This window comes from Hylobates moloch, unplaced genomic scaffold (genome assembly GCF_009828535.3).
Source record: "Hylobates moloch isolate HMO894 unplaced genomic scaffold, HMol_V3 SCAFFOLD_3, whole genome shotgun sequence".
Classification (NCBI taxonomy): Eukaryota; Metazoa; Chordata; class Mammalia; order Primates; family Hylobatidae; genus Hylobates; species Hylobates moloch.
This window is the reverse complement of record NW_026652278.1, coordinates 81,836,061-81,980,239: the sequence shown is the minus strand read 5'-3', so window position 1 is coordinate 81,980,239 and position 144,179 is coordinate 81,836,061. Positions and strand designations below refer to the sequence as shown.

At 39.9% G+C, this 144,179-nt stretch overlaps 2 protein-coding genes across 14 annotated transcripts in view; both read left to right on the top strand.

Annotated features, from left to right (window-relative positions):
• Positions 1–13,908, top strand: part of FRMPD2 (FERM and PDZ domain containing 2) — a 119,584-nt gene extending 105,676 nt beyond the window's left edge. Inside the window, exons 25-27 of one of the 2 annotated variants that reach the window (XM_032171410.2) lie at positions 1,773–1,871; positions 6,807–7,150; positions 13,102–13,908. In XM_032171410.2, the coding sequence (XP_032027301.1) occupies positions 1,773–1,871; positions 6,807–7,150; positions 13,102–13,150 (492 nt within the window). In that variant the 3' untranslated portion in view covers positions 13,151–13,908. The remainder of the gene's footprint in view (positions 1–1,772; positions 1,872–6,806; positions 7,151–13,101) is intronic. The other variant, XM_032171400.2, reaches the window with a different exon arrangement.
• An 18,010-nt stretch (positions 13,909–31,918) lies between these two features.
• PTPN20 (protein tyrosine phosphatase non-receptor type 20) lies at positions 31,919–141,593 on the top strand. Of its 12 annotated transcripts, XR_009212842.1 has the most exons (15): positions 33,167–33,323; positions 46,052–46,100; positions 46,500–46,627; positions 46,964–47,001; positions 52,855–53,011; positions 61,014–61,108; positions 64,296–64,393; positions 66,938–67,050; positions 85,431–85,582; positions 88,400–88,490; positions 111,082–111,416; positions 114,187–114,402; positions 122,951–123,013; positions 140,183–140,390; positions 141,553–141,593. XR_009212842.1 is itself a non-coding variant. In XM_058436465.1 (14 exons), the coding sequence occupies exons 5-14, from the start codon at positions 52,978–52,980 to the stop codon at positions 123,770–123,772; spliced, it is 1,263 nt and encodes a 420-aa protein (XP_058292448.1). In that variant the 5' UTR covers positions 31,995–32,011; positions 46,052–46,100; positions 46,500–46,627; positions 46,964–47,001; positions 52,855–52,977; the 3' UTR covers positions 123,773–124,080. The 12 variants fall into 12 exon arrangements, 11 of the variants coding, with proteins under 11 accessions (XP_058292447.1, XP_058292448.1, XP_058292446.1 ...); XM_058436465.1 differs by lacking the exons at positions 33,167–33,323; positions 140,183–140,390; positions 141,553–141,593 and adding exons at positions 31,995–32,011; positions 123,707–124,080; XM_058436463.1 differs by lacking the exons at positions 140,183–140,390; positions 141,553–141,593 and adding an exon at positions 123,707–124,080.
• The last annotated feature ends 2,586 nt before the right edge of the window (positions 141,594–144,179 follow it).

The window sequence follows — 144,179 nt, the reverse complement described above, 5'->3', positions numbered from 1 at the left end:
GGAGCATGTTGTGGCCTAGGGCTAGGAAGAGTGGGATGCAGTTACCCCTACCCCGAGGCCAAAGGGGATGGGAAAGAGCAGTTACCCCACCCCATGAATGGAGAGCCATTGGAGGGGACTTGCTGGCATGAGCTCTCACCTTGGCTGGGGTTATAGTCATCCCATGGCAACCTGAAGGGAGGAATTTGGAAGCAGCGATGACCTCCACTCGTCCCTGTCTCTGGTCTCTTGCCATGTTCCCCTAGCTGAGCCCAACAGGAAGCCTCATGTAGCCTTCATAGGTCAGCTGCAGAAACACAAAGCAAGATGGACAAAGGGGGACAGTGGCTCTGGGGAGGGCTGGGGGGAGGTCTCTAGAACACCATACGCTTTGGTTGGGAGGGCATGCCTTCATCCATCCATCTCCTGATCCAAGAACCCTTCTCTGAGAACCACTGCTGGGCTGGCAACTCTATGAGAGATTGAAGACACAGAGGAGGACAGCTCGTGCAGTCTCAGAGCTCATGGACAGAAAACAGCCGCAATGGCAGGAGATATGTATCCTGGGAGATGAAAGCCCATGCTGCAGTGCTCACACCAGTGCGCCAGGAAAGAAGTGCACCCCTTGGAAGTCCTGGGTGGCTGAGGCAGGGACTGGGGAGTGTCTTGATCAGCAGTTCTTAAGCAGGGATTATTTCCCTCTCAGGGGACATTTGATTAAGTCCAGAGACATTTGTGGTTGTCACAACTGATGAGTGCTTCTGGCATCTAGTGTGTAGAGACCAGAGACGCTGCTAAACACCCTACGACGCATAGGACAGGCATTCCCATAAGAAATTTTCCAGCCTGAGAGGTCAACAGTGCCAAGAGTTTGAGAAATCCTGGTCTAAATAGGAAATAGGAGCTATTGAGGCAAACTTGAACCCTGGACATTGAGAGGGTGGCTTGGAGCAATAGGTTCAGCATGGCAGGGGCTTAGGACGTGGGTGCAGAGGGGAGTAGAAGGGAGAGAGGGAACTGGGGTGAAAGGCAGCAGCAGGCAGAAATGGGGTCTATGTGCTATGCCTTGGAGCTTACATTGAGGGAAAAGCAAGTCAGCCAGGGTATGCAGTGGGGGAAGGACTCAGTTATATCTGCATTGTGGAAAACTACCCTGGAGCATTGTGGAGGGAGGCAGGTGGGTGACACTGGAGAAGGCAGCAAGCAGAGAGGAGGTCACTGCAATACTACAGGTGAGAGGTTCCCAGAGCCCAAGCCAAGCCCTGACGGGAAGCTCAGAGCCAAGGGTCAGGCTTTAGAGATTCAGATGGTGGAGCCTGCACAATTGGTGGCCCAAGATGAGGGGAGGTTGGGAGGAAAGGGCGATGGAGATGAACAGCCATTTGTTGGAGTCACTCTTTCTGTCTCTGAAGAAAAGGCATTGGTATTGGCAGATATTGCCATTCCCTTGAGCAATGTGGAGGGAGGCAGGTGGGTGACACTGGTGAAGGCAGGGAGCAGAGAGGAGGTTACTGCAATATTACAGGTGAGAGGTTCCCAGAACCCAAGCTGTACAAAGGTGATGCACAGCCCAGCATCTTGCATCAACTTTGTGGAAGCTGCAGGCCACTGACCTTGGTTCCTTGCACTTTGAAAAGTCAGGCCCACAGCAGTGTTCTCTGGAGTTCTCTGGAGTGAGAAATAGATCAAGATGCAGGGGGGAGGAGCTAGCGCCTGGGACACAGTGGGGAGAACATTGCTGCATCCCCAGCGATGCAGGCCCAGATCTAACAGTGAATCTTGGTTTCTCACAGGAGGTGCTGCATTTACTGAGAGGGGCTCCACAGGAAGTCACGCTCCTCCTTTGCCGACCCCCTCCAGGTGCGCTGCCTGAGATGGAGCAGGAATGGCAGGTAGGCTGCAGTGTCTTCTACTCTCTCTACCTGGCTCTGGTTGGGCCCCCCTTTTCCTGACTCTAGGGTCCTAAGAGGGTTGTAGGTAGGTTCAGTGCCACCTCCTTTCACAGGGGCAGGAAAATAGCTGGCCCCCGAACCTCAGTAGGTCTCCTTCCTCTCCCTGATTCTGCCTCTTCTGACATTTGGATCTTCCTGTAGATGTTCACATGTTTAGACTTTGGCTGTGAAACTTTTAGGGCCAGGCTCTCTGGAAACCCAGGCATCAGAGAGGGGAGCCCGGGAGGAAGGAGAGTAGACACAGAAGCAGACCAAGAGAATTTCCAATAAGAATTTCCATTCTGAGAGATGATGTGGAAAATAGGATATATGATTACCCTCCTAAAGCATGAAATTGGCACGTGCAGTCTAGTGCAAAGAAGAGAGCCATTGGAATCAGGAAAATCAGGATTTTTACCTTTATGCCTATATTTGCCAGGTTCTCAGAGAAATAGAACAGATAGAATGAGTGTGTGTGAGTGTGTGTGTTTATGTGTGTGTTTATATATGAAGAGAGTGAGAGAAAGAGAAAGAGATTTATCATAGGAATTGGCTCATGTGATTATGAGAGCTGGCCAGTCCAAATTCTACAGGGGAGGCCAGCAGGCTGGAGACTCAGGGAATAATTGATGGAGATCAAGCCCAAAGGTGGTCTGGAGGCAGAACTCCCTCCTCCTCAGGGAGGTCCTCTTAAGGGCTTCAGCTGACAGCATGAGGCCCACTACATTATGGAAGACAATCTGTTTTACTCCAAGTTTGCTGATTTAAATGTCAAATCACATCTAAAAAAAATACCTTCACAGTGACATCTAGATGGTACGTGACCGCCTATCTGTGTACCATGGCCTAGCCAAGTTGACAGATACAATTACCCAGTGCCATGCCTTCTGTGGGGTCCCTAGGAAACAGATTTTGCAGCAGAGATGTGAGTGTGGGAGGTTTTATGAGGCCTGCACTTGAGAACATCCCCTGTGAGGGTGACTGAAGTGGGGCAGGGCAGAAGGAGAGATCAATGTGCAGCTATAAACAGGGCCTCAGCTGATCCTGGAGGGAGCCCTGGAGCAGAGATGGCCCCTTGGAGCTGCCATGAACTGGGAGAAGAGGACCTGTGGCTTTGCTTGTTGCCCTAACCAGTGCTGGGGTGTGGGCTGCCCCAAGGGAGGGGAGATGAGGCAGTGGGATGCGAGTCTCAGTCCTGGAGGGGGATCTGGGCAGGTATCTGGATCACCTGTACCTTGGGCAGTTGCATAGGCCTTGGGCAGTTGCCTGTCCTCTCTAGGCTCATGATTCCTCATCTCTAGGATGTGGATAAAAATGATCACTTATCGTGTCTGAGGGTGACACCATCACTAGGACAACATAAAGGACTTGATGACCCAGATCCTGTTGATGCTTAGACTCCAAGAAGTCATTTGACATAGCCTCTAGGGAGAGAAGAGCTATGGGAAAGATATCCAAAAGTTGCTGGGTTGGAAAAGAAGGTAGATGACAGCAATTGTGTTAAGAAACTGAACCAGGTGAGAGAGGGCCAAATTTCACACATACCAATTCAGGCCAAGGTGCTGGGACCCTGTGTTTTTGTTGAAATATCTAGGAAATCCCAGGGAAAAAAGAGGTATTTCCATCCTGGAGAATAGCTCCTCCCAGGTGAGCCCATAAAGATCTAGCAGGAAGATCTACCAGGTAAGGTGTGGGGGTGAGCTTTCCCCCCTCATATCCGAGGGCCAAGTGGGAGAGAAGGATTGTGATTTGCTTGGGTGGCTCCAGTGGTCAGATTGCAGAGCAAGGGTCAGCATCTCTGGTGAGCGAGCATTTAGTCCATAAAGTAAAGCATCTCTGAGAAGGAGGCAGCCATGCCCACATTTGGGGTAAGGGCATTCCAGGCAGAAGGAACAGCATGAACAAAGGCCCTGAGATGGGAACCCACTTGGATGTTTGAGGGACAAAAATACAAGTGTGCTTGGGCCGTCGTTAATGAAGCAGAAGTGGAAGAAGTTGTGGAGGTGGCAGGGACCGACCTTGGAGGGCCTTGGGGATCAGAGGAGCATGATGCCACCATCCTGCATGCAGTAGGGAGCCACCGGGCTGGCATGGAGGGTTAAGCAGGAAATGCCTTCCTCCGTTCTTCAGAGGGGCCACTCAGATTACTGGTGCACAGGGACTAAAGGAGGTCAAGCAGCCGTCATTCAGGTCAAACATGATGTGGCTTGGACTCAGGCTGTAGCTGAAGAGTTAAGCAGCCAGATTTGGGATACAGCTGGGAGGTGGAGTCCAGGAGACTACTTTGGGATTGGAAACAGGCATGAGGAAACAGAGCAATCAAGCTTTGGCACGAGGAAGCCTTGGGGGAATGGTGGTACCACCAATGCAGGGTGAAGGAGGGGTAAGAAGATAAAAAGCCCGATTTTCCTGATTCCAATACCTCTCTTCTTTGCACTAAATCACACATACCTATTTCATGCTTTAGGAGGGTAATCATAGATCCTATTTTCCACTTCATCTCTCTTGGCACCAGTTACCAAGAGAGGGACTGCTTACAGGGGCTGGGGAAGGCCATCTGGGGTGCATGGAGGAGAAACAATAGTTCTTGATATCATGTAAAACTGAGATGTTTATAGGCTATCCAGTGAAGATATCTATTAGGCAATTGTGGAGAATAGGCATGAGATCAGGGCTGGGAAAAGTGAATTTGGGAGTTGTCAGCATATACAGAGGTCGTGTAAAGCCATGAAATGGTTGAGATCACCTTGGGAAAGAGTGCAGACAAGTTCAAGGAGAGGACTGAGAAGTCAGCACAGAGCACGCCAACATTGAGAGGCCTGGTACAGAGATGGGACAACATGAGATTAAGATAGGGCCTGGGAATTGGTGGAAAAACCAAGCAAGGGTGGAGCTCATGGTCAACTCCATGTAAGTAGGGCAAATGAGCAAGGAAGCTCTCAGGAAGGAGGGAGGGACACACTTTGTTAAATGTTGCTGAGAGAGTGAGAGGACAGAGTATTTTTCTTCAGCTTTAGAAAGATAGAGGTTACTGGGGACCCTGATGTAGGCTCCTTCCTTTGGGTGGTAAGGACAGAAGGCTGGTGCTAGTGGGTGCAAGAAAGAAGGAGGGAGGCGTGGAAGCAGTGAGAAGAGACACTCATCTAAGAGGCTGCCATGAAGTAGAGCACAGAAATGGGTGGCGAGAGGTGGAAGCTGAAGTTGGGGTAGGGGCACAGGCTGCTCAGTGGAATTTGCTGTGGGAAGATGAAGAGTTCTCATCTGAACGTGTCCATTCTCACTGTGAGGTCACAGGCAAGGTCAGGGTGGAGTTGTTGGAAACTTGAAGAGAGAGACAAGATGAGAAATAATTTAGAGAGCAGAGGTAGAAAACTGAATTGATTAAGGACACAGAGAAAGATTATCTGGAAGTCTTGACTGCCCATTTGACATCTGCAGTCACACACTTGAAGCTAATCCAGTCAGAGGCTCAGAAGCAGGGGTGAGGTTCACACAGTTTGAGTAGGAATTAAAATGGAAACCCACAATCTGCAAGTGACAAGTGATGGAGGAAGAGAGGGGCAAGGAGGTGGGAGCTCAGGGTCTTCCTTGTCTGTAAGTGAGCATCTAGGGGCAGAGCCATGGAATCTAAGCAGAATAAGAGGTGCACCAAGGACATGAGTGACAGGGAAGGGGAGTGGGGGTAATGATGAAAGCAGCAGCTCCACAGACTGGAAGTCTTGGAGTGAGGAAGGATTGCTGGAGAGCATGTCCAGGGACAATGAGCTAGAAGAAGAGGATAGGTTAAAAAAGAGATTTTGGAGGTCTCTCCAAAGAGTATGAAAATGTGATAAAATATGCTCTTTCTTAAAATTTTGATTTTTGATGTATCCTTTATAATGTCCAGTCTATCAGAAGAGTGGTAAGTGTTTATGATTTATAATTAAATAAATGTTCACATTTGGAGGTGTATCCCTCTCATTGCTAGGGATGTACAATCAGAAAGGTGGGGAGACCACTCATTGAGGGGGTTCTTCTTTTGTAGGTGAAGGCAGGAGTGGGAACCCAGGCATGGGCTCTATTACATCAGGTGTGGAGATCATGGGGTGGAAGTGCTAGAAGATAATTTTCAGGAAAAGGTAAAATCATGATTCCTACAGATATAAAAATGAACACATGTTAAAGATTTTATTTAACTCATTCAGTGAGGGAACCAGGCAGATGTTAAAATTGGCTCAAAAGAGATTTCAAAGGACCTGTTTATTTATAGAGTCGTAAAATAGCTGAAAGACAGTGGAGACAGCCAGAATCAGAGAACCCAGCAGGTTCTGCTGTAGATAAAAACAGTTTTCTACTGAAACACAGATTGTTTTTCTGTAGAAGGTCAAGCAGTGGCAGCAAGACATAGCACATCATCAAAACCAGAACCTAAAAGGCTGACAAGGAGGTGAACAGTTGAGAGGAAGCGAGGAATGTCTGGGAAAGTGAGGAGGAGACCCAGGAAAGAACATCATCTTGATGGGGGCGGAGACAGGGAGACAAGCCCTGCGTTGACAGATGAAGATGAAGAACTTAAAAAGAAAACATTTCTTATCAGAAAGTGGAATAGAGTCATTGTTTTGCATACTTATCTTCCATTTTTATCTTTGTCTAACTTTTGCAAATATTTTTTATTTAAAAATAAGGCTCACATTTATGGAGAGCTTCCAAAGCCCTCTAAGCTAAGGTGCCTGAGTGTGTTGCCCAGTGTCCAGCCGGGAGCATGTGGAGGAGCTGGGATGCTATGGTGATAGACAGACCTCAAAGCCCATCTTGTAACTACTCTGATCTATAATCATATGGGGGAAGAAAGCTTTGTATTTTTAAAAAAACAATGTGCATCCCGCAACCGGTAATCAGTAGCATTTCTTTTAATAGACACCTGAACTCTCAGCTGACAAAGAATTCACCAGGGCAACATGTACTGACTCATGTACCAGCCCCATCCTGGATCAAGAGGACAGCTGGAGGGACAGTGCCTCCCCAGATGCAGGGGAAGGTCTGGGTCTCAGGCCAGAGTCTTCCCAAAAGGCCATCAGAGAGGCACAATGGGGCCAAAATAGAGAGAGACCTTGGGCCAGTTCCTTGACACATTCTCCTGAGTCCCACCCTCATTTATGCAAACTTCACCAAGAAAGGGATGCATCAACATTGGCAACCTCTTTGGAAAAGGATATGAGGCAAAACTGCTATTCAGTTTGTGATATCATGAGACTTGGAAGGTAAGAATCGCCACATTTGCAGACATTTTGTAAACTGTGCATCTCATTGCTAGGAAATGATAATCAAGCCATCAATAACTATGCTTGGAAGATTTTTGTGCCCAGCACTGTTCCAGGCATTTAGAAGAGAGGCTGCAACAAGAGAAGCATAAGGTCTGGTGCTGCTGTGACCACCTGTGAGCTTTTGGGAAAGCAAACCCTACCCAGACCACAATTGTCCCCAATATGTCTTAGAAGCTATAGATGGCAGGCCTCAGGTTTTCTCCTGGCACACAAACCTTTCTCTTATATCCTCCATGGCCTGTTAAAGCTTTGTAGTAAGAAGGAAGTTCTTACATGCATCCTCATTTCTATTGCTAGTATAATGCTTCATTATCAACATCAGCTTTTTTAGAAAAGATGGGGTCTTACTATGTTGCCCAGGCTGAATTCAAAATCCTGGGCTCAAGTGATCCTCCCACCTCTGCTGGTCAAGTAGCTGGGTCTACAGGCACCAGCCATCATGCCTGGCTACACCAGCTTTTGTTTTCTAAACACATCTGTATCTTCAAGACCACCCTGCAACATTCATTTTCACAGTTATTTTTAATTTAGTCAGCATTTTTGTGCCCATCCATCTGTAAGTATTTCCATTTCTCAGTCCTATGCTGAGGGAACACAGTCTTTGATTCAGTTTGACAAGTACTTATTACACAAGGTGCTTGGAAACCTGTTGGGAGCAGACAGAGGGCTGCACATGTAGGGTAAGACCTGCTTCTAGGCATTTGCCAGCCAGAGGCATGGGCACAAAGCAGGCAAATAACAAGGGGCAATCGTTTGTGTTTGACACTCTATAAACCCACTGAGATTAAATGGCTCTCATTTGGTGATCATCCTATAAGACTGTCAAAGGTAGATCCATAGGGAATGATAGTCTCTGTGAAGTGTGAAGCAGTGGTATAATACTGTTGGACCTGGTGAGAGCTGTGACAAACAGGAGCCAGGCATGCATTCCCTAAAAGTACCCTGCTACAATTTTTTGAAGAATGCTGTGTCAGCCAAACAAAAGCTAACTGGTTTGCAAAGTAGAACAAGGTGGACAAGCATATTCATCAATGACATTCACTTTCATTGTCTGATAATGCATAACATAAGTGTATTTATAGTTCTTTACAATTGCAGTGTAGGCAGTAATTGACATACTTGATAAAATAATAAAGAAAATAACCTACAGAGACTTGTCCAAGGACAACTATTACTGTGATCTTAAAGGACATATAAAAGGAACTGTACTTTCCTGTAGGCAGGAGGCACTTGTTTGGATATGGAAAGGTTTTGCTGCCAGATAGCTTGGGATAATGAACAGGGACCCTGAGAGCTGAATTATAAAGTGACCCTGGGTATAGGTACAAGCTGGGAATTTGACTTGCCAAGTGCCTTTAATTTAATATAGTCAATAGTTATTAAAAATGGTATTTTAAACTATTAGTATAGGCAGTCACTGTTTCATTCATTAAACTACAGAAAATAAGCCTGTTCAATATAAAAATGATCTAGTCTAGCCTCAAACTCCATGCTGGAATCTGGTCCATAACATTCCCGAAGAAGGAGTCCCAGCTTTTCCTTGAATATCTGCAGGGATGCGGAACTTGCTACCTCTTGAATGACCCATTTTATCGTCATCTAGTTACTGATCAGAAGGTTCTTCCTTATATTAAGGTGAAATCTTTATGCTGTTATGCTGTTCCTATGGGGCCAGCGTTTAAAGTTACACATTTTGTATACAGCATGACTCATAAATTCAAGCCTCCTAACTTCATCTGAAGCTCAACCAAAGAAAAAGTGATTTGCTCCCACATAGAGGGATCAAATACATCTTTATGCCTCTTTATGTCTTCTACTTCCAAGTCCGGATACCTATTTCTGCCTATCTTTTAGCATTTGCCATTTTTTTTTTGCATCAAACATCACATTATTTTGTTTTTCTGAACCAAATTAAATTTGGCTTAGTGGCCCTATTTGCAAGGGTATACCAGATGTCCAAAATCTGTCATTCTTGGAAGGACTGCTCCTTCTAGAGCCACACGAGAGTCCTAAGGGCTTGCCCAGGACATTCCAGGGGAGTCTCCTATCTTCAGTCTGTCGTGAACACCCATCACCTGTCATACTCACTGCCGGGCCCACATGGTCCATGTACCCATGGATGAACTGTGCGCAGGCAGCTTTACTGTTCTCAGTATCCTGGCTCTCTCAATGGCCAACCGCTCCCCGTTTTTCTCTTGCCTGCCTGTGGTGGTTCTGTTGATTAATGCTTTCTGCCTCCTCACATTTCCTGGCTTTATTTTTACTTCGTTTTCTCTCCCTCACTTAGGAACCTTTCCTCCCCTCTGAAAGAACTCAAACCAAGTCCGCCTCTCCTCCAGCAGGACGTCAGTTTGCATTTAATGCACACATAGTTAGTGGCTGCCCCCTACAGGAAGAAAAGAGGGGCGCATGCCCAGCAACCCCTGGACACAGCTCCCCCAGCTCCTGGGTAGGGTCTGAATCAGGATTCCAAAGTGGGATTGTGACTCTCTGCAGAAGCCTTAGAAGTGTTTGCAGCTCAGTTCTGAGGTGACTGTCGCAGGCCACTGTCTCTTAAGTGTCTGGCATCTGTGAGTTAAACTCTTTAACAAAAAGAGCATGGATTTCTGGATCCTATTATGTGGTTTCAGCGTTGCCACTTACTAGTATGCCTGGAGCTTTGCTTTCCCTGAGCTGGAGGCTTCCCAAGTGTAAATGGCGACCATGACAATTCCACAGGGTACTGTGCAGGTCAAAAGAAATAGCACGTGCAGGGTGCTGTCACAGTGCCTGGCATGCAGTAAGAACTCAACGCAAGTCTGTTTTCCTTCCCTTTCCTGAGCTATTTCCAGCTAAAGAACAGGTCCCTTCAATTGAAATTCCCAGCAAATTGCCGGAACTTACCATCTGCCAGGTGGCAACTTCCTACAGCCAGATGGCTGCCAGCACCACAGCAAACCCAAAGTGTTCATGGACAAGATTCGATTTCACTTTCTTTCCCTGTTCTCTTTTCTCACACTCTATATCTAGAGGTTTTACCGTCTAGTAGTAGATCTTTATAAAAATATCTTGCAATAAAGCAGTACAGTACATTTTTATGAAGGAGAGTTGGATTACGTGCCTATCAGAGGGAAAGCTTGGCTGCAGTCACATTTTTTATAAGGTTAGTTCCTAAAGGTAGGCAGAAGGCAACAATCACATCAAGTCTCATTACCCTTGAAACATCACTTTGGAAGGAGTGATGTTATTTGCCCCTTGGTGTGGGAGCAAATCACTTTTTGTTTGGTCGAGCCTCAGATGAAGTTAGGAGGCTTGCATTTATGGGCCATGCTGTATGCAAAATGTTTGTCTTTAAATGCTGGCCCCACCGAAACAGAGACAGACTGAGAGGATGAAAGATTTAGTTCTCCCACTCATGTGCACTTCAAGGCTTACACTCATTGGTTGGAAAGTTGGTCTTTGCAGAATGTTTAAGGTTATCTTTCTCTTTCTCTTTTTGCCTAGCACATATCATTAAACTCATGTAAGTAAAATGCACGTAAGTTCAGCAAGCATCACTTTGTGAAAGTGATGGTATAAATCTTGATGGTCATTTATTTAAGAAAGCAAAATGAAGCAGGAGTCCCGGAAATGAACCTAAAGTTATGATGTACCTTCTGGGGAAGGGCACTGCCTGGAATAGCAAAAGATAATTAGGAAGCCAGAAATCTCACTCAACTGCAGGGGCCAGGCCAGGTGTGATGTCAGAGTAGTTAGGTAGGGATGCAGTTGCCAGGTGAGGGAGCTGTCATGCCTGCTCTTGGGTTGGAGTATGGTTGAGGGGAGTGAGTGAGGCAGCAGAGCCTGGGCTGGAGCCTCAGTGCTGCCTCTAGCAGTGTTCTCTTTACACCTTACAGGCTCCCAGGGGTATCTGCTCCCCGCATTCCTATCCACACTACTCTGACAAATCCTAACTATTGTACTTCAGCTCAGATTTATCATCTGAGCTCCAAATCTGGCAGTCCATTGAACTTGTCTACTTTGATGTCTTAGAGATGCTGTAAATCCAACCTGCCAAAACTAAATGCAGTTGTCAGGAGCAGAGACCTGGGGCTCCCAGCTGTGTCTTCAGGGCTAACAGAGACATCAATATGGGGCCTGATGTTGGAGAACTGGAGACATGAAGAGACACAAACCCCAAACTTTGTTATGAGTTTAACCATAAGTAAATGGGACAATTATAATACCTTCATATTTCAAGCCTGAAATACCCAATCTGCCTCTGTGAATTTCCTCCTGAAAGGCAGAGATGAATTTGGTGGCCCGAGTCTTTAAAGGACAGCTGTCCAGAAAAGTTAGGCACAGTGTCTTTCCACAGTAAATATTCTGTAGCAAGCAGAGCCTTCAGAATGGTTTCACTGACTTCAGAGCTGAACTGGGATTCCTCTTAAAAATACCCACTGAAGAGTTTCAGGACTCGGTGGGGACCCTGGTTCTGGCGTCCTGCTGGTTTGTGTGAGAGAGATGGCTGGCCAGGAAGCCCACATGAAATCTCCAGATTCTCCTCTAGTTATCATCTGTCTATAAAAGCCTCCTTCTGTTGGACAGCTTGGTGGGCAGAGAATGAGGGCAGGAAGAAGCTGAGGTCATTACACAGAACCAGGGGGTGAGCAGACAGCCCCGTGTACCCTGACAACATCAGGGTTTTGCTGAAAGTCCTGCTACATTAGCCATGAGCTGGCTGGCCTTGAACCCTGGGTGAAGGACTCCACCTCTTTACCCATCATGTCCACATGGCAAAACATGAGGCTTGCTGTGAAAGAATGTCTCTATCTTAATGAAATTCTCCAAATTTCCAAGTCTTGCCCTTTCCGTGAAATAGGCATACAGGCTTCTGGTGCCTCTTTATTCCCTATTCACCCTTTCCCTATGCCCACAGTTGAGCCCCAGGTCAAATCTCCAAGGGCAGCCTGATGGCATGTGCAAAAGGGTAGAAAGAAAGGCAGTCGTTCTCCCAACTTGTGGTGGGATGATGGCCAAGATTTCACCCTTGGGACCACCAAGTCCCCCTGGATAAGTGGGGAGCAAATCGCTTTTTCTTTGGTTGAGCCTCAGATGAAGCCTTGCCTCTTGTCTCTCAGGCTGATGGCTTCCCTAGGTCTCTGTCCAGGCAGAGCCAGTAGCTGGAGCTTCGAATCAAAACCAGAGGGCAAGGAGCTTATTAAAAGAGGTGGAGGGAGTCTACTGGTGGGAGGTGAGGTGTGGACACTGAGGCAGCTGCAGTGGCCAGTGGACACATACTGCTGCCATCTTCCACTCCTCAACAAGGCTTAAAGTGCTCAGAACGGAGGGAAGGAGGTATTCCTTGAGGTGGTGGGTGCAGTGGTGAGCCTGGGCCTGGGCAATAGGCTAGATTTCCCATTCTTTGATAAAACTTCTTGAATGTTTCTTTCCTATGTTTATAAGAAAGCACAGTTTTTACATGATTTGGCCGAGCTTAAAGTCAATTTTCCCTGCAAATGCTCAAGAATTAAAAATGTCTTTTGACAGTGAGTATTCCTCTTCAGGCTTTGTAGAATAATTTCTTTTTTATACACTTGAGTGTGCATATATTTACATGAAATTCACTATTTCACATACCTTGTAGTTCTCATGAGCGGAAATAATGTCTCTTTCACAGTGAAGCTCAGTTTGGGACAGATGCTTCCGGCTCTACTGGGGAGGAGGATGGGCTCTCTGGGTGTCTAAGGGTTTGTAGCTATCGGGGTGCACCAGAGCCGATTTTAAGAGAAAGAGGCAATGCAGGAAAGGAGAAGGAGAGCAGCAGCACATAACAAAGCCAACCCATTGATTCAGGTGTGGGGAAGGAGGCTGAGAAATGAGGATCCATGTATTTGGTAAAAAGCTAAATCTTTGTGCTTTTCTCTTAGATATTCCTTCTCATCTCCTCTAACCAGACTTTCGACAGATATTTTCTGAGCACCTTCTCTGCATGTCTGCAGTGCTGTGTAAAATGCCCTACCTTTGCACGGACTATTCTTTCTAATCAAGAGGCATGTGTGGCGAACTTAGGGCAGCCCCTGGAAGTCTTGTTCTTTGACCATTACGTCTGTGGCTGCATCACCAGATAATGAGCTTCACCACTCGTCTGCCTCCTGTGTCCTTCCACGGGGAGCAAATGGCACTCCAGCTGGCCGCCTCTCTAAATAGGCACATTTTCAGTGCTCAGAAAAGGACCTGATCTTTGCACAAAGTGCTTTGATGGTTGCCTGCTTGAGTCACTCCCAACCCCTTCCTGAAGCCCTTTCTGTATAATTCTTCTGTTGAAATAGCTATCATATTCACAGTAGTAATCACAGCATCTCACATTTACTAAAACCTTACCCCATACCAGGAACCCGGAGTGGGGGTGCTGTGTCGGAATTATGTGATTTACATGTCTCAATAATCCTAGATGCTTCTTGACCATCTAGTTTTGTCAAATGAGAAAACTGAGGTTCCAATGAAGTCAATAAACTTGTCCAAAGTCTGACCGACTCTGCTTGCCATGTGACGAGTCAGTCTTAGAACTGGGTCATTGCCCTGCTTGCAATGCTGTGCCGTCTGGCAAGCCCCGCCCCCCGGTCTCCTGAGCTTGGTAGGGTGCTCCAGCTGCCTCTATCATAGCACTTCCTAAATGGACTGTAACATTTCTTTACTGCTCCAACTTCTCATTAAATTGAGGGCTCCTCAAAGCCAGGGGTGCTGCCTTATAAGTTTTTTGCTTCCTGGTGCCCAGAGCAGCCTCTGGCAGGAGCTGTTTGAACATTGGCTGAGTCTTACGGGTCTGCGTCATGGAGAGTATTCTAAAAGGCAAGGGGAAGGTGGGGTGAGGAATTTTTTTTATCAAGGCTGGAAGAAACATGGGCTTCTGTTTTCTAGTCCTGAATTGGATGGGGAGGATGGGGAAGGTGACATGTACCATCCATGTGGAGCCCCTTCTCCCACCTCGGAGGATGAAGAGTATCTTAACGTCAACTCTACATGCCAAGGCCAGCTACCCTGTGAAGAATGTTTGGAGGCAGATTCTGGGACCATTCCCTTGCCACAGTTCTGCTCTTGGGGCACTGTCCCAGAGTCTTTGCCTCCAGAAGAGTCCCCAGGGAGTGGGAGTGAATGGGAAGACCTGGAGGAGCCTGTGGCCCTGGAGTACGGTGCCCTCAGGTGGGTATCACTCTGGCTGGGTGGACTGGGGCTGAGCTCTGACCAGAGCAGGGCTCAGTGCTATCAAGCCACTTCAGCTGGGGGCAGGGGATGGTCTGTGGGCATTGCCCAGTTTCCCCTGCATCTTCTTTGGGGGTCATGCATCATTGTGATGGCCATTTTCACAGAACACTTACCATGGCCCTTGCACCATGACAACGACCTACAACATGGGGACTGTCATCACCCCCATTTCACACGTGACACATTTGGGGCTTTCCCAAGGTTAGCCAATAAGTAAGTGACAGAACCAGAATTCAAACCTGATCGGTTCCCCACTCCATGGCCCACCTGTTGAGCACCCATCTGTTCTGCCTCCTGTGTACAGGAGGGTGCATCTTTCTCCTTAGGTCTCTCTCTTTTGGGGGTCTGAATGTCTAGTGCTGATTTCTGTTTTGCCTGCTCCTACCAGCCCCTCTTCTGGATGTACTGCAGAGAAGAGTCTTGGTGTCCTGTCATAGGGCCCATCTTGTTGGACTGCTGTGGCTGAGTATAGACCAGCATCAGGAAAGTCTCACTGTCAATGCAAGGAGCCACCAGAAGCTGACCTGGGCACCAGGCAGGGTCAGAACATATTGATGAGGACACAGGAAGAGTAAGGGCAACAGAAACTGTCACACTGGGAGGAAGGGAGGTTAAATTCTGGGCAGGTCTGTAACCACGCAACATTCTGTTAAAGTACTTACAGTGTATATTTAAACATGCTGAATGTTCCAAAAACTTTCACATAAACACAGTTTCAAGGTCCACTGAAACTTACCGAGACAACAGTTTGAGGAGTTTCAAGTATAATTGAAACACACTCCTTCACTTTCCTCCTATTGTGTCCCAGCTCCATTTTCCTGGCTGTACATAAGGAAGCTCAGCCACCACAAATGATTGAGCTGGAGCCTCAGAGGACAGTGGTGGGCCAGCTGATAAGGAGATTGGATATTTGAAAATAAAATATAACAAAATAGAATATAACAAAAGCGCTGGTTCTTATCTGAAATAGGAAGCAACAAGTTAATAGAGGCTTTGAAGACCGTGCATGTACTTTTATGGAGAAGTACAACACTTTACAGCATTGCGAGTGTACGTTATGGATTCACAGAAGTGTGGGCAAGCAGGACGCAGCTTATATGCCGGGGGCAGTCTTCTTGGAGCTGGCTTTGCAGGGCTGGGAAACTGAAAGAAGAAGGCTGAGCAATTGGTGGAGACCATAAGGGCCAGTCCACTGAGATCTGCAGTGCCTCTGAGCCAGTCGGGAAGAGAAAGGCAGAAGGTGTGGCATTGTGGTTGGGGGTGCTCAGATTTGAAGCCTGGCCCTGCCACTCACTAGCTGGGAGACCTGCAGCACATGACTTTTAAACCATTCAATATGCAGCTGACTGCCAGATAACCAAACCCACTTCATGCAGTTATGACAACGCCAAGTGTTTAGTGGTAAGCGCTTAAAAAACATTAGCTATTTTTATCATCAATCACAAAGGAGGGAATTACTCCAGTGAGAGGATGCAAGCTTTTTAATGCATTCAATCCTGTTGGGTTTTTCCATGTAGTCAAAGGAACTAGACAGTTGGCCTTGTGCCCTAACATGTGGTATGGGTCTGGGTGGGGAGAAGCACTCACCTATGGTAAGGGTGCCAGGCTCTACCAAGCCCTCATCTATGTATGGACTGTGGCGTAGGATGTGCTCAGGGTGAGTCCTGTTAGAATCACCGAGCCTGCACAAAAAGGAGAACAGGTCTCACCCTCCCCTGCAGACAGAGGATGGGTGTGCCAACATGAGTGCTCAAGGCGTGAGTTCTTAGTTTGGCTTCATGCAGCAGCCCACAGGTGTTCTTCATGGCATCTATGGGCTATTGCACCTAGAATGTTGACTTGTGTGCTTCTTTTGGGAAATACAGGTCTTAACAGCCTTTAAATTCTCCAAAGTGTCTATAACTCCTATAAGCTGAACCCCCTCCACTGTATATATTATCTCATTTTTAAAGAGGACTTTGCCTACAGAGCAGTGCAGCCTTTAAACCTAATCACCAATTATTTCGTTTGGTCCTTTTAGACATTAAGACAGTCATAGTACATAAGGTAGTTTCTACATGTGATTTAACTTAATCCTCATGTCAATTTTCAGTGATATTCTTATTTCTGTTTTTAAAAGGGGCTTAGGGCGAGGCGCGGTGGCTCATGCCTATAATCCCAGCACTTTGGGAGTCCAAGACGGGCAGATCATGAGGTCAGGAGATCGAGACCATCCTGGCTAACATGGTGAAACCCCGTCTCTACTAAAAATACAAAAAATTAGCCGGGCATGGTGGCGGGCAGCTGTAGTCCCAGCTACTTGGAAGGCTGAGGCAGGAGAATGGTGTGAACCCTGGAGGCAGAGCTTGCAGTGAGCCAAGATAGTGCCACTGCACTCCTGCCTGGGCCAAAGAGCAAGACTCCGTCTCAAAAAACAAAAGGTGGGGGGAGCTTAGAAGATTTAATTTGCCTGAGATCATACAGGTAGGAGGGGTGGATTCACATTACATCTGTCTGCTTCTACTTTTGGTGCCTTTTCACATTTCCCCTAGAATGTGTCTTTCATGTGAATTTGTGTAACACAGGTCTTTCCATAAAGTGGCATGAGTCCTACTTTTCCTTCACAAAATATTTCTCTTTTATGAGGCTAAGAAAAACTCTCTTGTTCAGTGGGATTAAGAAGAGGACGGAACTGTTCTGTTTAGGGAAGGCTACTGGCAAAATGACGAGGCCACCCATTAAAAGCTGCTTATTGTTTTAGGTAAACACAGAGAACAACTGTCTTCCGAGGCAGAGACTGAGGGTTTCTGCATGGAGGTCCTTTGGACAGAAGAGCCCTCAGGTGACCTTGGTCCAAAGAGTGTATCCACCAGCTCTGCCACTGGGAAAGAAACCTGTAGGCTCCTGCAAAGGTGACCTGGGATAAAGGGCCTGGCCCAGTTTTTAAGAGCTCCCTTCAAGAAGAGCATGCTTGTCAATTCCAAGACTCGTTTTGAATCGTGGCTGTTGCCTCTCTTTAGTTCTGGGGTTTACGTCCAGCAAAGCTTTGCGTGTGTGTGTGTGCATGTGGGAAGGGGAGGTGGTGAGAAGGGGGTGGGGGCTTCCCTTTGTGAAAGGAATTGAGAATTAACCTCCTCCTCAAAGATACCCCAGGCAGGGTGAGGTCTTGCTGCGGCACTGGCACACACTCCCCGGGACAGATACAGTGTTGTAGGGTGCACTTTGTAGTTCACCTTGGAACAAAGGAGTTTCTATGGTTATCACAGTGGAAGGACTCTGTTAAGGGGCTTGGCTCCAAGGTTATGGGTGTAATATGTTTTGATGTCTTTCTGTATCCTTTCTATAGAACTCCACATAGCTATACATTCTTTTAAAAGGACTTTCCTTTTGGACTTTATATCTGATTCTACAAAGCATATGAAGGAAAAAATAAGATGGGGATATCTAGTAAAGAAAGCAGAGTGATGTGTTAGATCCAGCATTACCCCATATTAGGACAAAGAACTAAAGACACATGGATTAGCAAATGCACAAAAGAAACACCTGGGGGACCACAGGCAGGCCCAGGAGCATACCTGGTGCTGTGTAACAGAGAAAGCAGGGCAAAGTTGGGGTCTCAGCATAGGGGAAGGGGAGACAACTTCATTGATACAACTGGGAGAGCTGGAAAAATGATTCAGTTTCAAAGCCCACTTCATCTACTAGAATCACATACACACACACACACACACACACACACACAACACATATCAGAGAAAGACTGGTAGGAAACAGGCTCTAGTTTTATCAGATCTGCAGAGGAATGATCACTCTTCCAGCTTACTGCAGTAGACCAAAAGTGTAACAACAGAAAACCTACAAAGCTGACAATATTGAAAAAGTTTAAACTTCCGTACAATAATAATGACAAAACTCATGTAAAAAGAATAGCAATGGGTTGGGAAAGCATTTACATAATTGTGAACAAATATTAATATTTTTAATATTTAGAAAGCCAATTTTAATTTATAATAGATCAATACAGGATTTTAATATTCAAAATATATGATAAAATACAAATGGCCAACAAACACACAAAATATTCTAACCAAAACAATGTCAGTATACTGATTTGCATTCATTATGTTCACAAAATTAAAAGAAAACTGTCCAATGCTGGCAAAATTTTGCTGAAGCTGGCATATTCAGAAATATCAAAAGCTATAAAAATGGGTATACCCGCTGACCCAACAACGAAATCCCTGAGAATTATCCCATAGAAATAATCCAGAATAGGAAAAAAATCAATTTATTTAAAAATGTTCACTGTAGTGCTCTTGATAAAAACAACAAGTTGGAATTGGCTGAAATGCGTTAGAATAATGATAACATTAGAGAAAATGATGGTATAATAGTGTAATAGAATATTGCACTGCCAAGAAAGTAATATAACTACGAAGAACTCGCAACTTAGTAAAGTGTTTGATATAATAACTCAGAATTACATGCTGGTTACAACTATGGAAGGCCTCGCAGGCACAAAGAGAAGCACCGTGAACAGAGGGGAGGCTCAGCAATGGAACAGAAATTGACCAAAGTTTGGGTGATGGGATTAGAAGAATACACTTTATTTTGTTAAAAATTACCTTTATATATCTATTATATAAAAAATTTTACATTGAAAATAAAGAGACTGAAACTGCAAAATAAGAGAAAGAAAGCAACAATAACCAACCAAACAAAAACAAAGACCAAGGTTAAAAAAAGCCTGTGCTCTAAAATCTAATTTGTGAACTCTCCTCTATGTGCTTTTGTTTCTAATTTTTCTGTTCTCCTTATGACAGAAAAATCTTATAGGTCGTTTAGCTTCTTCTGCTATTAATGAAAAAGATGTTTCCAGGGATCTGAACAGCCTTGTTCTAAATTCTCTCAGAGCTGAGGCCAGCTCCCCTGGTGCATCATTATAGTTTCACAGGCCTCAAGGTTAGGGAACTAATCAAGTATGCAATGAAGTGATTAAATAACAGTATTTACAATTTTGGAACTGCTCACATTCTGCTGAACATTGCTTATTTCCTCTTTGGAAAAGAAATTGGTGGATACAGGCTCAAAATACATCTAGTCCTCCTCCTTGTAGGAAAGGACCACCCTTGACTCCCAGGCTGCTATACTCATTTTGAGCCATATCTCAGGAAGAACATGTTAATTTGTCTTAGGTGGACTCAGTTGCAGCTACCACTTGCTTTGTTTCAGGGCAAATATCAGAAAGAACAGCTAATTCCTAGGAGATTCAGCTCAGTGCCTGCACACTGCTTCCATTGTTGGCTGCTACATGCTACAAACCTGGCTGTGCTTGAGGATCAACTATAGCAGGTGTTCAAAATACAGATTCACTGGCCTCATCCCTGGAGATTCTGGATCAGTAGGGCTGAGATGAAGCCCAGAAATCTGTACTTTTACCAAGCTCAGCAGAAGGTTGTTTCTGTGGCCAGATTTAAGGACAACTGATCCAGACTCTTCAAGACTTCACTGGGCCTTCCCATCCTCCCTCCCTGCCATAAATATTTATGAAGCTCCTATTATGTGCCAGCACACCGTTGTTATGAGGTTGCTAAAGCATATACATATTTAGCACTAAATTGCAGTGCAAAAGTGGGCTTCCAAACTCAACATAGTAAAGGCATCAATTCTCCCCAAATTAATTTTATAGGTCTAATGCAATTCTTACCAAAATCCTAGCAAGGTATTTTGTAATCATAGATGAGTTAATTCTGAAATCAATTTTATAAATTTTATTTTATATTCATAATGTAATTTACATTATACAAATAAAAATATCTCCTGAAACTTATTTGAAAATACACAAGCACTAGAATAGCTATAATCTTCAAAAAGTAGAGTGGAGTGGGAGGAGTCACTGTAATTAATATTAAGGCTTACTATATAGCTACAGTAATAGTGAGACAGAGAGATGGACACATAGATCAATGGAACAGAATAGGTAATCCAGAAATAGACCCACACAAATATTCCCAACTGATATTTGACAAAATGCAGGAGAAATTCAATGAGGAAAGAATTGCTTTTTCAATAAATGGTGCTGGAACAATAGGACATCTATAGACAAAAAAAAAAAAAAGGTCATTGACATTAAACCTCACACCTTGTACAAAAATGAACTCCATATGCATCCTGGACTTACATGTCAACGCAAAACTATATGATTTTTAGGGGAAAAAAAGGGGGAAGAAAATCATTGGGATCTAAAGCTAGGCAAAGAGTTCTCAGACTTGACACCAAAAGCATGATCTTTAAAAAGCAAAGGAAAACTTGACAAATTGTTTTTTGTTTATTTTTTTCTCTGTAAAAAGTGTCTGTTAAGAGGATAAAAGATCCAAGCAACAAATGAGGAGGAAGTATCCGGAACAAATGACTAGTATTCAGAATACATGAAGAACTCACAAAACTCAACCTTGACAAAAGAAAAAAATCCCATTAGAAAATAAGAAAAATACATGAATGGATATTTCACTGAAGATAATATACAGATGGCAAATAAGCACATGAAAAGATGCTCAACTTCAGTTAGCCACTGGGGAAATGCAAACTAAACTACAATAAGATACCTCCACATATGTATCAGGATGGTCAAATCAACAATAAGGACAACACCTAACGCTGCTGAGGACATAGAGAAAGGGGATTGCTCATCCATTGCTCATGGGAATGTAAAATAGTGTATACATTGTGGAAAATGGTTTGATTGGGTCTTACAAAACTAAACACACGATCACTGTAAGACCCAGGAATTGCACCTTGGGTATTTATCCTAGAGAAATTAAGATTTGTGTTTATACAAAAACCTTTACGAAAATATTCATAGCAACTTAACTTGTAATGACCCCAAATGAGAAAGAACCCAGATATCCTTCAAATAAGTGAATGACTGAGTAACATGTGGTAATGCATATCAAAAGACTATTGATACTCACAACAACTTCTATGAAACTCCAGAGAGTTATGTGGAATGAGAAAATGCCAATCCCCAAAGGTAGTACAAGTATGATTCAATTTATAGAACATTCTTAAAATGACAAAATTATGGAAATGGAGAATGGATTAGTGGTTACAAGAAGTTAAGGAGAGGTGGGGGAGAAGGGAAGGCGGGTGTGGTTATAAAAGGGCAGCAGGAGGGTTCCTATTGGTGATGGAAGTACTCTGTATCCTGACTGGTAGCAGACACATGAACCTACCGATGGGATAAAATTGTATGGAACACAAACACACACACACACACACACACACACACACTCACACATAGGTATAAATACAATTAAGAAAATCTGAACAAGATGTATTATGTCAATGTCAATTCCTAATTGAGATACTATAGTTTTACAAGATGCTACTATTGGGGAAATAGTAGCAAGGGGACAGGGTATCATCTGTGTTATTTCTTCCGACTGCATTGTGAGTATACAATTATTTCAAAATAAAAACATTTAACTAAAAAAGTGGGTTTTCCAACTGTGCTTTAACCATCCCATAGCAGCTCCACATATTGGCAGATCAGGTTCTACAGAAGGTTACAGACTCACTGACCAAGAATGAGAGTGCTCAGCCTCAGAGGCTGACTGTGGCTGATTAGCCCATCTACATGGTCAATGCTATCACTTTGGCACTTGTAGTAATTTTTAATAAATTATGAGTCTAAACCAATTCCATCCCTCAAGTACTTATAACTGCTACAGAATAAAAGCTTCAACTTCAGAGTCAAATAATCATGGAGAAAAACAAGCAGGAAGAATGTGGAGCAGCTCTAGGTGTCTCTGCTCCCTTTGGCTTGACACACATTCACTGAGTACATGCTGTACAGCAGGCTGTAGGCAAGGCCCAGGGGATGGCAGTGATGTGGATGAGAGTTGCCCTCTGGGGGCTTGCTTCCTGTGCAGAAGGTAAAACATAAACACGTGAAATAGTATTATAATCAATGGGATGGACGCTGGAATGATGGTATGGAAGTAAATGTATAAAAAACAAGGATTTTTTTCCCAAAAGGAAATGGGAATCCTGCCTGAGGAGAGGGCCTTGGATGGGGTAGCAGGTGCTCCTCTGGAAGTAGAGGTGTAAGCATGAAACGGCTTCACATGCCGGGCATGGGAGGAGGCTATCAAAGACCCCAGCGTGCAGACAGAGCATGCACGGAGCTGAGAGGCAGGAGGGCAGCCACTGAGAGGTGGGCACAGACTGTGAGCTAAAAGGCTTAGATTTCAGCAGGTATTTGTTATCATCAGAACTCAAATCTGAAAATTTAGTCTGATTTGTGGGGTGGAGGACAGATTGGTATGGGAAAGACAAGAATTGAGACCACTCTAGAGACCATTGCGGATTCCAGAGAAGAAGGAATAATGATAGGGTTGTCGACTCAGCTGGGAACTACGGAGGAATATCCTATTTGGTGATCATTTTGGTTTTGTACATTTTGAATTTGTGGTATCTCTGAATATGAGGGATCCCAGAGGGATATTTCCACTTAGGCAAAATCGTGCTGAGTTCCATTGCAAGGGAAGCAGTCGCTGAGGCCTCAAAGCAATGCTATGACATGGTTTTATCTACATGAGGTTCTGTAGAACACACTCTAAAGAGAGCTGACACACAATGAAGCATTAACATGCAAAGGTAGTAGCAGAAGCAGGGAGTTTCAAGGTAAGCGTAAGTGGACACATCTCAGGGTTGAGGGTGGAGGAGAAGAGGAGACAGAGGGACACCATGTCTCCTCTGTGGTTCTTCATTAGATTTCTCATTGCGTGACTGAGAAGCCCTTTCAAGTCACCCCATGTCTTTGAGAAGAAACTGCTATCATTAGGTTTCAAACCCATCTCTGGCTCAGTTCCTAAAACCAGGCCTGCTTACTCTCACTGGGTAAGAGTAGACTATGCGTTGTCTATTCAGCATCCTTTCCTTCTTCTTCCTGCCAGGGTGGTCCAATCGGCTTCAAGGCAACCCTTCTTGCTAAGGACAGAAGTCATAGTTAAATTTAAGCCAGTGAAACACACAAATATTTCATAGGGACTTTTAGAAAAGTACCCACACATCTTTAGGGAAAATTTCCAGAAGCAATTATTTATCTACCCCACTGTATAGCTTCTGACAGCCTTTCCACCACCTTAAGAGGGATCTGCCTTCAAAGGAAGCCAAATGAAATCAACACTCTGGATGCCAGAGCAGGAAGATGGCGAGAGCTGGGGTCCCAGTTGTTATAACTGAATCAACCAACTGAACCCTGTCATGCAGTGGGACTTGGAGCTCCTGTGGCAATCAGTCTATGCATGCTTAAGCCAGCTTAAGTTGCTCTGCCTGTTTCTTGCAAATGAAAACTTTCTTACACAAGAGATTATCAACCATCTTTCCCCAAATTTTGTCCTTGGAGCCCTCTCTGTCTATAACTCGAAGATAGAGACATTTATCAATCCTGGTCTTTGGGATTTCTGTTTCCCAAGTGGTTTTCCTTCACTGGACTTTTCAGATTTCCTTTTACCATTTTGAAATAATTTTAAAGTGAAAAGCTCTGGCCAAGCACTGTGGCTCATGCCTGCAATCCCAGCACTTTGGGAGGCCAAGGTGGGTGGATCACCTGAGGTCAGGAGTTCGAAAGCAGCCTGGCCAACATGGTGAAACCCCGTCTCTACTAAAAATACAAAAATTAGCCAGACATGATGGTGGGCACCTGTAATTCCAGCTACTCGGGAGGCTGAGGCAGGAGAACAGCTTGAACCTGGGAGGCGGAGGTTGCAGTGAGCTGAGATCGCACCATTGCACTCCAGCCTGAGCAACAAGAGCAAAACTCTTTCTCAAAAATAAATAAATAAATAAATAAATAAATAAATAAATAAATAAATAAATAAAGTCTCCATGCCTAGCTGTGTTACTGTAGACAGTATGCTTTTTCTAAAGTACTTGCCAGTGCGAATCTGGGAGTCTTGACCACAGCTGTGGGTGGAGGCTGCTCTTCCTAGAAGAGTTTTGTCAGAACCTGCCAGCCTTCAAGCTCTGCACCAGGCTCTTTGTGTTGTAGCACATGTAACCCTCACCCTACACCTGTGGAGGAGGCATCTGTGGTAGTCACACAGGGCCCCTTTGTGGTGGAGCAGGGCCATGTGATTTCCAACCACGGAGCTGTGAGGAGAGGCATGGATTGCCAATTCCATGCCAGTGCATTTAATTGCAGGTGGAGGACCCACCAGAGTGCTCCTTCCATCTGCCACCGAGATCCTAATGTGTTCAGAGACAGTGGGCATGCCATCAGCCTGCGTGCTAAGTCAGGGAGCAGGGAGCAGAGTGGCCAGCTGACCCACACTGCATATGCACTGAGAGCAAGAAGGAAAACTTTACTGATACAGGTGGCTAAGATTCAGGGTTTATCTATTACAGCAGCATAATCTAGTTTATCCTGACTCGTACACTGCAAGGGTCATTTTTATAGATGAGGAAATTGAGACCCAGAGAAGTTCAATAATTTATCTGAGGCCACAAGTAAATAAAGGCACTGAAGTGAAACCCAGGCCTATGCCCTTCTCACTCAATCATGCTGCCCACCTAAGGACCTGGCAAGCTGTTTTGCGTTCTTTTATGATGTGGTCAGTCAGGTGTGGCCACAGGAAGAGACCCAGGACAGGCTCAGGAAAGTAAAGTTTATGATACACACAGGTCCTAGAGACAGGAGGCATGCCATGCCACTCCACATGGGAAACACATCAGGGTGGTCAGGAGGCAGAAGACAGGTGAGGGGGACACCTAGGCCATGGCTTTTACCGGGTTTCCATGGGAAAGGCAAGGCAACGCAGGGTGAACAGCTTAGGACTAGCTAGTTTGAATCATTCCAGTGGGCTTTGGCTCTAGGCATGGTTTCTAGTTGTCTTGTACCTGGCCCAGGGATGATTAAGGAGAGGAATATGGTGTCTGGAGCGTAGGGCCAGATAGAGATGTAGCTCTGTGCTGGTTAGTTTGTATATCAAATGCATGCTCCTTTCTTCAGCCTTCTGGCCACCCTCGTGTCTTCCCCATGTGGTCCTGTGTGGCCTGCTGTGCCTGCTGTCTCTGGGACCTAAGAGTATAATAGATTTTGTGTTCCTAAGCACTAAGTCTCCTGTTGTGGCCTCACCTGATTGATCAACTCATAAAAAAATAGAAAACCCAAACCAAGAAGAATGTCTGGCTCTCAAGACCGAATTAGAAACCACCTTGAGAAATGAGAAAAAAGGTGAGAAATTTTTTTACTTTGAGTGGAAGAGTCTCTGAACATTGCTTATTAACCTACTTAGTGCACACCAAAGAGGTCTCCACTTTCATCATGCCTCTCCACCCAGCATGCTCAGAGTCAAATAAGACCAGGTACTCTCCTGCTGAATATCGTTCGCCTGCAATCCTATGGGATAAAGTTCAAATTTCTTAGCATGGCATATGAAACTCTCCAGTATCTGGCTACAACCCAGTTCTCCAATTCCAATCCCAGCTCTTGGACCATCTCCAAACTCTCTCTTGTAGTCATTTGGAGCTCCTGGTAGATAGCTAGTCAGGCAGGAGCAGAGCAAGAGAGGGGTACCCCCACCAACAAGGAATGTCAGGCAACCATCAGATGATGGTCAGGCAATTGTCACATTGCCTCTCTAAAAGAATAACTGGTCACAGCCAGCACCAGAGAGAGGCAGCTTCCCAACAGATAAAAACATCTGTAACTGGCAGCTTTCAGGAATTGGGCGAGTGGGCTCAAGCATGCACATTAAGGGGCAAAATGGCAGAGTATCACCTTCCGGAGGCATTCCACCAGGAAAGGGAAAAAAGCCTCAGGTGAACATGTATACAGCTCCACTAAACACACTGCCCATGCTCACCTCCCAGGTGCTAGTAGACCACCGTGCATGTGGGCAGCTCACCCTGAGGGAAAAATCAAGGAAAATGGGGCGCAAAATGCTGGAAGTTGGTCAGCATATGAAATCCTGGGTTCAAGGTCAAATGGGGCACTTGCCCTTCAAGTTGCCCACTTGGGCCTCTTCCAAGCGTACTTTCTTTCCTTTTGTTCCCACTCTAAAGCTTTTAAACAAACTTTCACTCCTGCTCTAACACTTGCCTTGGCTTCTCCTTCTGCCTTATGCACCTCAGATTCTTTCTTCTGAGGAGGCAAGAGTTGAGGTCGCTGCAGACCTGTAGAGATTTGCCACCGATAACCTAGATAACTTCCACCACTAACACACCTGTGAGGGTTTATAAAAAATTGAGGCCAGGAGTAGAAAATTCCTCTGAAAAGAGTTGTTGGAATGCTATGACATTTCCCCTTCCATACCTGTTTCCCCTCCTTGTGGAGGGGAGAGGAATGAGGTACCTCTCCTTTCCCTCCAGCCACATGAGAAAGACTGCTCAAATCATATACAGGGTTTGACATGTGTCTTCTGAAAGGGCTTGGTGTCTGGAACATCCCTGAGCAATCTCATGGTGAGAGGTGATGACGGCACCAACATGCCTGGGGGGAGAGCAACAAGAAAGAAAACGGCGCTAGGAGTGAACCTCCAATCCCTGTGTCAGGGCAAGGGCGCAGACACCCTTTTTATGTAGGCAAGTAAGCTGCAGGCAGGGCATAGCCTGGAGCCACTGTAAAACAAGCAGAAGTGATGTGGACCCCAGCAGAGAGAGAGGCAGAGCCTCAGCTCACACAGAGCATGCATTAGGGGGAATCACAAAAAGGCATCCACCTGTAGCTGATGAATTACACAAAGGTGGCCCTTTCTTTCCTGTGCAGCCCATTACTGGGGCACAAAACCATGCCTACAACTCAGCCTCCACTTACTCATTTGTCTGGTACCTTTATTCATGGCACAAATTTCATAAACAGATTGGTAGCCCTGGAGGGGCTGAGGAACGGTCTTGTAAGCAGCTGGGCAGAGGCAACATCACTGGGCATGGGTTTGTACTCAGAGATCTTCCACAGGGGAATTCCTGAGAAAACACAAGATTGTCTCGCAGAAGAAATAGCCAGCTCAAAATATCTGCTGAGCCCGGGGGCCCATTGCTGGAGGACTACAGCTGTAGAGGTGTCAGACAGCCACTGAGTCTGGAGGGCCTGGGTGTGAAGCTGGGTGAGAAAGGAGAAATTGATGGTACTCATTTCTCAGGCTGAAGGTGAAGAGAGCCTAACAATTAGATAAGTCAGAGGGAATCTTAAACTGAAATGGGAATATTCTGGGTGTTCAAAGTTATAAACCAGCCCAAGATTTCATCTGCACGGGCCCAGGGGAAAACAGCATCTGGGCATTGAGTTCAAATGGCATTGGAAAGAAACAAAGTTGTCTTCTGTTTGCACTCTGTTAGGTCCAGCTAATGAGATGCAGTTCAGTGAAGACATCTGTATTCTTGATGTAAAGCACAGGGCTTGGCGCAGACCAAGGAATGACTCATAAGGCATGAAACCAGGTTCTTTCTTAGAATTTGGCAGTCTTTGCACCTCACTTTCTGCCACATCATTATTTTACAGTTAGTACGTAGAGCTAGAAGTGGAGGGCAGGACATTTATGTTCAAGGGTTTGTGGCAGGCTCTCCTGCCAGCTGAGCAGCCCTCTCCTGTCGAAGCCTGTGGATTCTCTCTCCTTGTGGTGTGTGCATGCAGAGCCATGGGCTGGTTGAAGCTGCAAATGGATGAGCAGCCAACAAATGGATCAATCTATTAATATTTATTGGACATCTGCTGTGTGTCAGGCTCAGGGACCAGGCAGCCGGGGATTCACAACAACATAAATGTATGTCCTTGTGCTCCTTAAATAGTTTTCCACCTCCACTGGGATTTTTACTGGCATTGAAATATCCACAGTTTATTTTTATAAAGCCTTTTATGTGAAGTGTCTCAAAGCAGGGCAGAGAGAAACACAGAGAGAGGCCCCCACAGCTTCTTCCAAGCTCCTGGTCCTCATCAACTCACACTTAATAGGGCTGGGTGTGAAGCATACCATTCCCAAATGAACCAGGCTGCAAAGCACAGGCCTGAAGCAGGGGGTCCTGTGAAGGGTAAAGTCAATGAAGTGATTATTTTTTTCTGTCAATATTGTTCTTAGTTATCTTCTCTTCCTGGGCTCCAAGCCTGAGTTAGAAAACTCTGAACTTGAGCATAGGCCTTGGGCTCTCTCCTGAGGTCCTGAGTTCCAGCTATCCACTGAGGTCCTCCTGAATGTATCTGGGGACCCATGGCTTGGAGGAGAGTATGTTTGGCAGTAAGTTCTTATATTTGTAAGGAGTAGATGAGCCCCACCTCAGCAGAGAGCAGACATTGGCATGGCCCTCAAGGTCCACCTCAGAGGGCGTCTGGGTATCCGGATCAAGGCCAAGGACTGCAAAGACAAAAATTCCAAAACCAGCATTGCCTCCATGTGCTGGCCAATTCTCCTCCTCCAGCTGAGCCTTCTCAGTGTGATGATTTGAATGTTTGTTCCCTCCTACACTCATGTATTAATATTAAAAGAAATTTCGTTGCTGCTGTGGCAGTGTTAGGAGGTGGGACCTTCAGGAGGTGAAAGGACCATGAGGACTCTGTCCTTCTGGGTGAGATTAATGCTATTAGAAGAGGGCGAGTTTGGCTTCCTTTTTCCTATTTGCCCTCTGCCTTCTGCCACATGAGGACACAATGTTCCTCTCCTCTGGAGGATGCAGCAAGAAGACCCGCACCAGATGCTGGCACCTGATCTTGGACTTTCCATTCTCCAGAACTGTGAGAAAAAAATGTTTTGTTCTTTACAAATTATCCAGGCTCAGGAATTCTGTTATAGCAGCACAAAACAGACTAAGACACCCAGGGATTAGCATTGAGCCTCGGACCATGCAGGAAATAAGGAGGTGGTGTCTGCGGGCTGTGGTGCAGCAGGCGGGGGACAACCAAGAGACTTCCCAGCCTTGTTGGAAAGTGGATCTGGAGGGATGGACTAAAAGAGGCAGAACTGAGGCCTGAGCTGGAGGACCCGAGAGTGAAACTGGGCCTGCACTGGGGAGTGAGGAGGACCTGAAGCTGCAATGGGAAGCCCTGTGTGGCTGAATCCTAGGACCATGAGGAGAGGCAACATTAGCAACTAGGTCTCTGGCCTCTGCTTTTGGAATCACGTTTGGATTCACTTTTGGACGAGTGGTGCATGAACTCATCCAGACTGATGTGTGAAGGGCATCCAGCCTTACCCCTAAAGTATGGAGACTGTAGTGGGTCTGTTGCTCAGAGAGGAACTCCCAGAAACTCTGGGAGAGTCACAGACCTAGAGAAGCGTATGGCTCAAACCTCTTGAGCAAGAAAAGCAGTGTTCACTGCCAGGCACGGTGATGAATGCTTCTGTTTTTTGTCTCACTAAGCATTTGCAACTGTGCCCCCTTTTTTAAAAAAAGGAAAACTGAGACACAAGTTGGGAAGTAACCTGCCAAAGGTCACCAGCTATTCAGTAGCAAAGTAGGGACTTAAGGCCAGGCTCGCAAGGCTCCTAGTGCTACCGGTAATTGGTAAGACTCAAGGGTTTAAAGGGGCCTCCAAAGAAGGGTAGTAAACTGTGATGGGCCCTAAACTTTATAGTTCTTTGAATTTTTCACAGGTAAAAGGACAGAAAGCCAAGAAGAGCCTTCTGGGTCAGTGGCTTCTGGGAATATTGTGTGGTCAAGCAGGAAGTCTGGGGGAGATGGAATGAGACCTCAGGGTCCACTGTTACCAACTGTTCATTTAGCCTCCATGCAAGGATTTCCTGGTGATGTCAGTGGGGGTTATTCCCTCTGTATGTCTTGGAGCAGCCATGCTGCTCATGTTTGTGAAATGATGACCAGAGCAGAATCTTGATGTTAGGCACTATGAAGAAACATTAGTCATGGGGTCCATCTTTAAGGGGGAATCTTACCCTGGTGATATAGTTTGAATATTTGTCCCATCTAAAATCTAATCTTGGGCTGGGTGCAGTGGCTCACGCCTGTAATTCCAGCACTTTGGGAGGCCAAGGCGGGCGGATCACCTGAGGTCATGAGTTCAAGACCAGCCTGGCCAACACAGTGAAACCTCGTCTCTACTAAAAACACAAAAATTAGCCAGGCATGGTGGCATGCTCCTGTAGTCCCAGCTACTGGGGAGACTGAGGCAGGAGAATCACTTGAACCAGGGAGGTGGAGGTTACAGTAAGCTGAGATCACGCCACTGCACTCCAGCCTGGGCGACAGAGTGAGACTCCATCTCAAAATAAATACATAAATAAATAAATAAATAAATAAATAAATAAATAAAATAAATCTAATGTTGAAATCTGATCCCCAACGTTGGAGGTAGGGCCTGGTGGGAAGTGTCTGGGTCATGTGGGTAGATCCTTTATGAATGACTTGGTGCTAGTCTCGTGGAAGTGAGTGAGTTCTTACTCTTTGTTCTCATGAGAACTGGTGGTGGAAAAGAGCCTGGCACCTCCCACCTCTCTCTCTTCCTCTGTCTTGCACACATTGGATCTCCTTTGTCTTCTGCCATGAGTGGAAACTTCCTGAGGCCCTCATCAAAAGCAGGTGGTGGTGCCATGTTTCTTGTACAGCCTGTGAAACTGCGAAACAAACAAACCTCTTTTCTTCATAAATTACCCAGCCTCAGGTATTGCTTTATAGCAACACAAACAAACTAAGACATGGCAATGGCCCCTCAGGCCCAGGTGAGGAAAGGTGGCTGGGGGCCAGGTGGGCAGGGGGCGTGAGGGAGTCCACCGCGCTTGCAGGGTACCTTGGCTGATGCAGAAAGAAAAAGTCTCTCTAGAGACTCACTGTCAGTGACTCACGGAGCAGAAAGCTGGCCTCAGAGCCTGGACAGAGGGTAGCTGTCACTGCTTAACCGCTGTTCAGTTCAAGCATATGGCTCTCTGTGGGACCAGCACTGAAGGCTGGGGGATAAGTGAGGCAGGTCTTGTCACACCTTCAGGGTATCTGGATTCACCAAAGTGGTTCTGGTCGGGACCAATGAATAGAGGTGTGTTCCTCAAGATAAAAAGATTCTGTCTTCCTGTTTTCAGGCAATGTCAACGATTGAATTCCCTCTACATTGACCACCCTTGCTGAAGTTGTCTTAATTGACCTAGCAGCCAACTGACCTCATATTCTGGCACAGGCTCTGACTCCTTTTGCAATAGCCTATCTGCCCTGCTCTGATAGTACAAAAAGACCCCCCACCCCAGCCCTCTGGGGCCTCATTAGGGGCTTAGGGGGCAGGTGTGGGTCAGGCGAGCATTCCTGGAGAACACAGTCCTCAGTGGTTCAGGATATGAGCATAGCTCAGAGAGCTGTTAGCATTATCAGCCTGGCCTGAGAGAGGGGGACGCGCACAGGGTGGTGCACAGGGCACGCAGGGAATTTACAGCGGCGTCCGCGGCGATGGGCTCTCAGTGCCTTGCAAGACCGGTAGAGGCAGGTTCTGTCTCTCCTGGCCTGGCAGGCAGAGGGCCACGGCGCAGGGCAAAGCTCCAGTGCGCAGGCTCGCGGGCGCAGGTGGAATTGGATAGCGACGAAGGCCGGCAGGGTCGGCGTGGACCCAACTGGCGAGGCTGCTGGGGTTGCAGCGGGGCAGTTGGGGCGGCCCCGCAGGCCCAGGTAAGGAAAGGTGGCTGGGGGCCAGGTGGGCAGGGGGCGTGCGGGAGTCCGCCGAGCCGGGCTGTGGGAGGGCGGGCGTGAGGAAGGAAGATGCCGTTGACGTGCAGGGGGCCCAAGGCGTGGGTTGTGGCCCTGGCCCGGGAGACTGCCCGGGTGGGCCTGAGCTGTGAGGTAGTGTCGCTGCAGCCCGAGGGAAGGACCCGATTCTGGCCGTGTGATGCCAGCTGCACTGTGACGCGTGTTGGGGCGCTTATGCGTGACGGGACTGGGACAGGAACCCTGTGGCTCTGTGGTAGGGGAAGGCCACCAACTCCCTGAGGAGCAGCCGTGTGGTATTATGATTGGTAAGAAGCCATCATCAGGCGCTAAGACAGCCCAGAACTTCCCAATGACTCAAGAGCCGGTGGAGGTCGAGGGACCTAGAAAGAAAGAACATGAATTCATCAATCCATTCAGCAGCTATTTTGAACGCCTCCTATGTGCCAGACGCTGTTCTAGAAGCTCAGAATATCAATGAACGCGATAGGCAAGGCCACCATATGCCAAGGCCCTCATATGCTAGCCTTGACTCAAGGAAAACTGTAGGATGGAGTAGATTTCATTTTTGGAAGTTGTGGAATCACTACGTATGTTTTGAATGTGTTAGGTTTGAGATGCCTAGTAGGTTTTTCCCAATAGAAGACATAAGCATAGCTGGGAGCAATTTTGCAGAGGACTCTAACCACCTACCACCTACAGGTGCCATGAACATTTAGCACATTTGATTTTTCACATTACCTATTCACCTTCTCTCCATTTATCAGTCACCTGGTAGTTTTTTTTAGTATAGTGAAATATACACACATAAATTATCTAGTAGATATTTGGGTTGAGATATCAAATGTACTTTTTAGAAATTTAAATCTGAAGTCCTGGAGGATGTCGGGCTAGAGTTAACCTTTGGAATCGGCATCATGTACTGTACATAGTATTTAAAATACACGGGACTGGTGAAGACATCTAGTTTAATAGTGTACACAAAGAAGAGGAGGCGAAGCCAAAAAAGGGAGGGAGGTAGTGGTCAACCATGTTGAATGTTACTGTATAAGATGACTTTGGTAATTAGGAGGATTTTAATCATTTTGACAAGAACAACTTTAATGGCGAAGAAGGGCCTTAAGTTTGGGTAGAGTTTTTTTTTCCAGATAGAAGAAAGCGGAATGTTTATATGGCAATGTGATTAAACTCGTAGAAAGGAAAAACTGCTGCAGATGAAAGAGGGGAACATTGTAAAGGGTAGTTGTTGAATACCTGAGGAGGAGACCCTAAGCAGGTGAGTAGTTGGTTTTGAAATGAGCAGGGACACTTACTCTCTTGTAACTAGAGGGGAAGCTGAGATAACAGGTGCAGATACAGTGGGTGGTGGGAAAAGAGTCTATTGGTACAGGCATCCATCAGCTGAGAGGGAGGGCAGCAGGGGAGAGGAAAGGTGTGGGAACTTGGAGGAGAGATATGTGACAGAGTCCTAGAGAGGGTGAAAGTGAACGTACTAGAGAAATAGAGTTGGATTCCCAGGCAGTGCTCAGGGCCCATTTGAGATGTGTAGTCATGCATTTAAAGTGATACAAACCAGTGTGGTTGTATCATGTTCAACTTTGGAAGGGTGTTGTGAGGATTAAAGAAGGCAATGCATGAAAAACATTTAATAGAGTGTCAGGCATTTAATGAATGTTAACGCTTTTTATTTGAGCCCTCATTTTGTTTTTCTTTTCTGTTTATACATATGTGACTGAGGAGGGCTGGCAATTATCACCCGACAGGCTGTTCTGGGGCATGTTCTCCCATCACAGAGAACTGCAGTTTGCAGCTACTCAGAAGTCTGGTTCCTGTTGTGTTTACATGTACACAGCCTGATCATTGAAGGTGTTTGCTTTTTAGAGCCATTGTCCTGGACTGTTTGGGCTGGGGTTTGTCACAGTGACAGTCCTTAAGTTTTTGTGAAAATCTTTTATGACTGCATTTCATATTGGATCTGATGTACTAGTAATCTATAGAATCTACAAATCTAACATTGGCAGGAAAATTTTCAGTTTAATAGATTTTCATCTCTCCCTGACCACTTGAGCTGTTTTAAAATACAAATAATAATAATGGCTGACAGAAAGCTCTTAAAAGTGCCAAGCACTTTTCTAAGCACATCACATGCCTACTCTTGCTTAATCGTCACCTCAACTCTACAAGACAGGTACAATTATTATCCTGATTTTTCAGATGCAAAAATAGGCTCCAAGAGGTTAAGTAATTTGCCCAAGGTACCCATACCCTGACCTCCAGTTTCTACTGCAGACAGTAACTTTTTTTTTTTAAACTGCTTGGCCATCACTCATCTGCATTGCAGTGGACTCCAAAGATGTTGGACTCCAAAGCCAGATTGCCTGGTTTCAGAAAACTGCCACTTAGTAGCTGTGGGACTTTGGGTAAATAATCTAACTTCTGTGTGCCTTTGTTTCTTTTTTGACAAAATGGAAATAATAATAGTACCTGCCTGATAGGGCTATTATCATTGCAATTGAGAATCACATGAGTTAATATATTTAATATGCCTAATATAGTGCCTGGTTGTTTAAATGCTACTATTATCACCTGCCTGGTAGTACCACCATGGTGCTGTATATACTGATTGGTTTGATCTACCAAAATAAGAATCCAAGTGTCCTGCTATTGTCTAAGCAGAGTTTTAAAATTGCAGCCCACTATATTATTCCCACCTCAGGGATCACTCCTGTTTCCTCTGAGTTTATCTCTCTGAGGGAAACAAATAGATAACAGTTTGCTTCTAGGAGCAGACAACAACTCAGATTTCATTCAGACTCATTTGGCCAATAGAGTTCATTTCATTAATCCTGGCGTTACATACCACTTAGCAAAGGGGAATAAGGCTTGGGGAGTAATGTGATTCCATGTTGCTTTTCCCAGATCAGCAGCCCATTTAGAGGAATTTGGTTAGAAATACCACTGGGCTACATAGCCAGTATTTGGCACAGCATAGGGTAGGTGATGTGGGTCAGTGAGCCGGACATAAAAGTGTTCTGAAAAGATCTGTAAAGTCTTTGGAGTTACTGTGATGTGTTGTGTCAGTTACTGATTAAAAGTAACTGGCAGGCTTGGCATTTGAGACCACTGAAAGTTTTAAATGATCTTTGCGGATATACAACACGTAGAGTAAATGTATGATACAAAGCAGTGGTTCTCAGTGCGTTTGCATCAGAATCACCAGTGGGGAGCTTTATGAAGATTTGCACAATGACAGGCTCCACTTCCACAGATTCTGAATCAGTAAGTCTCGGTAGGGTTCTGGAATCAATCAACTTTTTTAAGAGCTCCCCTAGTGACCGTGATGTGCAGTTAGCATGGGATATCGTTAGTACAGATCAGTGCTTTTAAGCCCTGACTGTGTTTTACAATTACCTTTCTATCAGCTTTTTAAAAAAATACTGATGTTCTGGAGCCACCCCAGGGATTCTGATTTAATTTGGCCTGGTGAGGTCTGGACATTCGTGTGTTTCTTTAAAAAAATTTCTCAGGTGATTCTAATGTACAGCTAGGTTTGAGAATCACTGGCATGGTCAGCTAGATTTCCCGCCATAGTTTATTTACTCCTGAAAATTTAAACATAGCTTCAGGCAGCATCTTACCACCAGGAAACTGGAAAAATGAGCATTTCTGAATTTCCCCAATGTAAGTGTTCAATAAAATAATCAGGTAATAATGAAAAATGTGAATTGCTGATAGAATTAGCGTTTCTTACCCTAAGCTATGAAGATTTGATCAAGTTTCCCTGGGGATGAGAATTTACATTTCCTGAGGCTTTGTATAGAATCTCAATATTTCAGCAACTCTGGGAGGTATATATAATTCCCATTTTGTAGATGAGAATTTTGAGGCTAAGGGAGGTTAAGAAGCTTGCACACTCAGTTGTGTACATTTCCAAGGTCTAGGTTCCATTTTCTCAGTGATTTTCAACTTTGAGTGCACACTGGGATCACCTGGGGAACTTTAAAATTACCAGTGCTTGGCTGCGTGTGGTGGCTCACGCCTGTAGTCCCAGCACTTTGGGAGGCCGAGGCGGGCAGATCACGAGGTCAAGAGATCAAGACCATCCTGGCCAGCATGGTGAAACCCCATCTCTACTAAAAATACAAAAATTAGCTGGGTGTGGTGGCATGCACCTGTAGTTCCAGCTACTTGGGAGGCTGAGGCAGGAGAATCACTGGAATCTGGGAGATGGGGGTTGTAGTGAGCCAAGATGGCGCCACTGCACTCCAGCCTGGCAACAGAGTGAGACTCTGTTTAAAAAAAAAAAAAAAAAAATGACCAGTGCTGGTGTTCCATTCTCAGAGATTCAGATTTTGTTGGTCTGGTGTGGCCTGGAATTGGGATTTTGCAAAGCTCTCCAGCTAGTTCTAATGTGCAGCTGAAATTGGGAATCATGCATTACACCATGCAGCTTCCTGGTGGTCTAAATTAATTTTCTCTTACGCCCCTCTGTAGACTGCTGTGACTGGGTTCCTTGCCTTCATACATTCACTTATAGATATCTTAGTGTCTTTTCTTTCCACTCCTTCCTCACTTTTAATAAATATGTAAAGATTGCCAGATACTGTTCTTGGTGCCAGAATGACACAGTGATGACAGGACAGACCAGGTTGCCAGCCTCACAGTACTTATATTGGGGGAGATAGACAATAAACATGTGAGAAGATACATATGGACTTACATAGGTAAGCAAACTTTAAGGTAATAAAAAGTGCTTTGGGAATAATAAAGCAGGATGATGAGTAGAGATCCCAGCAGCAATGCATGAGATTCCATTTGCTCCACATCCTCACCAGAATCACTTTGTATTGGATTGTGTGTGTGTGCTTGATTTTCGCATTTCTAGTAGGTATGTAGCAGTATTTCGTTATGGTTTTCCTTTGCATTTTTATGTTGGCCAGTTGTATTAATCATCTTTTCATATATTTATTTGCCATCTATGTTTCTTCTTTGGTGAAGTATCTGTTCACATCTTTCGACTGTTTAAAATTGGGTCGTCCTCTTTTTGAGTTATAAGGGTCTATGTATTTAGGATATAAGTCCTTCCTCAGATGTGTGTTTTGCAAATATCTTCTCCCAGACTGTGACTTGACTTTGCATTTTCTTAATGCTGTTTTCTGAAGAGCAGAAGCTTTTGATTTTTTTGAAGTCAAGTTGTCAATTATTTCTTTTGTGGTTTGTGCTTAGTGTCTTAAGAAATCTTTGTGTAATCCAGTGTCACAAAAGTTTTCCCCGAAGCTTTCATCCAGAAGTTTTAAAGGTTTAGAGTTTGCATTTAGGTCTGTCATCTATTTTGAGTTGATTTTTGTACGTAATATGAGTATGGTGTGAAGTTCATAATTCTGTATGTGGATGTCTCATTTTCCCAACACACTTGTTGAAAGCACTATCCTATCCCCATTATATTATCTTGGCACCTTTCCCCTCCTAAATCAATTGTTGCTATGTGTGAATTATTCCTAATCTCTCTGTTCTTTCCTGCTGAGGTATATGTCTATTCTTATACCAGCACCACATTGGATGTTCCATTCACAATTTCTGTTCGTTATAGGGAGGTCCTAGTCAGTGAAATAAAGGAAGGAAAAGATATAAATGTACACAGATTAAAAAGGAAGAAATAAAATTATCTTTATTTGCAGACAACATGATTGTTTATGTAGGAGCCCGAGGAATCTACAAAAAAGCAACTAGAAATAACATGACTTTGGCAAAGACACAGGATGTGAGGCCAATATACAAAAATCAATTGTATTTAGCACTGGCAATGAACAATTGGAAATTAAAACTTAAAAATACAATAGTATCAAAAACATGAAAAACTGAGGGATAAATCTAATGATGTTCTGTAATATTTGAATACTAAAAACTATAACACATTGAAGAGAGAAAGAAAACCAAATAAATGGAGAAATAAATCTATTCTACTTGATAATATTTTGTTAAGGGTTTTTTTGCATATATATTCATGAGAGATATTGGTGTATAAAGATATTGGTCTGTAATATTCTTGATTTTGGTATCAAGGTTAATGGTGGTCTCATAAATTAGTTTCGAGTGTTCTCTTTTCTATTTTCTGGAACATTTTGTATAGGATTGTTATTCTTCCTTAAAGGTTTGGTAGAGTTCAACAGAGAGGTATCTGGGCCTAGAGTTTCCCTGTGTTAGTTTTATACCATGGACTCAAGTTTTTAAAACTATATATGGCTATTCAGATTTTATATGCTACTCAGTTCTTTTTGAGTGAACTTTAGTACTTTGTGTCTTTCAAGGAATTAGTTCTTTTCATCTATGTTATCGACTTTGGCATACAGTTGTTTGCAATACTTTCTTATTATCCTTTTAATGGCATTAACATTAGGATCTGTAGTGAAGTCCTCTTTTTCATTTAATTTCTGATTTTGATTATTTGTGTATCTCATCTTCTCTGCCTCCCTCCTTCTCTCCCTCCTTTATCTCTTCCTCTTCCTCTTTCCTTCCCACCCCTTCCTTTCTTTCAATAGTCAATTCTAGAGCTGCACTGTTCAATAGTTATCCCTAGTCACATCTGTCTATTTAAATGTAAATTAATTTCGATAAAATTACATTAAAAATTGAGTTCCTCAGTCACACTGGCCACATTTTAAGTGATCAGTAGTCACAAGTGGCTTTCACTTTGGAGGGTGCTGCTGTATAGAATGTTTTCATCATTATAGAAAGTTCTACTGGACATTGAGGGTCTAGAGGTTAGTAATTTTTAAAAAAATCTTTTCACGGACCTCTTTTGGGTTTCATTGATTTTTCTCTGTTATTTTTTTGTTTTCCATTTCATTGATTTTTTTTCTTTTTATTATTGCCCTCTTTTTGCTTGCCTTGGATTTAATTTCTTTTTTAATTTCTTAAGGTAGGAACTTACATTACTCATTTGAGGCCTCTATTGTTTCCCAATATAAATATTTAATGCTATAAATTTCTCTATCAGCACTGTTTTAGCTGCATCCACTAATTTTGATGTTGTATTTTTACCTTCATTCAATTCAGAATATTGTATAATTTCCTTTGTCACTTCTTTGAATTGGGGTTGTTTAGAAATATATTGTTTAACTTCCAAATATTTGAGAACTTTAAAGATTTATTTCTGTTGATTTCCATTTTAATTCCATTTTTAAAAACATATTTTGTATTTCAGTTTAATGTTTTATGGTTTGTTTTTAGGCCCAGAATATGGACTATCCTTGTGAATGTTCCATGTCCACTTTAATACTTATTTTGTTGTTGGCTGGGATGCCCTATAAAAGTTAGGCCAAATTGCTTCATGGTGTTGTTCAGATTTTCTGTGTCCTTATTATCTGTCTGCTTGTCTCCAACGTTGTTGTAGATTTTTCTGTTTTTTTTTTTTATTTCAGTTTTTATTTTATCACTTTGGAAGCTATGTTGTTGGATACACACACATTTAGAATTCCTATGTATTATGTAATGCCCCTTTTTATTTCTGGAAATGTTTATCATTTATTAAAGTCTATGTCATCGATGTTAATATGGCCATTCTACCTTTCTTTTGATTAGTGTTTACATGGGTTATCTTTTTTCCATTTTTTTAGTTTATCAATGTCTTCATCTGTAAGGCGGGTTTCTTGTAGACAGTATATAATTGGATCTCACTTTTTTAATCCAGTCAGACAATCCCTGACTTTTAATTTGGATGGCCAGACCATTTACATTTAATATAATTATTGATATGATTAGATCTTAATCTATCATCTTGCCAGGTTTGCACTTGCCTTACCTGTTCTTTAATCTATTCCCTTCTTTTCCCATACCCTTTTGGCTTAAATGAGGCTTTCTTTAATTACTGAATTTTTTACTCCATTTTATCTCCACTCTGCCCTTATGTTGCTTCTGCTTTTTCTCCTCCATGCTTCTTCTCCTTCTTTTTATTCTTTTTCTTAGTGGTTACTCTAGGCTATGTAAGTTTGTCACAGTCTACCTTCAAATAATATATCATTTCACATATAGTATAATACATATACCGTACAATAGTATGCTTCCATTATTTCCCACCCATACTTTGTGTTATGATTGCCATACATTTTACGTCTACATATCTTATAAACTCTACCATATAATTGTCATTAGTTTTCCTTTAGACAGTTATCTTTTAAAATTCTTGTTCTCTTTGCTCTTAAAAATCTTATTTTATAGACTACTTTTAGAACAGTTTTAGATTTATAAAAAAATTGAGTATATAGTACAGAAAGTTACCCTATACCCCCTCAGCCCCACGGTTTTCCCTGTTATTAATATATTGCATTTGTTTGGTACATTTGTTATAGTTAATAAGCCAATATCTATAGATTAGTATTAACTGAAGTCTCTAGTTTACATTAAGGTTCACTAGTTATATTGTACATTTCTATGGGTTTTGACAAATGTATGTCATGTATCCACAATTATAGTATCATACAAAATAGTTTCATTGCCCTAAAAGTCTTCTGTGCTTCATCTATTCATCATTCCAGCTCAACCCCTGAACTCCTGCTGACCACTGATCTTTTTGCTGTCTCAAAAGCTTTGCTTTTCCTACAGTGTCATATAGTTGGAATTATATCGTATGCAGCCTTTCAAATTGGCCTCTTTTCTTCAGAAACATGATTTAAGCTTTCTCCATATCTCATTATAGCTTGATAGCTTATTGTTTATCATTATATAGATAGATATTCCTTGAAAGGGCCATATGTGCAAAATAACCTCCAAATACAGAAGGAGCCAAGAAATCAAAGAATGAGGCAGGCATATCTAGTTTATTGGCAGAGGGTGATTTTTAGGGGGAACTTATGGACAGAAATGTGTTCTTGGGCAGAAATGTATTCTTGTAAGACAGGTAGATGTTCACACCATTACTCCCCAGACTCAGGGCTTATATACCATAGGGAAAGAGTATATATATGCTCCATAGACAATTAAAGACAACCCTCCAGAGCAGAGGGTGCTGGGGGCAGGGTTCAGGGGATAAAGCTCCCCAGAGTTTCTATGTTTTGTGTTCGCCTACCGGGGCAGGTAGGGAAATGCCATCAGATGGCAGCAGGGTTAGGCAGGTCTGGTTTCAGACTCTCCTTGGGCGGGGCTTGCTGAGGCCACTGGGGGGACTGGGGGTTGGTTCTCCAGCCAATGGGGTTATGTTCCATAGGGCACCTTGGCCGCCTCTACTGTATTATGTAGTTTGCCAGGGAAGTCAGGGATAGCCAGTAGCAAGAGGCCTGACTCATCTCCCATGCAGTTGGCAAGCCCACATATCCTGCAATGCCCTGCCCAGACCTTGCCCCTGCTCAGTTGGTGGAAGTTCTTGTACTCCTGCACTTGCTTGTATCTGCAATAGCTCCTGCTCCTTCCTCAGACTCCACCCCAGAAAATTTGTGCCCAGTCGAAATCACTACCAATTTCATCTAGGAGCTTTCTTCACCCCACAACACTTCTGCAGTTCTGCTGGTTGTCTTCTCTCAAGGGCCCCAGTGAGATATAGTCAGGGATGGCTTCCCTGTGCTAGAGCTGGAGACTGGGAGTGCATACAAGGCACTTCCTGCTGCTACTTCTACTTTCATATTTTGTGTGACTCTCTAAATCCTTTCCATCTCTAGGTAAGGTTAAATTCTCTTGTGATCTGGATTTTCAGATTCCCAGTAGGGATGTGTGTTTGGAGGTTGGTTTTCTCCCTCTTACACTTTGGGAACTCACAGTTTTTCTCCTGTTTCACGGAATTTGCAGTGGCTTGCCTATTTTGCCAATTTTTAAATGAGGTTGTTTGTTTTCTCATTGTTGAGCTTTAAGAGTTCTTTGTTTATTTTTTATTAGAAATTTTTTATCAGATATGTGCTTTCTCAAACATTTTCTCCTGGTCTGTAGCTTGTCTTTGTAGTCTCTTAACAGTGTATTTTGCAGAAAAGAAGTTTTTAGTTTTAATAAAGTCCAACTTATCAACTTTGTTTCCTGGATTATCCTTTTGGTGTTGTATTTAAAATCTCATTGCCAAAACCAAGGTCATGTAGATTTTCTCTTTTATTATTGTTGTGTGGTTGAATTTTATACCCCAAGAGAGTATTTTGAAGTCCTAACCCCAGATACCTGTGAGTCCAACCTTACTTAGAAATAGGATCTTTGCAGATGTTAAACAAGTTCAGCTGCGGTCCTAATGCAATGACTGGTGTCCCGGTAAAACAAGGGAAATTTGGACACAGACAGAGGGAGAAATTCATGTAACAGCAGAGGCTGAAATTGGAGTGGGATGTCTATAACCAGGGAACATCAAGGATTACTGAAACCACCAAAAGTTAGGAAGAGACAAGGAAACATCCTTCCCTGGGGCCTAAGAGAGGGCATGGCCTTGCTGCCACCCTCAGACTTCTGCCCCCAGAACTGTGAGAGAATACATTTCTGCATTTCTAAGCCATCCAATTTGCAGCACTTTGTTATGGCAGCCATAGGAAATGAATACATATTTTGATACTAGGAAATCTTTTTCTGTTGGAATAAGTACCTAAAAATCATGGAAGTGGCTTTGGAATTGTGTATAGACTGGAATAATTTTTAGGTGCATAATATAAAAAGCCTAGACTGCTTTGAAAAGACTATTGATAGAAATACAGATATTAAAGGTGATTCTGGTGAAGGCTCAGTAGAGAGGGGAATTTTAGAAAAAGCATCTCTCATAGATTCTTTGCATCTTAGAGAATACATATATTGTCATGAACAGAATGTTACTAGAAATGTGAACTTTAAAGGTGCTTCTTGTGAGGCCTTAAAAAGGAAGTGGTGAATATATTATCAGACACTGGAGGAAAAGTGATCCTTATTACAGAGTGGCAGAAATTTGGCTGAACTGTGTTTTACCTGTGGGTAGAAAGCAGAACTTGTAGGCAATGAGCTGAGGAGATTTCTAAGTAAAGCGGGAAAGATGGGGCCATGGTTTCTCCTTGCTGCTTATAGTGAAATGCAAAAGGAAAGAGATAACTTGAGGAAGGAATTGTTAAGCAAAGGAACCAGCACTTGATGGGTCTGAAAGTTCTCAGCCAATCCAGGAAACGTACTCCCGAAACAGGACTAAGGGTGTGGCTGAACAACCATTCACTGAAAAGATTACATGTGTGACTCATGGATCCAGACAGCCCTCTCAGGCCCTGGAAACCTAACGAAAATTTCCCTGCCATGTTTTGGACTTGTTTGAGACCTGTGACCCATTTTTTCCTTCCAGTTTCTCCATTTTGGAAGGGGACTGTCTGTCCTATGCCTGTTGTATTTTGGAAGCAGATAAATTGTTTTGTGGATTTCAGTGTCTATAGGAGAGAAATTTTGCCTCAGGATGGACCATACCCAGGATCTCACACTTACTTGATTTAGATGATTTAGGAGATGAGATTTGGGACATTACAGTTGATATTTGGAGGCGATTTTGACTTAAGAGTTGATGCTGGAATGGGTCAAGTCTCCTGGAGATGTTGAAATGGGGTGAATGTATTTTGCACACAGTAAGGATATGACTTTTGGGGGATTGGAGAGAAGACTGTTGTGGTTTAAACTGTGTGAGACAGTTGAATCGTGCTGTCCAAGGATTTCTGGCAATCACCAAAAGACAGGAAGAGACAAGGAAGTATACTCCCCTAGAGCCTTCGGATAGAGTGCAGCCCTGCTGACAGCTTGACTTAAGGCTTCTAATTTCCAGATTTGTTTTCCCTTCTTTTAAGCCACCCAATTTGTGGTACCGTGTTACAGCAGCCCTTGGGCACCAATACAGTTATCTTCTAGAATTTTGAGAGTTTTTGTGTTTTACATTTAGGTCTGTGATTCATTTTGAGTTTTTTTTTTGTGAAAGGTGTAAGGTCTGTTCCATTATCATTTGTTGAAAAAGAATATTCTTTCTTAATTGAGTTTTCTTTGCTTCTTTACTAAAGATCAGTTGACTACATTTGTGTGGATATATTTATATGGATATTCTATTGTGTTCCATTGATCTATTTGTCTATTCTTTCAACAGTACCTTGTGGTCTTGATTATTGTAGCTTTATAGTAAGTCTTGAAATCTTGTATTATCTGTCTTCCAACTTTGTTCTTCTTTAGTATTTTGTTGATTATTTTGGGTTTTCTGCCTTTTCATATAGACTTCAGAATGAATTTGTTGATATCCGTGAAACAATTTGCTGGTATTTTTGTTGGAATTACATTGGCTTTATAAACCATATTGGGAAGAATTGAGGTCTTAAAAATATTGAGTGTTTCTATCCATGAACATGAAATATCTCTCTATTTGTTTAGATATTTGCTTTCCTTTGTCAAAGTTTGGTAGAGTTTCTCATATAGATCCTGTATATATTTTGTTATATTTATACCTATATATTTCAGTTTTGGGGAGCAGCTAATGTAAATGATACTGTGTTTTAAATTTCCAATTCCAATTGTTAATTGCTGGTTTATAGAAAAGGAATTGACTTTTGCATATGAACTTTGTATTCTGCAGCCTTGCTATAATTGCTTATTAAGTTCCAGGAGCTTTTATTTATTAATTTATTTCGAGATGGAGTCTCGCCCTGTTGCCCAGGCTGGAGTGCAGTGGTGCGATCTCAGGTCACTGCAACCTCTGCCTCCTGGGTTCAAGAGAATCTCCTGCCTCATCCTCTCGAGTAGCTGAGATTACAGGCGCACAGCACCATGCCCAGCTAATTTTTTGTAGTTTTAGTAGAGATAGCGCTTCACCATCTTGGTCAGGCTGGTCTCAAACTCCTGACCTCAAGTGAGCTGCATGCCTCAGCCTCCCAAGGTGCTGGGATTACAGGTGTGAGCCACTGCGCCCAGCTAAGTTCCAGATCGTCGGTGTTTTAAGGAGAAAGTTTATGGACTTAAATAATTTTGTATCTGCAAAAGATCCATATTGCCCATAGCCCTTTTCTAAATCTTTTATTTTATAGATTAAGTGGCTAATTGTTTTTATTTATTCTTTGAGATATTTTATATAGACATTCATGTCATCTGAGAAGTAAGGCAGTTTTATTTTTTCCTTTCCAACTGTATGCCTTTTCTTATTGAATTAGTCAGAAGTTGTATATGATGTTGAACAGGAGTGGTGAAAAAGAACATCCTTGCCTTGTTACCTATCTTAGAGGAAAGCCTCTAGTTTCTTCCTGTAGATTTTTTTTGTAGATATTTTTTATCAAGTTGAGAAAGTTTGCCTCTAGTCCTAGTTTTCTAAGAATTGTTTTTTAAATCAAGGATGGAATTTGGATTTTGTCAAATGCTTTTTTGCATCTATTGATATGATTATATGAATTGTCAAGAATCAGTGAGTACTTTGCCAGATGTCCATTAAACTGTGAGCTCCTTGGAGGCAGAAGTTATTGCATCATCCCTGGATCCACATCTCTGATACAGTGACTAGCACATTGTAGACACTCAAAGCCTGCTTAATTGATTTAGCGTTTTACTTTTCACAGTCAAGAGATCACACACCTGAAAGACATATTTGTGACATACTCAGTAAGTGGAAGGTGTGGTTGCCAGGCAACCATACCCCAGCCTGGGTTGTTTGGTGACTGGATAAGGTATGGGGCTGGTGGTCTCCGAACCATCCTAATCACTTTCTTAGAACTACCTGATTGAGGCTAAGGGCATGCCACTTTCTGTTTATTTTTCTGTTTGTCCTTTTCTTCTGTTTGTTCTTGAATTAGTCACTGTGCAACTTTAGCCACTCGCTTCTAAGTAGCATAAAGTCCCCCAAAACATGAGTACCATTTGCTATTCTTTAGGAACAGCTTTATTACCAGAAGTGGGTGGTTCAGGCATCACTGCCTTATCACAGGGAAGTATTTTCCACTTATTACTTCATATCTGACTGTGAGGACCACAAAGGAGTGAGAAGGTGGGGAAGGTGAGCTAGGAGAGGGAAGAATTTCAAATGAGGAGAACTTGCTGCTGCTGCTGCTGCTTCCTCTTTTTTTTTTTTTCCAGGCTGCAGAAACTCAGGGTCCAAACCATTAAATGATGAGAAAGCTAGAAGGTTGGTTTTCTCTTCTCATTATTAACTTATCACGGAGAAGATGTCTACAGAGGATAGAGGAGCAGGAACATGCCTTTTCTTTTTTCTCTGTTCTTGGCAGGGCTTCTAAAAGGAGCCTGACTATAGCTCTCAGTTCAGACAAGAATATTATAACCATCACTAATGGTCTTCAGTGTTTTAAGGAGAAAGTTTATGGACTTAAAAAATTTTGTACCTGCTAAAGATCCATATTGCCCATAGCCCTTTTCTAAATCTTTCATAGATTAAGTGACTAAAGATTAAGGACAAGGTTGGCCTTTAGGCATGTGTGGGCCCATGGATATAATCTGAGTAAGTCAGGAAGTTCTCTCTCTGACTTCTTTTCATTTTCTTAGTGCAGATGCCTTCCTTGTCCTTTAGGTGGCGTATTGTTTTTTCTGGAATCCGTTGTGAAACTGTTCTTATCTACTTAATGGGAACTCATTTGAAGTCTGAGTCTTGAGGGAATAGGCAGAACAGGCATGTTGGAAGGAAAGTATGAGTCTCAGGTGAGTCTCAGGTGGGAGGGACAACTGTGTATTATAATTTTACTTGGAGTTTTCTCTGGTTTGATGATCTTTTATTGAGCTGTAATTTTAGTCCTTACTTATATAAGCCCATTGACTGCACATTATGAGACATTAGTCTGGAATTCCTCCTTTCATGATAGCAGAACAAGTTAAATTTTGTTGGACATATATATTTTTATATTAAGAACATATTAGCTTGTTACTTTAAATAAATTTAGTGCAAATATGGTCAGATGTAGGTAAGCCTTGTATGCAAAATTATTTGCAGTTAAAAATATTGCAATATTACACAGTTCGTTTTTCCTTCTTTTGCAGAGATGGCTGTTCTGTGATTACCCTGGGATGATGTTCGGGTAATGCTGTGTAGTTTTTTCTCTCCTAGGAAGTGGAAGGCAGGAACTCAGAAAGTGAGATATAACTAAGAAGGGTCTGTTAATGAGGATGACAACGTATTTTCCCATGCTAGCCTTTGTCAGAGCTCTCTAAGACTACTCCCAGGTTCAGCGATTGGATAGAAGGATTCATAGGGTTCAGCAGATAGTCACATTCATGGCTAAGATATGGTAGACTGAAAAGGTACAAAGCAAAATCAACAAAAGGAAATCAGATACAAGCTCCCCAGAGTATTCTCCTTGTGGAGTCACATAGGATGCATTAATTTTCTGAATAACAAGGTATGGAAACTTGTGTGAAGTGTTGTCTCTCAGGGAAGCTTATCTGAGCTTAAGAGTTTAGGTTCTTTATCAAGGGTTAGTCATGAGCACAGACTGTCAGTGCGACTGATAGCAGTCACTGAAATTCCAGATACCTAGAAGGAAAGCAGATGTTTTAGGAGAAATGAGCTAGTTTTCTCATTTAGAAAAAAATTTATATTAGTGTAGACACTGATTTTACCAGCCGAGTTCCCAGACACCAGCCAAGGGCCAGGCTTGTATGCAGGCATTCCTAAGGAGACTCGTCTTGGACCTGGTAGGTGAAGTCATGAATTTTTGTCTGCACACATATGTAATGTGTATACATTCCTGACTTACATGATCTCAGTTATGGAAATGGTTCAGCTGCACCCAGTAAATAAGTAGTTCTTTGGAGTATGGAAGCCAAGGTCCACAAATGAAACCGTGCCCCAAAGAGTTAACCAGTGGCAAAGAGAAATTCTTGAATTTATAGGATTGGTTGATAAAAATAAAAAACAAAAACAACTTTCTGAAACACTGAAATTCTCTCTGCTTTTAAGATAACAAAACTGGCTGAAATCAGTTGGAACTAGTACAGCAAACTAGAGTCTACACAGAATGAGCTTGCTGATGCCACTGCCCAAATTTCCACTGCATTTCATACTAACTCCCCCTGAATTTACATATGTGACCCATGAGATAACATGAAGAGATAACTGCACTTGCCCAAAGCCTTTTCAGACCCCCCTTTCCTTCTGCCAATCTCCTACTATCCCCAAATTCTCTCTCTAAACATTTTCTAACAAAAATACTGCCTTAAAAACAGTACAGGAAGACAGATTTGAGCTAGACTCCTGTCTCCTTGTTGGTTGACCTACAAAAAAGTCTTTTCTCAAAAACCCAGTGCCATAGTATTGGCTTCTAACACTTTGAACAGTGAACTCTTTTGCTTGGTAACAGTGATTGGAGGTACAAGAATTGTGTCTTTTGAAATAAAGCACCCTCTTGTAATTACTGATACACTTCCAAAAGAGAGGGAGAGGAATGTAGGCAGGAGGGAAGAAAAGAAGTTTAAACAGACAGATGGACAAACAGATGGACCTGAGCTTCAGGAGGTTGGAGGGAATATGCCAAAGCAATTTATATCGTGAATGAAACAAACAGTAGGAGGTTGTTTGCCTTGCACCTTAATAGCAGAGGCATCCAGGTAACAGAGTCATTTTGGAAAGATGTCTTAAGTCATTCATTACTTTTACTTGAACCATTCTAATAATTGATAAAGTATTTGCTCAGAATATAGCTCGTGGCAACTGTATCATCAGTCCCTAGGTTTCAAGGGTGAAGCATTGTTGACATAGGGTTCCAGTCCCAAGTCTTCCATTGTTCCAATGGATGCTCACAGTAATCCTTAATGAGCTTGCTGCTAACACAGACGGTGACAGTTTGTTTTCATGTCTATGATGGGTGGGTAGCAACTATTTTTTAATGTTTAAACTTGCATTAATAATGATATTATCTTTATACAAGTGTTTCTGTATTTTATTTTAATTGAAGTACATTATCTTTTTGTGGCTTTTTAAAAATCAACCTTATTGAGGTATAATTATGTATAAAGCTTTTAACCTTGCAAGTAAAGACGGTTTTATTTCTTCCTTCCCAATATGAATCCTTTTATTTTATTTTTCTTGTTTTGCCTGACTGCATTGGGCAGAACTGTCAGTGGCTCTGGAGGTAGCACTTTAGCACTTCACTTCTCCCTGCTTCCCTCTGAGCCCCCAGCCCTCACACTCACATACTACAGGGAATGATTGATTAAGAAACCATGGAATGACATTTCTTAATGGTTATGTTTATAATCAGAAAAAGCAGTAACACCATTCCTTATAAAAAACTAAGAACCATTATTAAAAGGCATAAAACATGCCAAATAATTACTAGTAGTCTAAGAGCTTGTACTGAGAATTTAGTCACAGGAAATACAGATTTCAGAGGAAGGAACTCTTATCCCTGGGGTGCCTACAGGTTGAGACTTCTTTCATTCCCTTCTCTTCAGGCTAGTATAGGTAGGTCTCAAGGAGTAGTGTATGATAGAACTTTCACAAGAATTAGAAGTAACCCCAGCCCTGGTGCTGAGCATGTCATTTTACATTGTGTATTTTGGCATCTTGCACCCAACCCAAAGTCCACTGTGAAGAAATAATCTTTGTTAGCACCTGCTTCAGTTTTGAGAAAGTTTGAGATAGACTGAAAATAGTGTCCCAGCTGAGAATTTGAGAATATGTACAGTATTCAGTGACTCTCCAGTTATTTCATCCTGCCACCTGAGGAAAGGTGTTTTGCTTTTGTTTCCTGAGCAAACCAAACACTTGTAGTTTTTCTTTTTTTTATGATTAGATGGGATCGCTTTGTTTCATATTGGAGCTTTTGTTCCTCTATCCTCAGTGCTCTATCACAGAATAAGTAATACTTTTTTTAAGGATTTCCCTTTTATCAGGGCTAATTCTCTATTTTCTGTACTATTGCACCTTCCCCAGGAGTTGGAGGGAAACCTTTATCTTATGGACCTGACCACTGGTCCCTCAATATCTTTCACAATCTTTCCCTCAGGGACCGAGTGCCTATCACTCAAGTGATACCTTTGTGATTTCTCAGAGTTCTTAATGTGGACATGCAGATTAGTTACCTGGTGATACGTACACATTCTTTATGGAGTTAACTAATTAGTACCTCAAACATTTCTTGCCATGTCTCCAATGTGTTAGTCTAGTGGCTAGAGATTCAAAAGTGAAAATGTTACAGTTTCTGTCCTCAAGATGCTTATGGTCCAACCCGAGGAGATGAGTCCAGAAATCATTATAAAACATGGAGCTTATAGGGGAAGCGCTTGCACAGGGGCTTACTTAGCCAAGCTTGAGGGGAGGTGGGAAATATGGTAAAAGCTTGCACTATATTTTCTGAAAAGTTTTCTTCTGCAAATGAAGATTTTTTTTTTATCATATATTTTACTTTTCTAGGCTACCTAAAATTTCAGTACACATGTGTTGATGTTGACTTGTATGATCTTATTACTGATTTACTACAGTAGCTGCAACTCAAAATTGAATTAAATGTTAATCATTTTAATATTGCTTTGTTTTGCCTATTTTAAGATATACTAGAAAACATGCCAGGAAAGGGAAATTTATCCAGTTTAATTCTTGTGTTTCTGTAGGGTTATCTGTGACTCACTGCACTGTTGTTTATTAAAATACTAGGATTAGGCATGCAGATGATCAAAGCTGTTCTGATGGAAAGTTTGAACAACTGACTGTTGGTATGGTTTGATATGAATTTTAGTCTATTCATCTGTGCACTAGAGAGGTCTTACTAATATGTGTGTGTATTTATATAAAGAGGATAAGTCATTGGGGTAAAGGACCATTCACATATTTATTTGTGGAATGCAAGGTATAGCATGTTTAAACCCTAGTATTTGAATTAGTAAGAGTGTCTCCAGTTATCAAGGGGTGTCTTGAAATTACTTGATAAAATTTGAAACAAAATTTATTTTGTCTTTAATTAAAATTGACTATTTTGTATCTTTTCAATAACATAGTTGATAGGCAGAAGCTTAGGTGTCATTCTTAGAGGTTCTTAGTTAATTCTGAGGTCCTTAAGATCTCATGTCTGCTTCCAGGGAAGGCTCCTCACTGAAATCTATTACCTCACTACCAGTCACGAGACCACTGCCATCCTTTTGTTTTTGTTTTTAATTGAGACAGAGTCTTGCTCTGTTGTGAAGGCTGGAGTACAGTGGCACAATGATAGCTTATTGCAGCCTGCATCTCGCAGGCTCAAGTGATCCTCTTGAGGATCCACTGCTTAGCCACCCAAGTAGCTGGGTGAGTGCCACCACACCTGGCTATCTTTTTCTTTTTTTTAATTTTTGGTAGAGATGAGGTCTCACTGGGTTGCTCAGGCTGGCCTCGAACTCTTGAGCTCAAGTGATCTTCCCACTTCGGCCTCCCAAAGTGCTGGGATTACGGGTGTGAGCCACTGTGCCTAGCCCTCCTCCTATTTAAAAAAGATATTCTTCCCCTTGTCAAAGTAGAGTTTTTTAAAAATTAAAAATGTGACTCATACAAATTTGAAATGAAACTAGGTTAAACATTTTACTCAATGTATTAATTAGTGAAGAAACCAGGAAGATGGCAAAAGTAGTTCAAAGAAAAGTTTGAGGATCTAGGTTTTTCACTGGTGTTTTGAACCAACGTTAGAGTAAGAATGCTAGATTAGATTAAGAAAACCTGGTTAATGCCAGACAGAAATAAATTATAATCTTTAGTGTTACCTTATCAGACAGAAATTATTTGTATCACTGCTGGACAAAAATCTATAGGTTACCTTGTAATTGCATTAAGTCTAGGACTTTTAATCAGTAGTAAACAATGAACTGAATAAATTAGTACAATTTCCCCACATAAGTAATCTTTGGGATGGCCTGTCGTTATTTTATGACATTGAAGTGACATTCCACTTATCTTTTTGCCTTACTTTCACATTTTAATTTAATTTAATTTAATTTTTTTTTTTTGCCACAGGGTCTGGCTCTGTTGCCCAGGCTGGACTGCAGTGGCATGATCTCGGCTCACTGTATCCTCCTCCCAGGCTCAAGCCATTCTCCTACCTCAGCTTTTCAAGTAGCTGGGACCACAGGTGTGTGCCACCACGCCCATCTAATTTTTGTAGAGACAGGGTTTCACCCAATTGCCCCAGCTGGTCTCAAATTCCTGAGCTCAAGCGATCCTCCTGCCTCGGCCTCCCAAAGTGCTAGGATTGTAGGCATGAGCTACCACACCTAGCCTTAAATAATTTTTTAACACCTATATCTCAAAGTTTTTAAAATAAATCTGTTTCACACATTAACTTTAGATTCAGATTACAATAATACCATTTTATTTGCAGATAGTTAATGGAAAGGTCTTCAGACAAAAAGTCTTCTTGGTTTTAACCAATGGGAGCAATGTAATATGGCCTTACAGGCCCCTTATGGCAAGAATTAGAAAAGAAAAAATATTTGTTCTGTGTGAGAACTTTTTATAGATTGAATGAACAAGAACTTCTTGAAGACGGGCTCTGTAATTAATTCTTATTTATTCAGTACTGAATTCTCAGCACCTAATTTAGCCTAGGTGTGGCATTTAAATAATTGAGTTTCCATTGAGTGACATTGATTGAATTTGTGTGTGTGTGTGTGTCTGTGTGTGTTTATAGAAAGAGATCCATCATTGGAGTGGAGGGGCCATTCACATATTTATTTGTGGAATGCAAGGTATAGCATATTTAAGCTCTGGCATTTGAATAAATAAGCGTATCTCCAGTTCTCAAGGAATATCCTGAAATTATTTGATAAGATTTCAAATGAAATTTATTTTGTCTTTAATTAAAATTGCACTGTTTTAAATATTTTGAATTGATGAGTAATAATATGTCAAAGCTGTGATAGCTCCAGTTGTCTAACAGAAAAATCTTTGGCTTTGTGTGTTTTACCAGGTGAAGAAAAATTGTTTGCTGGCCCCCAGGATACTAATTAGACCTTTGGCCTGACTCACAGGACACTAAGGCTCCTTTTCTGAAGAAGCCTTTTACCAGTCTCATTTAGGGGATGGGAACAACATGTCTTCACCTAGGGACTTTAGAGCAGAGTCTGGTAGGTGCATCATCTACTTTTGTGGGTATGGGATCAGGAGGAGCTACAACAGTGCCTCTCAGACTGTAGAGTTGCATAGGGACCACCAGTGGATTATTATCTTGCATATTCTGATCCCCTGGGTCTTGGTGGGGTGAGGGAGGGGGGCAAGACTCTGCATTTCTAGTAAGCCATCACACTTAGAGTAACAACAATTAAACTCTAGTGTTTTACTTTACCCTTTTCAAATGGCATTTTTTTTCCTGATTATAAATGTAATATAGGTTTATTGTGAAGAATTTGGGAAGTACAAAAAAGCACCAAAACAAAAAGAAAACAACAAGACAATAAAAACAACCTGTAATCTGCCACAAAGCTGTTTGTTTCCATAATTTTGTTAGATGTGAACTCAGGGCATATACATTTCTAAGGTTTTTGATACATCTACTAATGCAGTGTTTTAGTTAAATGTCAGCTGTCTCCCAGCCGACCCATATTGTCATTGTCTTGCTTAAAACATTAGTAGCTTGCCATCATTTTTCAGTATGTCTTTTATGCCTTTCCTCATTCCTTCCACCTTCAGCCCACCTTCTATTCCCTCTTTTACCCACCCTCCTTGTCGTTATTATTGCTCCCTCCCTAGAAGTGTTTTTCCAATCCTTATCGGGTATAATTGACAAAAATTGTGTATATGTAAGGTGTGCAACTTGATGTTTTGATTTGTCTATATACTGTGAAATTATTACCACAATTAAGCTAACATATCCACCACCTCACAGTTACCATTTTCTTTCTTTGTGTGTGTATTACAAACATAAGATCTACCCTCTTAGCAAATATCATTACAATACAGTATTGTATGTATTATGCTATACATCAGATCTTCAGAACATATTCATCTTGTGTAAGTGATACTTGATACCATCTGACCAACAACTCCCCATTTCCTCCTTCCCCTATCCCCTGGCAACCACCATTCTGCTATCTGCTTTTGTGAGCCTGGATTTCATCTGTAAGTCAGATTATGCAATATTTGTGTAAGGTGAGGGATAGGAGTCTAAGTTTATTCTGCATAGGAATATGCAGTTTTTTCCAAGACCATTTATAGAAGATACTATCTTGTCCCCAATATATGTTCTTCGTGCCTTGTCATAAAACAGTTGGCTAAAAACATGGAATTATTTGTGGGTTCTCTATTCTATTCCACTGGTATATGTCTGTTTTTATGCCAGTATCGTGATTTTGTGGTTACTATAGATTTGTAGTATATTTTGAAGTCAGGTAGTGTAATACCCCAAGCTTTGTTCTTGTTTTTTTTTGTTGTTGTTTGTTTTTATTTTGTTTTTGTTTTTCTTGGCTCAGAATTGCTTTGGCTATTTGGAGTATTTTTTGTACTTCTATATGAATTTTAGGATTTTAAAATTTCTCTGAAGAATGTCATTGGTATTTTGATAGGAATTGCATTGAGCTCTCAGATTCTTTGGTTATATTGTCATTTTAAAAATATTTATTCTTTCATTCCATGAACATGGGATGTCTTTCCATTGGTTTGTGTCATCTTCAATTTATTTCATCAATTTTTTATAGTTTTTATTGTAGAGATCTTTAATCTTTGGTTAAATTTATTCCTATGTATTATTTTTTGTAGTTATTGTAAATGAGATTGCTTACTTGATTTCTTTTTCAGGTAGTTATTGTTGTATAGAAATGCTACTGATTTTTGCATGTTGATTTTGTATCCTGCAACTTTACTTAATTTGTTTATCAGTTCTAAGAGTTTTTTGGTGGATTCTTCAGGTTTTTGCATTTGTAAGAGCATGTCATCTGTAAACAGGGATAAATTTGACTTCCTCCTTTTCAATTTGGATGCCTTTTATTTGTTTCTCTTGCCTAATTGCTCTGGCAAGGACTTCCTGTATGGTATAGTTTGGATGTTTATCTCTTCTAATCATTTTGAAAGGTAATCCTCAACCTGGTGGGAGATGTTGGATCATAGGGGCAGATCCTTCGTGAATGGCTTGGTGTTATCCCCCTGGTGATGAGTGAGTGCTCGCTCAGCTCATGTGAGATCTGGTTGTTCAAAGGAGTCTGGAACCTCCCCTTCTCTCTTGCTTTGTCTCTCACCATGTGATATGCTGGCTCCTCATTCACTTTTTGCCATGACTATAAGCCTCCTGAGGTTAGATACTAGAAGCAGATACCAGCACCATGCTTCCTGTACAGCCTGCAGAACCACAAGCCAGAACAAACCTCTTTTCTTTATAAATTACCCAGCCTTAGACATTCCTATATAGTGATGCTAACAGACTAACACACAGTATTATGGGTTTTTTAAAAAAAAATTTAAAAATAACATCTGCCTGATTCCCTCACTGATTAATGAATATCATAAAGTAACATGTTCATTTATATATCTGTATGAGAGCCGTGATTTTCTTTTTCTGAAAACTATCCTTTAACAGTTGCACACTTTTATGAAAAAGCTAGTTTTAATGCTAAATCAGTTATGTTAGAATATGGGAAAACATGGAAAGCTACCCAAACTTTTTTGTAGACTATTTTTTCCAACTTTTATTTTAGGCTTGGGGGTACATAGGAAGGTTTGTTACATGGGCAAATTGCTTGTTGCTGTGGTTTGGTGAACAAATGATTTCATCACCCGGGTAGTGATTCACTTAAGATAATGGCCTCCAGCTGCATCCATGTTGCAGCAAAGGACATGATTTCATTCTGTTTTTTGTTGTTGTTGTTGTTGTTTGTTTGAGACAGAGTCTCGCTTTGTCAGCCAGGTTGGAGTGCAGTGGCGTGATCTCGGCTCACTGCAACCTCCATCTCCCAGGCTCAAGCAATTCTTCTGCTTCAGCCTCCTGAGTAGCTGGGATTACAGGCGTGTGCCACCATGCCCAGCTAATTTTTGTATTTTTAGTAGAGATAGGGTTTCATCATGTTGGCCAGGCTGGTCTCAAACTCCTGACCTCAGGTAATTCATCTGCCTTGGCCTCCCAAACTGCTGGGATTACAGGGATGAGCCACCACACCCGACCATGATTTCATTCTTTTTATGGTTGTGTAATATTCCATGGTGTTTTTGTACCACATTTTCTTTATCCATTCCACTGTTGACAGGCATGTAGGTTGATTCCATGTCTTTGCTATTGTGAAAAGTTCTGTGATGAACATACATGTGCATATGTCTTTATGATGGAACAATTTATATCCCTTCATATACCCAGTAATGTGATTACTGAATCAAATGGTAGTTCTGTTTTAAGTTCTTTAAGAAATCTCCAAACTGCTTTCCACAGTGGTTGAACTTACATTCCCATCAGCAGTGTATAAGTGTTCCCTTTTCTCTGTAACCTCACAAACAATTTTGTTTGTTTGTTTGTTTGTTTTTTTGTTTTTTTTTTTTACTTTTTAATGATAGCCATTCTGGCTTGTGTAAGATGGTATCTCATTGTGGTTTTGATTTGCATTTCTCTGATGATTAGTGATATTGAGCATTTTTTCATGCTTCTTGGCTATGTGTATGTCTCTTTTGAAAAGTGTCTGTTCATGTCCTTTGCCCATTTTTTAATGGGGTTGTTTGATTCTTGCTTGTTCATTTATAAGTTCATTATAAGTTCTGGATATTAGACCTTGTGTTCTGCCAGGTTTTGGTATCAGAACGATGCTGGCCTTATGGAATGAGTTGGGGAGGAGTCCCTCTTCCTAATTATTTGGAATAGTTTCAGTAGGATTGGTACCACCTCTTGTTTATACATCTGGTAGAATTTGACTGTGAATCCTTCTGGCCTAGGCTCTTTCTGATTGGTAGGTTTTTTTTAATTACTGATTTAGTTCCTGATTTAGTATCTATTCCATAGCCTAGAAATCATTGAGTAATTTTGAGTTTCATGTCTCATTATTTAAGAAACATTTTGTAAGGCTATAGCTGCCATAGACAGTGATTCTTCTGATGGCTCTGGGCAAAGCAAATTGAAAACCTTTTGGAAATAACTCACCATTCTAGATGCCATTAAGAACATTTGTGATTTACAGGAGGAGGTCAAAATGTCAACATTAACGGGAGTTTGGGAGAAATTGATTTTAACCCTCATGGATGACTTTGAGGGATTTAAGACTTAAGTGCAGGAAGTACTATCCTAAGTTTTAGGCATCCGCTGGGGTTCTTGGAACTAGGCATTCCCTGTGGGTAAGCGGGAACTGCTTTACCATTTCACATATAGTTGTAGGAAGATAAGATACTTCCATTTCCTCCCATTTGCCTTTCATGCTATTATTGATACCAATTTTATTGTGAGTGTTGCATACCCTACAATAGGTTATTATTTTTCCTTAAAATTGAGTTGTCTTTTAAAGAAATTAGAACATGTGAAAGAGTATGTTTTATGTGCTCATGTATTTTCCAGTTTTGCCACTCTTCATTCCTTTGGATAGGTCTACATTTTCATATCTTATCCTTTTCCTTCTGCCTGAAAAACTTCCTTTAACTTTTTGTTGTTGTTTAGTGCAGGCTGGATATTATCTTAGTCTTTATTGGTCTACAGAAGTCTTATTTTTTGAAGTATATATTTTCAGGGTATAGAATTCTATATTGACATTCTATAAGAATTCTATATTCTTTCAATACTTTAAAATGCCTCACCATTATCTTCTAGCATGCATGATTTCTGATGAGAAATCCATCATTCTTATCTTTGTTTTTCTATATTTAATGTGTCTGTTTTCTCTGGCATTTTTTCTTTTCAGTAATTTGAATATGACATACATGAATGTGATTTTTCTATAAGCTCGTATATTACACTTGTATTTTATTGACCTTCTTTGGTCTGTTGGTTTATAGTTTTCATCTAGTTTGGTAACATTTCAGCTATTATTTCTTCATATTTGTTTTGGCATTCCAGTTACAGAAATTTTAGTTTACTTGATGTTGTCCCAGTTTGCTGAGCCTGTTCAGTCTCTTTTTTTCGCTACTGTGCACTTCATTTTGGATATACTCTTGCTGTATGTTGACAGACACTGATTTTTTTCCTTCTCTTCTGCCTTATCTGCTGTTAATTTCTTTTAGTTCATACATTGTCTCTAGAAATTTCAGTAGGTCTTATTTTTACATGATTTATATCTCTTTTTATTGTATCATGTTTTTCTTTATTTCCTTGAGCACCTTTTAAAAACTTATAATAGTTAAAAGTTCTTTTTTCTTAATTTTATCATCTGTCATTTCTAAGTACATTTCTGTTGATTGATTGATTTGGCTATGGGTTATACTTTTCTATTCTTTTTCATACCTGTTAATTGTTTACTACACATTGCGAAGTATATGATTTTGGTGCTGGATTTTTTCTTTTTCTTTTCTTTTCTTTTTTTTTTTTTTCTTAGAGTCTCACTCTGTCTCGCAGGCTGGAATGCGGTGGTGCAATCTTGGCTCACTGCAACCTTCCGCCTCCTGGGTTCAAGTGATTCTCCTGCCTCAGCCTCCTGAGTAGCTGGGATTGCAGGTGCGTGCCACCATGCCCAGCTAATTTTTGCATTTTTAGTAGAGATCGGGTTTCACCATGTTTGTCAGGCTGATCTTGAACTCCTGACCTCGTGATCCACCTGCCTCGGCCTCCCAAAGTGCTGGGATTACAGGCGTGAGCCACTGCACTCAGCCTTGATTTCTCTTTAAAGAATGTTGTGTTTTTCTGCCTTGTAGTTATGTTACTTGAAGTTTAACCTGATCCTGTCTGAGGCTTGCTCTTCACCTTTTTTATAGGTGGCCCTAAGGAGCTTCTGTTCCAAGGATAGTTTTACTACTAAGAGGTATCTCTTCTGTGCCCTATCCTCAATGCCCCCTGTATTACAGGGTCTCCTCATTCTGGCTAATATGAACTGTTCCTAGGAATTGTGTGGCTTGCTACTTTCCAGTGGTCCTTCCTGAGAGTCAGAGATTGTCCTCTTTCATATAAGCATATCCATATTCTGCAAAGGACATGAGAGGGTTTCTTTGCAGCTACTTAGACTTCTCTTGTTCTGTATAGCTCCCTCCTCCCTGGTACTCTGCCCTACAAATTCTGGCTGCCTCAAGCCTCTCCTAACTTTCATCTTTTTCTTCTCAACTCAGTGAATCATTGGACTCTTTGATTCCTTTCCTGAGCTATAGCCTGCAAACTCCTGGAGGCCATAATCTGGGGCAACCAGAAGGCTCACCCCCTTCTCTCTGGGATCACAGTCTGTTGTTTAAGGTCTGAAAAGTATTGTTTTATATATTTTGTCCTATTTTCTGGTTGGTTGTGGTTAAGTCCTATTACAGTAAATCTCTCATAAGCATAAATGAAAGTCAATTGTAGGTTGTTTTACTTTTCATTTTTTGTTTGTCAGGTGAGGCTGGACTTTTTAAAAATACATTATTGGCCTGTAAGTCGCCTTCTATGAGTTGCCTGTTTGTAACTCTTATAGACTTTTTTTTCTGTTAATTTTTTTTTCTAGCACTTGAAGCTCCTTCCTAGGTTTGCGGAATTTCAAAACCGTTTGCATGAGAGATTTTTGTTCATTGAAAGTCTGATAAAATCCCATCTGGAAACCTGTTTGGGCCCAGATGCTTTTTCCTCTTGGGAGTGATATTTTTGATTATTGGTTTGACTTTTTAAATGGTTATTACACTATTTAGGCTTTCTACATCTTCTGGAATAAATTTTCATAACGTATAATTCTCTTATAAAAGTTTCCATTTCATCAGATTTCCCCAAAGTTTCTCATAGTATTTGCTTATTACGTTTAAAAATGAGAATTGCATCTGTAGCTGTGCCCTTTCTCATTTTCACACTTGATCTTAGCCAAAAGGCCGAGAAGTGATCCTTTTTCATTTTTAATATTATTTGTGAACTTACTCTCCATTGATTTGTAGTGAAAGAGGGTTGTGTATTTTTAAGTTTTTTTTTTTCAAAGAACTAGTTTATTGGATTTTGCTGATTATTCTTTAGGCTTATTTTCTGTTATTATATTTTTCTTTATGATTTTCTCCTTTGTAGTTTCTCTGGGTTTCCTCGGTTTTTCTTTGTCTTCTATGATTGAATACAAAACTCGTTTATATCAGCTTTTTTTTCTGCCTTTTTTATAAACACATTTAAACCTATACATTTTCCCTCTATCTAAATACTCATTTAGCTACTTCACATTAGTTTTGATATGCCGTCCCTTCATTGATATTTCTTAATGTTTTAATTTATAAAATTAATTCATGTGTTATAAAGGTTCATAATTTCTATTAGATTTCCTTTTTAACACACATTCAGGAACACACTTTTTTATTTCCATAGTACTTGTCTACTATATTTTTATTGATTTTGTAGTATGCCGTGCCACAGAATTTCTAAATCATAATATTTAAGGCTCCATGGTATGAGAAACAGTACTCTGAGTGCTTAATACTGAGATCAGAGAAAATTTTCTCTCTTGGCTTCTTATCTGAAAGAGTCTGTGCAGTAAAATTAACACAGTAATTAGGAATAATCATATAAGAAACCCAGAGTTTCCTTGGGATGATTCATATACATTATTCAACAAAGCCAAAAACAATTTTCTATGTAATTTAACATATTGCTAACTTATGAATTATAAATAATACAAGAAGTTAAAGTGTGACTTTTGTAACACAGTATTCTTTATTCAAGAAATAGACTCTGAAACACAGAAGACTGTATTCTGTAGATCCCAATGCATAGGTTCTGCAGGTTGTAAATATCTAGGATTTACTTGAGAGTACTTTCTTGAATAATATGGCAATGAGGAACAAGGGAACTGCTCAAAAGTCAACTCCCTGAGGATAATCCTAGAAGAAGGACCAGCTTTGCTATGTTGATTTTTTCAAAGCAGTGGGAAAAGAGATGATTACCATAGGAGATAAAGATGGGGTGTTTGGAAAACAGGAAAAGTAGATGAAAATTCCCCTCATGTAGCTTGTTTTTTCTCATTAAGGCTCCATTTTTCCTTCTGTGTAGTGTTTTCTATTTGATCAGTTTTTCCTCCCGCCTTTGTTCAGTAAAAGATTATGAGGGAAATGACTCTGAAGCAGAAGACCTGAATTTCAGGGAGACTGTGCCTTCATCAAGTCAGAAAAACACACCTAGATCAAAGGTAAGACTAAAAGGAGAGGTATCTCTACTAATTTTGGCTAATACCTAAATTGCTGACTATGGTCTCTGGGAAATGGGTATCTATTTGGTTCTCACCAAAATGATTTCTTAATTCTTTGTCACTGTAGTGTTGACAATGACCAAAATGGGGATTTGAAAGAGTGGAACTTTTTGCAAAGTTTCTAATGAATTGCATTTTCTAATGCTACTCTGGAAATTTTACAGGCACTAGTTTTGTGTTACTGATGAAGATACAAAATAAATGTCACATGAAGTATGAAGCACCTTTAGATGTATTGATTGTGGACTTTTTCATTGTTTGAGACAGCATGATTGCGTGTCTCCAAACTGTGGAAAAGTAGAAGGCTGTGAAAAGTCTGTGACAAAACCTCTTACTTCAACACATTACCCCATTTGTGGAGATAGTGCTAGGGTTAGAGCACAAAAAAAGGAAAATGCATTTTAGTCTGGTGGGTGCTTTGCATTTTTTTTCTCTTACCTAGTCAACTGGAGCTTTGGAACTGCCATGATGATGCTGGCCTTGTGCTCATTTCCTGTAAGTTACAGGAGTAATAGAGATAAAGTCAGTACATAGACCAAAAACTGCTTCTACCACTTCCCCCGTTCAATTGCCACCTCCACCTCAGGTGGGCAGGAGTGCAGCTTTTAAGAATAGCATTGTAACTTGGTCATTATCTCCTGTCCATTCTCTGCTGTACTTAAGTTGGCCACATCAAGGCTACCATCACATCTTCGGCTGGGAATCTCTGGCTGTTAGTGCCATGTTGGGCTCTCTTCTCACTCGATTCTTTTCTCTGATCAGAATAGTTTTCTCTTTGAAGCAGAGACGATTTGAAAGGGAGCACCTTCACGGAATGGCCCAAGTATATCCTTTATATAGTCTTATAGTCTTATTTGACTTCTTCTAGAACTGAGCACATTTTGTGATTTTGTTTATGTTTTTACTTTGGGTTTTTTTTTTTTTTTTTTTTTTTTTTGCTAAGTTATAGCTTGGCCTATCTAGGATCAATTCTAATATGCTTTAAAGTTTCCTTTCAGAAAAAAGGATCTTAGAACATTCCTGGGTGGTTTTTAGAGTGTTGGGAAAATTACCTGATTTTATTGGAACTTGCTTTTCTTATATTTCATGAAACAATTTGATAATGTAGCCATTTTTATGTCCTTTCGGATATGATGCTGTCCCCTACAAATTGTCTAGACTCATAGACTTGAAGTTGGTTAGATTTGGAGCATAAATAATTTTTTTTTTTGAGACAGGCTAATTTATTTTTTGGATTTTTGGTAGAGACAGGGTTTTACCACGTTGGCCAGGCTGGTCTTGAGCTCCTGGCCTCAAGTGATCCCCCGTCTTGGCCTCCCAAAGTGCTGGGATTATAGGCATAAGCCACTACGCCTGGCCTGTTAAAGACATTTTTATGCCATCACTCATTTTAGAGGTGAAAGCTGAAGCAATTTGTCTATGATCATATAACTCTTGAATCACAGACTAGAAACCAGGCTCCTATCTGTGTTAGTGTTTTCACTTTGTCCTCATAAATCCTTGCTGCATGGAGTACAGAAAAGCTAACTTAGGCTCCTCAGAAAACTTTTTCTAACATTTAAAAAGTTTGATATTAATTTGATTCTGTGAGCAATCTCCAAAAGTCCTGCCATCTTGATAATTTATTATATTTCTCCTTGTTAGTTCTTGGTATTGTTAGCAAAATCACATTTCACTCAATCAGACATATGTTAGTCAGCCTTAAATTTGAATTGCAGCCATCTGGAACAGTTTGCTTCTTTAAAAAATAAATATAATCAATTTGATTTTGAACCATGACTTGAAACATGTCTCAGGTTTAAATTGTATTAGGACTTCCAGATGTCACTTTTTCTAAGTAAATGAATTATATTCAAATGACTTTTAAGCATGTCTCATAGGACGGAAGTGGGATCATGTTGTGTAATAGCATATGTCCCACTTCTTTTCCTCCATCCCACTGGAGCCACACTTTCTACATTTCAATTTTAATTATCCTGAAATTAATTTTTAGGGATTTACCAATCAGTGCTGATTTCAAAACTAGTTCAACTCCGTGAAGCTCATTTTATTTCATGTATTGTAGTTACATAGTTTAATGAGAAGGAATCTTAGGTGGACGTTTTCCTGTGATTTTAAAGTAAAAATTAAATATACACCAAGCAAACACTAACAAACTCATTAGTCAAAGAAGAAATCATAATGGAAGTTTAAAGTATTTAGAATGGAATGTACACAAAAATGCTAGATGTAAAAACATGTGGTTTGTGGATTGAGCAGTGTGTAGCAAATAAAAGGTCTAATCTATGACATTACATTTACAATTGTGCCACTTAAAGTGTTTAGGAGTAAATCTAAGAAAAGGTATACATTGTCTTTATTGAGAATATTTTGTAATGTTTTTTGCTGGATAGCTATATCATATTAGTGGATAATGATACTTACTATATAAATATATCACTTATTTCCAATTTAAATTAAAAAATTCATATTACTTAATTTCAATAATAGTCCTAAAGTTATTTCTGTGTGTGAATGAGATTTGATCAGCTGATTCAAAAGATGTTCTCGAGAAAATAGAAGGCCAAGCATGGCAAGACAGTATTAGACAAGGAAGGAAGGAAACATGTATATGGTGGCTGGGGCACTGGCACTGCGAGTTATCAAGACTGAAGTCTTTCCAGTGCTAAATTGGGCAGTGGAATGTGGAGACATACTTAGAATTAGTAGATTAGATGGTGCAAGTACTAAAGTAAAGATAGATATAGTGGCAGGAATTTTGTATTCACAGTAAACAAAACATGGTAAACACAAGAAAATTTCTTCTGGGCTGAAGTAATAAATCTATTTTTTCTCAAATGAAGCTTTTTAAAAATTTAGTTTTGAAAAATCACTTGAGCAATTCAATTTAAATAACTTCTCTTTACATAGTACTCTACACTGTTTTGACAGATTGGAAAATATTTAATAGGGAGATATACAATTAAGTGATTTTCTAGGAGCAGACATTATACTCTGTGATTGTGGTTATAATTCCATTATTGCAAATCTTTTTGCTCTTCTTAAGTAGCTATAGAAATCACGTTTCTTTTAAACCACATTTTTCTAAAACCAGGGCTATAATTTGTTTCCTTTCTTATGTCTGTAGGTTTTTGAAAATAAAGTTAACTCAGAGAAGGTAAAACTTTGTCTTCGGAATTTCCCACACAATGATTATGAGGATGTTTTTGAAGAGCCTTCAGAAAGGTATAACTAATATGCTTATTTAGTGAGTTTTCTGTTTATGCTACTTATATTCATAGCTAGCCCTCTGCATGGAGACAGTGAATAATGGCCCTCAAATGTTTAATTTTTCAAGATATAGCTTTTTATAAACTTGATTTAGCTTTCTTAGAAATATGTTTATGATCTCTTACATATGGTAATTAACATAAGAGAAAAGTATTCTTGAAGGATTCGATTTCTCTATCTTCTCAATAGTTACATGGCGTCAAAGCTTTTGCAAATATGCTTGGAGCTTTTGAAGTGGTCAGTGTACTTGAGGTAGCATGAAGCTCACGGTACAGCACTAAATTTTATTAGAAATGTAATCTATTTTCAGAAAGAAAATTATATGGTATAAACAATAGGATTGTTAGTATGGTGAATTTCTGATAGTATATATTTTAAAAATTTAAAGTACCTGAAGAACAGTAAATTTCCATTAGGAAAACAAAGAAACAAGTTTTCATGCTTATAAAATGTTCGAATTTAGGTGTTATAAGCAAAAACATCAAATGAGGAAACATTTTGTTAAGCCATATTTTCTTAGAGGTTTATCAGTAATATTAGCTACCCTCACTGGAATAGCACTGTATAAGAATATGTATATTCTTTATATTATGTGTTTTTGTATGCATATTGTATGAAATTTATATGTACAACTTTCAGAAGTGCATTAAACAGATAATAGTAATTCCAAAGACATTTTGAGATTCTATGATATGCTAAGCACTGTACATAAATACAAACTACTATGTATTTTTTGCTCTTTAGTTCACAGTTTAATTAGGGAAACAGACATATAAAAGACAAATTGATGTACAATGTAGTAAATATTATTTTAGAGTAAAAATCCAAAGATTGTGGGTACAGAAGATGGACTATGCATGACAGAGGTTTCCCACAAGCTTCTTTGAAGAAAAGATATTTTGGTTGAATTTAGGATTTAATTAAATAGAAACCTAGCAGGTGAAAAAGAGAAGAACATTTCAGGCAAGAAGAAGAAGTTTGAGTGAGGGTAAGGAGTTGTGAAAATATCTTACTAATGGGGAGAAATATTAGGTGCCAAGAGTCGTAGGGTGTGTGTGAGGTGGAATGCCAGGAAGCTGGAGAAGTTGAGAGGTGGAGCCCAAAATACAGCGTGGGCTGGAGTGGGAAGTAATGCCATATATGTGAAGCTGAGTATACATTTTATTCAGTCTGTTAAAATGAAAAGGATGCATATGGAGGGTCTTCTTTTTTTATTCATGCAACTATCTATTTATCCATCTAGAAGGAGGAATGCTGGTGGCAAGGTGAGGATAGCTGGAAGTGGCAGTCAGTGGAGATTAATTAAATGTTTACAGTAATCCAAGAAAAAAGTGAGAAGAAGAAAAGAGTAAGAAACCCTAAATTCCTTACAGAAGTAAAAGAAAAAGGCATTTATTTTGCTAAGGTTAAAGCATACAGTGCATGTAGGAAATCAGTGGAGATGGTGATGAAAAAGTAGACAGAGGCCACCTGGCCATTATCCTAAACTTAGGTGTCTGATAAGGGGCCTTGATTTATCCTGATATTGGTGGGCAGGTGTAATTAAGTTTGTATTTTAGGAAGAATTTTCTCTAAACATTGAAGGTTAGATGCAGAAGTCAAATTAGGAGGATTTTGCTAGGTAGGGTTGCAAATGAAAGTGCAGTAAGAGCCAAGTTAATAGCATTAGCAAGTCAGTTGAGTATGGAGACGTTGCAAAGGAAACAGAAAGTGGGTATGGGCTAGTATTTGAAAAATCTGTTAACAATTAGTAGCTAGACAGAGTTTAAAGCATTTCCTATTTTTAAGATACAGAAAATTGAGTATTCTTATGATATGAAAGAATTTGTACATAGGGAGAGATTCATGATATGTTAAAAAAAATAAGTTATAGAAAAGTACCTTAGAGGAGGCAGAAGGAATCAGGTTAGAACACGGAAGGATGAATTTTGAACAGGCAGAAAGCAAGGAATAAGAAAGACATTGATCCATCTAAGTAAATGTTTTAAAAGATAATAAATTGAAAGAATTTCTATTTTCTGGCTTGCATTTTCTAGAAGAAGTTACATTTTTACTAAGTCAGAGAGGGTATTAAGATAAGGACTATAACAAGATGGTGGCTTGGAATTAGCTGCCATGGAAGAGTGGTACAGGAAACCAACCAGGGACGTGCTGGTGTTTTCCAAACGGCTCTCTGCCGATATTAGAAAGCCCAGTGACCCGAGTACTTCCCTCCCACAGCCTAGGTAAAGGAGGGGAGAAGGTAAATAAGCGGATGGATCTGAGGCGACTAGTTTGCAAGGTAAAAGTAGTGGGAGGAGATGGAGTTTGTGATCAGACATTGGGATTTGGGAATTATCTCACAAGTGGACCAGTTTCAGGTGATGACAATGGGAGTGGGTGGCTGAATTGAAATGGAAGTGAATGTCAATTAAATAATCAATAAAGATGATTAGAAAGTATTTCTCAAATGTATATATTCTTTGAAACCATGGGCAAATATATACATTTCTTTTCTAGTGGCAGTGATCCCAGCGTGTGGACAGCCAGAGGCCCCTTCAGAAGAGACAGGTGGAGCAGTGAGGATGAGGAGCCTTCAGGGCCCTCACAGGCTCTCTCCCCTCTACTTTCTGGTATGACATCATCCTATTTGTAGTAGCAAGTTGAGGCTCTATTTTAGAGATATGCACAAAGATATTTCTAATACAAATGAAGGAAAGAGCTAGGGAAAACTTCAAAAAATAGGAAAATATGGTTTTCTAGGATTTTCTTTTAAAAATAAAAAAATGCAATTAAAAAAATACTCCACACCCCATATTCAAAATGGCTAATTTCTATCCTTTCTTCAAGTATTTTAAAGTATTAAATATGTCAGTTTAGTAAAATCCATTTTTTTAAAGCTAGGTATTTTATAGATTTGAAAAATAACTACCTGCTTCCTTATTTCCTTTTTAAAAATTTGTTGCACAATATATGTTTTGTAAGTAAAATAATAACATTTTTGGATTACAAATTATCACATGTTTATAGTGGGAAAAAAGAAAATAACAAATACGTATAATAAATGATAACACTGAAGAATATTTCAGAACTTTTTGTGTATACGTATTTACATGTATATATAATATAAACGTAATTAGAACTATGAATATATACTTAACATATATGTGTATGTATGTGTGTGTATATATATGTGTATATATATACATATATGTGTATATATATATATACATATATGTGTATATATATATACACATATATGTGTATATATATATATATACATATATATATATAATTTGTGCTTGTAAACTTGGGGGATCACAGGCACACCTCAAAAACCTTGGAGTTGGAGAGGATCTTAGAGGTGATCCATAACCAACATCCCATCAAATGTTGGAAACATCTTCTCTAATGACTTTATTTGAAAAATATCAAACCCAATTAAGAAAATATTATATTATGCAATTATTAAAATGCAGATCTCATACAAAAATAGTTTATAAGAATATGCTTTTATAAAATGAGGCATAATTTTTAATTAATTAAAACATGCTTAATTAAACTGAGGCATACAGTAAAATTCACCCTTTTAGCATACGGTTCTATGAGGTTTGACCAAGGTTTACCACCACAATCAAGGTATGGTACATTTCTATGTCCCCCCAAATTTCTCTTGTATTTTTTTGTACTTAACCCTACCACCAGTGCCTCGCAACCAGTAATCTATTTTCATTCTCTTTACTTTTGTCTTTTTCAAGGTATTATATAAAATGGAATCATAAATATGTAGCATTTTGAGTCCAACTTCTTTCACTTAGCATAATTCTTTTGATATTCATCTGTGTCATTGCATTTATCAGTATTTAATTTCTTTTTTATTGAATAGTATTCCATTCACCAGTTGAAGGACACTGGGTTGTTTCCAGATTTTGGCAATTATGGATAAAAGTACTACAGATATTCACAAACTTTGTGTAAACATAAGTTTCCATTACTTTAAGGTAAATATCTAGGAGTGGGATTGCTGGGTCATAAATGTATAACAGACAAACTGTATTCCAAAGAAGCTGTACTAACGTTATTGGTTGCTTTTTACTTATTTTTCTCCTACTCTTTTTTACTCTTTGTATTTCAGTTAGGTAATTTCTGTCAACCTGTCTTCAAGTTTACTGATTCCTTTCTTGGTTGTGTCGAGTCTACTAATGAACCCATTGAAAGCTTACAGTGTTTTTTATGTACAACATTTCCATTTGACACTTTCTTACAGATTCCGTCTCTGTTGTTAATGGGTTTTGTTTGCATTTTTCATAGAGATTAACATGTTAATGATAGTTATTTAAAATTCCCTGTTGGATAACTCTGACAGATGGGTTGTTGCTGATATTTTTTTCGTGATTGCTTTGCTTTTTGACACTGGCTTCTGTTGTTGCAGCTGCTGCAGCTTCATTATGTGTCTTTATATCTGATTGAGTGTTGGTACTGGGTGTAGAAAAAAAGAGACTAAAGTAAATATAATTTATGCCTAGAAATAAGTCATTCCTATTCCTCTGGTAGGCCATTTACGACATGAGCTGGGTTTCGATTTTGTGTTGCTCTCATTACCTATAGTGAACCATTGGCTTAGAATTCCTTAGGATTTAGCTTGTGCGCAGGGTGGCAGCTGGGGTGCTAAGGAGTTTTTATTTTTGGCCTCTTCCTGTTTTGTCCTCAGCTTTAGGCCTTCCTTGTGTGCCTGTGCTTTAGAAGGGCTCTCTCTCCTCCTGCCCATCTTCCAGTAGTAGACTGGTGCTTGCTTGCCTGGGGAGGGAGGGCCAAGTCATTCTTTGTTGTCCTATTCCATTCTCAGCCTTGGGCAGGTCCTCTGTCCCTGGCCCTCAGTGACAGGCTTGGTCAGTGATACTACCCCCTTCTCATGGCATCCAGACTCTGCCTGACACCTTTGGCAAGTCTACAGTGGAGAAGGTTTCCTCCCCTTCACTTAGAGTAGTGGTAGGAGTTTTGTAATAATAATGGCACAAATCCTGGGCTTAGGACTGTTTTCTGCACCTTCTCTAGGAATAGATGGGTTTTGTTTGCTCTGTTCCCAACTGCAGTGGATCTACACTTATACACAGCAGGGATTGCTGCTCCTCCTCCTGCAGTGTAAGGCTTTTTGTTCTGGGAGAAATAGGTATAAGTGGGGCTTTACGCATTTTCGACCATGACAGTAGCTCCCCTCCTCCAAGCCTACCCTTCTGAGGGAATGGTTCTTCCCGTTTCCTGCTCTGCTCTCAGTCTTTCTTATGAGCACCTGTTGGAGGTCTGTGAATTTGAGTCTGTGAATGCGTGCAAGTTCTTTTTGTGTCTGTGGCTTTATGCTGTTCTGTACTGTCACACTGGCCCACATCCAGCTATCAGCAGTGCATTACATTTTATGTCTGAATACTTCTTTCCCACTTGTATAGTGCCTGGTATCTCTTTCTCCCTTTAACTGCCACAGGGAGCCATTGTTCATGTCCTGTCACTCCTTAGGAGAGTCTGTCTTTCCTTAGATTTCAGACTACTTGGTTGCCCTGCAACCTCAGCTCTCTGATGGGTTCAATAAAATTTTGATTTAGTGTTTTTTTTTCAACTTGTGTATATTGTTAGGGTATGAGTGATGCTCATACTAGCTTTCTGTATTTAGGCAGAAGTGGAATTTTGAATATAACTATATTTTTAAAATAAAAATAAGAACACATTCCTTTGCAAACAGGAAATACCATGTCTTAGCTGTTAGAGTAAGGCCAGTTCCTAGAGAAAAGTAGATAGACACTGCTTTTTTCTTTCTTAGTACCCTCCTTTTCGGTTTCAGTTTAGGACTATGGTTGGGCTCCTCCTAGGGTCTGTTACTGAGGTCTATGCTCACAAAGGATTAATGCCTAGAAAATATAAAAAACTGCATATTAGTAAGTAAAAGATAAACAAATAGAAAAATGGGCAAAACACATTAACAAACATTTCACAGAAGAGAAAATCTGAAAAAGTGGTCCAATCTAATTTTGAATCAGGGAAGTGAAAATTAAATCATAGTGAAATAATAATTTACACTGACTAGATTGTTTCCATTTTTAAAAATGTGATAATAGTTGATATTGGTGAGTATGTGGCTTGATGGAAACCATTTTGGAAAATAATTTGGTATTTTTTTAGTGTGCATATGCCGTATGTCCTAGCAATTCCCTTCCTGGTTATTTAGCTTAGAGAAACTCTTTCCCTTTTGTACCAGAAGACATATGCAAGAATGTCCATACTAGGCTTGTTTGTAATAGACTTCAACTGTAAACAACTCAGATATCTGTCATCACCAGCACATATGAATTAGATATTGTATTTTGTTTAATGTGAAGATGAATAAACCCAGATGTAGTCTTAGCAAAAAAGTCAAGATTTAAAACAAAATAATGTAATCTATATAAATTTGTGAAATATGCAAAACAGCATAAAGGGTAAACAAAACAAACAAAAGGAATGATAGTACAATTCAGAATAGTGATTTTTCCCTGAGGGAGGAGGACAAGGAATGAGGTCTGGGAAGGGGACACAGGAGCATCAGGGGCTAATGTTCTGTTTTAAATTGGGTATGTATTGTTCTTTTTCTTAAAGATATTTTACTTAACTATTATTTTGTACCTATTTAACATTTAATAAAATATTTTAAAAGCCAAAATTTTAAAAAATTAAATTATAAAGTTAATGTATGCTAATATTTTAATGAAAATCAATATAGAATGATACAGAGAAAAAATTAATAATTTCCTCCCATCATCTTGAATCCCGATTCAGAAGCAACCAGTATAATAGTTTATCTAAGAATACACAAAGATATAAAAACAGATTTTCTGTTTAAAGTTTAAATAAAAATTGATGTGTGCTCTACAACTCTACAATTACTCTGCAACCGTAGTTTTTAAAATTTAAACTATATTATTACATAGGTTAAGACATATTCTAACATAGGATTAATAGTTGTCTAATATTTCATTGTATGGAAATACCATAATATATTCACCCATTCTCCAACTGACTTTTTCTGCAATATATATATTTACATGTATTTCCTAAGTACTGGTACTTTGATTTTGGTTAGATTCCCTAAAGTAATATAGTTAAGTCAAAGTTTATGTTTGTTTTATATTTTAATGGACAATACCAGATTCCTTTCCAAAAGCTTAGCCACCATGCCTGGCTAATTTTTGTATTTTTAGTAGAGTCCGGGTTTCGCCATGTTGGCCAGGCTGGTCTCGAACTCCTGACATTGTGATCCACGCCCCCCTTGGCCTCCCAAAGTGCTGGGATTACAGGCATGAGCCACCGCGCCCAGCCAGGATCGACCCAGGATCAAGTATCTTAATATATGTTTATTAACTTCTTCTTGGATTTGCATATTTATAAATTTTGTTCATTGTTTTTCTTTTCTTATTAATTTGTAGGAACTCCTCACATGTTGGAAATCTTAACATGTTGTCTGTCTGACAAATGTGCTATAAATTGTAACCCTCAATTCTATACCTTAAGAAGGGAGACTTTCATGAGCATTCTTAATTTCTAAAATGTTTAAAAAGGTCTTCTTTACAGGAAAAACATACAAATATTCTCCTAAATTTTCTTCAGAATTTTTATTCATTTATTTTGCTTAGATCATGAATCTATCTGCAGTTTATTGCTAAATATTATAGGAGTATAGAAAACTATATTTTCTTTCATATGACTGGACAGTTATACCAGCACTATTCACTAAGTAAACCACATTTCCCAAATGAATTTATATATACTTTTATCACATACTAAGTTTCCAAAAATGTTTGATCCTTTTGTAGTCTCTAAATTTTTTTACTAATTGACTTGTTTGTTCCTGTGGACGTATATTATTCTGTTTTGATTCTACTCATCCTAATATATCTGGAAAGGAAAATCCTCCCTCTAATTTTTAAAAAAATACATTTTTGTAGCTATTTGGGCAAGTTTTTGCTACGTCAGTGATTTTAAATTATTTTGTTCATTCCTGCGTAAACTTGTTTGAAATTTAGATAGAATGACATGCCAGTTATATTCATTCAGGTAGGATTGGCACTGTTGTGATTTTAAGTTCTTCCCTCCACATATAGAATGAGGGGAGTCAGGAGATCATCCACGGTGCGTCTGAGCACAGAATAGCTGCTGCCCCGTGTTCACCTTCCAGATTTGACATGAGAACCTCGCTTGTGCCCTGTTTTAGCTGGAAACATTCAGGGAACAGAATTCTGGGAAAAGTGGTCCAGCCTAGCCCTGTCAACATATTTTAAAGCTATCACAGTCCACCCTGTATCAGCCTGGCACCTATATACACCCTTTTAGTTACTTAATATCCAAATAAAGACAACCTTATGCTTGCATCTACGGTGATAAAACTAATCTGTGTACAACTGTACAACTGAAAACATTCTCTCCCCTTCTCCAAAAGTGCCTCTTTTTTGTCTTGAGTGATATTCTTTCTTTTCCAACTGATTCACATTCCCTTTAATATTTTTAAAAGAAAACAAAAATATATATATATAATATGCATATCAATAAAGAAAAGAATTCACAATATTTAATCCCTGTTTATGCAGCTGGTCACGTGGTTGTATCTGGTTTTGATCACTGCCGTCTTACACCTGTATGGTATTCTCTTTCAGCTCAGCAAACATCCCATTTGGTTGTGGTTCCTTGTCTGATAGGGTGACCCAAACATTCATTCCTCAAGATCTAAGTCATTAGTAGTTCTGCCTAGATTGGGTGGTTGTAGTTTTCCGTTTACTTAATCACCTTGACACACCCTAGAGGGTCACCTGCATTGCAAACATATTCCTCCTTACTCCATTGGATAGCAGCAGCCCAGTTCCCCCTTAATACTTAGAATCCAGCACACTAGGCGGTGTAGTAATCCCCCTTTCCCTGATGATTCAGTAGCATGTGAGGAGCCCAAAATGGCCTGGTGGCGTTCTCAAATTCCAGTTCAACGGATTTGTGGTTGTTTCTCCTGATGGAAGCATTCCTCACTCTGTTTAGGTCTGCATTGATTTCTTTCATCAGTGTTTGTTTGTTTTGCAGTCTTAACATATAGATTGTATATATGTTTTGTTAGATTTATATCTAATATTTCATATGTTTTGGTGCTATTGTAAATGAGACTTATGAAAAATATTTTAACTTCTATTGTTCATTGATAGTAGATAGAAATATGATTGATTTTTGTGTATTACCAATGTGTCCTTCAACCTTCCTAAATGCTCATTAATTCTAGGGCCTTTTAAATATATTTTTTGGAACTTTTTTATGTAGATACTCATGTTGGTGAATAAACACAGTTTTATTTTTCTACCTTTCCAATGTATATGCCTTTCATTTCTTTTCTTTCTTCTTTTTTTTTTTTTGACTTATTGACTTATTGCATTAGCTAGGACCTTTGGTTCAATGTTGAAAGAGAGTGGACATCCTTTCCAGATTCTCCATTTTAGGGAGAAAGCATTCTGTTTTTCATCATAAAGGATAATGTTAGCTGTAGTATTTTTGTGAATGCCATTTATCAGATTAAGGGAGCCTTCCTCTTATTCTAGTTTCCCGGAGTTATTATGAATTGACTCTTACTTTTGTTAAATGCTTTTTCTGCATTTACTGAGATGATCATATAGTTCTTCTTTTTTTTGCCTGTTGATATATCATGAGTTACTTTGGTTGATTTCCAAATACCTTACCTGCTTTGCATTCCTGGGATAAGCCCAACTTTGTCATGGTGTAATATTGTTTTTATGTTTTACGATTTGATTTGCTAGTATTTTCCTGAAGACTTTTTTTGTGTTTATGTTCGTGACAGATATTGATCTGTAATTTTCTTTTTTTGTGATATCTATTACTGGTTTTAGTATCAGAGTAATGCTTCCCTTATAAAATTATTTGGGAAGTGTTTTCTCCTCTTCAATATTCTGGAAAAGTTTGTATAAAATTGGTAGTATTGCTTCCTTAAATGTTTGCTAAAATTCACCAGTGAGGCCAACTGGACCTAGAATTTGTGAGGTTTCTAAATACATATTTGTGTTGGTTTTTAGTTTTTTTTTTGGGGGGGGGGCTTTTATAACAAAATATCCAAGAATGGATCTTATGGTTCTGTGGGCTATCAGTCCAACACCAAGATGTGAGCAAAGTTGATTTCTTCTGAAGCCTCTCTCCTTGACTTGCAGATGGTCGTCTTTCCTCTGTGTCTTCACATGGTCTTCCCACTGTGTATATCTGTGTCTTAATCTCTTCTTATAAGGATACCAGTTATATTCCATTAAGGGCTATTCTAATGACTTCATTTTAACTTAATCACCTCTTTATAGACCCTATCTCCAAATACGGCCACATTTAGAGTTACTGGGAGTTAAGACTTAGTACATATGTATTTTTTGGGGGGTGACACAATTCAGCCCATAACAATATTCAGTTTATTTAATTGATATAGGACTATTTAGGTGTCTCTCTTTTTTTTAATGAGTTTTGGCAGTTTGTATTTTTCAGTGAATTTGTCCCATTCATGTAAATTGTCTAACTTATGGGACTAGAGTTGTTTGTAATATTCCCTCATTAACTTTTTAATGTCTTATCTTAATTGATCACCTCTCTTTTTTTTCATTTCATAAAATGTGTCCTTGTTCTGTGTTTCTTGATCAGTTTGGCTAGAGACTGTATCAATTCTATTGATATTTTCCAAGAACTAGCTTTTAGTTTCCCTTACTTTCTCATTGTTTTCAATTTCATTGATTTCTGCTCTTTATTATTTCCTTTTTCCTTCTTGCTTTGGATTTTGTTTTGTCTTTTCTTAATTTATTAAGGTGGAAACTTAGATTATTGATGTATTTCTTTTTCATAAATACAACTGGCCCTCCATATCTGTAGATTCTGCATCTACAAATTCAACCAACTATGGATCAAAGATATTTTAGAACAAAGATAACAATACAACAACAAAAAATTACAAATTTAAAAAATATAGTATAACAACTATTTACATGGCATTTATGTTGTATTAGGTATTATAAGTAATCTAGACATGATTTAAAGTATTTGAGAGAGAGGATGTGCTTAGATTATATGCAAATACTATGCTATTTTGTGTAAAGGACTTGAGCATCTGAGGATTTTGGTATCCGTGGGAGGTCCTGGAACCAATCCCTTGCAAATACAGAGGGACAACAGTAGTACAAGCATTTAATACAACAAATCTTCCTGTAAGTACTGCTTTAGTTGCATCCCACACATTTTGAGTTTTTTAAATTTTCATTCAATTTATAATGTTTTCTCATTCTAAGTAGCAAAAGGTGGAACAATTTAAACAACAATCTAATGCAGCAATGGATTATAGTATGAAGTATAAAATCATCATCCATGAGTTCATACTGATATAAATAAATGATTAAATATGTTAATAAATGGGGAAGAAGAGACAAATCTCCCATGCAGAAGAATTCCTGATAAATTATGTTGATAATCAATTTTAAAGGAAGTGGATCATAATTTCCCACCTCTTAAGTGTGGGTTGCACATATTGACTTTCTTTCAAAGAGTACAGTATGGCCAGAGGAGTACAAAGAATAACTGCATAGTAGAGAAACCTAATAAACACTACTGCAGCCATGTGATCAAGGTCACCATCAACTGTCATACATCATGTTAATAGAATATACCCTTGATACTATGGATAAATATGGCATACTACCTCTGTGATCTTATTCCTGAAAACCCATAACCCCAGTTTTAATCATGAGAAAAAAATTAGACAAATTTCAATAGTAAGGCATTGAAGAATACACCTGGCCAGTACTCTTCAAACCTAACAAGGTCATCAAAAACAAGAAAAATCTGAGAAGCCATCATAGCCAAAAGTTGCCCAAGGAGACTTGACAACTAAATGTAATGTTTTATCCTAGATGGGCTCCTGAAACAGTAAAAAGATATTAAGGAAATCTAAGAAAACCAAAATACAGTATGGACTTTAGTTAAAAAAAATGTATCAATAGTGGTTCAATACTAATGAATATACCATCCAAATGTAAAACAATAGGAAGTGAAACTTTGGCAGGGGATATATGGGAATTCTAAGTGCTCATTTTTTTTTCATATAAAACTTTGCTTAAAAATACAATCTATGCATTTTTAACAAAATGTCTTCCTATTTCTCTTGTGACTTCCCCTTTGATCTGTGGGTTACTTAGAGGTATTTTCTCCAAATTATTTTTATGGTTGTAAACCTTACGTAACATAAAATTTACTATCTTAACCATTTTAAGTGTATATTTCAGTATTATTAATTATATTTTTAAAAATTTGTTTGTACCTTTGGAATCATTGCCAGATCCAATGTCTTGAAGTTATTGCCATGATTTCTTGTAAGAGTTTTATAGTTTTAGCTTTTACATTTAGGTAATGGATCCATTTTGAGTTAATTTTTGTATATGGCATTAGGTAAAGATCCAATTTTATTATTTTGCATGTGGATATCCAGCTTCCCAGTACCGTTTGTTGTAAAGACTGTGTTTTTCCCATTAAATGGCCTTGACAATTTTTTTTGAAAATCATTGGGTTTTATTTCTGGACTCTTTCTTCTATTCCTTTGGCCTATATGTCTGTCTATGCCCGTACCAGACTGTTTTGATTACTGTAGTATTGTAGTAAGTTTTGAAATCAAGAAGCGTGAGTCTTTTTTTCCCCATATTTTTCAGGATTGTTTTAGCTATTTGTGGTCCTTTGAAATCCCTATGAATTTTAGGATGGGTTTGTCTATTTCTGCAGAAGGAGTCATTGGGATTTTGATAAGGATTGCATTGAATATGTAGATCATTTTGGGTAGTACTGATATCTTAATGATATTAAATCTCCCAAACCATGAACATGAGATATATTTGTTTAATTCTTTTTTCAGCAATGTTTTGTAGGTCTCTTTATACAAATCTTTCCCTTCCCCTTCTTGGCTAAGTTAATTTCAAAGTATTTCATTTCTTTTTATATGTTACCATAAATGAAATTGTTTTCTTAATTTCATTTTCAGATTGTTCATGTGAGTATATATAAATGCAACTGACTTTTGTGTGTGACTTTGTATCCTGCTACTTTACTGAATTTTTTTAACTCTGTGTGTGTGTGTGTGTGTGTGTGTGTGTAAAATCCAATAATCTTTAGGATTTTCTACATAAATATCATATCATTTGCAAACAGAGATGTTTACTTTTTGCTTTCCCCAATTTGGATGGCTTTTATTTCTTTTTTTTTCCTAATTTCTCTGACTAGGACTTCCAATACTATGTCAAATAGAAGTGGCAAAAGTGGCATCCATGCTTTGTTTCTGATCTTAGGGGAAAAGCTTTTACTCTTTCAACATTGAGTATGTTTGCTGTGGGTTTTCCATATATAACTTTTATTATGTTTAGGTATCTTTCTTATGTTCCTAGTTTGTTGAATTTTTTTCTTCAAACAAATAGGCCAGGCATGGTGGCTCATGCCTGTAATCTCAGCACTTTGGGAGGCCAAGGCAGGCAGATCACCTGAGGTTGGGGAGTTCACGACCACCCTAGGCAACATGTCTCTACTAAAGAAAAAGTACAAAAATTAGCCAGACGTGGTAGCAGGTGCCTGTGATCCCAGCTACTTGGGAGGCTGAGGCAGAGCAGGAGAGTCACTTGAACCCAGGAGGCAGAGGTGGCAGTAAGCTGGGATCACACCACTGTACTTCAGCCTGCACAACAGTGAAACTCTGTCTCAAAGAAAAAAAAAGAATATATTCTTGAAAGGATGTTGAATTTTGTCAAATACTCTTTCTGCATCAATTGGGATAAGCATGCCTTTTTTTCTGTTAGCATATTGTATTACCTTGATTTTTATATGTTAAGTCATCTTTGCATTCCGGTAATAAATCCCACATAATCATGGTGTATGATCTTTTTAATATGCCGCTAAATATTTGCTTTGCTACTATTTTGTTGAGGATTTTTACATCAATGTTTAAGATGGATATTGACCTTTAATTTTCTTTTCATGTAGGATAATTGTCTGGCTTTGATATTGGGATAATGCTGGCCTCATAGAATAAGTTAGGGAGTGTTCGCTACTCTTTAATTTTTTTAAACAGTTTGAGAAGTATTCGTGTTAGCTCTCCTTTAAATGTTTGGTAGAATTTACCAGTGAAGCCATTGGATCCAGGGCTTACTTTTTTGGGATAGTTTTGATAACTTATTCAATGACCTTACTAGTTATAGGTCTGTTCAGATTTTCTATTTCTTTATGGTTTGGTTTTGGTAAGTTTTGTGTTTCTATAAATTTGTCTATTTCATTGAGGTTATCCAGTTTTTTTCCATACAATTGCTCATAGTACTCCCTTATAATCTTTTTTATTTCTTTAGAATTGGTAGTAATGTCCTCATTTTTATTTCTGATTTTAGTAATTTGAGTCTTTTTTCATCTTAGTTTATCTAATTAAAGGTTCATCACATTATTTTGTTGATATTTTTGAAGAACTTGCTTTTGGTTTTATTGATTTTTCTCTTTTTTATATTTTATATTTTGATCTCTGCTCTAATCTTTACTATTTCCCTCCTTTTGTTAGCTTTAGGTTTAGTTTGTTCTTCTTTTTGTAAATCCTTACATTGTAAAGCTAGTTTGTTTATTCGAGGCCTTGTTTTTTTCATGTAAGCATTTATAGCTATAAATTTCCCCCTTAACTCTGCTTTTGCTGTGTCCAATAGTTTTGATATGTTGTGTTATGTTTTCACTCATTTCTAAATGTTTCTAATTTCCCTTGTAATTTCTTCTCTGATCCATTGGTGTTTTAAAATTATGTTGTTTAATTTTCACAAATTTGTAAGTTTATCAGTTTTTCTTATATTTGATTTCTAACTTTATCTCTTGTATTTGGAGAAGATACTTTTTGTGATATCAGTCTTTTAAAATTGACTGATACTTAGTTTATAGCCTAACACATGCAAAATATTCCATGTGTTCTTGAATATGTGGTCTGTTGTTGCACAGAGGATTCTGTATGTATCTGTTAGATACACTTCGTTTATTATATTGTTCAAGTCCTCCCTTTTCTTTCTTCTGTCTAATTGTTCTATCCACTAATGAAAATGGGATATTGAAGTCTTCAATTATTATTGTAAAACTGTTTCTCTCTTCATTTCTGCCAATTTTTGCTTTGTGTATTTTGATTGTTACTAGGTGCATAAATGTTTATCACTGTTACATGCTCTTGCTGTATTGAACCTTTTATGATATATAATGTCCTTCTTTGTCATTTTTAACTTTTTTAAAATTAAAATCAATTTTATCTGATATTAATATAGCTATTCATGCTCTGTTTTTGTTCCTGTTTGCATGGAATATTACTTTTAACCTATTCATGTCTTTGGATCTAAAGTGAGTCCTCTGTAGACAGTGTATAGTTGGATCATGTTTTTATTTTTTAATCCATTCTGCCAATCTTTCTTTCAATTGGAGAGTTTAATTCATTTACATCTAAAGTAATTACTGATAAGGAGAGACTTCTGTCATTTTGCTATTTTAAAAAAGTATTTCTTGTAGCTTTTTTGTTCCTTATTTTTTTTTTTGCCTTACTGTCTCCTTTTGTATTTAGTTGCCTTTTGTAATGAAATATTTAAATTCTTTAAAAATTTCCTTTATGTATTTTTAAGCTATTTTCTTTGGGGTTACCGTGGGCATTATATTTAACATCCTAAACTTATCACTCTAATTTGAATTTATGCCAGCCTAATTCAGTAAAATACAAAAAATTCTGTGCTCCTTTAACAGTTTTGACTCCATCTTTTTCATTTGTTATCACAAAATTACATTTTTGTATATTATGTGTTCCAAAACATAAAATAATGTTTTTATTGCTTTAGTTTCTTATGTAGAAAATGAAATGTGGATTTACAATCTAAAGTTATGGTAATTTTTTAATTTTTAGACTAATAAATTTAGGAAAAAGTTCTCTCTTAAATCATGTAGAAAAGAAAAAGTGAAGTTACACATTATTGTTACAAGAATACTAGCTTTTATAATTAGTCATGTATTTACTTTACTGAAATCTTAATTTCTTTATGTTGATTTTTCCTTTGATTACATTAAAGTTGTCACTCAATTGTCTTCTGGCTTATATTGTTTTTGATGAACTTTTGGATCTGAGGCTTGGTGTCTTTCATTCATTTTAGAAAAAATTCTCAGTTATTATCTTTTCAAATATTTCTTCTGCCCAATTCTCCTTCTCTTCTATTTTGGGATTCCATTTACAGGTATAATATATTAGTCTGTTTGATACTGGCTTGTAGTTCTTGGATGGTCTCCTCTTCTCTGCGTCTGCCCCTCATCTACCTTTTTTCTCTGTGTTCTAATTTGGATAATTCCTCTTGATCTATTTTGTAATTCATGAATTCTTTCCTTGCCTCTGTAAAATCTACTGATGAGCTTATCAATAACATGCTTAATTTCTTACAATATTTTTTTACTTTAAGCATTTCCACTTTATTCTTTTTATGGCTTCCATCTCTCCATTGAAATTCTCCATTTGTTCATGTATGTTGTTTACTTTTCCCACTGCCTTTTCACACATTGATTATCACTATTTTAAATTCATCACTTGACAGTTTTAACGTATGTTATATCTCTGTCTGGTTCTGTTGATTGTTTTGTCTCTTGGCAACTTTTTTCTCTTTTTCTTACTTCTGTGTGTACTCGATAATTTTTTGGTCAAAAACTGGATATTGTATAGTCTGGAGATAGAAGTAAAAATGTCTTATCTGTGGTTTCACTCTTCATAGTTTCAGTTACCTGCAGTCAACCACAGACTAAAAATGTTAAGTGGACAATTCCAGATATAAACAGTAAGTTTTAAATTGCATGCTGTTCTGAGTAGTGTGATGAAACCTCACATTGTCCTGCTCTGTCCTGCCTGGGAGTGAATCATTGCTCTGTCCAGCATATTCATGCCCTATATGCTACCTGCCTATTAGTCAACTAGTAGTCATCTTGGTTATCAGATCTACTGTTTTGGCCTCACAGTGCTTGTGTTCAAGTAACCCTTATTTTACTTAGTAATGGCCCCAAAGAGTAGTGATGCTAGCAATTTGGATATGCCAAAGGGAAGCTGTAAAGTGCTTTCTTTACATGAAAAGGTGAAAGTTCTTGACTTAATAAGGAAAGAAAAAAATCATATGCTAAAGTCGCTTAGACCTATGGTAAGAATGAATCTTCTATCCACGTTTTGCTGTTGCACATCAGAGTGCCAAAGTTATGGCCACATTGCATGATACGTGCTTACTTAAGATGGAAAAGGCATTAAAATTGTGGGTGGAAGACATGAACAAAAATATGTTTCAGTTGGTGACGATCAGGTTCAGTACTATCCAGAGTTTCAGGCATCCACTGGGGGTCTTGGAACATATCCCCTGCAGATAAGGAGGAGCTATTGTAGTAATTCTTACCTAAGTTCTAGACACTGAGGTAAATAGGGATGGATATGACTCTTTTGTTGGTAGGCGTTCAGTGTGAGGAGTTGCATCAGTTTACTCAGTAATGCAGCAGGGCTTGGGTTTGATATTGCTATGGTTACCCTTAGTGCACCACCAGCTTCAAATTCGTCCAGTGTTACCTTACATGTAGAGGATTTGCCTCAGTGTTTACTCCACCCTCTGCTTTAGCTCTTCCCATTGTACATGCACCTCGGAGAAGGTCTTCTCCATGATCTTGTCTAATTCCCAGCAGTAGAGAGCTCTTACTTATGATTATCTTGCTGGCCAACCTGGTTGGGGGTGACATGATGTCCTTGTTCAGCCTCAGTCTTAGGAAGGCCTCAGGTGGTACCTCCTTTGTTATTTTGTCCATTCTGCAGGGGTAGGGAATATCTTATGGCCTGGGTCTGGGATACCCTTCTCTCTTCCCTACCCCCAATGTTAATGAGTCTTCATTTGTGCCTTGAGGATGACAGAGTTTCATGCCTTTTCCCAGCTTTGTATGCTTTTGGTCCATTAGGGAAATAGGGACAAAGCATTCTGGGCATGCTTGGTGCCATTCCTGTGAATGCTGTTTTTCCCCTTCCCAAGCTTGCCCAACGAAAGAGGATTTCTCAAGTTCCTCACCCTGTCTGCAGCTTTTCTCCTGAGCCTCCGATGAGGTCCTCACATGCATTATCTTTTCACTGTTTGTTTTTAAACCTTTCTTGTCTTCATTAATGTATGTATACATGCCTTTGTCCTATGGCAATAAGTCGATTTTCAACTGTCTGCTTTGTTTCTTGCAGAATTTGATTTAATTATAAATTATTGCTATAATTATGTACTTTTGAGTTTTACTTTTATTTTCTTAGGTTTATAAACTTTTTTTTTTACCTAATTCTATTGTTTTCTTATCTCCATGTGAACTCTTATTTAAAATAATTTATTTTCCTTTTCTTTCAACATGTTGCATACACAGTTCATTTTCCTTTTTAAGCCTATCTTCCATTTTAGAATAGATTTTAAAAATTATTCTGCATGCTATATTATATTATATTTTTGTGTGTGTGTTTCACGTTTTATTCCATTTTGTTATGAACATGTATAGCTTTTTCTATCTCTTCAGTTTTATTCATTGAGCAGGAATGAATTCTTCCTGATTTCCATTTTTATTTGGATCTCATTGTCTTCCCTTGTAAACTATGTTTTGGAGGGCTGCATTTTTTATTTTGCCTGAGGACAATGATAAGTGTGCTGAAGGGGTAGGGGCCAAGGAGCAGGATACTCAAAGGGCATGGTGTGGCTGAAATGTTAAGCAGATATCACGGATGCCCTTACTCGGTATCAATCACACCCTTCTCCTAGTTTACCTTCCTGTATGGCCCAGGCAGAAAAATGAAAAATTACATTTTCAAGACTTCCTGGTAGCTTATTTGGGCTTTGCCAATCATGTGCACTTAGCCAAGATGTAAATGTGTAGAGAGGCATTCATTTTATTGCTATGCATCATAGCATGCTTGGTGTTCCTGGTCCTCATTATAGGTAAGGTGATGTGTTACTAGAGCCAACAGTTGTGGTAGTGACTTTCTCATTTCTCCATTGTTGCTCAAGTGGTGTCATCCAGGAGCCAGTGGCTAGAAAAAATGGTCTCCAACTTTCTCAGTTTCCTAATTGTGGCAAAGACAGAACTTTTCTTGGCAGACCATTATGCAGTGTTGTTCTTAGGTCATAATGAGAGAGGCATCTGCTCTTCAAGCCCACCCAATGGTGATACAAGCACCAAATAGCTAGATCAAATCCCTTTCTGTAAACTGGCTGAAATGATTCCCATGATCCACTGCTGAAGCCCCACCTTTATACTTTGATTGGAATTCTTGGATCAGGCTACAAGAAAAAGAGACCAAACTCAGAATGATGTTAATGATAAAGGTATATATTTTCTACCATAATGGAAGTCCAGAGATAGGAAGGATTCCAGGTTCAATATGATCAGTTGCTAATGTCATCAAGAACATAGGTTCTTTATTTTTTTCACATTTGCTATACTCCTTCCTTTTATGGCCATAAGAGGGCAGACTATGATAATTAGGTCCTTATGCTTCTTTGTTTATGTCTGTACAGAGGGATGCGGGTAGAAGAGAACTTTGCTTCTCTTTTTTACAAGACGAGCCTATTTCTATGGTTGGCGCAAATCACCTATCTATTTCTGAATTATTCACTGGAAGGATCTTACTGTGGAATCATCACAAATGGCTTTAACTAACCAGAGGGGTAGAATCAGTGTTGGGGAGTCAACACCAGTGTTTGTTACAGTCATTCTACATTTTCATTTTTTTTCTCTCTTCATTCTCCCAGCTTTTGTACTAGCAAAGGTGGAACACAATGGGAAGGTCTAAGGGTTTTGCTGTTGGGGATCAAGGATGATCAAAATGGTTTCTACTCTTGTGGGAATTTTATCTCCCCTTCTAGCCTGCTCAGACCTCCTCTCATACTAAGGTTAGGGATATTTGTGAGAAATTTTAGGATTTCTGTGCCTGTCTATCCCAACCAAGAGCCCTCACTTCCAACCCTACAAAGAGCCTCTGGATATAGTGGAGTACCAAGGTAAGATGTGCTTCCCAGGAATGTGCAGATTCTTAGAAATTTCCACCTTTTTCTTTTGCTGTGTTGTTTTGTATATATCTTTTTGCTGGTATTAACTTGATTATTCACATTATTTGGCTTTGCAAAGAGATTATGAGAACTTGTTTTACTTGAACATCCTACCTCAAAATTTTGAAGCTTTTAAAATATTCTTTTACTGTTGACTTCTAGATCTATTGCATTTTGGACAATGGACTTGATGTATAAAATTTCAGATATTTGGAACATTGACTGTCAACATGACCTAAAAGATCATAATTAAAAATAAAAAGATTGTATATGTGCTATTAAATATTAATAGAATGTTTTCCCCAATTATTGGTTACAAGTGTCCCTATGTATCCATTATTTAGTCTTATTACTTATATTGCATAGATCCTCTCCATCCTTGGTGTGTGTGCACGTGTGTGTGTTCATGTTCAATCTGTTTCAGAGTAATGAAACAGGACGTGAACTCTCCACATCCCCACATCTCAGACTCTAGGAACTTCCAAACACTTGGTCCCAGGGAGGGCAAAAGTTCTCTCTTTTTCCTAATCCAAGCCTTGTACGTTCTTGCCTTGGCATAACTGTCAATCCATATACCCAATTCATATTATAAAACTGAACACTTTTCAATCCACAGCATCCGTTATGTTTATAGCACTGAACAGTTTTCTCCAAGGACAGTGGATTTTGTATAATTTCAAGGTGTAAATAGCCATGATTTTTTCCAAAGGAAGCCTCTTTCAAAGTAGTAGACTCTTCACCCGTGGAAAAATAAACTTCTGTTTACCCTTAAATGGCTGTGCCTTTAAGAGAAACAGAAACAAAAATAAAATCTCCCTTCACATATATACCAGTAACTTACATATGTGAATTTTTCTCTTCCTTAGATACACACAAAATTGTTTCTGAAGGAGAACTAGATCAGTTGGCTCAGATTCAACCATTAATATTCAATTTTCATGAGCAGACAGCGATCAAGGATTGTTTGAAAATGCTTGAGAAAAAAACAGCAGCGTATGATATCATGCAGGAATTTATGGTAAATATTTTCTTAACAAAGTCTATATGTGATTTCTTTTTTTATATCATTGCCAGAGGGTTTCTTTTCTTTTCTTTCTTTATTTGGTTTTAGTACATTGTTTTTACTTTTAAATATTATATATATTTTAAAGTAATAGATGTACATGGTTAAAAGAAAAAAAGCCAAATAGCATAGAAGGATATAAAATATAAAGTCTCTCTCTTTCTTTCAAGACTTTCTAGGGCCCCTTTACACTATTCATTTTGTCATTTTGTCATGCAAACTTTTAAAAAAATTTGTTGGAATGCACTTTACATCCTTAAATTTGTTTTCCTCCTAGATACAATTTCCAAATATATTATCAGCATGTATAGCAGTATCTCATTTTTTTAAGTGTTGCATGGTAATTATATGGATAAGTACCTTAATTTAATATTTAGTTTCTGAAATTAAGGTACTTATCCATATAATTAACTACCATGGAACACTTGGACATTTAGGTTGTTCTAGTCTTTGCTATTATGAACAGCAGTCATCTCTCTTCATGTACTGTATGCATATATTTAAATATTTTTAGAACAAATTCCTAGAAAGACAATATTAATATTTTGGACTATCAATTATTTGGATCTTTTCTCATCTCTTAAATGACAAATTATTTCTTATTGATTATTTAATTGGTATTTATTTGAGAACAAAAGAATATCTTTCCATATGTTTTTAAGCCTTTTGTATTTTCAGTGAACTGCTAGTTTCAATTCTTTGCCCCATTTTCTATTTTTTGTTTTCTTATTGGTTACTAACTCTTTTTTTTTTTTGAGACGAGTCTTGCTCTTGTCCCCCAGGCTGGAGTGCAATGGTGCGATCTTGGCTCACTGCAACCTCCGCCTCCCGGGTTCAAGCAATTCTCCTGCCTCAGCCTCCCAAGTAGCTGGGATTACAGGCACCTGCCACCACACCTGGCTAATTTTTGTATTTTTAGTAGAGACAAGATTTCACCATGTTGGCCAGGCGGGTCTTGGACTCCTGACCTAAGGTGATCTGCCCACCTCGGCCTCCCAAAGTGCTGGGATTACAGGTGTGAGCCACCGCGCCTAGCTGATTACTAACTCTTTAAGGAAAAAATTATGCCTTTGTGTGTCTTACACGTAGTATTTTTTCTGCTGCTGTTTGTGTTACACACAGGTGCACATACATGCCTATTTACCATGAAGAAATAGCTGATTTTTAGTGGTCAAATATGGCAGTCTTTTCTTTTGGGGCTTCTGGGTTTGGGGCTTTCTGTGCTCTTTAGGAATGCTTCTTTTACTCTAGGATTGTAATAATTCATGTTTTTTTCTAGTACGTTTATGGTTTTTTAAGCATTTAAATCTTTGATGCAGCTAGAATTTAATTTGGTATAAGATGTTTGATAGGGACTCAGCATTATATAGCTATCCAGTTGTCCCAAGAGTCTCCTGGAACTTCTCTTGAGTGGTGTAAAATGCCACTTTTATCATATACTAGAGCCTTACATGTATTTTAATTTATTCTTGGACTTTTTCTACTGATTTTCTTATTCCTTTATTGGTATTGTTCTGTTCATTAGCATAGCTTCATATTATCTTTTAACATCTAATGAGACTCATGTGCCATCATTATTCATTCATAAATGAATTTTTTCTCATTCTTCCTACAGATATTTTTCCAGATTTATTTTAGAATTGATTTTCAGAAAGACTTGATCATTTTATTGTACTACTTAAAACCTTCACAGGCTCCTTGTTCCTCATGGCAGTGGTTGCTAGGTGGGCTACACAAGAGTTACCCCAGAGCTTTGAAAATGTATAGATTCTCAGGCTTTCTCCACAAATATGCTAATAAAGTATGACTAGCTACCTCTTAATTTCATTTATATATGAAACAAGATCGTTTATAGTTTTAGTCTGTTGTTGGACTAGATCATGTGCTCTGTGTTCTTATTACCATATTAGTCACAGTTTCCCAAAGAGACACGTATGCCTCCATTATTTCCACCCCTTCACCTTCTCTCCTCTTTCCTTCTAAGTACACACTGTTTTTCATATGCTAACTTCCAATGACTCACTAAGGCCCAGTTCAAGGGCTATTTCCCCTTGAGGAGCTTTTTGTCTTGACTTTTAGGTGCAATCTAGTGCTGTCATTTATACTAGTGTCTCCGTACGTTGGTCACGTGGTATTTGATTACATGTCCTCTAACTACTGTGTTCACTCCTTAAGGATGAGGCCATTATCCAATTCATCTCTGTATTCCAGTATCTGAAACAGGGCCAGGTACCTGCTAAATGCTTAATAAGTGTTTGTTGAATTCACACTTGATAAAGAAATTTTTTGAAAGGAAGGATTCTTCGCATCCTAACTATAATTTCTTCAAAGGGGAAGAATAAATTGTGAGACTGTTTGTATATATTTTTTGTTTATATGTTTTTGTTGTTGTTATTTTGTTATTTTTATTTATAAAATGATAGATCTGTGGGTAGGTTCTGAGAAGTGAATAGCCTGTATTTCCTTTTTTTTTTTTGAAAGAAGAACAAAATGAAGTTCAAGTGGAAAGTATTTCCAGAAAGTTTAACATTTTCTTATTAACCAACTCATTGATTGGCGTGTGAAACTTGAGATATTTTATATAGCACTTTTTAAATGGGGATCTAGCTTCACTTATCATACAACACATTAAATAGCAGGTCGTGTCATATAGGGGTTTAAGGATCATGAGCATTAAACAAAGGCATATTTTTTCTTTTTTATTGGTTATAGTAAACACACAATTTATTTATTTATTTATTTATTTATTTATTTATTTTTAACCTTTTAAAGGCTTTAGAACTTAAGAATCTGCCTGGTGAGTTCAACTCTGGGAATCAACCAAGCAACAGAGAAAAAAACAGATACCGAGATATTCTTCCATGTAAGCTAAAAATGGTTTTGATTATTTTCCTGTTTACATTTAGAAAAATGCAAAGGGCACTGTATGGCTTTTTGTATGAGACATTTTGGCCTGTGACCATGATAAAGAGTTCTGGTACATAGCACTGGGTGATCTGGGCATATTATAAGATATGTGCAAGATATGAGAGAGTCAGGTCCTCTGTTTTCTGGTACATCCTTCAGCCACTGTCACAGGGTCCTTTACAGCAGTCCTTCAGCCTTGTTCCCATATATTGCTGCTTCTCAGAGCATGAGCCTTCCAAAACATAAAATCCAATAATCTGAGTCATACACCACTTTTGGTACCCGAAGCCTTAACCACCTTCTCTGGGTATTTTGTTTAGACACACGAAAAAAGAGCTATTTGCATCCTTCGTCCTGGACAATAAAGCTATTAATCCGCTCTCCAACAGGAGGCTGCCTTTTCATTGCCTCCACATTGTCTCCAATGTTAATTGCCTTAACATTGCTTCCCTGTGTTGGATGGGAGGGTAGTGCCACCTTCTGTCCTCCCCACTCAGTTACTCTTAGGAGTTATCCATCTCAGGCCATTCAAAGAGCAGAATCAAAACACAAACAATGCAATTTTAATCTTAGGCAGGATATCTCATTCCATAACTCATATTCCTTTCAAAGTCAAAGTTTTTCAAAACTAAATTTACTATTTTACTTCCTCCAACTTGACCCTCTTCTTATATTCTATATCTTATGTAATCACCAAGTTCAAACCAGAAAACAGGGAGTCAGTTGATTCTACCTCCATAATACCTCCGGGGTCCTCCCCCATCTCTAAGTTCCCACTGCTGCTGACTTAGACTGAGCCCATTTTACCTCTCAGCTGGTTACTGTCTTCTTTCTGCTTCCCTTTCTGATCACTCACAAAAGCTACTGAGATTTTCTTAAAATGCAAGTCAGAACATGTAGCTCTTATTTTAAAGCTCTTTCTTGGCTCTTTGTTACTATCATGGCACAGTTGTTTAACATGGCATATGAATTTCACCTGTTTGCCTCTCTAGCCTTAGCTCTCCCACAAAACTTCTTTTGGTATCTAGAATTCATAATTCTTGTTTTTTGTTTGTTGGTTTTTATGCCTCTTAACCTGCAGTTCTTGAAAGAACTACTGATCCCTTCTTTGCTGAGGCAGTTCCTGCTGTCTTTCTTTTTTCTTTTTTTTTTTTTGAGACGGAGTCCCTCTTTGTCGCCCAGGCTGGAGTGCAGTGGCGCAATCTTGGCTCACTGCAAGCTCCGCCTCCTGGGTTCACGCCATTCTCCTGCCTCAACCTCCCGAGTAGCTGGGACTACAGGCGCCCACCACTGTGCCTGGCTAATTTTTTGTATTTTTAGTAGAGACAGGGTTTCACCGTGGTCTCGATCTCCTGACCTCGTGATCCGCCCGCCTCGGCCTCCAAAAGTGCTGGGATTACAGGCGTGAGCCACCGCGCCCGGCCCTGCTGTTTTTCTTAACCAGCTCCAATAGACTTTTCTTATTTTCCTCAAAGCTAGGTTTGGTGTTTTTCCAGTAGTCTCATATCATCTTGTAACCACTCTCCCCTTCTACCAAACCATATTTTAATTATTTTTCACTTTTGTTTCTCCTACTAGACTTGAGATAGTTATTATAAAAACCAGAGTGGAACACAGTGACTGCTGTCACTAGATAAATACCTTCATAGTTGGTTTATTAAAATTGAAACTAACTTTATGATTATAAAAAACAAATACATTTCCAACATGGTTAAAATAATCTATTCTGTTATCTTCTGTGGGGAGAGTGTGGAGAAGTGCATTGATGAATACTTCTGAAATCAGAGTAATGAACCATGATTAGACACTTTAATAAATAATGCTAATAATTTGTTGCTTCTCCAAAATGTCAAAGGTCCAAATTTTATAATTTCTATTCCTGCATGTGCAGTTTTCCCTCAAGGAGACTAAAAGCAAACATGCCTTAAAAATTATCCTCTCGGGATTGTAAGAAGCTCATTTTACAATAGAGGGTACATATAATATTTGATCTGACTTGAAGTTTTTATTCTGGATATCAAAAGAGTTACAACTAAGAAATTCAAAGATAATAAAAATAATGTTAAATCATTAAAGTAAGGGAAGTTATGTTAAACTTTCGGCTTTTCACAAAAGAAAAGAAACTATAGTTCAACCATATTCTATTTAAAGGCCCATTGGTACATCTACCTCATAACACAGTGTAATCTAATCTGAAACTCAGCCAACTTAAGTGGCCATCATAGAAAGCTCTTTGGTTTTTTTAATCACACATTTCTTGGTTTTATAGAAAAGGTTCCTGAAGACTCGTATCAAGAAAACTAAAGAAGTAATTTATTTGTCATCTTCAAATGCTGAGAACACTAAATAGATGAATTCACACATCTTTGAACACTGCAAATATAGGGAGCCTTCACTTTGCATGGCCCCAGTATGCTCAAATATCATTTACTGTGTTTAGCTAAATAACACCAGTCCCACAACAATACAATTCACATTTTAGTTACCACAATATATTCACTGCAAGTAATTGCCTAAAGTAGTAAGCGTCTTTGCTAGCACTTTAGTCCACAAGTCCCTATGTAAATAACAGATGTGCATCATGACCAATGACTAATAAATGTTACTTCTTTCGAAATATGTCAGTGATAGGTAACTGTGAGCCTCTTATTCAGTTCACACACAGCAAAGCATGAGATTGTGTTGTCTCCTTTTCTCTCAATGGTAAACCCCTATGACCTTTTACCAAAATATATAATCAAGAGAGAGATTTGGCTGAGAGAGATGAAACTGCAATAAAGAAACAAAAAGTGATAATGTTGGAAATGAAATTTGAATGGAGTTATAGAAGAACTAGCTGACCAGGGACATGCTGACACTGCTACTGCTCAAAAGACTCTGGAGCTGCAGCCTAAAGCACCTGTGGAGGGGGTACTTACCGACATGAATGACTTTGGGAGGCCGAGGCAGGCAGATCACGAGGTCAGGAGATCGAGACCATCCTGGCTAACACAGTGAAACCCTGTCTCTACTAAAAATACAAAAAAATTGGCTGGGCATGGTGGCAGGCGCCTGTAGTCCCAGCTACTCAGGAGGCTGAGGCAGGAGAATGGTGTGAACCCAGGAGACGGAGCTTGCAGTGAGCTGAGCCGAGATAGCACCATTGCACTCCAGCCCGGGCGACAGAACGAGACTCCGTCTCAACAAAAAAAAAAAAAAAAAAAAAAAGATCCTTTTGCATGGTTTCAACTTGCGTGGTCATATTTATGGCCCTGTACCATCATGTCAAGCAAGAGTGGCCTTTATTATGTAGTATAGGAATTTTTAGGTATAAAGACAATATCTTCCATTTCTTTACCATTTCACAACTTACAAAGCATTTTGAAGGCTAATAAAAGAGTGAGTCACACATGTTCTCCAACTCCTGGCCTAATACTTTTTCTGTTACTTGTCTATCAGGGACCTACTCAGAACTAATAAAGGTAGTGACTTAGATTTCTGTTAGCTTCTCACTTTTCAGAGCATGTTTACATACTTCTCATTGAGTGTTCTGTACGATCATGTGAGAAGAACAGAGAAGATGATAATATCTAAACTTAATGCAAGACAATAAGGAAGGGATAATCTTTCAACAAATCATCTGGACAGTTGCATATTCATGTACCAAAAATGAACTTGGATTCTTACCTCACAACTTATATAAAAATTAACTCAAAATAGATTATAGACCTATCATTAGAATTAAAAACATAAAACTTCTGAAAGAAACCATAGGAGAAAACGTTACTGCCCTTAGGTTTGGCAAATTTTTCCTAAATAGGACACAAAACCCTCAAATTGTAAAAGAAAAAAATAACTTGGACTTCATCAAATTTAAAAAAAAACCCTGCTCTTCAAGGCATATTATTATAAAACCAAAAAGGAAAGCAACAAGCTAGAAGAAAAATACATGCAAAACATTTATCTCACAAAAAACTTATATTTATAATGTATAATTACTACAAATCAAGAAGAGGACAAATAACCCAACACTAAATGGGCAAAAAATTAGAGCAGACACTTCTCAAGGAAGATATAAGGTTGGCAAATAAATGCATTAAATGATATTTACCATTATAAATCATTAGGAAAATGCAAATTAAAACCATAATGAGATGCCATTTTACACTCACTGCAATGAAATGGAGTTTGTTTCTAATAAACATATACCTACCATATGATTAGCAGTTCTATTCATATGTTTTACCTAAGAGAAATTAAAGCATACGTCTGCATAAAGACATATATTAATGTTCATATCAGCTTTACTTATAATAGCCAAAAACTGGAAACAGTGCAAATGTCCATCAACGGGAGAGTGAATAAACAAATTGTGGTATGTCTACATAATAGAATGCAACTAGGCAATAAAAAATGACTAACAATGCATTGAACAACATGTGTGAATCTTAAAATAATTTTACTCAGTGAAATAAGCCAGTCAGAAGAGTATATACTGTATGTTATGAACCAAATTAAATTCTCCCAAAATTCATATGTTGAAGTTCCAACCCTTTGTACCTCAGAATGTGACCAGATTTGGAGATAGGGCCTTTAAAGTGGTAATTAATGTAAAATGAGGCTCTTAGAGTGTGCCCAATCCAATCCATCGGGTGTCCTTATATAAAGAAGAAATTGGAACACACAAGAGACATCAGGGATCCGAAGACACAGAGAAAGGTCCATGTGAAGACACAGCAAGAAGGCAGCCGGCCGGGCGCGGTGGCTCACGCTTGTTATCCCAGCACTTTGGGAGGCCGAGGCGGGCGGATCACGAGGTCAGGAGATCGAGACCACGGTGAAACCTCGTCTCTACTAAAAATACAAAAAAAAAAATTAGCCGGGCGTGGTGGCGGGCGCCTGTAGTCCCAGCTACTCGGAGAGGCTGAGGCAGGAGAATGGCATGAACCCGGGAGGCGGAGCTTGCAGTGAGCCGAGATTGCGCCACTGCACTCCACCCTGGGCGACAGAGCGAGACTCCGTCTCAAAAAAAAAAAACAAACAAAAAAAACAAACAAAAAAAACAAACAAAAAAAAAAGAAGGCAGCCATTGGCAGGCCAAGGAGAGAGGCCTCAGGAAAAACCAAGCCTGCTGCCACCTTGATGTTTGTCTTAGTTTGTTTGTGTTCCTATAAAGGAATAATTTATAAAGGAAAGGGATTTATTTAGCTCATAGTTCCGCAGACCGGAAAGTTCAAGAGTGGGCATCTGGTAAGAGCTACAGGCTGCTTCCACTCATGGTGGAAAGTGAAGTAAAACCAGCATATGCAGAGATCACATGGTGAGAGAGGAAGCAGGAGAGAAATGGGGAGGTACCAGGCTCTTGCAGAACAAATAGAGTGAGAGCTCACTCATGCCATTAATCTATTAATGAGGGATCTGCCCTTGTGACTCAAACACCTCCCATTAGGCTCCACTTCCAACATTGGCAATCAAGTTTCAACATGAGGTTTAGAAGGGCCAAACATCTAAATCATAGCATTTTGCCCCTGGCCCTTTAAAACTTATGTTCTTACCACATTGCAAAATACAATTATTCCTTCCCAATAGTCCCTAAAAGTCAACTGGTTTCAGCACCAACTTAAAAGTTCAAAGTCACATCTGAGACTCAAAGTAAGTTCTTTCCAGTTGTAAGCCTATAAAATCAAAGAGGTTATTTACCTCCAAGGTACAATGGTGGTACAGGCACTGGGTAAACATTTCCATTCCAAAAAGGAAAAATTGGTCAAAAGAAAGGGATAATAGGCCCCATGCAAGTCCAAAACACAGCAGGGCATACATTAAATCTTAAAGCTCCAAAATAATCTCCTTTGACTCCATCTCCTGCATATTGGTCACAGTGGTGTGTGGGGTGGGCTCCCAAGGCCTTGAGTAGCCCTTCCCCCCATAGCTTTGCTGGGCGTAGACCACTGGCTGCTTCCATGGGTTGTAATAATGCTGCAGCTTTTTCAGGCTGAGGTGGAATGCTGTGGATAGTTCTGCTATTGTGGGGTTCCAGCACCTTTGTGGCTCCACTAAGAGTTGCCCCGGTGGGGACTCTAAGGAAACTCCAACCCAACATTTCCACTAAAGATTGCCTTGGTAGGGGCTCTCTGTGGTGGCTCCACCCCTGCAATAGGCATCTGCCTGCTCTCCCAGGCTTTTTGAGATAGTATCTGAAATTTAGGTTAAAGCTGCCAAGCCTCCATGTCCCTTGCATTCTGGATGCCTGCAGACTTAACACCACACGAATGCCACGAAGGCTTACCACTTGGCCCCTCAGGAGCAGTGGCCCAAACCCTACCTGGGGCCATTTGACCCATTGCTGGAGCCAGAGCAGCCAGGATGTGGGGAGCAGCATCCGGAGGTGGCCAAGGGCTGTGGTGCTCCAGGTCTGTCCTCAAAAGGCCTTGGGGCCTATTAGGGAAGGGGTGACCCCAAATATTTCTGAAGTGCCTTTGGGCACTTTTTTCAGGCACTCCTTCATATTCTTGTCTTTTTCTGAGCCTTCCACACACTTCCAGCCTCCGCTCATCGCCCAGTTCCAAAACTGCTTCCACATTTTCAGGTATCTTTATAGCAACACCCCAATTCTCAGTACTAATTCTCTTAGTCCATTTTGTATTGCTATAAAGGAATACTTGAGGCTGGTTAATTTATAAATAAAAGAGGTTAAGCTCCCAGTTCTGCTGGCTGGAAGGTTCAAGATTGGGCCTCTAGTGAGGGCCTCAGGCTGCTTCCACTCATGGTAGAAGGTGAAGTGGAATCAGGATGTGCAGAGATTACATGGTGAAAGAGGACACAAGAGGGAAAGAGAGAGGTGCCTGGTCCTTTTTAATAATCAGTTTTTGCAGCAGTGAATAGAGTGAGAACTCAGTCAACCCCGAGGAAGGGCATCAATCTATTCATGAGTGATTTGTCTCCATGACTCAAAACCTCCCATTAGGCCCCACTTCCAATGTTGGGGATCAGTTTTCAACATAAGGTTTGGAGAGGACAAACATCCAGCCTCCAGAATGTGAAAATAAATTTCAAACCTAGAAAACTAATATACTGTATGCTTCCACGTATGTAAAATGTTAGAAAATTTAAACTAATTTGTATTGACAGAACTTATCAGTGGTTGCCTTGGGGAAAGATGAGAGCAAGAAGGATAGATTATAAAGAGGCATGGGGATAGTTTTGCACTGATGGAGATGTTTAATTATCTTTATTGTGGTGGTGGTCTCATGGGTGCACATGTATGACAGTTATACCTCCATAAACTGTTAAAAAGGTGGTTTGTGAGTGCAAAAGTTATATTACACTTCTAAAAAATTTTCATACACTTCAGCGTTATAATGTAGATAGATGGGAAAACAAGCTCTTTAAGGCAGAGATTTAACAAGCTTCTTTCTGTACTTCTTGAGGTTGCTGTATGTTTGTCTCTGTTACTACCACCCACTAATAGTAATAGTAGTAGTAGTAACACTAATATGTTTATTACTATTGCTTATTACTAATTTAAGTCTGTTATAGGTAGTAATATTTAATCCCCACAACAGCCTACCTCTGAGGTGTCAGTATGTTAGTGTCCTTGTTTTACAGAAAGGCTAAAAGAGATTAAGTAATTTTCTCACATTCACACTGCAAATAGGAGAGAGAGCTGGGATTCAAACCCAGGCCTAACCACCACTGTATTTATTGTCCATTGTTTTGTTTTCTATTTCAAGAAAACTTTTTTTTTTCCCCTTTTGAGATGGAGTCTTGCTGTTGCCCAGGCTGGAGTGCAGCAGCACAGTCTCAGCTCACCTCAACCTCTGCCTCCTGGGTTCAAGCGATTTTCCTGCCTTGGCCTCCCGAGTAGCTGGGATTACAGGCATGTGCCACCACACCCGGCTAATTTTGTATTTTTAGTAGAGATAGGTTTTCTCTGTGTTGGTCAGGCTGGTCCCGAACTCCTGACCTCAGGTGATCCGCCCACCTCGGCCTCCCAAAGTGCTGGGATTACAAGCGGGAGCCACCACACCCAGCTGTTTTGTTTCTTTAAGAATCAGAGTCTACTCGGAGGTCAGGGACCCACTTTAGGAGGCAGTCTGTCCGTTCTCAGATCTCTAGCTGTGTGCTGGGAGAACCACTACTCTCTTCAAAGCTGTCAGTCAAACAGGGACATTTAAGTCTGCAGAGGTTCCTGCTGAATTTTTGTTTGTGCCCTGCCCCCAGAGGTGGAGCCTACAGAGGCAGGCAGGCCTCCTTGGGCTGTGGTGGGCTCCACCCAGTTCGAGCTTCCTGGCTGCTTTGTTTACCTAAGCAAGCCTGGGCAATGGCGGGCGCCCCTCCCCCAGCCTCGCTGCCACCTTGCAGTTTGATCTCAGACTGCTGTGCTAGCAATCAGCGAGACTCTGTGGGCATAGGGCCCTCTGAGCCAGGTGTGGGACACAATCTCCTGGTGTGCCGTTTTCCAGGCCCGTTGGAAAAGCGCAATATTAGGGTGGGACTGGCCCGATTTTCCAGGTGCCGTCTGTTACCCCTTTCTTTGACTAGGAAAGGGAACTCCCTGACCCCTTGCACTTCCCGAGTGAGGCAATGCGTCACCCTGCTTCGGCTCGCGCACAGTGCACTGCACTGACAGTCCTGCACCCACTGTTTGGCACTCCCTAGTGAGATGAACCCGGTACCTCAGGCACCCCCCAGTAGGGACAGACTGACACCTCACTTCGGCCGGATACTCCTCTGAGACAAAACTTCCAGAGGAACTATCAGACAGCTGAATTTGTGGTCTCACGAAAATCTGCTGTTCTGCAGCCACCGCTGCTGACACCCAGCCAAACAGGGTCTGGAGTGGACCTCTTGCAAACTCCAACAGACCTGCAGCTGAGGGTCCTGTCTGGTAGAAGGAAAACTAACAAACAGAAAGGACATCCACACCAAAAACCCATCTGTACATCACCATCATCAAAGACCAAAAGTAGATAAAACCACAAAGATGGGGAAAAAACAGAGCAAAAAAACTGGAAACGCTAAAAAGCAGAGCACCTCGCCTCCTCCAAAGGAACGCAGTTCCTCACCAGCGATGGAACAAAGCTGGACGGAGAATGACTGACAAGTTGAGAGAAGAAGGCTTCAGACGATCAAACTACTCTGAGCTATGGAAGGAAATTCAAAACAATAGCAAAGAAGTTAAAAACTTTGAAAAAAAATTAGACAGATGGATAACTAGAATAATCAATGGAGAGAAGGGCTTAAAGGAGCTGATGGAGCTGAAAGCCAAGTATCGAGAACTACGCGAAGATTGCAGAAGCCTCGGGAGCCGATGCGATCAACTGGAAGAAAGGGTAACAGTGATGGAAGATGAAATGAATGAAATGAAGCGAGAAGGGAAGTTTAGAGAAAAAAGAATAAAAAGAAACGAACAAAGCCTCCAAGAAATTTGGGACTATGTGAAAAGACCAAACCTACATCTGATTGGTGTACCTGAAAATGACGAGGAGAATGGAAGCAAGTTGGAAAACACTCTGCAAGATATTATCCAGGAGAACTTCCCCAATCTAGCAAGGCAGGCCAACATTCAAATTCAGGAAATACAGAGAATGCCACAAAGATACTCCTCGAGAAGAGCAACTCCAAGACACATCATTGTCAGATTCACCAAAGTTGAAATGAAGGAAAAAATGTTAAGGGCAGCCAGAGAGAAAGGTTGGGTTACCCACAAAGGGAAGCCCATCAGACTAACAGCTGATCTCTCGGCAGAAACTCTACAAGCCAGAAGAGAGTGGGGGCCAATATTCAACATTCTTAAAGAAAAGAATTTTCAACCCGGAATTTCATATCCAGCCAAACTAAGCTTCATAAGTGAAGGAGAAATAAAATACTTTACAGACAAGCAAACGCTGAGTGATTTTGTCACCACCAGGCCTGCCCTAAAAGAGCTCCTGAAGGAAGCACTAAACATGGAAAGGAACAACTGGTACCAACCACTGCAAAAACATGCCAAATTGTAAAGACCATCAAGGCTAGGAAGAAACTGCATCAACTAACAAGCAAAATAACCAACTAACATCATAATGACAGGATCAGATTCACACATAACAACATTAACGTTAAATGTAAATGGGCTAAATGCTCCAATTAAAAGACACAGACTGGCAAACTGGATAAGGAGTCAGGCCCCATCAGTGTGCTGTATTCAGGAAGCCCATCTCACGTGCAGAGACACACATAGACTCAAAATAAAGGGATGGAGGAAGATCTATCAAGCAAATGGAAAACAAAAAAAGGCAGGGGTTGCAATCCTAGTCTCTGATAAAATATACTTTAAACCAACAAAGATCAAAAGAGACAAAGAAGGCTATTACATAATGGTAAAGGGATCAATTCAACAAGAAGAGCTAACTATCCTAAATATATATGCACCCAACACAGGAGCACCCAGATTCATAAAGCAAGTCCTGAGTGGCCTACAAAGGGACTTAAACTCCCACACAACAATAATGGGAGATTTTAACACCCCACTGTCAACATTAGACAGATCAACAAGACAGAAAGTTAACAAGGATATACAGGAATTGAACTCAGCTCAGCACGAAGTGGACCTAATAGACATCTACAGAACTCTCTACCCCAAATCAACAGAATATACATTTTTTTCAGCACCACACCACACCTATTCCAAAACTGACCACATAGTTGGAAGTAAAGCTCTCCTCAGCAAATGTAAAAGAACAGAAATTATAACAAACTGTCTCTCAGACCACAGTGCAATCAAACTAGAACTCAGGATTAAGAAACTCACTCAAAACTGCTCAACTACATGGAAACTGAACAACCTGCTCCTGAATGACTACTGGGTACATGATGAAATGAAGGCAGAAATAAAGATGTTCTTTGAAACCAATGATAACAAAGACACAACATACCAGAATCTCTGGGACACATTCAAAGCAGTGTGTAGAGGGAAATTTATAGCACTAAATGCCCACAAGAGAAAGCAGGAAAGATCCAAAATTGACACCCTAACATCACAATTAAAAGAACTAGAAAAGCAAGAGCAAACACATTCAAAAGCTAGCAGAAGGCTAGAAATAACTAAAATCAGAGCAGAACTGAAGGAAATAGAGACACAAAAAACCCTTCAAAAAATTAATGAATCCAGGAGCTGGTTTTTTGAAAGATCAACAAAATTGATAGACCACTAGCAAGACTAATAAAGAAGAAAAGAGAGAAGAATCAAATAGATGCAATAAAAAATGAAAAAGGGGATATCACCACCAATCCCACAGAAATACAATCTACCGTCAGAGAATACTACAAACACCTCTATGCAAATAAACTAGAAAATCTAGAAGAAATGGATAAATTCCTCGACAAATACACCCTCCCAAGACTAAACCAGGAAGAAGTTGAATCTCTGAATAGACCAATAACAGGCTCTGAAATTGTGGCAATAATCAATAGCTTACCAATGAAAAAGAGCCCAGGACCTGATGGATTCACAGCCGAATTCTACCAGAGGTACAAGGAGGAACTGGTACCATTCCTTCTGAAACTATTCCAATCGATAGAAAAAGAGGGAATCCTCTGTAACACATTTTATGAGGCCAGCATCATCCTGATACCAAAGCCTGGCAGAGACATAACCAAAAAACAGAATTTCAGACCAATATCCTTGATGAACATTGATGTAAAAATCCTCAATAAAATACTGGCAAACCGAATCCAGCAGCACATCAAAAAGCTTATACACCATGATCAAGTGGGCTTCATCCCTGGATTCAAGGCTGGTTCAACATACGCAAATCAATAAATGTAATCCAGCATATAAACAGAACCAAAGACAAAAACCACATGATTATCTCAATAGATGCAGAAAAGGCCTTTGACAAAATTCAACAACCCTTCATGCTAAAAACTCTCAATAAATTAGGTATTGATGGGACGTATCTCAAAATAATAAGAGCTATCTACGACAAACCCACAGCCAATATCATACTGAATGGGCAAAAACTGGAAGCATTCCCTTTGAAAACTGGCACAAGACAGGGATGCCCCCTCTCACCACTCCTATTCAACATAGTGCTGGAAGTTCTGGCCAGGGCAATCAGGCAGGAGAAGGAAATAAAGGGTATTCAATTAGGAAAAGAGGAAGTCAAATTGTCCCTGTTTGCAGATGACATGATTGTATATCTAGAAAACCCCATCTTCTCAGCCCAAAATCTCCTTAAGCTGATTAGCAACTTCAGCAAAGTCTCAGGATACAAAATCAATGTACAAAAATCACAAGCATTCCTGTACACCAATCACAGACAAACAGAGAGCCAAATCATAAGTGAACTCCCATTCACAATTGCTTCAAAGAGAATCAAATACCAAGGAATCCAACTTACAAGGGATGTGAAGGACCTCTTCAAGGAGAACTACAAACCACTGCTCAATGAAATAAAAGAGGATACAAACAAATGGAAGAACATTCCACGCTCATGGGTTGGAAGAATCAATATCGTGAAAATGGGCATACTGCCCAACGTAATTTATAGATTCAATGTCATCCCCATCAAGCTACCAATGACTTTCTTCACAGAATTGGAAAAAACTACTTTAAAGTTCATATGGAACCAAAAAAGAGCCCGCATCGCCAAGTCAATCCTAAGCCAAAAGAACAAAGCTGGAGGCATCACGCTACCTGACTTCAAACTATACTACAAGCCTACAGTAACCAGAACAGCATGGTACTGGTACCACAACAGAGACATAGATCAATGGAACAGAACAGAGCCCTCAGAAATAATGCCGCATATCTACAACCATCTGATCTTTGACAAACCTGACAAAAACAAGCAATGGGGAAAGGATTCCCTATTTAATAAATGGTGCTGGGAAAACTGGCTAGCCATATGTAGAAAGCTGAAACTGGATCCCTTCCTTACACCTTATACAAAAATTAATTCAAGATGGATTAAAGACTTAAATGTTAGACCTAAAACCATTAAAATCCTACAAGAAAACCTAGGCAATACCATTCAGGACATAGGCATGGGTAAGGACTTCATGTCTAAAACACCAAAAGCAATGGCAACAAAAGCCAAAATTGACAAATGGGATCTAATTAAACTAAAGAGCTTCTGCACAGCAAAAGAAACTACCATCAGAGTGAACAGGCAAGCTACAGAATGGGAGAAAATTTTTGCAACCTACTCATCTGACAAAGGGCTAATATCCAGAATCTACAATGAACTCAAATAAATTTACAAGAAAAAAACAAACAACCCCATCAAAAAGTGGGTGAAGGACGTGAACAGATACTTCTCAAAAGAAGACATTTATGCAGCCAAAAAACACATGAAAAATGCTCATCATCACTGGCCATCAGAGAAATGCAAATCAAAACCACAGTGAGATACCGTCTCACACCAGTTAGAATGGCCATCATTAAAAAGTCAGGAAACAACAGGTGCTGGAGAGGATGTGGAGAAATAGGAACACTTTTACACTGTTGGTGAGACTGTAAACTAGTTCAACCATTGTGGAAGTCAGTATGGCGATTCCTCAGGGATCTAGAACTAGAAATACCATTTGACCCAGCCATCCCATTACTGGGTATATACCCAAAGGACTATAAATCATGCTGCTATAAAGACACATGCACACGTATGTTTATTGTGGCACTATTCACAATAGCAAAGAGTTGGAACCAACCCAAATGTCCAACAACGATAGACTGGATTAAGAAAATGTGGCATATATACACCATGGAATACTATGCAGCCATAAAAAATGATGAGTTCATGTCCTTTGTAGGGACATGGATGAAACTGGAAAACATCATTCTCAGTAAACTATCGCAAGGACAAAAAACCAAACACCACATGTTCTCACTCATAGGTGGGAATTGAACAATGAGAACTCATGGACACAGGAAGGGGAACATCACACTCCGGGGACTGTTGTGGGGTGGGGGAGGGAGGGACAGCATTAGGAGATATACCTAATGCTAAATGATGAGTTAATGGGTGCAGCAAAACAACAGGGCACATGGATACATATGTAACAAACCTGCACATTGTGCACATGTACCCTAAAACCTAAAGTATAATAATAATGAAAAAAATTAACCAGATGGAGCATAAGATCTAAATATAAGAACAAAACTATAAATTTCTAGAAAAAAACACCTGAAAATATATCATCAAAGCATGATCCATAATAGAAAAATTGTATTGGTAGGCCATTTTGTTTATTCCCCAGCTGATAGACATTTGGATTATTTCTAGTTTTTACAATTATAAATAATGCTGCTGTGAAAAAAAAAAAAAAACAGAATCAGAGTCTACTTGGAGTGCAATAGCACAATCATAGCTCACTGAAACCTCAAACTCCTGAGCTCAAGCAATCCTCCCACCTCAGCTTCCCAAGTAGCTGGGACTATGGGGATGGGCATGTGCCACCATACCCAGCTAATTTTTTATTCATTTAATTTTTTTTAGAGACAGGGACTCTCGCTTTTGCTTAGGCTGGTCTCAAACTCTTGGCTTCAAGTGATCTTTCTGCCTCAGCCTCCCAAGTAGCTGAAATGCCTGGCTCTTGTCATTCTTCTTATAGATATGAAACTATGTTTTGTAGTATTTGTTGCTATTACTTCATTTTCTTTCTCTTTTCCCTTAATTTGAAATCACTGCTCTGATGAATTAATTGTTTGATTGGAGATGGGTATAAGTAGTTGATGCAGTCTCAAACTCTACCTTTATCTTTCTTTTTTTTTTATCCTGATAAATGAATATCCTTGTTGGTTTTAGGAATCTTGGGTTTTAGTTCTTTTTTTTCTCGTTTTTTTTTCCCTGAGTGTTACTTCACTGTCCTCTTCCTTCCAGTGTTTTAGATGAGAACTGTAGTGGCCATCTGACTCCTTTTCTTCATGAGAAATATGTTCTTTTATTTCAAAATCTTTACCTATTTTCCTGGAATTAAATAATGTTACCAGGTGTGCTTCATTTCCATCATTCTTACCTAGACAAATAAACCCTTTAATTGATCTTCCTTTAGCTGTAATTTCTACTCTTCAGTCTACTCTTGTTTTTTTTTTTTGTTTTTTTTTTTTTTTTTTAGTTTCTGTGCATTTTAGGGTTGCCTCTTGGTTCTATCTTGTAAAACCTTTTCTCTTGTTACTTCTTCTACCTCTGTAGTTTTGCATGTACTTTATCTCTCTCTCTCATTTTTCTTCTTTCACTTGGTCTTATAGGAAACTAATTTAAGTTTTTAAAAAAACTTTCCTCCTTCAAATCATCTACTAAAATTTTTAGCCTGTTTAATGGTTAATTTCATGTGTCAACTAGGCTAGGCTATGATACTCAGCTATTTGGTCAAATATTAGTCTACATGTTGGTGTGAAGGTATTTTTTAAAGATGTAATTAACATTTAGATTAGCAGACTTTGAGTAAAGCTGATTAGCCTCCATAATGAGAGTGGGCCTCACTCAGTCAGTTGAAGTCATTAAGAAAAAAAGGCTCAAATTTCCAGAGGAAGAAGGAATTCTACCTCCAGACTGCCTTTTCACTCAAGACTACAATGTCAACTTTTCCCTGGGTTTCTAACCTGCTGGCCTGCCCTGCAGGTATTGACTTGCCAGTCCCCACAATCATGAGTCAGTTCTTTAAAATAAATCTTTCTCAGTGTATATATACAGCCCACTGATTCTATTTATCTAGAGAATCTAGAGTAACAGAATTTGGTACTGAGAGCAATTCTAGAGGAACAGAATTTTAAGGATGAGTTTTATGAATTACTTCCCTAATCTGATAAGATCTAAAGGCATTAATGACTTTTCAGTAGTGAATAGAGTATTAATATTTCATAGTGTAATGTGACAGTAGAGATATGCAAAGTATTGCCATTAGGTAATCCTATTCAGACACTTAGAAGAAGCAAGGTTTTGGGTGTCTGTATTTGATACCTTAGAACATTTGTGAGTTCTCATGAGAACAATGAGATTGGCTAGTTACTCCTAATGTAGAGAAGGAAAGGATGATCTTAGGGATTAAATTTCCCAGCTCAAGTGCCGCATAAATAACCCAAAAGTTTCTCTTTCTGTTGTTATATATTTTATAATAACAAAACTGAGATTATTGAAAACTAAACCCAAAATCTCATCCTGAAAATGGCTGAATTACAGTGCAGATTGAATCCCCACCCTTTTAGGGTGTCTGCTGTTAAAATGAGGGCATTGACTGAGAAGGAATGGGATCTTGGAAATTGGAGTGGAGACATATGTGAAGAGCCTTATAAAGCTGGGTGTGTCAAACCCCTTGACCCTGATGAGTCTTCCTTGCCAGTAAAAGCAGCCATGCCACCCCCATCTGAGGAGATTAATGCTACTTTACCTGAGGAAACTTTTATTACCTCCCCTGAGTTTGTTGCCTTGCAAGACATTGCTGATTCTTCTCAAGACTCACAGCCACCATCCTTCATTGCTTCTAGACCTATAACTAGACTCAAGTCCCAGCAGGCCCTTAAAGGTAAGGTACAAAGTGTGACCAATGGGGAGGTATGTTACACTACAAAAGAGCTACATGATTTTTCCAATTTATACTGAAGAAATCTGGGAAATATTTGTGGGGAGGGATTTTAAGGGTGTGGGACAATGGTGGAAGGAACTTAGTGTTTGATCAGGCTGAATTTATTGAAATGGGACCACAAAGAAGAGATTCTGGACTTAATATGTGGCTTAGGGAGTTAGAGCTCTTACAGTTTATTTTGTTGGTTGTATTAAATGGACCAAAAGGTAGCCCAGTCTACATGAAGATAAAATACCAGAACTGCCTCGATATACTATATACTGTGAAGGAAGGGATCCAAAGGATTAGGGAGATTGGAACATTAGATTGGGTTTATCATTTAAGACCTGCGCACCCACCCTAGGAGGTCCAGAGGATATACTTTTCTCATAACTGTGAGAAATATATTTATGAGGCGAGTCCCAGCATCCTTGAAGAATACTGTGATTGTTCTTCTCTGTAGCTCAGATATTGCAGTGGAAATTGCTGCCACTGAGTTGGGAAACCTGAATGCAGTGGGTATAACTGGATCCCAGAGAGATAAGGGCCAGGTGGTGGCACTTGATAGCCAAAGGCAAGGTGAGTGTGGTATGGTAATAGACAGCAGAGTCAAAGCAGCAATCAGAACAGTCTGACTTGTAGAGACTGGTGGTGTTGATTAGTTGATCATGGTGTTCCTAGAAGTGAACTAGATGGGACATCTACTAAATTCTTCCTTGATATGTGTAAGCAGAAGAGTTCTAGGTCAAGTGAGCAAAATTCTAACCTGAACCATAGGAACAGAGAATCACAACCAGTCAATAACTTCCCAGACTTGAGCCAGTTTACACACAGAGAACACCTTGAATCAAAGGGAGGACCCTGGCACACTGCCAAAAATGTATACTGTTAATCTTTCAGCCTTCCCCAAAGGGACCTACAGCCTTTTGCCAGGGTGACTGTACATTTGGAAAAAGAAAATAGACCTTTCAGAAACTACTGGACACTGGCTCTGAATTGACACCAATTCCAGGAGACCCAAAACATCACTGCGGTCTACAGATCAAAGCAGGGGCTTATGGAGGTCAGATATTCAATGGAGCTTTAGTTCAAGTTCATTTCACAGTGGACTCAGTAGGTCCCTAAAACCATCTTGTGATTATTTTCCAAGCCCTGGAATGAATAATTGGAGTAAATATACTCAGCAACTAGTAGAATCCCCACATTGCTTCTCTGACCTGTGGAGTGAGGAATATTATGGCAGGAAAGGGCAAATGGAAGCCAGTAGAACTGATTCTACCTAGGAAAATAGTAAAAAAGCAAAAGCAATACTACATTCCTGAAGAGATTGCTGATATTAATGCCTCCATCAAGGACTTTAAGGATGAAGTGATGTTGATATCTATCACATCCCATTCAACTCACCTATTTGGCCTACACAAAAAAGAAATGGAATTTGGAGAATGACAGTGGATTATTGTAAGCTTCCTCAGATGGTGACTCTAGTTGCAGCTGCCATACCAGATATAGTTTCATTGCCTTAGAAAATCAGCACGTCTCTTCATACCTGCTATGTAGCTATTGATCTGGGAAATGCTTTTTTCCCTATACCTATTAATCAAGAACACCAAAAGTAGTTTACTTTCAGCTGGCAGGGCCAGCAATACACCCTCACTGTCCTACCTCAGGGGACAGCCTATGTTGTAATTAGTTCTCAGGGATCTCAATCGCTTTTCAGCCTATGTTGTAATTAGTTTTCAGGGATCTCAATCGCTTTTCCCTTCCACATGATATTAAGAGGTTTATTACACTGATGACATTGTGCTGATTGGACCTAGTGAACAAGAAGTAGCAAATGCTTTATTCTTATTTGTCTGTCAGAGGGTAGGAGATATATCCAACAAAAATTCAGTGGCCTTCTACTTCAGTGAAATTTCTAGAGGTCCAGTGGTATGGGACATGTTGAGATAATCATAAGGTGAAGGATAAATTGTATCTGGCTCTTCCTACAAGCAAAAAAGAGGCACAATGGCTAGTGAACCTAGGCATTTTGGAGGAAACATTGCTTATTTGGATGTGCTACTCTGGTCCATTTACTAAGTGATGTGAAAAACTGCTAGTTTTGAGTGGGGCCCAAAGCAAGAGAAGGCTCTGAAACAGGTTCAGTCTGCCATGCAAGCCTCTCTGCCACGTGGGCTGTATGATCTAGCAGATCCAATGGTGCTTGAAGTGTCACTGGCAGATAAGGGTGCTGTTTGGACCTTTGGCAGACCCCTTTAGATGAGTCACAGTGCAGGCACGTAGGATTTTAGAGCAAATTCTTGCCACCCTCTGTGGACTCTTTTTGAGAAACAGCTTTTGGCCTACTACTGGGCCTTAGTAGAGACTGCTTCATAGAGAACTAAGTAGAGAATGCTTAACTATGGGCCACCAAGCCATAAAGTTGGGCATACACAGCAGCACTCCACCATCAAATGAAAGTGGTAAATACAAGATTGGGCTTCAGCAGATCCTGAAGGCATGAATAAGTTACACGAAGAAGCTGCCCAAATGCTCACTGTTCCTACCCCTGCTACATTACCTGCTCTCTTCAGCCTGCACCTATTGCCTCATGAGGAGTTGCCTATGATCAGCTGACAGAAGAAAAGACTTGGACCTGATCTACAGAAGGTTCTGCGTGATATAAAGGTACCACTCAGAAGAGGACAGCTACAGCACTACAGCCCCTTTTTTGAGACATCTCTGAAGGACAGTGGTGAAGAGAAATACTCCCAGTGGGCAGAACATTGGGTAGTGCACTTGGTGTTTTTGTTTTTGTTTTTGTTTTTTTTTTGCTTGGAGAAATGGCCAGAGGTATAAATGTGTACTGATTCATGGGCTATGTTTAATGGCTTAGCCGGATGGTCAGGGACTTTGAAGGAATATGATTGGAAAAATTGGTAACAATAAGGTCTGGGGAAGAGGCAGGTGAATAGACCTTGCTAGATAGGCACAAACACAAAGATATTTGTATCCCATGTGAATGCTCACCAACGGTTGATCTCAGCAGAGGAAGACTTTAATAATCAAGTGAATAGAGTGACTTGCTCTATGAATATCAGCTAGACTATTCCCCCAGCCACCCCTTTCATTGTGTCATTGCCCATAGGTCTCATGAACAAAGTGGCCATAGTGGCAGGGATGGAGGTTATGTATGAGCTCAGCAACATGGACTTCCACTCACCAAGGCTGACCTGGCTACAGCTACTACTGAGTGTCCAATCTGCCAGCAACAGAGACCAACACTGAGTACCTAATGGGCACTATTCCATGGGATGATCAGCCAGCTAGCTGATGGCAGGTTGATTACATCGAGACCACTTCTATAATGGAAGTAGCAGTGCTTTTTTCTTACTAGAATAGACAGTAACTCTGGGTATGGATTTGCCTTCCCTGCACACAGTGCTCCCACCAATTTACCATCTGTGGACCTACAGAATGCCTTATCCACCATCGTGGTATTCCATACAGCATTGCTGTAATCAAGGAACTCACTTTGTGGCAAATACCTTGTGGCAATGGCCTCACTGCCACTATGTTACCATATTCCTTATGCTCTCAAAGCAGCTGGCTTGATAGAATGGATGAATGGCCTTTTGAAGACTCAATTACAGTGAAAGCTAGGTGGCAGTACCTTACAGGGCTGGGGTAATGTTCTTCAGGAGATTATATATGCCCCATGTCCGCATCCAATATATGATGCTGTCTCTACCACAGCCAGGATTCAAGAATCAAGGGGTGGAAATGGGAGTGGCACCAGTCGCCATTACCCCTAGTCATCCATTAGCATAATTTTTGCTTCTTGTTCCTGTGGCCTTATGCTCTGCTGGTCTAGGGGTCTTAGTGGCTCTCTTCATTAATGTTGTCTGACACTTAGGCCTTTCTGTCTGCAAACTTGAGTCTTCCTTGATAGACAACAGAGCATAGAATTATTTTTGGACCAGAGTCTAGATTTACCTAGTCTGTGGAGTCTAGAAGATTGCTGCATAATATGGAACAAGTTACTGTGTACAGATTCTTGATTTGAAAAGTATGAATATAATAGCACCTCCCTCAAAGGTTTGTTTTGGAGTTCACAGGGTGATACATGTAGCATATCATGCTGCTTGAACCTGGTATGCATGTTTCACTGCATTCTGTTAGTACTTTCGCTTCTGTTAGGGAGCTTTCCTATGATCACTTGAATTATTTCTTTTCTGCAGTGAATTCCACAGTTTGCTTCTGAAATTCCTTTTTTATATTCCCCTTGTATGTGCTGTGTCTTTTAGCATTTTAATCATTATTGTAGGTTTTTTTTAATCTTTTTTTTCTGAGTTGTGGGAAAAATTTTTAAGCTGGTTTTCTAAACATAAATTTGTTTTTCTGTTCAATTCCTGCTTTAGGAGTTTGAGTTGAATGATTGTGACTTTTGTATGAAATCAAGCTTTTATTATTTTAGATTATTTAATTTTCACGTATTTAATCTCATTTCAAAATTTAAAAAATGCTTTTTTTACTCTGAAGTAATTTATACAGTTTAGATACTGTAATAACTACTGCTAACATTGTGATGAACACTTGCCAGGCTTATTACTATTATATGACATATATCATCATATGTCTACATAAATATGATGAAAGATCTCCCTACAAAGCCATTGTTATCGCCTTTATAATTTAGTAATATAACATATTTGTTAGTAAACATAGATATAAAGTATTGTTTTAAATAATTAATGCTCTCTTGAATTTTATTTAATATACAAATAGGAGTTTTTAAGGTGTTATCACCTTTTATAGAAAGGAGAATATTTGTTGTGATTTTTTAGAACGGGCTCCCTTTTTGAAATACTTGGGTATCTTTATATATCTAGCAATTTTTTTTGTTTTTTTGAGATAGAGTCTCACTCATTCTGCCACCCAGGCTAGAGTACAGTGGCACGGTCTCAGATCACTGCAGCCTCCGCCTCCCTGGTTCAAGTGATTCTCCTGCCTCAGCCTCCTGAGTAGCTGGGATTATAGGTGTGAGCCACCGCGCCTGGCTGTTTTTTCTGTTCATTCATATTTACAAGGGGAAGTTTCTGTGTGCTATGTTAAAATTTGAGAAGAGTTCTGCCAGATATTATATAAATGCCTGTTCAGGTCTTGTCAGCATATTTACTAGATAAGTGGTCCATGTGATTCTGAGTAGTAAGGAGAGGTTATTGGTGAGAGAGCTGCATAGCAGAGAAGGGCCTCCTTTGCAGTGTGTGTTTCTGCTGTCAATGTGGGGATGGTGGTGGAACCAGAGCTTCAGATGTCTGTGTCAGGTGAAGAAGGAACTCCTGGAGCAGTGAAGCTTAGTAGGCCAAATAGCTTGTTTTCCCTCTTGTATTTGTTATAACAGTCCATGTTAGATGAGTCCCATATTACTTGGAGCAAATCCTCTTGGTAGCATCCTTTTGCCACAATATCTTTGCTTTGAATAACATGTCCCATCACCAGATGAAGGCTGAGAATGGACATAAAATATAGCTGTCTGGTTTGGGGACACTGGTGGAATTCCATTAATCCTAGAATTTGTCTGCAGTCAACTATCAGATTTTTTTTCCCCTGGCCCCTGCTGCTCTGGGTTTGCAGGTTTCAGATTTGCAGGAGAATATCATTCATTTACTCCCACAAAGAGTTTCTCCTCTGTTGTGTTCAGTCGCAAACTAGAGGATACTTCCCTTGACTTAATCTTGCCCATGCCACTTCTAGCAGAAATTTCCAAAAGTACCTGGATGCTAATGATATCATTCTGTATTTATTAAAAACTGATCGGAAAAATAAACATCCCATAATTGTATATTTCTTAGGTCATGCCAATAGTTTTCAGGGAGGAAATAATTTAAACCCATGGATTCAACCCTTTTGAAAAGAAACTCCTAGGCTATCTTCTGTGTTGGTCAAAGAGATATATGGATTTACGTGTGTGAAATCCTTTCGTGAAGTCTGGGTGTGATGTATCTCCAACCTTTATCTACCAGATGTTTCTGTTTCTGTAATAGATGATTCAACACGCGTTCCTCTTGGAAAAAGCAAGGACTACATCAATGCTAGTTATATTAGAATAGTCAATTGTGGAGAAGAGTACTTTTATATCGCTACTCAAGGACCACTGCTGAGCACCATAGATGACTTTTGGCAAATGGTGTTGGAAAATAATTCTAATGTTATTGCCATGATAACCAGAGAGATAGAAGGTGGAATTATCAAATGCTACCATTACTGGCCCATTTCTCCGAAGAAGCCACTGGAATTGAAACACTTCCGTGTATTCCTGGAGAACTACCAGATACTTCAATATTTCATCATTCGAATGTTTCAAGTTGTGGAGAAGTCCGTAAGTTTTTAAACATCAGTATTAGATATATGTTTCACCACATAAGCAGATGTCTTAGAACTAGAAGTTAGGAGTAGGATGGAAAATAGATCGATGATACTTCTTAAGTAACTTTTTACTTGTCCCTGGTACCAGAAGCCACCACCACTTCTACTTCTCCTTAACCAGATTCTGTGGGGAAGAAAAAATTGGAAAAGAGAGGTGGGGCAGGGAGAGTGACTGTTGAAGTTGTCTGATTCTGGGTTATACCTGCCTCTGCCAAGTGTGGCAGATACCTATTGAGTCCTTAAGGTATGCTAATCACTGGGCCAGGCACTATCAGTACTTACCGAGTAGTGGAGAGGTTGGTACACTCACTGATAGATACCTAACTTACCATGTTCAGTGATAATGTTGAGATATGTCTTGGGCACTTTGGGGCTCAGAAGGTAAATACTTAGCTTTACTTGGGGTTTTGAGACAGGTTTATTGGAGGAGGTGGCATTTGTTTTGAGAATTATGCAAATGAGAAAGATGGAGGGAGAAAGTAGATGATCAAAATATAAAATAGCATAAGGTGTGTGTAGAGACAAATATAAGTAGTTAAGTGTTTCTGAAATGTAAAAGTTCAGTGCCAGGGAGTAATAAAAGATGAGATGAGGTTATCAAAAGTAAACAGGGCCCAGCTAGAATGTGAAATGTCTTAAATTTCAGCTAAGTAGCATGAACTTTATTATGAAGATAACTGGGAGACATTGAAGACTTTTAGTAAGTGACGTGATCAACTACGGCTGTTGGCATGGGGGTGGAAAGCACAGACGCAAGTGTTTTGCAGATAAAATTGGGAGACTTATATGTGACTTATGACTTATGATTTATAAGTGACAGAGGAGGGGTTGAAAATATGTTCAATACAGTAACCACATGTGGATATTTAAGTTTAAATTTAAGTTATTTAAATTTATGTAAAATAACCAAATTGAGTTCCTCACCTGCAGTAGCCACATTTCTAGGGCTTATTAGTCACATGTTGATAGTGGCTACTATATTGCCACTATTTAAGACATTTGCTTCAGTATAGAAAGTTCTGTTGAGAAGCATTGGTCTAGAATAATTCATGGATTTCTTGGTCTAATAGAAAACAGAAAAGGAATGGTCTATAGGAGAAAGCAATGAGTTAGATTGCTCTAGTGGATTCAGTTGGCAGGTAGGTGATACATGTGTTAACAGGAGTGAAGGGAATAGGAGTTGAACAGGAAACTTGTAGAGAATGGTGAGTTTTGGAGTCATCACCAAAGAAGTTGATTGGAGCACAATCACCAGGAAAAGGGTTGCTGAGTGATGCTGAGGTTTGACCCACACATTTGCAATAGCAACAAAATATGTGATTATGTATTTTTTTTCTAGCAGTATAACATTGAGATCCCTGAATACAGGCTATGGGACTCATCCAGAGAGAGAGATTAATTTTAAGGAGTTGGTTCAAGTGATTGTGGAGGGTTGGCAAATCTGCAGGGTGGGAAAGTAGGCTGAAGACCCAGGGAAGAATTGCAGTTTGAGTCCAAAAGCAATCTGCTGGTAGAATTCCTTCTTGCTCATGGGAGGTTAGTTTTTGTTCTATTAAGGCCTTCAGCTGATTAGATGAAGCCAACCCACTTTATGGAGAATAACCTGCTTTACTCAAATTCTACCAATTTAAATGTTAATCTCACCTAAAAAATACCTTCACAGAGACACAAAATAATATTTGGCCTAGTATCTGGATACCAGGGCTCAACTAAGTTGACACATAAAATTAACTATCACAAATTTCAGTCGACACTGTGGATTAGAATAGAGCTCTGAGCACTAGCATCTTTACTGAGGAAGCTTAGGAAAAAGAGGTGCATTTGGGAGAAGCAGAGGAGAAGTGAGAAACTCATTTTGAGTTCTTCCATTAGGGTCCCATGTGTGGTAAAATAAGGGCCCCACACTGAGGAAAGGGTCATGATCCCTTTGGATGACATATGTAAATTCAAAGTGCTTTATCTGACAATGCTGGTAAGAGTTTCATGACTCCACTTCAAGGGGACTCAGCACAATAGTGGGACCCACAATCTACTCTCATGGTCATTGACTACCCTATCTTCATCGCTGGAAGAGATTGGTGCCTCTCTTGTCAGACACCTGTATGTCTTAATTAAATTTCATATGTCATTTCTAAACTAAGATACATTGCCTTTTGGTCTTATTCCTAACATGACAGTCCATCTCTCACTCTAAGCATTTTGAAATCTTGGTTTTCCTGCAGCCTCATGGTACAGAAGAATGACGGTAGATTAGAATTCAAGACACCTACATTACAGTTCCAGCTCTAAACGTGTGAACCTTCTGACCTAGCATACATCTCTCGTCCCCCTCATCCTTAAATTTTCATCTGTAAAATGGAGATAAAATGGTGCCTACCTCACATGGTTGATGTGAAGATTAAAGGAGAGAATTCATGTGAAGCCCCTAGCATAGGACCTGCCACACAGCAAGTGCTTAATTTTTGTTACCTGTTAATACTGGTATTTTTATTGTTGTTACTGTGCTCTCCTTTGTAAAATGGAGAAAACCTCTCTTCCTAGCAACTTCCAGAATTCTTATAAACATCAAAAAGAGGTTTGAGTACTTTTTGAAAGTTCTATATAATACCAAGTTAATACCATATAGCCATTATTATTATCATTTGAATATTAGAAGTTGATGTGAGGTCTCTAATATAAGAAATCAATAAATATCTTTCTCGCTCTGTTTCTTTCTCTAACAGACGGGAACTAGTCACTCTGTAAAACAGTTGCAGTTCACCAAGTGGCCAGACCATGGCACTCCTGCCTCAGCAGATAGCTTCATAAAATATATTCGTTATGCAAGGAAGAGCCACCTTACAGGACCCATGGTTGTTCACTGCAGTGCCGGCATAGGCCGGACAGGGGTGTTCCTATGTGTGGATGTCGTCTTCTGTGCCATCGTAAAGAACTGTTCAGTAAGTGTGTGAATCAAGCAGATAAACTGATGCTGTTGGTAAACACACTACATTTAACAGCCTGATCGTTTGGAAGACTAATATTTGGTCTTCAAAAGCAACTTAGTAAATTAAAAGCACATGAGCTTTGGATACCTGATTCTCACTGAACTTGCTGCAGGTTCCTGGGGGTGTTTGTGAGGATTAAAGTATGTAATGTAAATAACGGCTTAGGACAGTGTCAGGAACATAATAGATACACAGAAAATGTGAGTTCCATTTCCTTTTCCTTCCCTGTATCTTACACAGGGTGTTTAGACTCTTACTAGAGAATGTTGATGGAATGTGCCTGTTTTTAATGAATATAAGTGACAAGCACACATAAGAATGTGAGAAAAAAATGTAGACTTCTGAGTTAATGAGGGGTCCCTGTTTGACTGCCTGTTTTGCCACATACTTTAGATTTTGGTGACTTTGGGTAAATTGCTCATCCTCTCTCAAATCTAGTTTTCTCATTTGCAAAATAAATATAATAATATAATTGAGTTTGAGTCAATAATTCACAGTCCTTTACTCTTCTTTTTAATTTGGAACCAGCTAAGAGATAGACACAGGAATCAGATGTGATGATTACAATATTTCCTTTATGATTATTTTTATTCTCAAGTTTTATTTGTTAAAGTGATTCCATCTGTGTTGTTTTTCCTTTTATTTTTAGTTGACATGTAATAATCGTACATATTTGTGGGGTACAGAGAGTGATATTTAGATACATGTATACAATGCGTAGTGATCAGATCAAGGTAGTTACCATATCCATCACCTCAAGCATTTCTCATTTCTTTGTGCTGTGAACATCAAAAATCTTCTCTCCTAGCTCTTTAAATATATACAATAAATTATAGTTAACCATATTTGCCCTATAGTGATGCAGAACACCAGAGATCATTCCTCCTATCTAGCTGTAATTTTATATTTGTTAGTCAACCTTTCCTTATCATCTTTAATACCCACAGTTCTACTCTCGACTTCCATGAGCTCGATTTTTTAGCTTTCATATATAAATGAGAACATGCAGTATTTATCTTTCTGTGCCTGCCTTGTTTTGCTTAATACAATGTTCTCCAGACTTGTCCATATTGCTGTGAATGACAGGATTTCACTCTTTTTTATGGCTGTGTAGTATTCCATTTTCCAATTCATTAGCATAGGATTATTTCCATTTGTTTCTGTCCTCTTCATTTCTTTCATCAGTGTTTTATAGTTTTCCTCATAGAGGTCTTAAACTTTTTTGGTTAAATTTATCCTAGGTGTTTTTTTGTTATAGCTATTGTAAATAAGATCACCTTCTTTATTTCCTTTCAGCTAGTTCATTATTGATGTCTAGAAATATCACTGATTTTTGTATGTCAACTTTGTATCCTGCAACTGTACTGAATTAGTTTATTGGTTCTTAGAGTGTTTTGGTAGAGTCATTAGTTAGTATAGTCATTAGACTATATATGTAACATGACATATATAGTCATGTTACATGCAAAGAAGGACAATTTAATTTCCCTTTTACCAATTTGGATGCCCCTTATTTCTTTCTCTTGACTAATGGCAATGGCTAGGACATCCAACATTATACTGAATAAGAATTGTAAAAGTGGGCATTCTTGACTTGTTTTCCAGTTCTTAGAAGAAAGGCTTTGAGCTTTTCTCCATTCAGTATGATCTTAGCTGTGTGTTTGTCATATATCGTCTTTATTGTGTTTAGGTATGTTCCTTCTATGCCTCATTTGTTGAGAGTTTTTTTTTTTTATCATGAAAGCATGTTGAATTTTATCAAATGCTTCTTCCACATCTATTAAGATTCTCCTATGGTTTTTGTCATTCATTCTGTTGATGTGATGTATCATATTTATTGATTTGCATATGTCAAGTTATACTTGCATTCTGGGGATAAATCTCACTTGGTCATAGTGCAGTATCTTTTTGATGTGTTGTTACATTTGTTTTGCTAGTACTTTGTTGAGGATTTTTTTTTTTGCATCTATGTTCATCAGGGATATTGGCTTGAACTTTTTTTTCATTGTGTCTCTGTCAGATTTTGGTATCAAGATGATAATGGCTTCATAGAATGAGTTAGGGAGGAGTCCCTCCTCCTTGAATTTTTTGGAATGGTTTCAGTAGGATTGGTACCAGTTCTTCTTTGTACATGTGGTAGAATTTAGCTGTGAATCCGTCTGGTCCAGGGCTTTTTTTGGTTGGTAGGATTTTTATTACTTATTCACTTTTGGAATTCATTATTCGTCTGTTCAGGTTTTCTTGAACAGTAATTTCTTCCTGGTTCAATTTTGGGAGTTTTCAGGAATTTACTCATTTCCTCTAGATTTTCTAATTTTCGTGTGCATAGATATTTATAATAATCTCTGAGGATCTTTTATATTTCTGTGGGATTAGTTGTAATGTCATCTTTGTCATTTCTGATTGGGCTTAGATTTTCTTTTTTTGTTGTTTAGCTAGCAGTCTATCAATTTTGTTTATTCTTTCAAAAAACAGATCAGGCGCAGTGGCTGACGCCTGTGATCCCAGCACTTTGGGAGGCCAAGGTGGGTGGATCACCTGAGGTCAGGAGTTCGACACCAACCTGACCAATATGGCGAAACCCCGTCTCTACTAAAAGTACAAAAATTAGCCGGGTGTGGTGGCATGCACCTGCAGTCCCAGCTACTTGGGAAGCTGAGACAGGAGAATTGCTTGAACCCAAGAGGTAGAGGTTGCAGTGAGCTGAGATTGGGTCACTGCACTCCAGCCTGGGAGACAGAGCGAGACTCCATCTCAAAAAAAAAAAAAATTGTTTTGTTGATCTTTTGTATGCATTTTTCCATCTTAATTTCATTCAGTGCTGCACTGATTTTGGTTATTTGTTTTCTTCTGCTAGTTTGGGATTGATTTGTTCTTTTTTTCTAGTTTCTCTAGGTGTGACATCAGGTTGTTCATTTAAGATCTTCCTAACTTCTTTGATGCAGACATTTAGCACTATAAACTATACTCTTAGCACTGCTTTAGCTGCATCCCAAAGATTTTGATTTGTTTTGTCTCTGTTTTCATTAATTTCAAAGAATTTTTTTGATTTCTGAATTCATTTGTTTACCCAAAAGTCATTTAGGAGCAAGTTGTTTAATTTTCAAGTAATTGTGTAGTTTTGCGAGATCTTCTTGGTAGTAATTTCTATTTTTATTGTACTATGCTTGAGATGATTTCAGTGTTTTTAAATTTTTTCAGATTTGCTTTATGGCTGAGCATATAGTCGATCTTAGAGTATATTCCATGTGCAGATAAGAAGACTGTATATCCTATGGTTTTGGAGTGGAGTAGTCTGTAGATATTTATTGAGTCCAATTGGTCAAGTGTTGAATTTAAGACCAGAATTTCTTTATTAATTTTTCGCTTTGATGATCTCTGTAATCCTGTCAGTTGGGTGTTGAAGGCTCCCAATATTATGGTGTGACTAAGTCTTTTCCTAGGTCCAGAGGAACTTGTTTTATGAATCTGGGTGCTCCAATGTTAGGTGTGTGTATATTTAAGATAGTTAAGTCTTCTTTTTGAATTTTTCCCTTTGTCATTGCATAATGCCCTTCTTTGTCCTTTTAGATCATTGTTGGTTTAAAGTCTGTTTTATCTGATATAAGAATAGTGACCTCTGCTTTCTTTTTGTTTTCCATTTGCATGGTAGATCTTTCTCCATCCCTTTACTTTGAGCCTGTGGGTGTTCTTACATGTGAGATGGGTCTCTTGAAGACAGAAGGTGGTTGGGCCTTGTTTTTTTAATCCAATTTGCCATGCTAAGCCTTTTAAGTTGGGTATTTAGACCATTTGCCTTCAAGGTTTATATCAATATGTGAGATTTTGATGCTGCCATCATGTTGTTGGCTGGCTGCTTTGTAAACTTGATTGTGTATTTGCTTTATGGTGTCTGTGGGCCATGTACTTGTGTTTTTGTGGTGCCAGGTACTGTTCTTTCATTTCCACGTTTAGCACTTCCTTAAGGACTTCTTGTAAGACTGGTCTAGTGCTCATGAATTTCCTTAGCTTCAATTGTCTGAAAAGGATTTTATTTCTCCTTTGCTTATGAAGCTTCCTTTGGCAGAATATCAAATTACTGTTTGGAGTTTCTTTTATTTAATAATGCTGAAAATAGGTCCACAGTTTCTTCTCACTTGTAAGTTTCTGCTGAGAGGTCTACTCCTAGCCTGATGGGATTCCCTTTGTAAGTAAGCTCACCTTTCTCTCGATCTCCCGACCTCAGGTGATCCGCCTGCCTCAGCCTCCCAAAGTGCTGGGATTACAGGCATGAGCCACCATGCCCGGCAAGCTGACCTTTCTCTCTAGCTGCCTTTAAGATTTTTTTTTTTGCATTGACCTTGGTGAATCTGTTAACTATATGTCTTGAGGATGGTCATCTTGTATGGTATCTCACAAGACTTTGCTGAATTTCTTAAATTTGCCTATTGACTTCTCTAGTGAGATTGGGAAAAGTTTTGTGCACTATATTTTCAAATAGGTTTTCCAAGTTGTTTACTCTTTCTCTTTCAGAAATGCCAGTGAGTCATAGGTTTGGTCTCTTTACATAATCTCTTATTTCTTGGAGGTTTTGTTCATTTTCAAATTTTTTTTTTTTTTTTTTTTGAGACAGAGTCTTGCTCTGTCACCCAGGCTGGAGTGTAGTGGCGTGATCTCAGCTCACTACATCCTCCACCTCTCAGGTTCAAGCAATTTTCATGCCTCAGCCTCCTGCGTAACTGAGACTACAGGTGCATGCCACCATGCCTCACTAGTTTTTGTATTTTTAGTAGAGTTGGGGTTTCACCATGTTGGCCAGGCAGATCTCGAACTCCTGGCCCCAAGTGATCCTCCCACCTCAGCCTCCCAAAGTGCTGGGATCATAGGCATGAGCCACCACCCCCAGCCCGAAATTCTTTTTTCTTTATTTTTGTCTGACTGAATTGATTTGAAGGACCAATCTTTGACCTCTGAGATTCTTTCCTCATCTTGGTCTATTCTGTTGTTAATGCTTCCAACTGTATTATGAAATTTCTATAGTGAGTTTTTCAATTCCAGAAGGTCAGTTTGTTTGTTTCTTAAAATGGCTTTGTCAACTTTTTAACTCTTGGATCATTTTACCGAATTCCTTGGATTAGGTTTCAGCTGTCCCCTGAATCTCATTAAGCTTCCTTACTACCCAAATTCTGAGTTCTATGTTTGTCATTTCAGTCATCTCCATTTAGTTAAGAACAATTTCTGGCGAGCTAGTATAATTATTTGGAGATAAGGAGGCACTGACTTTTTGAATTGCCAAAGTTCTTGCATTAAGTCTTTCTCTTCTGAGGGGGCAGGTGTTCTTTTATCTTGTTGAATTTACTATCATTTCAATGATGCTTTTTGTTTTTATATTCTTTATATCCCTTGAGGGTTTGACTGTAGCGTAAGCTGAGTATAGTCAGTTGGCTTTATTTCTGGGTGCTTTCAGAGGGCCAACGCTCTGTATGGGATATTTATTAATACTTGTGGCTAGATTCTGGCACTGGATTTCACAGGCAGTGTATACTGGAAGAGTTTTGGGTGTTTAATTTAGGCTTCAATCCAGTAGATGGTGCTTGAGAGTAATGGCCGGCAAATAGACTCTTAGTCACACCTTTACTGGAGAGCTGACATCTTTACTGTATTGAATCTTCCAATCCATGAACATGCTAAGTATCTCTATTTATTTAGGTCTTCTTTGAATTCTTTCATCAGCATTTTGTCATTTTCAGTGTATAGATCTTGTGTATGTTTTGTTAAATTTACCCTATTCATTTTCTTTGGAGCAATTGTAAATGGTATTGTCTTTGTACTTTCAGTTTCCACATATTCATTGCTAGTATGTAGAAATTTAATTGATTTTCATTTGTTGACCTTGTACCCTGTGATCTTGTTGAACTTACTTATTAGTGTTTAGAGGTTTTGTAGGTTTTTTTTTTTTTTTTTAGATTCTTTGGTATGTTCTACATAGACAGTCATGCCATGTGCATATAGATTTGTCTCTTCCTTTTTGATCTGTATACATCTTACTTACTTTCTGGTCTTATTGCTGTACTAAAATGTCAAGTGCTATGTTGAATAAGAGTGGTGAGAGCAGGCATTGTTGCCATCACTGATCTCAGAGGGAAAGCAAACTAAAATTTTATGTTTTGTGAAAGACCCAATGAAGACGATTTAAAAAAAAAAAAAAAAACAAGCTAGAGAGTAACTATATGCAGGGCACATATCCAACAAAGGCCTTGGATCTAGAATTTATAAGGAACCCTCAAAAATCAATAGTTAAAAAAAAGAAAAACAGAAATGGGTAAAAGACATGAACAGACAGTTCACCAAAGAGAATATACAGATGACAAGTATGTGAAAAACGCTCAGCTTCATTAGCCCTTGGGGAAATGCTAATTAAAACCAGGATGGAGTAGGATTATACACTTATCAGAAAGGCTTATGTAAAAATAGTGACAGCACCCCATGCTGTTGAAGATTTGGAGAAATGCTGGTGAGGATTTGGAGAATTACGTGAAGATTTGGAGAAACTGTATTGCTCATACATTACCCATATGTATGAGACATTGGAAATGTAGACTGGTACCAGCCACTGCGGAAAACAATTGAGCAGTTTCTTGGGAAAAAAAAAAAAAAAAAAACCTAGCTAAACTAAAGTTGACATATAACCCAGCAATAACACTCTTGGGGCATTTATCCCAGATTAATCAAAATTTATGTTCATACAGAAACCTATATGTAAATGTTCATAGCAGATTATATTCACAATAGCCAAAAACCAGAACAACCCAGATGTCCTTCAACAAATTGATGGTTAAATAAAGTGGCCCATATCCACATCATGGGATATTATTTAGCAATAAAAGGAAGCAAACTATTGTTACACCAACAACTTGGATGGATCTCCAAGTTATTCCGGGTGGGAAAAAACTCAATCACAAAAGGTTAGCTATTGTGAGATTTTATTCATATAGTGAATTTTGCTATTTATTCTTGAAATAGCAAAAGCATAGAGAAGGAGAGCAGATTACTATTTGCCAAGGGTTAGAGACTGGGGTGGGTGAGTGTGACTCTATAGGCATAGCAGGAGGAAGTCTTGTGGTGGAACAGCTCTGTATCTGAACTGTGGTTATAGTTACATGGATCTTCACATATGATACAATTGCATGGAGCTGTGTGCGTGCACACATGCACATATACACACACACACTCACTAACAGTTGCATGTAAAACTGGTGAAATCTGAATTAAGCTTTGTGGATTGTCCCAATGTCAGTTTCCTGGTTTTGATATTATATCTGGTTAAACAAGATGACACCATCTGGGAAACTGGGTGAAAGATACACAGGGCCACCCTGTACAACTTCCTGCATATCTATATTATAAAATAAAATGTTTTTTATGGCAGACATGGTGGCTGATGCCTATAATCCCAGCACCTTAGGAGGCCAAGGCTGAGGATCACTTTAGGCCAGGAGTTTGAAACCAGCCTGGGCAACTTAGTGACACCCCATCTCTACAAAAATAAAAGTAAAAACGTTAGCTGGGCGTGGCGGCACGCACCTATAGTTCTTGCTACTCAGGAGGTTGAGGAGGGAGGACTGTAGTTTGAGATTGCAGTGAAATATGATGACACCACTGTACTCCAGCAGCCGAGACAACAGAGCAAGACCCTGTCTCTAAAAAACAAAAAGTTTTTTAAAAGGGTTAATTAAAAATTTTAATTATAAAAATGATAAGCTATGAAAATAAAGGAATGCTTATTGTTTTCTATGTTTATATGCTTTGGCGTTACAGTTGACAAAATTTACATGTGTCCACAATGTCTTGCTGAAACGACTCATGCTCAGCTTGTCCCACATGTGACTCTCCAGGCAAGTTCAGCAACACCTGAGCTGGTCTATATCCTGTTCAGCTGAGCACACTTCTCAGTGCTGTGCCAGTGTCAAATTGCCATAAGAGTTTCTGAGCACTCACTCCCAGTTTCTTGACTCATTGTGGACCAGCAACAGACCTTTGTAGGCCTGCACCAACTCAATGACCACACCCAGCTGTACTGGTGTCCACACACAGTCTGGAATCTAGTGTTGGCTCAACTGTTGCTCCGGGTCTCTGTGTGAGTTGTTGACAGGGATCTTCATATAAGAAACAGATATGCTATTGTTGGGGCCAGAGAAAGTCTTCTGTGCCTTTCCAGAATTACAGTGCTGCTTTAAGTTCTGCCTTTGGATAACAAACAGGGACACACAAGGGCAAATTTATTACTTATTTTGGAGAGCATTTCTTATTATGAATGATTGCTTCCTACTTTCTCCTGAAAACCTATTAAAATAGTCTCCCTTATCCATTGGGCTAAGTTAAAAATAGTATATTTTCTTGTGAGTGAAAACGAGATCTTTCTGATTAAATCTTGACATCTCTTTTAGTCTTTTTGGCAATCTGTGAATTTGTGTTTTTCCCCCTATGTGGATCATACAAAATTACTGTCATCTTATTACAGTTCAACATCATGGATATAGTGGCCCAAATGAGAGAACAACGTTCTGGCATGGTTCAAACGAAGGTAAGCTTTCACCTATAAGAATAATGAATATAAAGATTAACATTGCATAACACTTTACCACTTATAAAGCTCTTTTATTGGCATAATCTCATTGAATTCCTACTGTTTGTGGTAGACATTAGTTTTGCTCTGGTGCTCTGGTATTCCTGACCAAGTACTTCAAATTCAGAGCAATAAAGCCTGCTCCATGGAGTCACTCAGATAGAAGGGGAGGAGCCAAGCCTGAAGTCGAGGTCTCCTCGTGTCCAAACACATGCCTCGTCCATAATGCCGTGCTATTTAAGTAACATCTAAAGTTATTTTTAAAACATTTCTGGATAGCAGTTTGAGATATTTACTTGCCACTAAACTGTCAAGGTTATTGGGATGTCATAAAAAGACATCATTTATGTCACAGATTTGTTAGTAGTCATTGGGAGAGTAGATTAATAGAATATGGATAATGATAAAATAAAAACAGTTATGTTAAGCCTTAAGGTAACTAGTTCTAGGCCAAGAGCTATATTTTGATCATTTATCTTCCTCATAGTTTTAAAAATGTATTCGCATAAAGTTCTTAAGTGTTTATAGTTAAATGTTTGCTCTTTTTAGGAACTTTCCAGTGTGGCTGAAAATTACAAATGTGTTTTCTGAAAGTGGATTCTGATATTCAATTACTTAACGTTCTGTTGTTTTTTATATATATGTATATAGGAGCAGTATCACTTTTGTTACGATATTGTGCTTGAAGTTCTTCGGAAACTTCTGACTTTGGATTAAGAAAGACTTCTGTTGCCTCTCACAAGTGGCTTTGCGCCTCCTCATAAAGAACATATTCGCACTGTGCTGAAGGGCTTTGCTATGCATACAGTCTGCTTTCTTGGTTTATCAATTTATTTTCTTTCTAAAAGCTCCCTGAAGGGCAACATCATTTGGCTTGGGGTGAACAGTGTTTACTCATTGATCTTGCTAGACAATATCAAAATACCTTCCCACATTTTCCAGTGAAACAGATGTTACATAAAACGATTGCAGCTTGGCTATTTGGTTGAAGGGATTACAGAGCCCAATAAAGGATTTAAAATATATTCGTTAAGATTTTATTTGGAAAGGTGGCTGGAGAGAGCTGAGGATTTCCAGGATTTTATAAGTTCTTATTCTGGGAGAACATAAGGCCAATAATCACGACCTCTTCCAGGCATTTTTAAGACAGATACCTATTCATGTTCTTTAGCTAGAGCCTGTACTTCTAGCTGTCATTTGAATGACCCAGTTTAAAAAGAGTCCAGTTAGGGTGGACTAACTTTGGACACAAATTGGCTTCCATTTCCTACATTTTCACACTGCTGCCTTCCTACAGCAGCTAGACCAAGACCTGTTGGTCTGGGAAGTATTTCATGGATAGGGAGAGCTCCTCTCGGTGAACAGTCCAAAACTAAAATAGATGTTTATATAGAAAGTCCAAGAGGAGATTTTTGCCAGGCCTGAGTTCTTTCCTATCCCACCCTAACACGTAACATATTACTTAGTCTGCTTTGTTGAAAGCAAGTATTACATTTAACTTGCCTCTTACTCTTTGCCCTTTAGCTAACTAATAAAGTTTGATATAGGCATTATTATATAATTCTGAGTCATTCATGGTATCTCCCATGTTTGATGTATTTTTCAAACTAAGATCTATGACAGTTTTTTTTCCAGAGTTCCATTAAATCATTTATTTCCATTACTTTCTCACCTCTGTTGAAACATTTAGAAACTGGATTTGGGAACCAGATTTTGGAAAACCAGATTCATAGTCATGAAAATGGAAACTTCCATATTCTGTTTTTGAAAAGCTGTGGCCATTATTACAGTAATTTTATTGTAGGACTTTGCCTCGTACAATTAATAGTGATATTTTGGACAAAGAGTTCTGGTGACCAGCTATACCTAATTATAAGCCATAAAACAATAGATATGAGGGTTTGTACAGTTTAACTCAGTGGAGATCAGAATATTCTATGTATTGAGAAAATGTTTAATATCAATCTATAAATCTTGAATTTCTAAGAGGCTTATTTTGTTCTTTTGGCTGAATGAGTATATTTGAATTGGTTGAATAATTAATAATTCTCATTGTAAAAATAATTATATGCCAAAAATATATTTGATGTTAAATCAAATAGATGATTCTGTTTACATTGTTCATAGGAATAATAATCTGTGTTAATTTCATTTTGATAATTGGCCTTTAATATTTGTATCTCTAATTTTATTTTCTCTCTGTTACTGTAAAATAATAGCTATAATGTATAACAATTTTCTTCAGAAGAATTCTATGCTATTGTTAAAATAAAATATTTACTATGTATTGCCTGAAGTATTTTTATTTATCTGGGCCTTGAAATCGTCTTGTAAAGAAAAATTCCACAATGTTTGATGTTAAACATGTCTCTTCTTTAATGTGTGCCTCATATTTTTACAGCTAGACTAATTTTTAGTTTTCCAGGGAAATTAAAGCAGTGAATATGGAAATACTAATTGCATTTGTTTTCACTTCATTCTTGGAAGGTGAATGCCAAAGTGCAAACTTTTGACTGATTGAAATAATTTTATATCAATAATGAATCAATTTCTGCCTGAAATATGAATATGAAATTCTCATTGACACTTTTGTGAGTATATGAATGCTAATTTAAAGGAAGTTTTAAAATATTTAAATATAAGCATATATACATTTATTGACTTTCAATTTTAAATACATATTTTTAAAGTTGTATGTTCTTGAGGCTTACATGTTAGACCAAAGCTTTTCAGAAATAAACATCTTAGATTTTTTTCTTCCATATTAGAGTTAGTAATTTATCTTCCTTTGGACCTTTTACCCTCAATCTCCTTAGAACATTATTGAATTTTCAGCTAAGTTTACCTTTAGCACTCAAACGTTATTTTAGTGATTTATTTTTATTGAAAAACCTCAAAGGAAAACACCTTTAAAAAGTCTAAAACAAAAAACTTTTATTTCCTACTTAATTTTTTTCTAATTCCTGGGAAGAATTCGTTTTCTTCTATGTTGTCTTGAGGTTCACGTAATTGAACAAGAAGAATCAGAAGGTCTCTATTAAGTAAAAACAAGTCATTGGTATTCAATGGGGGTGATGGATTGCTCACTGGAACACCCATTTGTCTATAGCCTCAATCAAAAACTGATAATTACTTCATAATTAAACAATTTGAATTAGAAGGGATCTTAAAAGATTGAATACAAACATCATATCTGAAACCTGAACGTGATAAAGAACATTTTTTAGAAACCAACAGCAACATCAAATTTGTAGGTGAAAAAATAGAGCCCCCCTATTAACAAAACAATACCTCCTGTTAGCACAGTAGCTGAGTATTGCTCCAGAGTTATCTAGCCAATGCAGTAAGACTACGAAAGTGGAATAACTGCTGTAAATATTAGAAAGCTAGAACAAAATGATCTTTTGTTCGTATGTTGTTCACATAGAAATAATAGACTCAACTCAAAAATAGTATTAGCAAACTTATTATGAAGTTAAGATACAAGATAACTATGTAAAAATTAATCTTTCTCTATATCTATTGGTCCGTCTCTTTATCTGCAACCAGCAAACTATGGCCCACAGGCCATATCTGACTTCTTGCTTTTTTTTGTAAATAAAGTTTTGTGCCCATTTGTTTACATATTGTCTATGGCTGCTTTTGTATTATGGCAATGGCTGTGTGAATAGTATCAGCAGAGATCACGTCTTATAAAGCCTACAATTTTTACCACCTGGCCCTTTAAAGAAAATTTTTGCCAACCCCTGTACTGTATCTTCAACAGGAAAAATATCTCTGAGCAACAGGCATATATAAAATGTATATTTTATAAAATATGTGAAATACTTAAGATTAAACTTAACAAGAACATGCCCAGATGATGCTTACATTTTAAATGAACAGTAAATGTATGAAAAGAGCTAAGATATTTTTGAGAAAGAAAAATTAACTGGAGGAAAGGGAAAAGGTTTGCCTTAGCAATAGTCAAAGTATTGTCTAAAGTCACAGTAATTAAAACACTCTGATTCTGGCACATGGATATATAGATAGATAAATGGAACAAAATAGAGTTGAGCATTACAGACTCATTTATATTTGTGAATTTACTATATGCTAAGGATAGCATTTCAAATACAGAGCTTCAAATACATGAAACAAAAATGGATAAGATCAAACTGGAAAAATATGCAAATCCATAATTAGAGTTTGAGGTTTCAGCATTTTTCTCTAAGTAATTGATAGAACAAGTAAACAGAAAATAAGACGTAAAAGATTTGAATAACCCTGCCAACCTGCTTGACCTAACTGATACTTATAGAACACTAAACTACAGCAGAATACACATTCTTTTCAAGCGGACATAGAACATTCACCAAAAGAGACTATATTTTAGGTCATTAGTCTCACTATATTTCAGAAGAATGTAACTAAAGTATGCTTATGGAATTAACTAGAAATCAATAATGTGAAGATATTTTTAAAATTCCAAAATATTTGCAAATTAAACAGCATACTTCTAAATAACTTATGAGTCAGAGAAAAAATTAGAAGTTACAAAATATTTGGAACTGAACGAAAATAAAAACGCAACAAAACTTTTGAGATTCATTGACAAAACTTGGGGAGAAAGTCATGCACTTGTTTGGTTCATGCTGAATTCGTTATACCTATGCAAGTGTCTCTACAAGTTTCATGTTAAAAAAGATTCCTGAGCTGAAAACTCAGATCTGGAGGAATGCTTGCCTTGAAAGTGATGTTTGAGGGCATGGGAATGGATGAGCTCCACAAAGAAAGTGAGATGGAGGCCAAGAGCAGAACACTTGGGAACTTCAACATTCACTTTGACCCTGATTGCCCTCCAGGGCCTGGCCTAAGAACTTTCTCTTCCATGAAGCCTTCTAACACTCATCTCTCCCTCTGCTGATTCCTTCAGCAATGCTTCTCAAACTCTGGTGAAGGACCAGTTTTATTTACCAACTGATAGACCTGAACACAGCCTAAAGATTCAACAGATATTTACTAGGAGGTGTGGTGGGGCTAAGCTGAGGATGGCGTCTGAAACTGAGTGGGCATTGCTCACTTTCAAAGTGGAAAAGTGCGAGGAGCACATGGTAGGGCCTGAAGGGGTTAGAGCAGTGGAGCTCTTATTTGCTCTAAAAGGTGACCAGCCAAGGCTCCTTTCCAGAACAGAGTCACACTGAGGAGTAACCTTAGAATCAAAATTGAGGAGAGAATGGGCTGAAGAAAAGAGAAGGTCCTATAAAAGTGATTGAGGAGAATAGAGCCAGAAAACCTCAGAAAGCAAGCTCAGTGAACTTATAAGAGCTGTCTGTCCAAGTCAAGTTTAGTTCAGGAAAACCAAATTCACATGGAAACAAGCACTAGAAAATATTATGATAAAATCCTGTACAAGTTACCATAAGAAAAAAAAAAAGACTGAGGAGCTGAATAGCATCCCTTACAAACAATGAAGGTACACCGGAAAGATACACTCAAAACACAGTTCTCAAGGGCGAGCAGCTTGGGAAGTCACAGAAAACAATATCCTACTATTTCAAAATGAGCTTAAAGACAATAGGAAAATTGCATAAAACAGGGTGGAACAACAAAAATCAGAAGTAGAAAAATTTAAAGCAGTATGAAAATCAAGAAAGAGTTAGAAACAAAAATTAGAAATAAAATCTAAAAACTAGAAGGAACACAAAAAATTGATAACTGATGCTTTACAATAAATAGAAAGCTTAAGAGGAATAATTTCAAAACAAAATGGAGAAAGAAAACAGGATTTAAGAGCATAACGAGAATCAATGATAGGTAAAGAAGACTAGTAGATAGATAATAGAAAGTTTAAAGAAGAAAAACCAAAGCAAGGGTTCAGAACAAATTCACTAATTCAAGAAATATTTAGAATAATAATGAAAGAAAATATTCCTGAAATAATTGTTTTTAAAATTATATGTTGAAATATCATAGTACATACCTGAAACCATCAAATTAGTATGACCAATACCAAGGTTTAATAAATTTCTAAGTAAAATTGCTGCAGTTTGAAGAAAGAAAATGGAGGGGGGGGGGGACTTATGCAAAAGAATATGAGGAAAAGAAAATTAGATGATTATCAGATTTTTAAGAGTAATGCTTTAATACAAGAGAAGATGGAATAATATAGTTAAGATGTCTAAGGAAAGATTTTTATGAGCCAAATATGTTATGTCTAGAAAAACTGACCTTGATGCACAGGGTGAAAATTGAAATCAACATGCAAGAGCTCAGAAAATATTGTTCCCAAGAGCCATTCCTCAATAGATGCAGAAAAAAAATCTAATCAAATTTGATATTCATTCTATATTTTAAAAATAAAAAATTTTAGTAAACTTGGAATAGAAGGGAATTACCTTAATCTGCTAGGGCATAGCTACAGCAAACTTGCAACAGAAGCACATTTTATGGTAAAACACTGTTTCTCTCCTACAAGTCAAGTACTGTCTTGGACTGGCCTGAAGAATGGATTGGAATGCAACTGGGGAAACTGAGTCTACCACACAGCCAGGCTTGGAGATAATAACCCCAGGGAAACAACTAAACATCCCTTTATGCAAAAGAACCTATCTTCCTCACTAGTAACAGTGCCAGAATTCTTTTTCAGATATGGAGGGGGAGCGGATTTGGTTAATTATACTCCATAGAGCACCTTTAAAACTCTGTCAAGCCTTTCTCCTCAGGATCACCACTGAGATGTTAGCGATCAGAACCATCTCTCTTACAAATCAGATGTATGGAAGGCACTTCACAGTCCAAACTGAAATATGTATGTTCGTAGTATTTCATTCTCCAAGCATATACATCTCCAGCAGAGCACAAGACTCTACAGTTGCTGAAGGGCTTATTTACCAGTAATTCTGGCTGCATGAAGCAGAAAGTGAGGTAAACATTAAAGTGAATAGTAACAAAGGACTGAATCAAAGAGGCTGGCTTTCCAAGAGCCTGAGCTTTACTGTATGGCCTTACAAAACTAAATGGTGCCTGGGTCCTTTTGGTACTTCCCGAGCTGCTTGGTGTTGAGAACTGGGGCATGCTGGGGCCTCACCAGGATGTCTGGGCTGGCATACCTATGGTGTCGACTTATTTCTATGAGAGTTCTTATGGCCTCTAGGGAAGACAATGACTGGGCCTCTGGCACCAACTGCCACCCCCAGAGCTAGGTGGCATGCCACTTAGAGCACAATGGCCATTTCTGACTTCTCAGGTCACATATTGTGTGGGAGAATCATCCAGGCATAAAGAGACTGCCAAGGCTCTGGACAGAGCCAAAGACCATGAATAAGGGGTTTGTAATTATGTTAGGGAGGCCAAGTGTTGAGAAGGGTTGCTCGTATTTTTGTCTGGATTTAGACCTTCAGGGAAAGTATGTTAAGTTGAGGCTGGGTAAATGGCATGACAAAGCCAAAGCATTATGAGTATGATAAGAACAGACAGCCTGGGGATATCCTGTTGTTGGGGGTGCTCCTCAGGGGTTTCCATGAAAAGAAAAGAGCCCTCCCTCAGCTCTTCACTGTAATGATGAGAGCACAGGAACCTGTTGCTTTGAGGCTGGGACAGGAGCCACACCTGCAGCCAGGAGGGTGTTCTGCCAGGGGAATCAGAGTTTGAGGAGTCCAGAGACCCCCAGAGCAGCTGCCTCAAGGGGGTGAGGAGGAACTTCAGAGCGCCGCACAACACTTGGAGATGGGCTGGGGGCTCCTAAATCAGTGCTGGCGGAGGCACCTCTGGGTTTGGAGACTGCGGTTTTGCTCTAGCCTGGCTCTATTGGGACTATTGGTTCAGGAAAGTCACAGAAGTAGCCCTTCTCATGCTCATGTGCACTCTGGTTGCCCACACCCAGATACATGGACATTCGTGCAGGTGTGTATCTCCTTGCAGTATGCCACTTGCCCTGTGACATACTTGCCGTTTGACACACCCGTATAATAAGTAGGACAGGCAGGAACATGGTCATATTCCAATTGTTGACAAAAACAAACACTATAAAATATTTGAAGAGATTTAAGCATATTAGCACCTGAAGAGCCTGGAGAAGAACTTACATGGATAAAATGGCATCACTTCAGCTTCTGGTTATGAAATTAGGAATATAAGGATAAGGAGGGGTGAATTAAATATCCAAAGAGCATCATGTAGTGACAAATTTGTTTTGTCTCTTTAGCTAGTGTATAGAAATTTCATTATGCATAACTTGGCTGATGACAGTTCATCCTCCAAAAGGTTTTCCAAGATGGGCTCACAAGTTCTATTGTCCTTGATTTCTGGCATTCTTTCAATTAAATAAAGTGCTTTGGGCTCTGTATAAAGTTTATGTGTCATTTTTTTCTCACTTGGAGGGCTTGTAGACATTGTTTCACTTACTTTCTCTTAACATTCAATGTTGTTATGGAGGAATCTATTGTGTTGGAAACATAATTCTTATACACAGAGGGAGTGAGCACATTTTATTGTTTCATTTAACTGTTTAATGACTAGCCAGCTGGAAGGCAAAAGAGCTGGGTTGGAGGGCATTAAGAAACAAGAATTGTTTTCCCCAAGCACCGTTGTCAACTCATTTATCTTTTATTTTTGAAAGTTTTAAATTGTATTATGTAAAAGTGAAGAAAATAGGCATATATTCCACTAGAGTTTGTCATTAATATAGTCTTTCATTGACATGCTAAGTCATTTCTTTCTTTTTTAGAAAATTTCAACTTTTATTTTAGATTCAGGGGATACATGTGCAGATTTGTTACATGGGTATATTACGTGATGCTGAGGTTTGGCATGTGACTGATCCTACCACCCAGGTAATCAGCATAGTACTCAATAGGTAATTTTTGAATTCTTTCCTCCCTCCCTCTCTCTCCACTGTAGGAGTCCCCAGTGTTTATTGTTTCCATCTTTATGTCCATGAGTACCCAATATTTAGCTCCCACTTGTAAGTGAGAACATGCAGTATTTTTTTTTTGTTCCTGCATTAATTCATTTAGGAAAATGGCATCCAGCTGCATCCATGTTGCTGCAAAGGACATGATTTTGTTCTCTTTATATGGCTGTGTAGTATTCCCTGGTGTATACGTACCGCATTTTCTTTATCCAATCTACCACTGATGGGAACCCAGGTTGATTCCATGTCTTCACTATTGTAAATTGTGCTGAGATGCACATACAAGTGCATGTGTCTTTTTGGTAGAATAATTTATTTTTCTTTGGGTATATACCCAGTAATGGGATTGCTGGGTTAAATGGTAGCTCTGTTTTAAGTTCTTTGAGAAATATTCAAACTGCTTTCTACAGTAGCTGAACTAATTACACTCCCACCAATAATGTATGAGCATTCCCTATTCTCCACAGCCTCATCAGCATCTGTTGTTTTTTGACTTTTTAATAATAGCCATTCTGATTGGTGTGAGATGGTATCTCATTGTGGTTGCATTTCTCTGATGATTAGTAATGTGGAGCATTTTCTCATATGTTTGTTGGTTGCATGTGTGTCTTGTTTTGGGAAGTGACTGTTCATGCCCAAACCCGTTAACTTCTCTTCAACATAGTCCTGGAAGTCCTAGCCAGAGCAATCAGGCAAGAAAAAGAGATAATACGATTCTAAACAAACAAACAAACAAAACCCTAAAGACCCCACCAGAAGGCTCCTAGAAATGGTAAACAACTTCTGTAAAGTTTCATCAGACAAAATCAATGTACAAAAATCAGTAGCATTTCCATACACCAATAATGTTCAATCTGAGAGTCAAATCAAGAATAAAATCCTATTGACAACAGCCACAAAAAATATCTAAGAATACATCTAACCAAGGAGGTGAAAGATCTCTATAAGGAGAATTAATTACACGCTGAAAGAAATCACAGATGATGCAAACAAATGGAAGAACATTTCATGCTCATGATTGGAAGAATCAATATCATTAAAATGGTCAACTCACTTTTAAACTCTTCTTGTTATCTTTTTTTGAGGGCCTCTCTCCTTTAGCTCTTCCTGTGTGGAAGCCGTAGTTTTCATCTACTGCGTATTCTTGAGCTGCCTGTTGCTTTCTTTTCTACTATCTTCGAATGGCTTCCTTGATTGTTCTTTTCCTCTTTGGAAGCCACTATTCCTCCTCTCTGCCAGCTGTCGTTGACAGCTGGTGTTGAATCAGGGCAGAGGGCAACTCGGATTTTGCTCTGTTGTCTTCAAATCCATCCTCACCAACACTGTCCTGTAGGGGCAGGGGATGTCTCTGCTCCTCAGTTTCCAGCAGTACATAGTTTCTAAGGAGTGAATGAATGCAAATACCTGACTTTCACTGTGTAATCTCCTAGCATTTGGGTGAAGTAGGCCACCATAATGTCCTTTCGCTTTTAGAGAAACTGAGTGCCACCACAGGACCGAGAATAAGCAGCATAAGTATTGTCACAGAGAACCCTCAGGAGCTTTCCTTTTTCATGGAATGAGAAGAGACACATTTGAGTTTTCATTCTGCAGTGCCAACTAGGGTGATTACATAGATCACATTTGACAGATAGCACAGCACGTCTGGCTCATTCTCTCCCAGGCCATTTTTTGAGAGAGGCAAGCTAGTCATGATGAATGCACAGTGGTGATGGGGGTCACATTTTAATTCATGCTGCTGTCCAAGGTGTTTGGGAAATCTGTCAAGCTAATCCTCCTGAATTTTGGAATTCCTGTTTTGCTTAGAAGCTTCTGCTAATAACAGATAGACTCAAGACTTACTGGTTAAAAATGAAATAAGTCATAGTATATGTCAACTGTGTCTAGGATTCAGCCCTCTATGTGTATAGTTGCTCAAAGATTTTAAAGCCCCCTGCCCTGACTGTCTCAGGGAGCTGGAGAAGCTGCCAATGATGATCAAAGGTGACATGAGACTCAGGCCCTGCTGACCCTGGTAGCAGGCCAGGGACAGTTCACTCACCGAGCACAATCTCAACCAAGGAAACAAAGGGACAAAGGGAGGACAAAAAGAAATAGACAGTCTTTGAATCAAAATAGTGACTCAGCTGTGCAAGGCTCCCTTCACAATACTGTGGCTGGGCTAAGACACTTTTCCTCTTTGGCCTGACTTGATTTTATGTTGGCCTTGCACCACCCTGCACACAGGGTCCTCTGTGGGGTGCAGTTCATGTGCATGTTCTGCCCATGATGGGAAGTGGGATTGTGGGCATTTCTTTAAGTAGAAGTGGCTGTCTGTCCTTTCCCAGATACCAGTAAGAATCTGAAACCCATTCGGTATAATGTCTTTCCTAGGCCAGAATCATTCTGCTCCATCTGGAACACACGCTATTCTTGTGTTCCAGGCTGTGAGAACAAGCCTCAACCCTGCAGGGCTGCTGGGAAGGCAAGGTGTGGGTACCCAGATGGGTCCTGGTTGCTGAGATCAACTTTCACTTGTTTCTTTCTCGAGGGAAAGACACTGGGGAGACCAGCACCAGGCTGGGCTTAGAGCAGCCACGTCTCCTCTCAGAACTGTTATTCTCCAATAATTCATGTAGAACTTCTTCTTACCAGCACCCTCGCAAAAATAATCCAACCCCCCTTGAAAAAAAAGAAAAAAAAGGAAAGAAAACAGACCGCTGTTTTACAAGCTGATTGTTGGGTTGATACTTTCAATACCTACATCTGTTATTAACCTTGGTTCAAACATATTTCAATCTTTGCCATATTCATTTTGTATTATCAGTATCTAAGGTATTTTCTAGTCCCCAGAAACTTTGTTAAATGAGTGAATATATAAATATTATGCAAGGTGGTAGCAGAGTGAGCTCATCCTGACTCTGAATATTAGCTACATGCCTGTTCCATGCAAAACTTGGGCTTGGAGACAGCTCCAGCATGCTGGAAACCGTGAACCCACAAAGGAGGCAGCTCCACCCAGAGTGCCTCAACAGCCCTGGCCCTGCAGCGCCCCGGACAGGCGCCCCTCTCACAGAGCCCAGCATGCGGCTCATGCCCAGAGATTATAAATCAAATCCCTGGAACGCCTTCAGATGGGATCACACCACAGCTGGAGGAATTTTCTTTTTTCCCCCAAACTTAGCACATCATAAAACATAGCCATTTGGGGAATGAGAACAGCCAGGAGGTGTTTTCGCCTTGGAAGCTCTGTTCTGGGAAGTCCAGGAGGGTGTGGTCAGGACTGTGATACAGCCACACAGCCCAGGCAGCTTGGCCAGCAAGCACCTGGAGGGCCTCGCTCCACATTCTAGACTCCCCCTGGACCGATGGGCTGGCTGCTGTGGCCCAGGGATAGCCTGAACTAGCAGAAAAAGGCCTTGGCTCCCTCTACAGGGCCACCTCAGATTTGTGACATGCAGGCTTACTGTAAGCGAGTGTAGGTTTGTCCTGGATTCCACTAATCCCCACCTCCATTTCTGAGTCCGTCAGCACCTGTACCTGGCCCAGGTAGGTATAATGCACCTCTGGTCCATGATGCCATAGGTGTCCAATACCTGCTTCCTGGCCTTAGTGAGCAGAATCCCTACCAGGTCCCTGTCCTGGGTCAGGGCAGGCAGTAGACGATCTCCATTGATTCCTCCCTTCCCTATGCAGGAACACTGCTCTACTTTCAAGAAGTGGAGTCTTTTCCTGCCCCTTGAATTGGGGGCAAACCTTTGATACTCCCTGACCAATAAAATGTAGACAAAGTGATGATTTTTAAGCCAGTCCTGATTCTGGCCTTTAAGAAGACCAGCAGCTTCTGCTACCCTGGGGAAGCCACCATCATGCTCTAAAGAAGCTAGGGCTAGACTAATGCCAAGAGGCCAGGTGAAGAGAAGCCACACGGATGAGCACCCAGGTGTGAAACAGTGATGATATCTGCCCAAACAGGTTGCTGGCAAGATTGCGTGAGGCCACAAGGACAGAGTGCTTAGCATGAACCAGGCAGGCACTAGCAGTTGAGCCAGTATTCACTTCCTTCCCCACAGTTCTCGTGCCCTTCTGACTCTAGAGAAGCCATCTTTTATTCTGGCAGCCCAAGGGCCAAGAGGACAAACTTGAATGAGTAACACTTTGCTGTTCTTCCAGCATGCTGAAGGAGAACACAGTGTTTGTTTAGTGCTGATACACCACTTCAAATCTAGGCTGACTTGTAAAGCACACATTACATTTAAGAATTGCCTTCTGGCCCTTTCTGGAAGGCTTCCTCAGAGAGCCCAGTTGGCAGTACAACCATGTTACAAATGTGACGGTGACAACCTACAATGCCTAAGATTTGTCCAAAGCAGCCAAGTGAAACCCAGAATGGGTCTATATATGTACGCATTCACAGCCTGTCAAGAAGAAATTGCACGGACAGTTGTTAAAAATGGCAAGAAAGGTTTTTGCAGTAGGGGAGAGAGGCAAGTATAGAACTGAGTTCAACTCTGCATACAGCAAAGACAGCTGAGGATTTATAGCCAAGGTGCAGGGGTATAGTCAGGTGTCAGTGGGTGGAAAATCACTGAGAGGAGCCTAATTAGATATCAAGGGTTGGGGGAGTCTCCATAAACTGAGTTCAACAGGCCAAGGCCTAGTCAAGAAGCGAGCTCAAAGGAGACTGACTAAAGTCTGGCAAGGAAGGAGTCCTTGTCAATCCACACCTTCTATTTATTATCAGATTAAAATTCTCCAATATGTGTAATACAAATTCTGCTTCCATCCATGCATCCTTCCACCCATCCATCCATCCATTTCACTTACTTTCTAGTTTAATTTTCCTTTCTTCATTTAGTGAATATTTCTATTTATGTCCTAAGTAAAAGGGGCAGCCTAATAAGCAATCTCTCCTATCATCTATCTATCTATCATCTATCTAATCTATCATCTATATCTATCATCTATAATCTACCTATTATCTCTCTATTATCTATCTATTGATCTAGCTACTATCTATCCATCATCTATCATCTATATCATCTATCATGTATCTGTCATCTTTCTAACCTAGCATATACACATGCATGTCCAACTTCATACATATGTACATATGTGTTTATTATATTTATGTCTGTATATATGGTGATATATACATTAGGTGATGTATGTGAGAGAGAGAAATTTGCGGTTGAAGCAGGCAATGTGAGAAAGGCACAGAGGTGAGAAGCAGCGTGGTGCATTCAGGGGACTGAAAGCTGATTAGCTTGACTGGAGCCAAGGGCAAGGGGATGGGCTGGCTTAGTGTATGTCCCTTGGGGGACCAAAGAGAAGGAGCAGATGGGACATATTAACTTCACCAGGCAAAGGTCACCTTAATTGGAGGTTTAGGATCGTCAGTGAAATAGGTGATAGTCCAGCCTAAGTGACCTGCAGTCTGTGGGAGGAGCCACCTGCTTAAGCGTGGCCCTACAGGCTCCCGAATGCACCTTTCTTAGACATTTATGTTTTTCAAGACCACCAGTCCCATGAGTCTCAGAAAAAAAAGACGGCAAGTACATAAATTACAAAAAAAAAAGGTTTTCAAATGCCCTAGGGAGAATCGCTTCATCACAGGCTCCTCAATATCTAAGCTGTGAGAAGTTTTGCAGTCCAGCAAACCCCAGGAAGAGCACATGCCCTGTAACCTACTATGGGAAGCACTAGGCTAAGACAGCGTGTTTCCTAGAGGATTCCGCTCCCATTTACCATGCTGCCAGGGAGTAAGGCACTGGCACATCGGCAAGCATGCCTTACTCTGGAGGTGAGCGGCATCGTTCATTCTAAGAGTGTCTACACCTCTCTCTGCCCCAGAGGAGCTGCTTAGAAAGCGCACACTGATAGGAGAGGCGGACATGGCGGAAGGCAGGCTGGGGCGCTGGGAGGGAGTGTAAACTGCGGCCGGGACTCAGGCAGGGAGAGAGGCCTAAGCTCAGTTTCCAGGAAACGGCCTTGTAGCGGGGCCTTGAGAGAGCTGGGTCTTTGACAGGTGGAGCGGGGGGCGTTCCAGGTGAAGGAGAAAACAGGAGTCACTGCAGCACCAGGCAGGAGGTGGGATCCAGTCCAGCAGGCGAAGGACACAAACTTAGACTTGAGGCATTAGATGTGTCAAGTCATCAGTATAAGTCAGGGCGGGGGTGGGGGGCGGCAGGCAAAGCCCTGGCTCCCAATCTCTCCCTTTCCACACGCACCTGGTGTGTGCACGTGCACATGGGTAGCTCTGGCTCACTCAGGCAGTCATTCTTACCTGGGGGAGGGGGTGGGAAGGGAGCACGGACTTAACTCTGGGGGTGGGAAGGGAGCATGGACTTTATGAAAAAGCCTCTTGGGTGACTCTGATAGTCCCTATATTAGCCATCCCTTTTATTTTCTGTATTCTGCTGCTCTGACAGTTTGGGGCCTTGCTGCCCCTCCCAGGGCTGCTAATTCCTAAGGACAGTGAATAAGTCACCCAAGCGCATGCTTTTCAGACACAGACCAACCAGTCCAGAGCTTACACCCTGAGTGACCCCCTCCAGGGGACTCTCACTCATGATCACTACTCACCTGCCCTAATCATCCAGGGCCAGGTGCCAGACACCTGGGCAGCCCCTGTGCCCCAGAGCCCTCTCCTATTATTCAAATTAGCTCATCTTAGGCCTGTTTACCTTGCCTTGCCTGTTGCTTTTCACAGAAACCTCAATAAAGGCTCTTGCCCACAGACTCCCACTCTCCTTGCCCCCTGACCAAACCCAGTGCTTCCCTGTTGGGCTCTGACTGGGGCACCATGCCTCCTGTTTCTAGGCACCTGTGTGGAGGCCTCTTCCTTCGTGACAGTCATTTTAATCCCTGCGTGTCTTACCACACCCGATTAAAACAAATCCCAAATATCCTTATGGCAAGCCTGGGGCTAGGGTGATCAGGACAGTCCACTTGATGCCTATTGACCTGCGTAATTATTAATGACACCTCCTTCACTTTCAAAGGTGTCCCAGTTCAAAATGCTTCAGGACATTGGTATGGGCAAAGATTGTTCCTAGGTAATACCTTAAAAGTGGAGGAAACCCAAGCAAAAACGGACAAATGGGATCACATCAAGCTAAAAAAATTCTACACAGCAAAGGAAACAATTAACAAAGCAAAGAGACAACCAACCTACAGAATGAGAGAAAATATTTCCAAAATATCCATCTGACAAGAGATTAATAACCAGAATAGGTAAGGAACTCAAACCACTCAATAGCAAATAATAATAATAATAATAATCCAATGAGAAAAATATCTGAATAGACATTTCTCAAAAGAAGACATACAAATGGCCAACAGATATATGAAAAAAAATGCTAAATGTCACTAATCATCAGAGAAATGCAAATCAAAATAATGCAATATCATCTTGCCACGGTTAAAATGGCTGTTATCAAGAAGACAAAAAATAGCATGCTGGCAAAGATGTGAACAAAGGGGAACATTCTTACACTGTTGGTGGGAATGTAAATTACTACAGTCATTATGGAAAACAGCATGGCAGTTCCTCAAAAAACTAAAAATAGTACTGTATGACCCAGCCATTCCACGGCTGGGTATCTACCCAAAATAAAAGAAATTGGTATATCAAACAGATATCTGCACTCCCACATTTATTGCAGCACTATTCACAATAGCCAAGATATGAAATCAACCTATGTCTATCAATGGATGCATGAAGAAACTACCATGCATATAAACAATGGAATATTGTTCATCCTTTGAAAAGAAGGAAATCCTGCCATTTGCAAAAAAAGGATAAGCCTAGAAGACATACTAAGTAAAATAAGCCAGTCACAGAAGGACAAATACTGCATGATGTCACTTATATAAGGCATCTAAGTCAAACTCATAAAAACAGTAGAATGGTAGCTGCTAGGGTCTGGCAGGGGGAAGAAATGGGGAATTGTTTTTCAACGTATAAAGTTTCTGTTATGCAAGATGAGTAAGTTCTGGAGATCTGCTCTACAGCATAGTACCTATGGTTAACAATATAGCATTGTGCGTTTTAAAATACATTAAGAGGACAGAGTTCATGTTAAGTGTTCTTACAAAAAAAACGTGACTTACAAAAGTACACAAATTTTTGGAGGTGATGAATATGTTTAGTTCCTTAGTTGTGGTGGTGGTGTGTGCATATGTCCAAACTCATCAAGAGGTATACATTAAATGTGTGCAATTTTCTGTATATCAATTCTATTTCAATACAGCTAAAAAATAAAAATTTAAGAAGTTAGAAGACAGAAAACTGGAAGAAGTTAGAAGACAGAAAAATGGAAGGAGGTCAGGAAGGAATCAGGAAGCTGAGAGATTTAGAGTCCAGAGGGAAATGTTTGTTTCAAAAAGAGGAAGGGTATTTCTCAGAAAAAGACACACTAGGGGAAGATAAGACACATTCTGAGGATAAGGGGAGAGAAGGTGAGAATGTCATTATAGGATGAAATTCTCAATAAATTATAAAGTGAATTCATCTGGTATGAGTTTGGGACGTGGGGGTGGGTTTGTGGACTGGGGAAAAAGAAGGAGATTGGGAACAGCTGTTGGGACGCTAGCAAGGGATGAAGAGCTGGGCTGTGCAGCAGCCTGAGGGGCTGGTGGAGGTTGCCTGGCTCGTCAAGGAGCCAAGACACACAGTTGCACAGCTTCCCCTCCATGTCGCACTGGCCAGGAGATAGAGGAAGGCAGGTGGTGGCTTATCCATGGTTGGTTCCTGACAAGGCAGCCATAGAAAGGGGGACTTTGCAGGGGTTTGGTCTGTGTGTGAGGATATAGCTGAAAATGGTTTCAGGAGGGACTTGCAGGATAAAAGAATGGGGTGTTCTTTATGGAAATAAAAAGCAGGTGAACCAGGCCTGGGGAGAAGTGGAAGGGGAGGCAGATCATGGCCAATGACGGCAATGTCAGAGGGCTTGGCCTGGGAGCTGGTTTGATTTTTGAGGGATGAAGAAACCCAAGATGAGGATGTTTCTGTGTGTGGCTGAGAAGAGTGGAGTCAGAGGCCACCAGAGAGGGCCTAGGAGCAGGGTTTCAGCAGAGTCAGAGCATGGAGGTTGGTGTCCTCTCCCATCCTGGAGACAATGGCAGGGGGCAGAGTGAAGAGGGTGTTGAGGGTCTGGGCCCCCATCCTCTGAGAAGATGGAACTTTGTGGGGGTGTGCTGTCAGGGAGTGGCATTATTTTCCAGTGATGTGCTGAACACACCACCATGGAGTGGACACAGATAATGTGGTGGGGTTGTAGCACAGTTAAGATGATTAGTAAGGAAATGGAGAGTCAAAACCACATGTTTCTTCTTGATATGATAAGTAAATACACAACCTTGCAATTATCATACAGTTTTTTTTTTAACAATCTGTTGCATATCTAGGCCAGTGCTTCTTTCTGAAGGGGATAACTTTAGTGGTGATAGAAAACAAAGATCATTGTCCTTAAAAACCTGGAAAGTAATTGCAGAGACATAAAGTAACTAGGAACCCTCTAGGTTTGCATTCAAAGCCTTCCATTCCATGCTGAGGGCTCTGGGCCTCAGGCTTCTCATTTCAAAGACGGACATGGGAACTCCTGTGTTGTCTGCCTTCTAGAGTGTGGCCAAGCACTGGGGTGAGAAGAGGAGGCGAAGGGGCATCAGGCACACTCAGCCCCACCTGCACAGCAGTGTAAGCGTGTGCTGTAAGAGTGTGGCTGGGTTTCAGAGAAGGTAAGAGATGGGAAAAGCTGGGATTACACAGGGAGAAGATTGAATAAACTGTGTGAAGAGTCTTGGGCTGGTTCTTTAGGAGGAAAGTCTGGTATGAACAGAGAACTATTATTGTCCTAGAAATGAGGAAATTGGGAGAATACAGATCATCAGAGTCCACCTAATTAAGGCTGGGCTTAGTCACCCTAACAGGAAATCTGGGAGCCTGATCATTGGAGGCATCCCCTGGACTCAGAAACTCAGCCAGTCCAGACTGGGAAGGCTCTGCCAGGCCATGGAGGCCTAGCTAGTGCACGCTCAGGCTTTCCACTGTGGGCCCACACTCAGCCCTCAGCTATGGGTGGAAACACTACTCCCAAGGGCTGGCCCAGGGGCCTTGGCCAAGGCTGTAGACCCACGCTGCAGCCACGGCTTGAAGATCTACATGTCACCCCATTTACAAGGTCTGCAATGAAAAAAAGAAGGACATTTTTGGAGAAGGAAGAGTCTGGAAACAAAAAGAACAGGGTCGTATTAATTTTGCTATTCCTATGTAACAAATTACAAAGTTAGCAACTTAAAACAACTCATTTATCTCACAGTTCTGTAGGTCAGAGGTCCCGGTGGGCTCAACTGGGTTGTCTGCCCAGAATCCCACAACTGAAATTGAGTTGTTGGTAGGACTGCATTCTTTTCTGGACAATTTGGGGAAAAAAATTGTTTCTAAGCTCATTCCGGTTGTGGGCAGAATTCATGTCCTTGTGGTTGTTGGACTGAGGTCCTCACTTCCTTGCTGGCTGATATCTGAGGACCACCCAAGCTCCTAGAGGCTCCTCTCAGGGTGTGGCCCCATGGCACCTCTGTCTCAGGAGAGGAGAACCTCCCTAGTGTACAAGCCCCTTTAAGCATTAAAGCTCTCTGACTACCTCATCTCCCACTACCAGAAAAAAATGTTCTACTCTTAAAGGTCTCCTGTGATTAGGTTAGACCCACGCAGAAAATATCTCCTTAAGGCCAACTGACTGACTAGCAACCTTCATAACATTTGCAAAGTCCTTGCACCAAATAAGTAACATAATCTTGAGAGTGATAGATTTTCATAATCACGTTTACTCACTCAAGGAATATTATAAAAAAGACAAGAGTCATTAGGGGGTCATCTAAGAATTCTACCCCTGCCGCAGGGCTAGAGATGAAATGCAGCGAGGACAGCCCTGAAAGGAATTTCCTGGTGGGGGCTGTCCCTGGGGGGAAGGGGAATTCAGTTTGAGGGTGTTTTCAAGGCCTCTGTTCCTCCCCTAATAAGCTCTTCAAACGAATACAGTGAGAATCAGGGAGGCAGCCATTGTTGGGAATCAAAACGACCATGGACTTGGAGATCATCTGAACTGTGTTCGTCACTTCTTGCTGTATCAGTTACTTAAAATTACCCTGAAACATAGTGGTTTAAAAAAACACATTTATTTAGCTCATGACATTGTAGTGTGGGGTCAGGCCTCATGGGGATGGCTCCCCATGGCATCACCTGGGAAACTCAAAGTGGGGTGGAGGGTCCGCTTTCAAGAAGGCACACTGCATGTCTGTCAGCAGGGGACCAAGCCACCTTCTTCTCCTTGGGCCACTTGGGCACCCTCAGAGAAGGGTGATTGGGTTCCAAGATAACCCAGGTTTCTTATAGCCTGAGCCCAGAAACTGGCCCAGCATCATGTCCACAGTGTTTCCTTGGCCAAGCAGCCACAGAGCCTAGGCTCAAAGAGAGGGCATAAACCCCACCCCTCAGTGGAAGGAAAGTCAAGGGATTCTGGGGCCACGTTTAAGACTGCCACCCTTGCTGTGTGATCTTGCCAAAAACTCTGAGCCTTAGAGTCTGACTTTCCTCATCTAGAAAGTAGGAAGAACATCTTATCAGGGTTGCTGTTAGGGTGGCTCATGCAAGAAGCCTGGTTTTAGAGCTTCAAAGGTGGAGGGGTCTCAGAGGTGAGGTCTTTGTACTTTCCCAAAGCAGGGGGCTGCTGTGCCTGACGGGAGGGAAAGCAGGAGAAGACGAGCTTGGCCAGACTCCCCTGGGAGACAGCAGCTCTGAAACTCCTCCCAGGGCCCACCCCGGAGAGTCAGGGTCCTGGGGTCCATGCCATGGGACTGCAGATGGAGCTCACTGGGCTAGCCTGGGCAGCAGCCAGAGTTGTTGGGGTGGGAGGCTGCCTCCTGCCCCTTAGGAAGATGGAAGTAGTGTTAGGAGGTGCCTGGAGTGAGGCTAGGGAATCAGGAGCTGGCTAGGCGTGTCTCCCATAGTTGTGGGTGGTGGCTAGGTGCCTCTTCCTGGACTCACCATGCCAAAGGCTGGGTGTCAGCTTTCCATCGGGGCTGTCAGCCCTGGCCTAGGGAGCACTTGCAGATTGTCTGAGTGCAGGTGCCCTGGCCCGTCCTGGAGAAGGGCCTGTTCCCACCAGGGAGGTCAGAGATCGACGAGCTTCTGTGGCTGGGAGTGATAGCCACACTCCAGCCCGGCACGGATGGAGCAAGCCCGAGCTG

What these genes read in the sequence shown, in the direction of transcription:
- PTPN20 (XM_058436464.1), top strand. Translation starts at nt 52,978, where the DNA reads ATGTCTTCACCTAGGGACTTTAGAGCAGAGTCTG. An exon ending in AAAACACACCTAGATCAAAG is followed by an intron (nt 61,109 to 64,295) that starts GTAAGACTAAAA and finishes TTATGTCTGTAG; the next exon opens with GTTTTTGAAAATAAAGTTAA. An exon ending in TTTGAAGAGCCTTCAGAAAG is followed by an intron (nt 64,394 to 66,937) that starts GTATAACTAATA and finishes TTTCTTTTCTAG; the next exon opens with TGGCAGTGATCCCAGCGTGT.